The sequence below is a fragment of the Podarcis muralis genome, chromosome 16, assembly GCF_964188315.1.
Source record: "Podarcis muralis chromosome 16, rPodMur119.hap1.1, whole genome shotgun sequence".
NCBI lineage: Eukaryota > Metazoa > Chordata > Lepidosauria > Squamata > Lacertidae > Podarcis > Podarcis muralis.
In genome coordinates, this window is record NC_135670.1 from 239,794 (window position 1) to 381,596 (window position 141,803).

Genomic DNA, 141,803 nt, shown 5'->3' on the forward strand with positions numbered 1-141,803 from the left:
CTTCCACTGCCTCCCTCATGCTGGTAGCTTTGAGAACACTGTCCCCCCATCTCGTCCTCCGTCGTCCCCTTCTCCTTGCGCCCTCCATCTTTCCCAACATCAGGGTCTTCTCCAGGGAGTCTTCTCTTCTCACGAGTCTTGGAGCCTCAGCTTCAGGATCTGTCCTTCCTGTGAGCACTCAGGGCTGATTTCCTTCAGAATGGAGAGGTTTGATCTTCTTGCAGTCCATGGGACTCTCCAGAGTCTCCTCCAGCACCAGAATTCAAAAGCATCAATTCTTCGGCGATCAGCCTTCTTTATGGTCCAGCTCTCACTTCCATACATCACTTCTGAGAAAACCAGAGCTTGAACTATACGGACCTTTGTTGGCAAGGTGATGTCTCTGCTTTTGAAGATGCTGTCTAGGTTTGTCATCGCTTTTCTCCCAAGAAGCAGGCGTCTTTTAATTTTGTGACTGCTGTCACCATCTGCAGTGATCATGGCAGTGGTGTAGCGTGGGTTGTCAGCACCCGGGGCAAGGCAAGTAATTTGTGCCCCCTAACCCGTGGATTTGCGCCCCCTAACCGTAACCCCCAGATGTTGCGCCCGGTGCGCCCGGCCCCCCCGCACCCCCCATGCTACGCCACTGGATCATGGAACCCAAGAAAGTAAAATCTCTCACTGCCTCCATTTCTTCCCGTGAAATCACTACCCGTGATTTACCTGGGTGTAAACCTCGTTGAAATCAAGGCAGGCTAGTTTCTGAGTAGACACGGGCAGGATTACACGCTTGGTCTGGGATGAACTCTTGCAGATTTTGCAAAGCCTTTTCAGAAGTGCAACACCAGCCCTGCATCCTCCTCGATGGTTATTTCAAAGGCCAGCAGCCATTGCGGCTGAGTGTACATTGCGGCAATGTGCTTCTGAATAATACCAGTTCCTGGGCATTTCAAGTGGGGAGAGCCACGCGGCTCCTGCCTGCGGATTTCCCAAGGAGTCAGGCATCTGGCTGGCCACTGTGAGAAGAGGAGGCTGCACTAGGTGGGCCATTGGCCTGATCCATGAGGTTCTTCTGGTGTTCTTGAAGAGCCTCCAGGTCCAGAGGCAGTCCATCTCGATTCCTAGGGGGCTTTTTGGCCACGGTGAGAACAGGAAGCTGGGGTAGATGGGTCCTCACTCTTCTGCCCCGTAGGCAGTATCTCCCAGCTTCATTCCCTGACAGCTTCTCCAGGGACGACTAGGAACGGCTCCCTCCTGCATGAAAACCTAGAGAATCGCTGATGGTCATCTCGAGTCTAGACAGGGCGGAGCTGGATGGACAGATGGTTTGACTCTGCTGAAGGCGGTTTCATCGGTTCCTGGCTAAACCAGCGCTTCATTCAGAAATCATGAGGACTGGAATCTTTCTTCATTTTAATGGGACTAGCTGCCGTGCAATGCTGCCACTTTGCACGCAGAAGGTCCCGGGTTCAGTCATAAGAACAAATGAAGACCCAGGTGGATGAGGCCACTAGGGGCCCATCTAGTGCGGCCTCCTGTTCTCACCACGGGCCCCCAGACGCCCTTCATGGAAAACCCGCCCCAGAGCCCCCTCTCCTCTTGCGCCTTTGTAAGCCTTCCTGCCTCCGGCCCTGGAAGCGCATCGGGGCTACTAGGATGCGTCAATAGCCCTCTCCCGCTCCCTGAATCTGCGCGATCCTCTCTGAAAGCCGCCCAGGCTGGGGGCCCTTGCTGCCTCCTGCGGAAAGGAGTTCCACAGGTTGATCCATGCGCGCTCTCCAGGCGGGGCCACGAAGGAGCTTCCCTCCCTTGCCACCACCTGCATCCCCGGAGAGCTGCTGCTGCTGCCAGCCGGTGAAGACAGGCCTGCTTTACCCGGGAGTCAGGCTCCTCGCCTGGCAGCTCCTTGTCTCCCCCCCGCCTCTGAACCAGACCTCACAGATGTTCCCCGTTTCATCCTACACGCTCCCCAGGCGGCCTGTCAAATCAAGGCAGGACAAAAATACGTTGAAAGCGAAGCTCTTCTTTTTAAAAAATGTATTAAAAAGTGGGGAATCAAAAGAGAGCCCCCTCCCCGGCTTCTAATGGCTTGTAGCCCTGTCGAAGTCTGCGGGGGAACATCAGCGAGGAGGCGAGAGCAGCGCGCCCAGCGATTCCTGAACAGCCGCGAGCGGCTCCCCTTTCATCCTGGAATAAATTTGAATACATCTCTGCCTCCCGGAATACGCTCGCCACCTGGCGCGGAAAAGAGGGGGCTGGTCTCCCTCGGTGGGAGCGGGCATTGCTCGTCTCGGGGGCCGGAGGCGCAGAAAAGGCCTCCCTCCCTCTCGCCACTCGTCCCCGGACCAGAGAGAGAGAGGGCAGGGGCGCAAAAAGAGGCGCAAAGCGGGACTGCGGGGTGGGGGAGTCGGCGAGCTGCCCCGATTTGGGCAGAGTCGTGGCTCCAAAAAGACTCCCCTCCCAATTATTTACTACTTCATTTTATTGCATTTCTCTCTCACCTTTCCTCCAAGCGCACCATGGCGCTTCCTCTCCCTCATTCAATCCTCACAACAACCCCGTGAAGCATATTAGGCGGAGAGGCCCTTAAGGGCACTCATGAGAGCTTCAGGGCCGAGGATTTGAACCCTGGCCTCTCCCCGGCGACCTAGTCCGACACACTGCCCAGGCTGCCCTGGCCGTGACAGAACGGTGCATGATTCCTTTGCGTATGGATGAATTCAACAAGACATACATGAGTAAAACAATAGGCTCTGAATGGGGGGGGGGGGGGGAGAGTCTGTGGTTTGTCTTGTGGATTTTCGTTCATGTATGTTATGGATTGTAGAAGGGACTTTTTTCAGAAAAAAAGCTCTTCCTGGGGAGGCAATGAAGGGAGAAGCCCCCTTCTTAACACCCCAGCCTGCCGCCCATGAATTTTGCAACTTTATACTCAAGCAAAACACACAAAGAGCCACTTCCATGCTTCCAGTCCTCTTGGAGGTCTCAATTCATTCTTCTAGACCTCTTGGAAGCGCCTCTGAGGCAGCAACCCCTCCATTTCCACAAAGCCCCATGGTCTATCCATTGAGTCCCCCCCCCAAAAAAAAACCTGGCTTTTGCCCACAAACTTCGGAGCTGATTAGGACCAGAGGTTGCCAACGTGGCGCCCTTGAGAAGCTCCCAGCAGCCCCCATGACGAGGGGTCAGGGATGATGCGGATGGGAGTTGAGAGTCCCGCCACACCTGGGGGACCCCAGACCTTTCCCCCCGTGACTTGGACAGGAGCTGGCCTGGGCGCCTTTGCCTCTGGCTTTCCCGCCTCTGTTTCCCTGGTCTCGAGGCCTCCGCTGCCTCTTTCCCTCCCTCCATTAATTCTCTTCTCGTCGCCATCCTTTGCGATGAAATAAAAAGTCATTTGGTCCATTTGTCTTCCAAAGGCCTGATATAAATCCAATATCCTCAGCTCCACGATCCATCCGTCGGAGCCTCTGCGCATCTTTCTATCTCCTCCTTGTTTCCCAATAAGCTCCTCTCTCTCTCTCTCTCTCTCTCTCTCTCTCTCTCTCTCTCTCTCTCTCTCTCTCTCTCTCTCTCTCTCTCTCTGCTTCCCCTCTTCTCCTTCAGGGGTCCTCTCTCTCCATCCCTTGCCGGGAGCCCCCCTTTCGCTTCCTCCCTCCCTGCATTAAGGCTCCTTTCTGAAGCATCCCATCACCCCCCCCCCCCCTCATCCCCATCAGCATCTATTCATCTTTCAGCCGCTCGCATCTATTCATCTGCCTCCTTCGGATCAGCTCCGCGGCGCACCTTCCCACCTCCCTCTCCCTCGCTCCTGCCCATCCACGGAGCCCATTAAAGGGTCCCCAGAGCAGGGAAGCAAATGACTCGGCTCTTGGGTAATAAAAGCCGGGCAGGCAAACTTGCCTCTGCACGGAGATGAAATCATTCAGCCTCGCCGGCTTGGAAGATCTGCCGGTGCTCTGCGGAAGGTCCATCCAGCCTCCTCTTCTCACAGAGGCCAAATGCCCTCAAGAACCTAGGAATCAAGATAGACTGCTTCTGGACCTGGAGGCTCCATCGGAACAGATGGAGAGCCTTGTTGCTGGATCAGGCCAACCAGATGCCCGTTCTAGGAGACCTGCAAACAGGGTCTGAGCTCAACAATTCCTCTCCCCTCCAGCTGACAAGGCAGAGGCATGCTGGCTAGGAGCTTTTGATAGGCCTCTCCACTCTCAATTTGAACGTTTTCGTTCCTTGTTGATGCCCGAAGGAAGGAAAGAGGGTGGTGTAATGTAGTGCTATTTTGTAAAAAAGCAATTAAAAAGGAATGCTTTAAAAATATATGCACGTGTCTTTCACTGAAACTACACTGCAAGATTTGGGCAGGTGCATTCTCAGTCAATCCTCCTGTAAGATCTGGTGAATCAAGCTGGTTAGCAATGAACTTCTCTTCCATGGCCGCTGCCACAAGACGCATCAGGGGTCCACAATGCCAAGACCTGTGGGGAGCATCTGGGAGCCCCCCACCTCCTCCCCCCTAGACTCAGCAGCTGCAAGATTACAATGGATCTACCCATGGCTCTTTGGATCCAGAGTGCTGGGGTTCAGGTTGCAACAGGTTGGGAAAGCACTTCGCCCAGGCTGGAGAATCCATTCCAGATCCTGGCCTGAAACTGGATTCCCAAAGGAGAACCCCTCCCCCTGCAACTCATAGCATTGGGGCTAGCTTGTCGGACTAGGCCTTGGAAGAGATCTGGGTTCGAATCCTCACTCGGCCATGAAGCTCACTGGGTGCAGCCTTGGAGGCCAGTCTCTGGCTACCAGCCTCACCTACCTGGCAGGGTTGCTCTGAGGAGGGGGACAAGCCATGTGCAGCACCTTCAGCTCTTTGGAGGAGGAAAGGTGGGGTTGAAAAGCAATAAAAAAGAGAAATGCAACATGCTGCCCTCCGCCCTCCCTGAAATGATCACAGAGGTCTCCAGCTGAACTTTTTTTTTTTAACATTTAACTTTATATATATAAAAAATTAAATATATATAATATATTGTGTTTAAGACTAAAAATATAGTACATAATATTTTTTTTAAGAATGAGAAAAAAACCATTTTTTTAAAAAAGGAAGGTCGGTGTAGAGGGAGAGGGACGAGTGAAAAAGATTCACAGATATATGTCTCCAGCAGGGGGGGGGTGGAATTAACACAGAAATGAGCTGGGGGGGGGGAGACATAGTAACTCCCCCCACCCAGACACACACACACACACACACACATTCTCCCCGCGTACCCAAAGGCAGCCTGGCTGGGGGAATCCCATACGGAACAACCAGTGCTGTCAGCTCTGACCTCAGAGCGCATCCCCGCTCAAAGGCTTTGGAGTGATTATTGCTGAATTTCCCGACTGTCTCAAGGGAGGGGGGGGGGTCTTGTGCTCTTGGGCAGCAAATGACGCTGAGCTATGGAGATAGCGCTCCCCACATTGTGCGGTTCTGCCTACTCAGTGGATAGATCCGGTGCCTGTGTGAAAAGGATCTAGGGGGTCTTAGCAGATCACCAGCTCAATGTGAGTCAACCGTGTGACGCAGCAGCAAAAAAGGGGAATGCAATTTGAGGCTGCATCCACAGTAAGTCTAGTGTCCAGATCTAGGGAAGGAATAGTCCCGTTCTGTTCTGCCTTGGTCAGACCCCACCTGGAGTCCCATGCCCAGTTCTGGGCACCTCAGTTTAAGGAGGATATGGGCAAGCTGGAAGGTGTGCAGAGGAGGGAGACTGAGAGGATCAGGCTCTGGAAACTCAGCCTTGTGAGGAACGGTTGATGGAGTTGGGTCTGCTTAGCCTGGAGAAGATCAGACTGAGAGGCGATACGAGAGCCCTCTTCCAGCGTCTGGAGGGCTGCCCCATGGAAGCTTGTTTTTTGGTACTCCAGAGGGCAGGACCACAACCAATGGATTCCAATGATGAGAAAGATGATTTTGACTAAAAATTAGGGAAATTTTTCTGAGTGTAAGAGCCATTTGTCACCTTGGAAGGTGGTGGCCTCTCCTTCGCTGGAGGATTTTAAGCAGAGGTTGTTGATGGTCCTCATCTGTGATTCTGGCATTGCAACTCTACAATGATGTGAGTCTATGACTCCATGATTTAGAGAGAGAGAGAGAGGGACCAGGGTGACTGGAGTCTAAGATCAGGAAGTGAGAGAGGAAGAGGCTTTGGAAGGAGACATTTCCCTTCTCCCCTCAAAGATCTCTCCATTTTTTGCAATTCATCTAAGCTTCTCCTGGAGCAAAAAAGGGCGTGATGTGTGTAAATATCCATCACAAATAGACTTCATTCAAAGGGGTGGGTGAGCACCTCACTGTGGCCACATGCAGTATTGCACCAACCGAGCTGCTTCCTCGAAGGGAAGGGAGCTCACGGCTGACGGGTCAGGCAGCTCCTTTTCCTTACAAAAAAGAGAGGAGAAAATACTTTGAAAATACCACTTGAAAAAGCAGCCTAAGGGACCTTGTAAATCAAATATGTTGCCTGATGAGAGACCCGCCGAGGAGGAAAAAGCGATAATGACAAATCCAAGAGCAGGAATCGAACCTTGGCAGGTGAAGGGTGCCAGAACGCCCACTGCCCCCTTCTGCTCCCTGACCAGGCAGAGTTGCAGTTGCTGGAGGCAACCACAAGATGGTGCTCTGTGTGGGCACATTCTTATGCCCAGGGGCTTCAAGGTCATGTGCAGAGGGCACCCGTTGCCAAAGAAACCTGTTTTCAGCTTGCAGGTGGAAATGTAGCATGCAAAGGCGGGAGTAAGTGAGAATCTCACTTTGTAGGTCCGCAGGGAGTCCAGTTGTGCATCTCTTGGCCCTGTTGCTCACCTGAGAGATGGAGCGTGCCAAGAAGCGGGGAGGGGAGAGCAAAAAGGGAGGATAAAATTGTGGGGCGTTTGGAACACGCAAGAAGCCAAAGCTCTTCGCTTCCTGCAAAACTGTTGGATAGAGAAGCCCCCCATCTGGACCTTTGCATCTGCCACCCCCTGCCTCCCCCACCCCAGACTCCGCTGGTGGAGACTCTGCTCAGTGCTTTAGGTCAGCCTCCCCAATGTGGGGCCCACCGGACGCCGTGGGACTCCAACTCCCATCAGCCCCAGCACCACACGCCATACCATCTCGGGGCTGGCAGGGGTGTCTCCCCAAAGGATGCCTAAGGCTGTTCTTAGTGGCCAAATCAAGCTCAGAGTTTTTAAGGCACAAAAATTTAAAAAGTGGGGGAGCGGGTTTCCTTGAAGAGGAGAAGAAGATGGAAGAGAAGAGGGAGGGAAGACGCACAAATGTCAAAAATAAACGGCATTAAGAGAGAAATAAGATAAACCCAACCGCCTGCGTTGGAAGTGCAGAAGATTGGCGGTCAAGGGATGGGAGGAAGAGGCAGAGGGTGGGAGGCAGGTGGATCCTTTGGGTGGCAAAGAGAGGGGAGGCAGAGCCCCCCTTTTGGAATGCACAAAGTAGGGAGGCGGCGATGGGAGGGGGGAGACGTCTGCTGGACACAGGGAAAGGGTTCCCTGGGACGGACGCTCCTTCCTTGGAGGGGTTTAAGCAGAGGTGGGGGGTCCCGTCAGGGAGGCCTGAGCAGGGATTCCTGGAATGCAGGGGGTTGGACTAGATGACCCTCGCGGTCCCTTCCAGCCTGGCGATTTCCAGCCGGGACACTTGAGCTGCCCCATCTCTCAGCACGACTCTCCCTCCACCCCACAGTTAAAAAACCCTCCAACCACCCGCAGCCAGCGAATCTGTTTGGCCCCTTCAAAGTGCAAGGGGGAAAGCGTGTGGCTGGCCAGGAGGGGAGGCTGGCAGGGAGCAGGAGCGGGGGGGTGGTCGGGGGGGGAGCCCCTAAAAGAGCCCCCTCCTCCAGGGAACGATTCAGGGGTGTGTCCTGCCCTTGTAGGGGCGAGGTGGGAAGAGAGACTCCCACCCTCTGTGGGCTTCAGCTTCCTGAGAGTCTTCACTGGTGTTTTGATTTTTCTAGCTAAACCTCTTAAGCTACTAGTCCTCATGGCTAGGAAATGAGTCTGGAGAGAATGGAAGCCAGGTGGGAGGGGGTGTTTGAGCAAGACAGCCAGAGGTCACAGGGACGGGACCCAGGAGAGCTCCTTGGCCTTTTCCCTTGGGCGGTTTCTCCCATGAGAGCCCCCCCCTCCAGCACCCATCCCCCCCCAACTGTGGGGCGAGGAGGGATAAAGTCTTGGAAGCAGGTGAGACGAGCATCGCAATGGAGCTCAGCCCATTCTCCCCTCCAGGTCCTCTGAATTTGGTGGTGAGGGTGAAGACACAGAGGACCCCAGGCAAGGTCCTTTGGCGTACCAAATCGACTCCCACATGGCAGCGGGGTGGACTAGATGATCCTTGGGGGACCCTTTCAACCCTACAATTCTGCAAGTCTATGAAATTCTGCAAGGAGCTCTGTCATGGCCTCAAGGCGGGCGGGACGAGGCTCTCTTGATGTTTTCGGGTGGGTGAAATGTTAGCCCCTGACCTCGATCAGCTCACACCCCAAGGGACGTGGGGCTGCGTTGCACCGGTGTGGGGAGATGTGAAAGCGTGTGCTGCCAGAGAGGCCCGTTCGCATGCCTCTCTGTGACAAAGAAGGGTGTTTGCACCTGCTCTGACAGAGGAGGTGTCGTTGCACCAAGCGCAGAACAGAAGAAGGGGTGGCGACCCCATTTGGTAATCAAGTCGCTAGTCCACATGACATAGAAATCAGCCTCTCTCTGTCTTGCACTCATTGTGATGAGAACCCCCCTCTGACTGCAACGCATGGCTCCCCGCGTACCCCCAGATCCTTGTTTGGGGCCAAGCCAAACACCAGCACAGCCACACTGCCCCCCCCGCTGGTTTGGTCATTTCCAACCTTCTACCTCCTTGCAGGTGTCCATCGCGAGACTAAGGCGCTGCCTTAGGCAGAGAGGAGGGTCCAGTCTCACAAGATGCCCCCCTTTTTCGCTCGACACCCTTGCAGCCCCCCATGAATTGGAAAAGCCCCCCCCATCACAGCAGTGTTTCATGCGAGGAGGAAGAAAAATATTTCTGAGAAACGGCAGAAGGAAGCTCGGGGATTTTGAAAGACGGACCCCCGGGTATCGCCCTCGTCCGAGGTCGGGGGGAGGTCTGCGAGTCCAGCCTGCAGGGGGGAGGGCGAAGGGGGCCGGGTTTCGGGGGGTGGGGAAGAGCCCCTGAATATCAGGGGGAGTCGTGAGGTACCTTCCGCCTGCCCTCCCCAGTCCCGGCCGCTTTCAGACGTGAGTCTGCATCCGCTGCTGGAATCGATGTCCGTAGTCCGGGGAGGTGTAGGAGAAGCGGGTGGCCGTGGTGTATTTGCCCAGGGGGTCATAGGTGTCGTAGGGGGCTCGGTCCAGGGCGGGCGGAGGGGGCTGGGTGTAGCCCAGGCGGTAGGTGGCATAGCCAGCGCTGGGGGGGAAGGCTCCATGGCCCCCGTAGTTCTCATAGGAGAGCTGGCTGGCCGTCTCGGCCGTGGAGGCGCCCGCAGCGGGGCCCGGGACGGGCTCGGCGCTGTACTCCGAGGCCGGTCCCCGGCTGTAGGTGCTGAGCTGGGCGTAGCCGCTGGAGTGGGAGAGGCAGGACGAGGGCCGCGCCTCGTAGCGGGAAGGGCCGGGGTTGCGGTAGTCGCCGTAGAGCACCGTGCGCGAAGACGGGCGGTCCTCGTGGGCGCGGACGTTGTAGTAGCCGTTGGTCGGGTCCTGGAAAAGGAAGAGAGGGGAGCAGCGAGGGTCAAGCCAAGGAACCGACTGGGAGGCAGTGCCATGCAGTGGTTGGAGGGTGTCGAGGCTGGCACGTAACTGAAATCTCTAGTCGGACACCCACCTCCCCACTTCCTCTTTATTTTATTTTATTGATTTTACAATTTAGTTTACATTCACACAAAAAATCCTACGAATTCTCAGACTTTCTTCTTCCCCTCCATCCACTAATAGCCCCTTTTCACTGCATATCTTAACATTCTGTACTTATCTATAAAATATTTATATTTATCCCATACACCATAGATTGATTTCCTTACCAAGTGGGGTAAAAATCCTTTATGGACTTTTAACTTTTCATACCACAGATATGCATGCTAACCCAATCTTTTATCATGACCTTCCAAATCTGAAACACCCATATTTTCTAATGTTATCCATTTCCAAAGCCAGCAGAGGCAGGAAGCCTCATAATATGACCTCAAATCTCAATTCCGTTCCCTCTTTTAACCTCTCTTGTGCAGGGATGGTCACCGACCTGGATGGCTTCAGAAGATCATAGAACTGCAGAGCTGGAAGGGACCCCAAGGATCATCTAGTCCAACCCCCTGCAGGGCAGGAACAGGCAGCTGTCCCATGCAGGGATTGAACCCATTGGGGGCATCTGGTTGGTGACTGTGTGGGCAGGAGGCTGGACTAGATGGGCTCACTTTGGTTCTTCTTACAGTCTGTTCCTATGCAACTGCTTCTCGATTCTCTGTCTCCCGGCTCATCTTACCTTCAGCTCATATTCTTCCCGAGTATCGATGGTGTCACAGCGCAGGTCTTGCTTGAGATCCACGTCATCTTTGAACGGCTGGGGTAATGGAAAGAGAACGTCAGGGACCTCGGTGGGCAGGTGGACGGAGGACTCTCTCAGTCCCTCCTAGCCACAAACCAGCCTTTTCTCCAGCCCCCTGGAGCTCACACCCCACCCCCTCCTACGAGCCCTCGAGGCAACAGCCCACAGACAGGAACGGGCAGCTCACTGAGTAGATGGCTTTCATGATGCGTGTTGCCGTGGAGACGCTGGCCGTGTCCCCCTCACGGTCCGTGTGCAGCGTCAGAGGCTCCCGGTTGACCGTCTCCACCTTGATGTCCAGCTTGCGCAACGTCACATCCTTCCGGCCTGCAGGGGGGAGAGCGCAATTAGCTGCTGTAGTTTTTTAATATATATATAGTTTTATTAAATTTTTCTAATTTACATTTCAAGATATTCATTTAGACAACCTTAAATCAATGACTTCCCTTCTTCTCTTTCCGTGGTTTACGCTGTTGAATTTATCTTAATGTTACCAGTGTTTTTAAATGTACACAATTTTCACCCAAATAATCAGCAAACATTTCCCAGTCCTCTTTAAATGTATGTTCTTCTTGTTCTCTTAATCTAGATGTTAAATCTGCAAGCTGCGCATATTCCATCAGTTTCAGTTGCCACTCTACTTTGGTTGGGACCTCGCTCGTTTTCCATTTTTGGGCTAGCAAAACACAGGCCACAGTAGTGGCAGACATAAATAATTATAGCTGCCGTAATTTTAAGGCCTGTCGCAATTCTTTTCAGGGTAAAAGTGGGGAATATCTGTTAGAATTCCTGCTCCGTGATTGCAGTCATGGGATTGTTGTCTTTCACATAACGGTATATGGCATAAGTGACAGAGACAGGATGTTTGTGTTACTGTGTTCCGTGAAATGGGACTATTGTCCTTTGTTCTTTCTCTCTTTGCTGTCTGATGCTAGAGAGAGAGGGAGCCATGTTGCAGTGCTCCGTGGGTGTTTATATGTAAATAAAGTAGATTAGCCAAAATGCTGAGTTGCTGAGGTCTGTCACGTGAAATGCACAAACTCTGCGGATCCCTGAGTGTGCCGGTGTCGGTTGGCATCGGTTGCTGTGATATTCGGGCTGAAGAAAGCTTTTGAAGCTCCCGAACGATCGACCAGGAGGGAGAGAACATGTCAGCTGGGCATGTGTCTCTGCCAGGGTCCTACTCGAGTGTAGGCTGAGCTCCTGACAATATTTGTGCCCACCCCCAGATCATAGAATTGTAGAACTGCAAGCCCCTGCAATGCAGGAATTGCAGCTGCTGGTTGTGATCTATAAAGCCCTTTACAGCTTAGGCCCAGCCTGCGTTCAGACAGTATCCTCCCATATAAACCTGCCCAGGCTCTGAGGTCTTCAGGGGGGCCCTTCTCTCGGTCCGGCCACCCTCCCAGGCCTGCTTGGTGGGGACACGGGAGAGGCAGGGCCTTCTTGGTGGTGGCTGCTCCCGGACACCTGTGGAACTCCCTCCCCGGTGAATTTGCCCCGGCACTCCTGGTTCCCTGCCGCCGTCTCTCCACCCGCCAGTGCCCCCCACTCACTTCCTTTGCGCCGTCTGTACAGGAAGCAGGCCAGGGCCACGAAGCAGAAGATGACCAGGATGCCAGCTCCGATGGTGGCGCCAGCGATGATTCCCACGGGCAGAACTTCTGCAAAGGGAGAGAGGTAGGAGGGTGGGGAAAGGTCTCTCTCTTTCTCCCCCGTCTTCAAGCACAGGGGCTGAAAGATCTGCCCCACACACCCCAACTCCTCCTTCATTTTAATTTAACATAAGAAGAGCCTGCAGGATCAGGCCAGAGGGGGTCCGTCTCGTCCAGCCTCCCTGTTCTCCCGGGGGCCAACTAGATGCCTGCGGGAATTCAAGCTCAAGAGCCGGAGCTCTGTAGTGTCCAGCCACTGGCATTCAGAAGACTGTGGGGCCAGAGTGGGGCCCTTGTGGCCAGGAGCCCCGGACATCCGTCTCCTGCATGAATTTGTCCAACCCCATTTTAAAGGTGGTTCTGTCAAGGGCAGAAAACTTGAGGGCTGCCACACGTCCCGAATTTCCCAGACATGACTGGGATTTCAAAGGCGGAATTGACATCCGGGGGAAATTCCCCAAAGGGGACGCTTTGGCCTGGATGTTAGACAAGTCAATCGAAAAACCACAGGCTTTTTGGCGTCTTTGTAAAAACAACAACACCTTGACCATTTTGGGGTCTCCTGGTTTTTACTCTGTGAAATATGGCAACCCTAGAACTTGGGTGCTTCACTTCTAAAAAAATTTAGCGGGGGCAATTAGAATAAGATCTTCATTCGATTCTTGATATAAACCTCCAGAATGTATTTTGTATAGTTATGTTTTTACCTCTATCTTCAGTACATTTTATTTTATTGCAATGGCCAGGGGCTGATGCAAAGAAAGATTCTTCTTCCTCATTTCTGTCTCTCGCTTGAAGAGGACATGCTGCCCAGACAGAGCCAGCCTGTCTGTGTGTTGCTGCGGTTGTGATTTACCTGCCTTTCAATGGCACATTACGGGGGTCACGTAATCCCTGTCCTGCACGGGCAAGGACTCCCTCTTTCCGTGTGCCACCACCCACCCTGTGGAACTCCCTGCCTCTTGACCGCAGGCAGCTGCCTTCAACAGCGCTCATTTGGGCAACTTCTGAGAGCGTTTCTGCTTAGGCCAGCCTGTATCCAGACATGCAGAATTGCGCATACGTGTTTTTAGTTTACTGCCAATTCTGCCCCCTGACCTTTCTCCTCCAGCTGAATGATGGCCGTCCGAGACCCGAAGCCGTTCCAGGCCGTGCAGTTGTAGTGGGTCTGGAAGTCGCTCTCCATCACATTGTTGATGGTCAAAGTGGAGAGGACGCCGTTCCCGGTGTTGCTCCTCTCCACAGTGTAGCGCTCCAGGGTGCCCGCCTCCAAAAACTTCTCCTTCCAGCTCCAAGCCTTAGAGAATCATAGGATGGCAGGGTTGGTAGGGGCCCCCAGGGGTCATCCAGCCCAACCCCATGCAGGGATCTTTTGCCCAACGGGGGGCTCAAACCCACGACCCCGCGATTCAGAGCCTCCAGCTCTGCCCACTGAGCTCTCGATTTTGCCTATTGCACTGATCTGGAGGGACTCACCATCCGGTCAGGGAGAGGGGTGCTTCCGATGAAGCATTCCACTTTGCCCTGGTCCCCACGCACGGCGTATTGGACCAACTCGCTGGAGATGATGGGGGGACCTAGAGAAAAATGGGAGGAAGAAGGCATTTGAGGGCAGAAAAGGTTTGGCCTTTAGTTGGGGGAGAGAAAGTCAGCAAGCAGCTGAATGAAAGCAACACTTCCTCTGCCCCCCCCCTTTTGAGCTGGTGCACCCCCAGCTGTTGTGGCCCCCAGCTCCCATGAAGGGCCAAGCTGGCAGAGGCTGATGGGAGAAGTTAGTCCCCAAAGTGTGTGTTGCGGAAGAGCACTTGAACTTTTTCGTCTAGAGAGAAGGCCAGGAAGGGGAGACACAGCGGGGGTTCATAGGACCCATGGGCATCTGGCAAGGGGAATGTCAGACAAAAGGAAGGATTTCCTCACGCAGCACAGAGTTAAACTGTGGAACTCCCTGCCACAGGAGGCAGCCATGGCCACCAACCTGGATGGCTCCAAAGGAGGATAAGATAAATTCATGGAGGAGGAGAGGGCTATGGAGGGCGACTGGCCAGAGCGGCTGTGTGCTCCCTCCACTGCTGGGAGGCCTCTGGGTAACAGCACCTGCTGAGAATCACAAGTGGGAAGAGTTGCTGCTCTGGGGTTCAGGTCCTCCTGGTCCCCCATCTTGTGGCCAACCAGATGCCTCAGTGGGAAACCCAAAGGCAGGATTCGAACACAAGAGCCTCCTCCCCTTCTGTGGTTTCCAGGAATGAGCGTTCAGAAGCCTCCGACTGTGGAGGCCAAGCCAAGACATCGTGGCTGCCGTCCCCGATAGCCCTCTCCTCCTCCATGGATTTGCCTAATCCTCTTTTGAAGCCATCTAAGCTGGTGGCCGTGCCTGCCTCCTGTGGCAGGGAGTTCCATAGATAATGCACTGCATAAGGAAGCAGCTTCCCCACAGAGCGCTCCTTCCTCCAGCCTCAGTTTCCCCAACGCCCCTCTGCTCTGACCCGTCTTTCCAGGGAAAGCAGGAGACCCCAATCAGCTCAGACAACAGGCTCCGCTAATGAGAAGGATTAGGAAATTTTACTCGGTGATGTTAGGAAGAGATTACGATTCCAAATCCTTAGATCGGCTCCCACTGCTAACAGACCCTGCAGGGAACCCAGAGTCTTATACACTGTCTCTTTAGTACTTTTTGGCGTTAACCTGGGTCTCTCTCTCTCTCTCTCTCTCTCTCTCTCTCTCTCTCTCTCTCTGTCGTATTTTCAGGGGGAACAGTCAGGGCAGGCTGTATCAGCAACTTCTGAGCCTGAAATGTGTGTAGGGCAGTGCAGGGCACAATCCAATGCTCCCCTCTTGTGCCAGCCCCTGTGAAATGAACAAGCGCTATGGCAGAGCAGGGGTGACCCTCAGGACCGCCAGCAGATAGGACCACAGAACTGCAAAGTTGGAAGGGACCCCACCCTCCATCTCAGCAGACACCAGGCTTGTAGTCCAACAGGTGAAGCGGCTGCCCCTGCGCTTCACGGCCTCACTCACCATTGACGATGAGGGCAACTTCTCTCTCGCCGACCCCGATCCGCGGCACGATGGCCTTGCAGACGTACAGCCCGGCGTCCGCCTGCGTGACGGACTTGAGGTACAGCTGGTTGCTGTTGCTCAGCACCTGAGGATGCAAGTGGGATTGAGAAAGGAAGGAGGGATCCTGCGCCCGCATGAAGCCTGGAGCTGCAAGGAGGTGACTGTCTCCCTCTCCCCTTTTCCAGCAGACCTCTAGCCCTTCCCCGCAACCCAAGCTAGCATAACGTTGTCTGGATGTCTTGGTCGTCCCTTCCCCACAAATTTCTTCTGTTTTTGTCTTGGTCTTCCTCTCTCTCTCTCTCTCGCTTGTGTGAAGCTCCACGGACCTCAACAATGCCACATCCCAGGGGTGGAGAGGGGGACATTTGATGCCCTTCAGATGTGGCCAGACTTCAACCCCCACCATCCCGAACAGATAGCCCTGAAGGCCGGGGCTGAGGGGACTGGATCCCAACAACATCTGGAGACTCCACAGCCGCTGGTGTGTCCATTTGATCCCTATAACCTACACAGGGATGCTAAAACAGCTTTAAAACAATAATGGCAATGGCCTGCTATGGATGATTAAGGTTATCTGTACTTGCATATATATTGAACTATGGATGGAATTGGGTGTTGCGCTGAGGCGAAACATTTAGTCCGCGAAAGGATTCTAGCTTGGCAGGTGGAACAGCCTTCCTCCTCCTCACCCATCATGTTGATTTAGGGTAGGGGGCGGCAACCTAAGGCCCAGGGGCCACAAGCGGCCCATGGGGGTCATTTAACCAACCCATGGACCCCCACCGCCCGCTGGGTCAGCTCCCATGCGCTGCTGTAAACCCACATGGAGCAGAACGGGGACCACCTTCCGCAACGCTGGCTGGCTTCCCATTGGCTGCAGGAAGCTCCTGCATCCAATGGGAAGCTGCGCATGCCTCCTCCGCACCAGAAATAGCATTTGTGCATGTGTGCGCGCACTCCAGCCCACTGCGGTGTCTGCGGGACCGTGAACTGGCCCAAGCCACAAAAACTTTGCCGACCCCCGATTTAGGCGCTCCCCCTGTGCAGATGGTGCATCCCAAATACCAGGCAAAGGGTTACGGCTGTAGCCCAGGATCCCTCGATGCCACAACCCCGGGCAGCAGTGTTTTCAGTGAGGTCCGCTATCGACTGTCGAGAGAGGGAGCTTTAACTGTGAGAGCAGCAGGTGTTGTTTTTATGCTGCTCTGTGCCTCAGAATCAGTCTGCAAATATTAGTCAGTCTCATGTATAAATCCATGTAAATATGCTTCTGTATACCAAGCAAAAGTCATGCGTGATTTCTAAACTTTAAACAGGGTACCTTGTGCAATCTTTTCTAGGAGAGAAAGACGATTAAAAAGGGTCAAACGACCAGGGGGCAACTTCCACACGTAGAATTGCAACGATTTTGGGGGCACAGGAGGAGGAGAGATGTTCCACAATACAAGCAGCAGTGCTCCCAGACAGGACTCATTGGCTGGATCTCACCCTCTCCATTCTATCTATTTACTGGTCTATATTGTTGGCCCCCTTGCCTGGATTAAGGCTCCCCCCCCCCCCCGCTTGGCGCTCTGGACTCTAATGCCCATCGGTGCCAGGGTGGTTGGCAGTTGCACCCCCAAACAGAGGGCACCAGGTTGGGGAAGACAAGACAGCCTGAACTCAGAGTGTTTCGACTTTGGGTTGCCAGATCATGTTGAACCCCAACATCCCCCATCCCCAGCCAGCTTAGCCAAGGGCCAGGGATGATAGGAGTTGTAGTGAGGGCCTGTGAGATGCTGGTTACGTCAACAGCATTTTATTTTATTTCAGAAAAACCATTTCATTAATAAACATAAGAAACCCAAGAGAAAAGATCATAAAGAAGTACTGTTCAGCAGGTTGAAAGCAGCAGAAGGTTGAATATTATTATCATTTAACTTGTTGTTCCAAAGCATTACCAAAAATACATTTCCCCCCATCAGTCTGCCTGGCTGGTTTATACGTGTTCTTTTGTAATAAGCTTAATCATAGTTACCATGGGCCAAATGTTCTCAGTCCACTGAGATCTTGTAGGAGATATGCTTCCCCTAAACAATGTTCTTATAATCCTAGCAGTAGTTATAAGGTGAAACACTATTTCTTGACCATTTTTTGGAATAACATCTGCTAGAAAAATAAGCAGAAATGTTTTCGGTCCCAACGGTATACGATATCCTAATATATCAGAGATTTTAGCCTTAACGGATTTCCAGAATATTTCTATTGGAGAACAACTCCACAAAAGTGTGTATGTAATACACCTTTTTTAGAAAAAAAGAAAAGAAAAGGAGTAGGTAGAAGGGATTTGTTTAAAATACCCAACAAATCACCACCGCAGAAACACTGCAAAAGCAAATTCGCTCACTGCAAAAGCACACACACACACACACACACACACACACACACACACACTTGCAAACGGATCGATAGAAACAGCAGAGGAAACGCAGGCAGTTCCCTCATTTATAACCCGGCAAATAAACATTCTGGTCCGGGAGGCACAAGCCTGTTTTCCTCTGAGCGATCTGGGAATGGCAATGGCCGGCCTAATTTGCTGCCCTGCCAAGGCCAGGACCCCCCCCCAACACCAAGGTAGGGGCAGCCAGGGGCCGGATCGCCCCAAAGAGAGTGGGTTGGGGTCAGGAGGAGAGGGAAGAGAAGGGTACCGACCATGTTGGATTCCTTCTTGGTCCAGGTGAGGGTGAGGGGCGGATTCCCTGCCCACACGCAGGTGAGCGTCACGTCCAGGCTGATGTTGGTGGTCGTGGGCTTGGGCTCCACCACGATGCGAGGGGCAACTGGGGAGAGAACGAGAGCGTCAGGAGATCTGCCCCCGTCTCTCTCAGAAGGCTGGACCAGGTGGGCCTTGGGCTCTGTCTCCATAAAGAAGTCTCTTGTGATAGCAGAACCTCCATGGCCAGGGGCAGTCTACCTCTGAATACCAGGCGAGGCAACTGCGGGGGGCTTGTGCACGCCTGCTCTGCTTCTGGGCACCTGGCTGGCCCCTGCGAGAACAGGACGCCAGGACCCCTTTGGGCCTGATCCTGTGGCAGGGCTCCTCTCTCTCTCGACTGAACCTGTGATAGCCATACTTACATCTAAAATGTGTGTGTCTTAAGGCAGACATCGCGGGCAGCGGAACACAGAAGGACTGGCTGGTAAATGGATCTGGCCAGGATATGACCAAATGCTGCTCCTCCAGGAAGTCAAACAGTGACCTGCCTGGTCACAGGGCTCAGGATGGGCAGACCTCTCTCTCCTGCACTAGGGACCCTTCCCAGGCCACCCCCTCCCTGGCTGGAGATGCGCCCCAAACTCTGATCCTGCCTCTCGCTTGCCAGTGAGTCCGTACCAAGGAGACATTTGCACCTGGGCCTTCTTCCCATTTTGCCTCTGGCCAGGATCTCCAGGTGAGCCCTTCCAGGTCACCTCCTCGCCCCCCCTCGCCCTCAGCCCCACTCACAATGCACGTCCACCAGGGTGCTGACGTTGGTGCTCCCCACGTCGTTGTGCACTTCGCACGAGACGGGCTCCGTGAAAAAGGTGTAGTCCACCTGTGTCTCGTATCTGCTCTCCTTGGCGTCTTCAATGATGATGCCGCCTTTGGCCCACCTGGGGGCGGGTGCAGAGAAAGCGGCATCAGAAGAAGCAGGGAGGCTTCTGAAACCCACCCTCATCCAAGGACCTGTCTCCCAGGGTTAGACTGTGGAACTCCCTGCCACAAGGGCAGTGGATAAAATGGACACTGGGCATCCAATTAAGCTGAGTGTTGGAAGATTCGGGAGGGACAAGTCTTTCTTCACACAGGGCATAGTTAAATGATGAACACCAATCTGGCTGGGGACACGGGTGGCGCTGTGGGTAAAAGCCTCAGCGCCTAGGGCTTGCCGATCGAAAGGTCGGCGGTTCGAATCCCTGCAGCGGGGTGCGCTCCCGTCGTTCGGTCCCAGCGCCTGCCAACCTAGCAGTTCGAAAGCACCCCCGGGTGCAAGTAGATAAATAGGGACCGCTTACCAGCGGGAAGGTAAACGGCGTTTCCGTGTGCGGCTCTGGCTTGCCAGAGCAGCTTCGTCACGCTGGCCACGTGACCCGGAAGTGTCTCCGGACAGCGCTGGCCCCCGGCCTCTTAAGTGAGAGGGGCGCACAACCCCAGAGTCTGTCAAGACTGGCCCGTACGGGCAGGGGTACCTTTACCTTTAACCTGGCTGGCTTTAAAAAGAGGCCTGGGCCAGTTCATGGAGGAGGAGAGGGAAACTGATGGCTAGGAGCCACAGTGGCAGTGCTCTGCCCTGCAGAGTTGGGGACAGCAAGGCTTCTGAAGAACAGCTGCCAGAAGCTACAGGAGGGGCCCCCTTTGGCCTGATCCTGCGGTCTCCCCCGACTCACCTGTAGCCTTTGATCTCTGGGTTGGCGGTGGCCACGCAGGTGAAGGTGACTCGCTCTCCTTCCTGCACCGTCTGGGGCTGAATGGACAGCGTCACCGTGGGGGGGTCTGCCGGGCAGAAGGAAGGAAGGGCATTTGGGGATGGGGGAGCAACACCCCTTGCCTGCAACACCCCTCCCTGGCCAATTGCCAGAAGTCAAAGTCAGTCGGGAAGAGCACGCCTTCAATCTGTTCCTGAGATTCCTCTACCTGGGTGACCATGACCTCTCCCCAGGATGGGAAAACAAAATAAGTCCCATGGGTCTACAGCGTATTATTATGGATAATAATTTATTGTTATTATTATTACTACAGTCAAATCTTGGTTGTCAAACATAAAGCCGTGTCGGACGTTCAGCTTCCAAAAAACGTTTGTAAACTGGAGCATTTACTTCCTGGTTTTCAGCGTTCGGGAGCCAAAACATTCCAAAGCGGAGGCATTCGGGATCCAAGGTTTGACTGTATTATAATATTGATTTATATCCTGCCTTTTTTTTTTTTTTGGCAGGGACGCAAGGCGGCTCGGAGATAAGATCGAAACAGCTAAAAACATTGAGTGGGGTGTGTGGAGAGCAATAATTAAAAAACATTAATTGATTTTAAACACACATATTATATGACATGATACAAAACACCCACAACATACAGATAACTACCATAACTATCCATCTGCCCCCTTTGCCAGCCTCTGCCACCAGCACAACCAACGTTTGAGTTGCGTCCAACGGCTTTCTGCTCCAAGGAGACATGCTGGCATTGATGGGCAAACGGGGCCTATTCATTTAACCTTGGGTCTGCTTCCAGGGGGGCCACGGACTTTGCTTTTCTCCAATGAGCCCTCCAAGATGGTGCCAACGCCCCTGGGCATCCTCAGGTACCCCCTTGGGATATCTGGGGGCACTGAGAACGAGGCCGCCCTCCACTCACGGTGAACGTTGAGCTTGATGGAGGTCTCCTTGCCCGCTGGGATGGCGTCGTTGGCGCAGCGGCAGACGTAGACGCGCCCGATGTCCTGGTCGGTGGGGTTGATGAGCAGCTGGCTGAGCGTGGATTCTCGCTTCCCGTCCGGCAAGACTTCCTGGAGGGGCGAGAGAAGGAGACGGCCGTGTGGGGAAGGTGGAGAAGAAGGCAGCTGGTTTTCTCCTGCTTTGGAGGGCAGGATCCGGATCAACGGGGAAGGAGATTCTGACTGAACATCAGGAGGAACTTTCTGAGGGCGAGAGCTCTTTGGCAGGAATTCCTTAGCTGCGATTCCTGCATCGCAGGGGTTAGTCTAGATTACTCTTGGGCTCCCTTTCCAACTCTACAATTTTAAGATAACACAATATTATTACTATTATCTATTACGTTTGCATGCTGCCCTTCATCTGAAGACCTCAGGGCAGTTCACAAGATAAAAACAAATGCATAATAAAAACAGGAACAATAATGATTCCAGTCCTCCGAAAGCAAACTTTAGATTCCAGTCCTTGTGATTCTGAATCCAGGGCTGATCTAAATGAGAACAAAGGAAGTTGCCTTAGACAGAGTCAGATTCTTCTGTCCCTCCAGCTCAGTATTGCCCACACTGACTGGCAGCAGCTTGGGGGTGTGTGTGTCTTTGTCCAGTCCAACCTGGAGATGCTGCCGGTGGGGGTTGATTCTGGGGCCTTCTGCATGCCAAGCAGGTGTTCTGCCACTGAGCTCCAGCCCTTCCTCATATCCAATTGTGGCGTTCTCTTCCGTCCCTCTTTTCCCCGCAGGACAATCCTCTCTCTGCTCTGTGGAGTTTTCCTCTCCCTTCTCAATTATGAATCCCATCTCCATCCCCCCCCCCCCAGTCACCACCACTGGAACTTCCTCGCTACGGCCCCCTCCCTGCGCTCGCTCCTGAGCCAAGCCGTTCCCGCTCATTAATCCCCCCAGACATTTATGGGGCGATAACATTAATTCCGACAACCTCGTTGGGCCTTTAATGGGCACAGGCAGAACGGAACAGGAACTTGGTTCGGCTCCAGACTTAATTTGGGAGCGGCGGTCCGTGCAAAATGCAGCCAGCCTCCTTCCACTCGTAAGGATGCAAGAAAAGCCCTGCAGGATCAGGCCTATCTAGCTCAGCCTCCTGTTCTCACAATGGCTGCATGCTGCTCAGACTCTCGATAGAGTGCCTCTGGAGCTGGAGGTTCCATAGAAACAGAAGAAGAGCCTGGCTGCTGGATCTGGCCAAGGGGCGCCCATCTAGTTCAGAATCCTTTTTTTGCAGGGCTCAGCCGGATGCCACAAGAGCTGAGCACAATGGCAGCATCTAAGAACATGGAAGAGACTGGTGGACCTGGCCAGGGGCCGGGGGTGATGCACCCCCATGTTGCCGCTTGGGGAGAAACAGGCAAGGCCCAGAATCCTGGCTCAGGGTGGCAAATCAGGTGCCCCAATGGGAAGCCCAGGGCTGTTGCTCAGAATAATAATAATAATAATAATAATAATAATAATAATAATAATGAAAATAAATTTTATTTATACCCTGCCCTCCCCAGCCAAGACCGGGCTCAGGGCGGCTAACACCAGATATAAAAACAATTGATTAAAATACAACTTAAAAACAAGATTAAAGATGGAGGCAGAGCACAGCCACGTGGCTGGCAGCCAGAGATAGCTACTTATCTCCCATTAATTCCTCTTTTTCCTCCACTCACAAAAGAAAGAAAAATGGGGTGGGGGCGAGAAAAGCTCGCTTCTGAAGCTCATTGGAAGGAGCTGGAACTCCTGGGTCCTTTCCTTCTGTTCTCCGTTCCAAGAGCACAGCGCCAAGCCAGAATCAGGCCCCCTCCTGACGTGGGTGGGGGGCCGGGTTCCCTTTGGTGAACCAGAAGGCGCAGAGTCCCATCTTCCGCTCCAGGTTTGGATAGCGGAGACAGCGGGGTTGAGAAGGCAGCCAGAACTCCCTCCTCAAATACAGCGTGTGGCACTTTTCAATTAAGTGAAAAGGCGAGGAAGAAGAGACAAGTTTGCAAAACTCTGCCTGGCCTGGAGAAAGCGGGCGGAGAAACGTTTTTCTCCCTCTGCCGTAATGCTGGAACTCATGGGCATCCAATGAAATTGGCCGTTGGGAGATTTAGGGCAGGCACAAGAAAGTCTATGCAGCTCAGCGTTAAGCTGTGGAACTCCCTGCCACAGGAGGAGGCAGTGATGGCCACCAACCTGGAGGGCTTTAAAAGAGGATTGGACAAATTCATGGAGGAGGAGGGGGCTCCTAGCCACCCTGGCTTTGCTCTGCCCTCCACTGTCAGAGGCAACAATGCTGGAACCGCAGGAGAGGACAGGGCTCTTGCACTCAAATCCCATGGGGAACATCTGCTTGGCCAGTGTGAGATGATGATGCTGGGCTAGATGGGTATGCGCCTGATCCAGCAGGTTCTTCTTATGTGCAAACTGAGGCAAGACTACAGTGGTGCCTCGCAAGACGAACGCCTCGCAAAACGAAAAACTTGCAAGACGAAAGAGTTTTCCGTTTTTGAGTCGTTCCGCAAGACGAATTTCCCTATGGACTTGCTTCGCAAGAAGAAAGCCCATAGGGAAATCTCCGGGGACCTCTTTTAAATGCTGGCGGTGGGGAGCAAAGCCTTTTGCCCCCCTCCGGCCTTCAGAAGAGGTCCAGGAAGGCCGGCGGGGGCCGAAAGGCTTTGCTCCCCACCGCCAGCATTTTAAAAGTGGTCCGGGATAGCAGGGAAGCGCGCTGCGCAAGCTCCGGGGACAGGAGGGCTTTGCTGCCGACCGCCAGCATTTTAAAATCGCCCTGGGACAGCGGAGAAGTCTCCGCTGTCCCGGGGGCTTTTAAAATGCTGGCGGTCGGCCGCAAAGCCCTCCTGTCCCCGGAGCTTGCGGGGCGGGAGGTGGAGAGAAGGGCTTTTCTTCCCACCGCCAGCCTTCAGAACAGCCTTCTGAAGGCTGGTGGTGGGAAGAAAAGCCCTTGTCCCCCCCCCCCCCAGCCTTCAGAAGAGGTCGGGGGACAGACTGTCCCCGGACCTGGTCTGAAGGCGGTTTCCATAGGAACGCATTAATTGATTTTCAATGCATTCCTATGGGAAACCGTGCTTCGCAAGACGAAAAACTCGCAAGAAGAAAAAACTTGCGGAACGAATTAATTTCGTCTTGCGAGGCACCACTGTAAATGACATCACAAAACTCTCCACATAGCCAGAAAACCTGCGACATCTGTCCTGGGAGTTTAGGCCTCCTGGAACTCCTGCAAGGATTTCCCACAGCTTTTTAAAATTTTATCCATTCCCGGATCCAGCAAATACAGGAGGCTTCATAATATAACTTCAAAGACCCGCCTCTTCTGGGTCCAAAACGACCCGCAAATCCACAGCTATGCAGCAACTGAATGCATGCAGAATGGTCTCTGCCTGCAATATAGCCTCATTCCCGGGGGTCTGGCATACATGCAAAAGTTGCTGGGCTGCAACTAAGGAGACGCCTCCTTTGTCACCCTGCCTCCCCTGCCAGGCGGATCCGAAGCAGGCCCCCCCTGCCCCTACCGTGGCCGTGGCCGCTTCCGTCTGCTGCACCCCATCGCGGAACCAGACGATGGTGGCGGCCGGCTTGGCGTTGCGCGCCCGGCACGTGAGGTTGTGCGGGGTCCCAGCCCGCAGCAGGATCTCAGGGGCTCCGTCGATCACGGGGTCCTCGGGAGGAACTGCGGAGGGAGAGGCAAAGAGGGTCAGCCATCCCTTTGAACGCCTACATGCTGCCCCCCCCACCCTAGGATACACTTGGCTCCCCAGGCCAGGAAGCCATTCGAGGTCCTCCAGGTGTGGCTGAACTACAACTCCCAGAAGCCAGCCTGGCCGATGGTCAGGGGCGTCAGGAGTTGGGAGTCATAGGTGTTCCCTGTTGCTGCCTCAGGTGAGCTTCCCCAGCCTCCGGAAGAAGCCCTGCTTAACCCCCTCTGCTTTCTATGGGGTGAAAGATGTGGGGGTTGGACTAGATGACCCCCTGGGATCCCTTCCAACGCTATAATTCTGCGATTCTTTGATTCTGTGATTCTACTCTTCTTCTGTTCAGTTCCACAGGGGGGATTTAAGAAGCAGCTGCCTCCGCTCCGCTCCTCTCTGATGAAATATATATATATATCTCCCTCTTTGTGATGAGGCTCTTTCCGCAAGGCAGAGAGGAACTCTGCCTGCTACCTGCGGAGATTTCAGAAGGCTGGGCTCTCTCTCCTTGTTCTCTCCTGAGTGGTCTTGTTTCAAAATTGCTCCTCGCAAGCTAGCTGGGTGGAGAGCAGCAGCTCTTCAAAACACGCCACCACTTCGCAGGATTCCACCTCCCCCCAAATAATGAAAGAACCCAGGCTGCATAATTCTGAAATATTGATGCTGCTTCAGTGACAGGGAGACAGAGGGTCCCTCACGGTTTCCCCCTCTTTTTTGGGAAAGAAAAATCAAGACCGAGTTGACAGCCTGATTGTCACTCAGGAAGATAAAGAGACAGGCTCTGCCCCCCTTTTCTTTTTTTGATGGATTCATTCTCCTTAGATATAGACAGGGGTCCATTATTGATTTATCATCACCCTTTTAATTTAAAATAATAATAGGAGCAACAACCTGCTAAAAAAAGGCCTTGTTCAGAGGAAGAAACGAAGATGAAGGAGGGGAGAAAATGGGGCGTCTCGTTGGCGCTTGTTAATTATGAAGCAATGAGGGGGGTCAGGCGGAGAGGGAGGCAGAGGGTTGTTTGATTGGGAAAGAGATTTGGGGAAGCTTCCCTCCCCCTCTTGGCTTGCAACTAATTCACAAAGCAATTGCATGCAAAATGTACAGGTGAAAAGGATCGAGGGGTCTGAGCAGAACAGAAGCTCAACGGGAGCCAAGCGTGTGATGCAGCAGCAAAAAAGGCGAATGCTATTCTAGGTTGCAGGAAGAGAAGTCTAGGGTCCAGATCAAGGGAAGTAATAATACCACTCTATGATGCCTCAGCCAGACTCCATCTGGAAGACAGTGGTACCTCAGTTTATGACCTTAATCCGTTCCGGAAGTCTGGTCATAAACTGAAACCGGTCGTAAACTGAGGCGCACTTTTCCTAAGGAGGCTTCCCTTCCACTGTTCGGATTCCGGTCGTAGACTGAGGTGAAGTTCGCAAACTGGGACACTATTTCTGGCTTTGCGGAGTTCACAAACCGAAAAATTCGTAAACTGGACTGGTCGTAAACCGAGGTACCACTGCACTGTGTCTAGTTCTGGGCAGCACAATTTGAGAAGGAGATGGACAAGCTGAAAGATGGGCAGAGGAGGGGGACTGAGATGACCAAGGGGCTGGAAGCCCAGCCCTGTGAGGAATGGCCGAGGGAGCTGGGGGTGCTGAGCCTGGAAAAGAGGAGAAGGAGAGGAGATACGAGAGCCGTCTTCAAATACCCGAAGGGCTGTCACAGGGAAGATGGAGCGAGTTTGTTTCCTGCTGCTCCGGACAAAAGGAGCAGGACCTGAACCAGTGGAATGACCAGTAAGGAGATGCTGAGCCAAGGGCCGTTGGGCAGGAGGACAGACACCCTGGGAAGGCGGCCGACTCTCCTTTGCTTGAGGTTTTGAAGCAGAGGCCAGGGATTATTTAGCACTGCCGGGGGTTTGGCTAGATGACCTTTGGGTTCCCTTCCATCTCCACGATTTCTGTTCTCGCCGACCTTCCCTTGACTGGCTCAGGCCAGGCCACTGGGGTGGGGAGGGGGTCCTGCCTCGGCCATTGGTATTCCTACTGGCGCGTCTCCTCCATGCGGCTGACAGCCGGCTGTTTGGGGTCAGCAGCTGGGGCAGGCCGCCAGAGAGACCCAGAGACCCATTCTCATGGCCACAAGTGGGGTTTGGGCAGGGAAGGACGCCAGGGGTGCAAATGGGGTGGGGAGGGAGAGGGAGAGTCTGCCCCCCCGTCCCCCAACAACCGGAGCTCCCCGATTTGGATTGGGGGCTGGCAAACGCCCGTCTCCTTCCCCCTTCTGAGTGTTCGGTCAGGATCTCCGCCCTCGAAATGTGAATCAGTCGGTTTCGATCTTGCTCTTTGGAAACGAGATTGCCGCAGTATCTATGGGGCAGCCCCCTAGATATTTGAAAATGGCCACCAAAGCCCCTCTCCGTCTTTGACAACGCTCCCTTCCTCTTGGTCCTGGATCCCCAAAGCTCCTCCAACTACGACTCCCCCCTCCCCCCCCGCAGGATCAGGCCGTTTCGTCCCATTGATCGCGCCTCTGCCCCCCCCCCACATTCCCCCTCCGCTCTTAATGCCTTAATATATATTCATGGCCAGCATGAGTTACACTTGCCGTGGGGGGCTGTAAATTTGTGTTCTCCCCCACTTGCTTCATAAAAGCTGCAGAGGAATGTTAGACCCTGTGGAAAACTTCGGGGGGGGGGGGGGAGATCTGTGCTGCTTCCGCCTGCCTGCTCCCTCCTCTCCCCCACCAGCAACTGCATTAGAAAGGAAAAGCAAAAATGGAGGGGGGAAATCTTTGCTAGGAGGTTATTTCTGCCCCTGCCCCACAAGTGAGAGAGGTTGCCCCTATAGCTGGGGTCAGTCTGACCCTAATCTGCTCCCCCAAAAAACCAGGAGGCCCCACTTTGTCTTCATGAGCTCCCAGAAGGAGGGACAGGTGTCCCTTGGGAGGCTTCCTCGGGGAATCACAGAATCATAGGGTTGGAAGGGACCCCAGCGGTCATCTAGTCCACCCCCTGCATTGTTATCTGTAGCACCAGGAGAAATGAGGTTTCCAGAAGAGGGCCGAGCCTGGAGCAGCTTTGAGAAGAAGAGGGGCACAAGAAAAAGAAGGAACGTTCTTTCATATGTAGTGGAATTGTAAAAAAAAAAAGAATTAAAAAATATTGGGAAATGATTTACAATGAATTGAAAAGAATGTTTAAGATAACTTTTGTTAAAAGACCAGAAGCTTTTTTACTGGGCATTTCAGGTCAAGATATGCCAAAGGAGAAGAAAAACTGTTCAGCGGCTTGGATTTTACTAGCCCAAAGATGGAAAAGTGATGAAATACCAACCAAAGAACAATGGCAAGAGAAACGGACGGAATATACTGAAATGGCGAAGCCAACGGAAAGACTCAGAGACAAAGACAATGAGATTTTAAAGAAGATTGGGATCCGTTTATGCTGTATCTACAGAATCAATGTAAAGAAAGGGACTCACTAGCAGGGTTCGAGTAAACGCTTACAATTAACAATATAAACATAGAAGCTATAAAAATGAGGTCAAAATGATAAGAATATAACAGCATTTGATTTAAGGATATAATATTGAAATATAGTATTGTAAGCAGGACAAGTTTATATGTAAAAAAATAGAAGGGGAAGTTGAGGGAAGTCATGTGGGGGGGGGAGAAGCGGGGAATTCAGCTTGTTATTATTTGCTATAATGTAATTGTGAACAAATAATAATAGCGTTAAATTCTATATATAGAGAGAGAAAGAGAGAGAGAGAGAGAGAGAGAGAGAGAGAGAGAGAGAGAGAGAGAGAGAGAATAATAGGGGCCATGACAGAGGGGTCCAAGATTGTCTGGTGTGAAAGTGGACAGAGGTTCCCCCCTCCCTCTCTCATCATACTAGACCCCAACGGAGGTTCCAGTGAAGTGGGATGTTGGAGGAATCAGGACAGAATCCAGGTTGTTGCAGGAACAGCTAGAGATCCGCGTGCAGCACAGTTCAGAACTTCTCTAAGAGGCGTCCCGAGTTCTAGTCTTCAGTTCTTCCCCAAATGGATGGCGGGGGGGGGGGGGGAGAGGCGGACAAGGAGAAATGTCAGAACAGCACTTACTGAGGACTGTCAGCTTGGCGCGCCGGGAGCGAAGCGCGGCTTCTGTGGCCTGGCACTCGTAGAGGGCATCGTCCGAGAGCTCGGCATCCGTGATCTCCAGGTTGTATTGTCCAGAATCAGAGGCTCCAATGATCCTGTACCGGGGCCAGGCTGCGAGAGATTTTTTAAAACAAAGGAAATGCAATGGTCAGGCCATGGTGAACAATATTATCATCATCATCATCATCATCATTATTATTATTGGCCTGCTTTTTCCCAGGACTGCGACACAAGGCGGCTTACGCAGAAATTCAGACAAGACAGATAAAACACAAAAACTAAAAACTTAGAAAAGATAATTACTAACAAATAATTAAGCTGCCGTCGAATTAAAAAGCACATCTACTAAAAGAGAAATGATAAACATAATAATAAAAACAGTGCAGCGTTATTGAAAAGCCCCTTCCTTGAAAAGCAGCCAGTTCCCAAAGGTCTATCAAGGGAAAAGGGGCTTCCCCTATTGATGGCATTTATCTAACACTTGATCATTTAGGGTTCCTGAACGGTGCAGAGAAGAAAGGAACCAGGTGGAGAATAAAGCAATTGGGAAGCCAGGCGCCTGCATTTCCGCCCTCTGGAGCACCCAGACAGTCTTCAAAGGCAGCCCCAGGGGGAGAGGACTGCAGTAGCCCAGCCAGAACTTGCCCACTTGCCCACCTGGGCCCCGGGTTGGCCACCATTTCTCTAAGGGAGGCTGCCAGTGTGTCCTGCCAGTCCTCTTTGTATGCAAAATGGGCACCTCAAATGCCTAGTTGAGGAGACAGAGCAAAGATCGCCCCCCGAGAGTGGAGTGAGCCTTTGAGGAGCTGAGCCGCTTCTTTCAGCTCCTTCCCCTCCCAACACCAGGGATCCAGTTCCCTTTCCAGAGCCAGGGATCCACGGTGGGATCCTCCATGGAGCTGGTCAGCCTGGCTGATCCCTTGGGAGCAAACCTGAGAGTGCAGCAAATAGACTAGGAGGAGTTCTCAGGTGCCTTTTGGGTTCTCTTTGGCCCTTCTGCCTGCTTAAAAGGTAAAGGGACCCCTGACCATTAGGTCCAGTCGTGGCCGACTCTGGGGTTGCAGCGCTCATCTCGCTTTACTGGCCGAGGGAGCCGGCGTACAGCTTCCAGGTCATGTGGCCAGCAGGACTAAGCCGCTTCTGGCGAACCAGAGCAGCGCACGGAAACGCCGTTTACCTTCCTGCCGGACTGGTACCTATTGATCTACTTGCACTTTGACGTGCTTTTGAACTGCTAGGTTGGCAGGAGCAGGGACCGAGCAACGGGAGCTCACCCCGTCGCGGGGATTCGAACCGCTGACCTTCTGATCGGCAAGTCCTAGGTTCTGTGGTTTAACCCACAGCTCCACCCCCGTCCCTTCTGCCTGCTTCCCCCTCCCTTTATTTCTAATAAAGTTCCTTCATTTGACTGCCAAAGTACATGTGTCTGCCAACCTCGGGGTTCCTGAATCCCACTTGGCCTTCAGGCTACTGGGAACTGAAGATGGGTGTTGCAAGCGACCAGTGCACTCCTCTGCCAGAGGCAGGCTGCCTTTACGCTCAAGTAAAGGGACACAGGTGGCTCTGTGGGTTAAACCACAGAGCCTAGGACTTGCTGATCAGAAGGTCGGTGGTTCGAATCCCCGTGATGGGGTGAGCCCCCGTCGCTCAGTCCCTGCTCCTGCCCACCTAGCAGTTCGAAAGCACGTCAAAGTGCAAGTAGATAAATAGGTACCACTCCGGCGGGAAGGTAAACGGCGTTCCGTGCGCTGCTCTGGTTCGCCATGCTTAGTCCTGCTGACCACATGACCCGGAAGCTGTACGCCGGCTCCCTCGGCCAGTAAAGCGAGATGAGCGCCGCAACCCCGGAGTCGGCCACGACTGGACCTAATGGTCAGGGGTCCCTTTACCTTTACCTTTAAAGCACCACTGTGTGGCCGAGTGCTGGGGCCCTGGATCGGGGCCTTTCCAGAGCAACTGCTTGGGTGCGTCTCAGGCTCCCTCCCCTGTGGGGCTGAAGGAGAAACCGGGCGGAGAGGAAGACCTCCTGGCGACACCGCAGGGCTGTTGTGCTGCCGCTGAGCAGCAAAGGGAGAGGCGTTCTTCCTTAGTCACACAAGCCAGGAGGAGAGAAACTCTGGGCATGTGCCGAGTTCCTTCTTCGTCGTAGGAACAGCACTTGTGTGTCTGCATAGGCACCATTTTGCACAAGCTTCATGATGACCCTCCTCTCCCATCCCCAAATTTCGGGACTGGCCTGGCCCCCCCCCCCCAGATTTTCCTTTCGTGCCGTGCTTTGGAGTCACGGGTCCGGACAGTGGGTTATACAGATTTTTTGGTCCCACCTCTTTCTTCAAGGAAAACCCGTTGTTTACCGCTGAATCAGGACAAATGGCGATCTGCGGCAAACCCGATTGCTGTTTGCTTCGATTCAGCAAGCAGGTTCTCGGGGTGAACCATTTCTCCCCACTATAGGAGAGAGCCGCAGAATTTGGAACAGATCTGTGTGGCGTGGGGACCGCGGCTTGTATTCCCAAGGAGCCCGTTTTCTGCCCCTAGGAAGGCTGCGGACGTGCGCTTGAAGCCCCCTGCGCAATCTGCACCCGTGCAAGCTCTGCGAGGGCTGGGGAGGCAGCGCCAAGGGGGCTCCCTGCTCAGTCCACCTCGCCGCCCCCCCCTCCAGGAAGAGCAGGTGCCAAGGAAAAGAATGTCAACATATGCAAATGAGCTCAGCACGCATAATTTCCTCGTTAAAAGTGGCAGAGTGCAGCTTTCTCCTGGTGTACCACCGTAATAACCTCGGCGTCAGGTTTTAATTATTTTCATTTATTTGTTTTACTCCCAGGACGCTGGTCTGTGGAGGCGGGCGATGGCTTGGTCAGGGCGAATGGGGAAAAGGTCAGGCGGACGTCTGCAAAGTAACCGTCCGAGGAGTTAATTAACAAAGGCTGGAAAAAACAGAAGGGCATCCCGCTCTGGCCGGTGGAGTCCCAGGGGGGGCTGCCCCCTCCTGCCCCCCAGAAAGAGGACCAGCTGGAGCCCCCCCCCCCACTCCATCCCCACCGGCCACAAAAGGAGCCTGCATTCCCCTCTCCTGGCCAGAATGAAGAACAGAATGAAGATACCTTAGGATCCCTTTAGCTCAGCATTGTCTACACTGACTGGCAGCCGCTCTCCAGTCCTTCTCCACACAGGGCAGGGTTGAACTGTGGAACTCCCTGCCACTGGAGGGAGTTTACAAGAAGACTGGATAAATTCATGGGGGAGGAGAGGACTATCGAGGGCGATGAGCCAGGATGGCTTTGCTCTCCCTCCACGGCTGGAAGCAGCAATGCTGGAAGCAGCAAGAGAATGCTCTTTTGCTCAAATCCTGCTTGTGGGTTTCGTGTAATGGGCACCTGATTGGCCACTGTAAGAACAGGATCCTGGACTAGATGAGCTGCTGGCCTGATCTGGCAGGATCTTCTCATGTCCGTGGCAGAATCGGCTACAACGGTGCTCTGTGCGAGGCCAAAATTTGGTGCCCCCGCCAGCCCTTGAGCTGCCTTGCCAAAGGTGCCCAGCTTTGAGAAGGAGGTGCTGGGGCCCTGGCAGAGTCCTGGATCCCTGTGCCTCCTTCTTAAAGCTGGGAAAGTGCCAACTGGGCTTTGGGGCATAGCTGTCAACTTTTCCCTTTTCTTGCGAGGAATCCTATTCAGAATAAGGGAATTTCCCTTTAAAAAAGGGAAACATTGACAGCTATGCTTTGGGGAGGAGGCAGGAGGACTCCAGGACCCTCTTAGAGCCTCACTCCTTCTTCCCAAAGCCCAGCGCCTCTCTTACTGGGTGCCCCCTCAGCTCAGCGCCCAGTGCCCCACTCACACAGCCCTGAATCTGCCCTGCTGCCACCAGAAAGGGAAGACCGGCCTGCCTTGGAGTGGATGTCCTTGTAGCCCAGCCCTTTGCTAGGGACTCTAAGGGCTGATCTCCCTCCTCTGCCTTTTCCCTCCCCTCCCGTTTCCTCTTGTGATGTGTCTTTTTATTTCGCAAGCCTCCCTGCCCCACTTTCCCTGCCAGATTGCCTTACGCCCCATGCGCCCCCTTGACAGCTTCGATTGGAAGAACTGGCCCTGTTGCAGGGGCCACACAATCCCTGCAAGAACTCAATATTTCAGCATGGAAGCATCGGCACCCCGGAACCCCCTGCCTTTTGGCATTAGGCATGGTGCCCTTGTTGGCACCAGCTGAGAGCATTTTTGCTTAGGCAAGGCTATACCCGCTTGTGGATGCGAGTTTTGATCTGCCACTCTTTTAACTTTTTGAGCCTTCTTAAAATTTTTATCGATCATCTTGTGAAATGCAATAAAGTTGGGGGATCCATTTTGCAAGACGATTACTGTCCCAAAATTAAAGCTGGAGCGTTAAAAAAGAAAAAGAAATCAAGAATGAAATTGTAAAGAAGGGTGTGGGATGCCCATGCCCTCTCCCAGTAGGTGGCGCTGTTGGCACACTCATTGGGGGCAGCCAGAGCAGAGAGAGGAGACCAAGGGAGGCTTCTTGCAATCATAAAATTCCTATGCACAGAGGGAAGATGTGTCGCCACCCTCCTCCTGTGACAAACCTCTGCCCCAGGACTGGGAGGAGAGGAGCCACAGGGCGCGGTGGACACCTGCTCAGCATGCAGAAGGTCCCAGGCTCCACCGCTTGGCATCTCAATCTAGGGCTGGCCATGCCGCCTGCCTGACAATATTGAGCTGGCTGGCTCAAGTGCCCGACTCTGCCAAGGCAGATCCCTCTGCCCTGGCTTCAGAACAATGAGGACCACATAACACCAGTCCTGAGAGACCTACATTGGCTCCCAGTACGTTTCTGGGCACAATTCAAAGTGTTGGGGCTGACCTTGAAAGCCCTAAATGGCCTCGGTCCAGAATACCTGAAGGAGCGTCTCCACCCCCATCGTCCAGCCTAGACACTGAGGTCCAGCATCAAGGGCCTTCTAGCAGTTCCCTCATTGCGAGAAGTGAGGTTACAGGGAACTAGGCAGAGGGCCTTCTCAGTGGTGGCACCTGCCCTGTGGAACGCCCTCCCATCAGATGTCAAAGAGATAAACAACTATCTGATGTTTAGAAGACATCTGAAGGCAGCCCTGTTTAGGGAAGCTTTTAATGTTTAATGCTGTGTTGTGTTTTTAATATTCGATTGGGAGCCACCCAGAGTGGCTGGGGAAACCCAGCCAGATGGGCAGGGTACAAATAATAAATCATCATCATCATCATCATCATCATCATTATTGGTGTGGCTCCATGGCAGAATGTCTGCTTGGCGTAATAAAGGTCCCATTGCAAGCAGGGAGAGGTGCTGCCAGTCCATGTAGACCAGTGGTGTCCAAACTTTTTTTTTAACCTTTTTTTAGGATTGAAGTTGTTGAGGTTTTTTTAGGATTTTACCCACAGGGACCAACCAGCGGGCCGGACTTTGGACATGCCTGGTGTAGACAATATCAAGCCAGATGGATCTCACTGGCCTGCCTGGGCCCCGCGCACTTCCAGAGTTCAGATTTCCACATCGAGTCACATAAAGGGGGTGGGAGACGATGCTTCTTTAAATCCTCTGTTCTTACAAGGCCCTCTATTGGTAATTTTTGGGCAGAGGGTAATAGAAACGATCAACATGACTGTATGGAAGAATCTAAAGTTTGCAGAGGAAAAATATCCTTTTGAATTATATACCCAAGAAATGCTAACAAAGGGACAGTGCGAATGGACTCTCTTAGTCCAGCAAAAAGACAGGTATTGATGAATTGGGAAAATAAAAGCGACTGATTGAAAGGCGAAGATCATCTCTCTTCTAGCAAGTCAGGCCACGGGTCTCCCTAGCTCAGGATTGTCCGCACTGGCTGGCAGCCGCTCTCCCGGGTTTCAGGCAGGCGAGAGTCCCAGCCCTGCCTGGGGACGCTGCCAGTGGGGCTTGAGCCTGCAGCCTTCTGCATGCCAGGCATATGCTCTCCCCACTGAGCTGCAGCCATCCTCCATGTTACAGCCAGGAGCAGCCAGGCTGGGGGTGAAGAGACTGAAAGGGAAAGAGGGTGAGTGTTGCTTTGGGAAGCCAGCTGAAAGCACAACACTGGCAGCCAAGACCCCCCAAAAAGGCAATTTCGCAGCCCCAGAGAAGAAAAATTCAGGGTGCAAAGCAAAGCTCTTTCGCAGGACAAAAATAACAGTGCAGGCCACCCCCGGCACCACCACACACATAACGCAAAGGGTTGGGCTAGATGGCCCTTAGGAGTCCCTTCCGGCGGCCCAATTCTCTGGTTCTACCTTTGAGGCCTTGCCCCATCCCCAGGGCCAGGCCATCCTTCGTCCACTGCACGATCCCGGAATAGTTCAGCACCACGCAAGAGAGCACAATCCTCTGCCCGGCCACCACTGTCTGGTCCTCAGGCTCTTCGACAAAGCGGGTCTGCAGAACTGGAGAGAGAAAGAGGAGCAAGGGTTTGAGAACAGACCCCAAATTATGCCGTAGGAAGTCGTATCATTGCTGTTATTGTTCTATCAACATGCATCTGACTGCTTTAATTAAAGCATAATTATTATTAATCTGGTGGTGGTGTCATGGTTAGAGAGTTGGACTAGGACCTGGGGGAGAGCAGGGTTCAAGTCCCCCCTTGGGCAGCGAAGCCCTGGACCAGTCACTGCCTCTCAGCCCTGCCCTACCTCACAGGGTGGTTGTAGTAGGGGTTAAAAGAGATGGGGAAGAACCACGTCTGTCACCTGGAGCTCCTGTGAGTAGAAAAGATGAGGCAGGAGGGCAACCAATAAATAAACGTAAGAAATGACTTGACAGCATCTTTTCTGCCTTTGCTGGAGGAGCAGTAGGGGTACTTGGGCAACATAAAAGTGCACTGAAGCACCTTGTGTGTGTTTTTTCCTGTAATCGCCACCAGGCGGCGCTATCTCTTAAGTGTGCTATTAACAAAGTGGCGTAAGGGCATTGAGGCATTGCAGACAGGGAAGCACCAGGCAGCCAAACACTTTGGTTTTTTACTCCTTCACACTTTCCTGTTCTGCTTCCACCACCAGAAGACGCAGGCGCTAATGGGGACCCGACACCAGCAGAAGTCGATGCATGCACAGGCGCTGCCCCCCTCACCTCCCTGGGCCTGACAGCACCCACGTCGCCCACTCTCTCTCCGTCAGCTTGTGGGTGCAAAGTGCAGCTCGCTCCCCCCGTCTCCCTCCCTCTCTGCCCGGGAGGAGAGAGAGAGATCAGGTCGATAGCGGTAGATTTTTCCCTTTCTTTTTATCTAGAGCAGCCGCGGCCGTCACATGGCACCCAAATGAACCGCCAGCCCTGGGGTTACAGGGAGATTGATCGGCAGCGGGGGGCAGGCCCCCCTCCCCAACGCCAGCCTCTCTGTGAGGGCTCCGGGGGGAGAGAACCGGCTGCATTGCCCACCGACTTCAAACGAAGTCACAAAAAGGAAAAAGAAACGGGAGCAGGCAGATTCTTGGAGAGAGGAGAGGAGAGGAGCAGTTTTTCTCCCCAGCCCAGGCTGGCAGCCTGCACTCGGAAGTTTGGAGAGTTGATTTGGAATCGATGCAATAAATTCAGCCCCAAAGCCACCATCCCGCCCAACATGAAACTAGCGACCCACACTTGTTTGTTTTTAATCCCTCTTTCCCCACCCAGGTCTGGCCCAGCTGCTGAGGCTCTCCTCTGCAGATCACCTGCTTGGCATGCAGAAGGTCCCCAGATCAACCAGCCAAAAGCATCTCTAGGTCGGGCTGGGAAATCTGCCCCCTCCCCATGCCTGAAATCCTGGAGAGCCATTGCTGCCAGTCAGTGCAGGCAAGACTGATCTCATGGGAGCAATTCAGTAGATGGCAGCTTCTCAACCTGCTGTTTGGGAAGAAGGTCTGTAGCTTAGTGGGGGGAGGAGGAGGAGGAGGAGGAAGAAGAAGAAGAAGAAGGAGAAGAAGGAGAAGAAGAAGAAGAAGAAGAAGAAGAAGAAGAAGAAGAAGAAGAAGAAGAAGAAGAAGAAGAAGAAGTATACTCTGCCCATCTGGGCAGCTCAATCCCCAGGCCGAATCACAAGGCAGGGCTGGGGATAATGTTCCTGTCTTGACCATGTTCCTCTTTAATTCCGCATAACAACTGAGTGGGGGACTTGAACCCTGGTCTCTCCCAGCGCCCAGCCTGACACTCTCTCCAGGACACCACCCTGGCTCTCAAACAACGAATCCATCCACCCTGCACTCTCCCAGCCCAGAGGGTGGTTTTTTTAAGCAAGTCCTTGTATCAAAAATAATTTGCAGTGGGTTTTAAAAAACCCCAAACCACCAACATGTTGCCCAATTCATTGGAGATGCTTTTTGAGTTGATTAAGTTTTTTTATATAAAAAAATCAATTAATCTAGTCAGTTAAACTCGATTAGAGGCTACAGCACCAGCGAATGCAGACAAGTCTTCAGAAAGGGATAAAGGATCACAGGGAGACCGAGGGGGAAATGAGGACAGGCTGGGAGACCGTAGGACCGTGAGAAGAGCCTGCTGGATCAGGCCAAAGGGGGCCCATCTAGTCCAGCGTCCTCCAACCACAAACAGGATCCGAGCACAAGAGCAACTCTCCCCTCTTGCGTCTTCCAGCAACTGGCAATCGGAAGCATGGCCGTCTCCTGCTGCGAAGGGCAGAGGGCAGCCTTGGTGGCTAAGATCCTGGCTGCTGGATCCAGCCAAAGGGGGCCCATCTAGGCCGGCATCCTGTTCTCACAGTGGCCAAGAATTTCTTGTGGGAAACCAGAAAGCAGCGTCTCTACCTCCCTCCCTCTCTCTCTCTCTGGCCTGGTGTTATGTAAAGGGGGAATGAGGAGGAGGAGCAGACAAAGATTCCCCTGTCATGCAAATGTCCTTGGTGATAAAACAGCCCAGGAACTTTCCTTCTACTTTGCCTCTCAAGCTCCTCAAGGCCCAGGGAGGGCGAAGGGGGTGGGGTGTTGTCCTCTCAGCTGAAGGCAGAGAGCAATTTTTTTTTAAAATAAAGCAGGCAGTGCGGTGCAGTGGTTAGTGTCAGGTTAGGACCAGGGCTCAAAACCTCCCACTCGGTTTGCCAAGTCAAAAAACGACCAGCTATCACAAACCCGGCAGCGAGACCAGCCAGGGATGCCGTTTCAAGGGCTAGAGCGGCAAGGTTTCCCAGCGAGTAACAGGCGAGTGAGAGGCGAAGTTGATAAAATTCTATGTTGCCTGGAGGAAGCAGGCGGAGGAAAGTTGTCTTCCCCTCTCATGACGCTCAAACTGGTGGGCACCCAGCGAAGATGATTCAGGAGAGATACAAGAAAGTCCTTCTTCACACAGCACATAAACTATGGACGTTGGCTCCGTGGGTTAGAGCTGGTGCTGATAACACCAGGGGGGTTGCAGGTTCCTATGGGACGGCTGCATATTCCTGCGTTGCAGGGGTTGGACTAGATGATCCTCAGGGTCCCTTCCAGCTCTACGGTTCTGTGAACTCTCTTCTGCTGGAGGCAGCAATGGCCACCAACCTGGAGGGCTTTAAGAGGAGGAGGAGGAGAGGGTTGCCCATGGCTAGGATGGCTCTGCAATGGCTCCACAGTGAGAGGCAGCCATGCTTCTGGATAGCAGTTGCTGGAAATGGCCGGAGGGGAGAGTTGCTCTTGTGTTCGAATCCTGATTGTGGGCTTTCCAAAAAAGGCATCTGGTCGGCCACTGTGAGAACAGGAGGCTGGACTGGATGGGTCCACTTTGGCCTAATCCAGCAGGCTGTTCTTATGTTCATTCTGTGTTTTATATATATATATATATAATATTTATTAAGTTTCCATTTTATACTATTAAAATACATTCATATTTTTCCATATTATTTGTTCAAATAAACTGTTGACCTCCCTCCCTCCCATCTCATGGTTACCTAAATTCTTTTTTTATATCATAGCATTTGTACTTCTTCCTCTTTTCATTATGTCCCTTCATTCATCAAATGTTTTAACCAATATGTAAAAAGGTCTACAGTGGACGCTCAGGTTGCGAACGTGATCCGTGCGGGAGGCACATTCGCAAACTGCAGCACCGCTTCTGCGCACGTGCAGGTCATGATTCAGTGCTTCTGCGCAAAGCGCAATTTAGCACTTCTGCGCATGCACCGAAACCCGGAAGTAACCTGTTCCGGTACTTCCAGGTTTGGCGCGGTGCGCAACCAGAAACGCGCAACCTGAAGCGTCTGTAACCCGAGGTGTGACTGTATATCGTCATCATTACAAGTCTTCTTCATTAAGTCCTGCCAGGGTTGTTAATTGCTTGCAATTGTCCTTCAAGTATTCTATAAATTTACTCCAGTCTTTTGGGAACGTTTGATCACACTGGTTTCGGAGTTCTCATGTTCACTCTGGGATGCATATTCCAGAGTTAGAACAGCTAACTTCTCCAGGCACCGCCACCCACAGCCCAGTTGTCCTTGGGGGAATAATAATAATAATAATAATAATTTATATCCTGCCCTCCCCAGCCAGGGCTGGGCTCAGGGCGGCTAACAATGAAGGAACTCCCTCCTTCTTCCTCTGAGCTTTGCTGGGTTTTTGGAGTTATGCAGCTGGGCAATCTCTGCCCCGCAGGGAGGTCCTCCTTTGAGGCTGGAGGGGGCCCCCACCCCAAAGACCTCTCCTTCCCCCTTCCCACCGCTCCGCCTCCTTAGTCTCACCCTAGTTTCCCACCAGCGACTCGCAGGTTGGGAGGAGCCTTCCAAACCATACGGGGAATTCAATAGGATTTCACACAAACTTTATGGAGTCCTTTGATCTTGTGTGTGTGTGTGCAAGTGTGTCTCCCCCAACTCCACTTGGACAGACCCTTCAGTGACATTGGGGGAAGGGGGGAGGCAGGCCTGCCAGGAACAGAAAGGAGAGAGAAAACAGAAAGAAAGAAAGAAAGAAAGAGGTGAAGGAGCTCAGAGGGAGGAAGGTGACAGGAGCAGGGGAGATCAAAGTGACGCCAGGCGCTTCAAGAGAGCAGGTGGGGAGGCTGCAAGGAGGGGGGAAGATCAGAGCAGAGAGGGAGGAAGAGCGAGGAGAGGAGATCACAGGAGGAGCAGATCCTTGGCTAGGAAGCAGCGAACTGTCTACTCAGAGTAGACCAAGTGAAATTAATGGACCTTTAACGGGGCTTCTTAGAAGTGAATGTGTCACCACCGTTTTGGCCGTTCTCTGGGCCAGTCCCAATGGCCTTCTGTCACACGCTGTAGAGTTGGCCGAATACATTATGCCAGTCGCTGGACCCAACAGGAAGCGAGAGGACTCTGGTGCCCAGATCCTGATTGCAGGTTTTCCAAGGCAGAATGCCACCTTGCCCTGTCCTGCCACCTGCAGCACCATGCCTGCTTCTCCACCTGCCCTTCTGCCTCCGCTGAAGTGGCACCAGCACCCATTTCAGGCCAGATCTTGCAGGATTTGGGGCATGATTCTGGCTGATCGGGGCCATCTTTACCCAGGGGTGCAAGGGGTGCAGGGCACCTGGGCGCTGAATCCTGGGGGGCACCGGGCACCTGCCGCTGAAGCCGCCTAAGCTCTTAACTATCTACCTGTTATGAAATAATAAATAATTTTGATCAAGCTAGAAAAACAAATACACATATACCTAGGTATTACCGAAATGTATACCTAAAGGTAAAGGTAAAGGTACCCCTGCCCGTACGGGCCAGTCGTGTCCGACTCTAGGGTTGTGCGCTCATCTCACTCAAGAGGCCGGGGGCCAGCGCTGTCCGAAGACACTTCCGGGTCACGTGGCCAGCGTGACATCGCTGCTCTGGCGAGCCAGAGCCGCACACGGAAACGCCGTTTACCTTCCCGCTGGTAAGCGGTCCCTATTTATCTACTTGCACCCAGAGGTGCTTTCGAACTGCTAGGTTGGCAGGCGCTGGGACCGAGCAACGGGAGCGCACCCCGCCGCGGGGATTCGAACCGCCGACCTTTCGATCGGCAAGCCCTAGGCGCTGAGGCTTTTACCCACAGCGCCACCCGCGTCCCGAAATGTATACCGAATGTATACCTACTGTTTCACTAAAGGACTTCTGACTTTGTGTGCTCATTTACCAAAGATGTGCCACGCTAGCGGTGGCACTTGGCACACACAATGGCAGTGCTTGACTCAACAGCGGTGCTTGTCATTATCAATATTAACTCTTAAGGTAAAGGGACCCCTGACCATTAGGTCCAGTCGTGGCTGACTCTGGGGTTGTGGCGCTCATCTCGCTTTACTGGCCGAGGGAGACAGTGTACAGCTTCCGGGTCATGTGGCCAGCAGGACTAAGCCGCTTCTGGTGAACCAGAGCAGCACACAGAAACGCCGTTTACCTTCCCGCTGGAGTGGTACCTATTGATCTACTTGCACTTTGACATGCTTTCGAACTGCTAGGTTGGCAGGAGCAGGGACTGAGCAATGGGAGCTCACCCCGTCGCGGGGATTCAAACTGCCGACCTTCTGATTGGCAAGTCCTAGGCTCTGTGGTTTAACCCACAGCGCCACCCGCATCCCAAAATTAACTCTTACATCATAATAAAAGCTACCAATTTTGGGGCTAAACTAAGTTTGAGGGTGCTGGGCGGATCTTTGCTCTCCGACGGCGCATATGCTAAGGACAGTGCTGTGGCCGATACTGTGCCAGCTCATGTGGTGGAGGTGGCAGGGCAGGCAGGGTGCCCACGTGCCTGCCACTTTGGAGACACTGGTCAGCCACTGCGCAAAGAGGGTGCTGGACCAGATGGGCTGCCTTTGCCCAGGCTCTTCCTCTGTCCTAATGGAACCTCCAGGTGCAGAGGCTGTCTATCTGTCTATCTGGTATTTGGCCCCTGTGTGAAGAAGAGGCCAGACTGGATGAGCTGCCATTGGCTTGATCTAGTGCCCAGGCTCTTCTTAGGTTCGGATGTGGACAGGGAAAACGGGGTTCTTTCCAGTCCCCCATTTTTGAGTCTTCATTTCCATTCAGGCTCCTTTCGAGAAATGTTGCAGAATGTGTTTGTGTGTGTGTGTGTGTGTGTGTGTGTGTGTACAGTACGCAAGTGTGTATTGAGAGGGAGAGGAGCCATTGTTGGTTTGCCGTAATTACACCTCGTACCAATGACATTTCAAGCAGATTAAAATGATAAACCGCACTGTAATCATAGCTAAAGAGCAGGCAGGAATAAGGTTTGCGAGGAGAGGGAGGCAGAGAGAATAGCCATTTATTCCTCCCTTCCCTCTCCGGGCCTTAATAATGCATACGCACCCAACGGAAAAATTGTCAGATGAAAAGATGTGCGGGCTTCTTCATCTGCTCAGCTCAGAGAGAGTAAGAGGTACCAGGTACCTTTTTCAAAAGGTGCTTGCCAGAGGGCACCCCCCCCCGCACGTCTCCTGCTGCCGACAAACCTCCAAACGTATAAAATAAAACAAGAATACCAAAAAGGCACATTTCCTTCCAGCGTGGAAAGCGCACGTTCAACTGCTCCAACACTGTTAATTCTCCAGAATTTCCAAACTCTGCAGAAGAAGGATATCAGCCTTTCCAAGCTGGTACCCGGAACAGCAGGGCGGCAATCAAGATTCAGCCCATTGGAAGAGGCAGGCGGGGAGCAGCCGCCATTTTTAATGGGGCGAAAACGCAGGGCCTTCGGCAGGCGGAAATGAACAGGTGAAGCATGTCCCCGGAATGGGAGCGCAATGAGGAGGAAAACTCCTGTTAATATCTGGCGGCGAAAGATATGGAGCGTGTTTGTGTGTGTATTAGGTACATTGCCATCGCTCTCTCGCTCTCGCTCTCTCAGCGCGCACACCTCCTGCCTGCCAGCGGAAGGAACATGCGGGAAGAAAACGAGCATGAGGAGGACCTCACAGACCCAGCAGATGTTGCTGGACTCCCCACTCCAGCCGGGGGGGCGGGTGCTGCAAGCCCTGAAAAGGCCCAAGGCTCACCACCCCCTGGTTCCAGGAGACACGCTGGTCTGTAGGCATCGAATGCTGCTCACCGGCGAGGCTTTAAAAGCAGAAATGGAGGAACGGCGCCAGATAGCTGGATCACAACTCCCAGCAGCTCCAGGTGTGATGATGGGAGATGGGGTCCAACAGCTTCTGAAGGCTTCTGGTCCCCCCTTGCAAGCATCAGAAAAGCCTCATTGGGTCAGAAACATCGGCATAGCCAGGATTTTTGTTGGAGGGCAGAACCTCAGTTAGCCATGTATTTTCATTGATATTTTTTTGGGGGGGGCCAGCTGCCCCTCCCTGCCTACACCCATGGCCAGACACACAGAAGGTGGCTCCTTCAGCACTTACTCACAGATCTTATTTTCCACCCCCTTCACCATCCTGCAATGCTCCACTCTGTGAAGGTCCCTTTAGAACTGGACACAGGAATGTGTCGGCACAGAATAGAACGATTGTCCTGACCTGCCTTGCAGGGCTATTGAGAAAGGCAGGAGATTTCTTTAAAAAACTGCGCCGGACCCTGCAAAAGTGCCAAGAGGGAGTGTGCGCGATGCCAGGCCTCCTCTCCCGTCGCCCACCCTGCTTCTTGCACACACACACAGGTAAAAAAACACTCCTGGTTTTCCAACAACCCACAAATCAGGCTCCCTCTGCAAACAGAACAGTTATATACATGATGAGTAACACACTGCAGAGGGAGTTCATTTAGCCCTGTTGTCGCTTCTTCCCAGATAAGAGAAAACACCGCAGCCGTATCGATTATCGAGCCAAAGAAGAAAATAATGGCTAAGGCAGATCGCAAGAAATCATTTATGTACAAAGACTCCGATTCTCGCTCCAGAAACTCGGAGCTTAGAGACTCACATGGGAGCAGGGAGAGAAGAGAGCCAGCAACTGGGCAGCCTCTGGGCCAAAATCTGACTGAAGTCATGCAGTCAGCTGACCTACCAACTGTGGGGGAAGAACACTCTCATCTAAGACCTCCCGACATTTCATATTGGGAAGGGCCGAAAGTGTGAGAGTGCATCTGCTTTGCATCTAGAAGGTTTCAATGGCGTCTTCAGGCAGAGCTGGGGATAGGATCCTGTCTGCAGTGTCAGAATACCCCTGCTGATCCCCAGTGCCCAAGGGTGTGTATAAGGCTTCTTGCCACGTTCCTGTCTAAATGACTGCTCTTCTCAGAACCATGAGGACTAGAACCTGACTTGAGAAAGGCCTTGGCCAGCGTGGGGCTTTCTAGATGTGGCTGGACTGCAGCAGCTGTCTCTGCAAAGCTGTCGTCTTACGCCAAAAGTGCAACTCTTCCCCTGGCCTTTATATGGGCTCACCCTGCTCTTCCGCTGGAAAACGTACTTTAAGACCATGTCAAGAAAAAAACGCACATGGAATAAGTGAAGTTAACTCTTTATTAGAGGAAACTCGGTCTGCTCAACAGCGCCAGGTCTAATGGGCTCAGCAACTCTTCTCGGAAGGTCTTGCCCTTGTGAGGCAGTCGGGGAGGCAGAAGGTCCTCTCCTTCCCTTGGCTGCTGCCTCAGTCACCTGCACCCTGGTCCCAATCTGAGACGCCTTGCAGGGGCTGCCTGTGCTCCTCCCTCTTCATACCTCCTCTGGTCCTGGGAGACCAGCAGGGAGGGCAGCTAGTGACAGCAGACGCCCGGCCTCCTCCCCAGAAGGACTCCCCTCTGCCTCTTGGCCCTCCTCCTCCTGATTCTGAACTTCTCTCTGCCACAGACTCTCCCCGCTCACTAAACCGGGCCCCCCCTTCAGCTTCTGACACCGCCTTCTCCCTCGGGCTCTGAGCCTTCTTCCCTTGGGGGCTAGTGCCCCACACCATTCCTCTGCATCCAACCAGTCCACGGTGCTACCCTTGCTGTAGATAAGTGCGCAGAGCCCCTGCTTGGCATGCAGAAGGTCCAATCCTGGACACCTCCAGGCAGGGCTAGGAAAACACTTCTTCCCAAAGCCCAGGAGAGCTGGTGCTGGTAGACAATACAGCCTAGGACCCTCGTACCTACGGGACCGCCTCTCCCGGTCTGCCCCACGGAGGACCTTAAGGTCCATAAAGAGCAACACCCTAGAGGTCCCGGGCGCTAAGGAAGTCAGATTAGCCTCAACCAGAGCCAGGGCCTTTTCAGTGATGGCCCCGGCCTGGTGGGACGCTCTGTCTCCTGAGACCAGGGCCCTGCGGGATCTGATTTCTTTCCGCAGGGCCTGTAAGACAGAGTTGTTCCGCCTGGCCTGTGGCTTGGAGCCAATTTGATTCCCTCCCTCTCTTTCTTTTTCCTTCCTCCTCCTGTGACGAGGCTGCGTTTTAATGTTTTAATGTTGTATTTTAATCTTGTTTTTTAAGTTGCATTTCAATCAACTTGTTTTTTATTGGTTGTTAGCTGCCCTGAGCCCGGTCTTGGCTAGGGAGGACGGGGTATAAATAAATATTATTATTATTATTATTATTATTATTATTATTATTATTATTATTATTATTATTAATACTGAGCTAGACAGACCCTCCTTTGGTGCTAAACTGGGTTCCCTCCTACCTCCTGCTAGTCGGCGTCACCAAGAGGCCCAAAGGACCAAAAGACCCATCTTTGGAAGACAAGTTATCCCGAATGGATGCGAATGCTATGCAGATGGGATTCTGGGTCGGGTCAGCCCCTGCCACAGTGGCCCCCTTTTGAAGGTTACTGGAAACAGCCTGGTGCCTCGCCCAGGGCACCTCGCGGCTGTGCAAGCGCCACCGGGCCGCGGCAGCTGTGCTACCGTGACAGGCCACGCCGCGCGATCCGCAGGGAAGCCCTGGCGCGGCGCAAGACATTTCGAAGTAGGCTGAACAAAGCCTCAGAGGCCAGCAAAGAGGAGGAGGAGGGGGGGGGCTGGGAACGCTCCATCTTCCCCAAAGGGCGAAGGGAGGGAGGGAGGGAGACACACGAAGACCTAATGAAGGGGCTGCTCCATTCTCAGCCCCAAGGGACTGGGGTGGACGGGAAGATGCGCGGCGTCGGCTCTCCGCAGCAGACCAGCCCAACCCAAAGCCCTTCCACTTGCTCACCACTGGGAACACTCAGGAACACCAGGAAGCTGCCAGATACAGAGGCAGACCATTGGCCCATCAGATTCAGTGCTGTCTGCACTGACTGGCAGCAGCGCCCCAGGATTTCAGGCAGGAGTCTCTCCCCACCCTACCTGGAGATGCCAGCAGGAACTGAACCCAGGACCTTCCGCCTGCAAGGCAGGTGCTCCACTACACGACTCCCCAAAGCCTTGCACACTTTTAGGGATCCTGCAACTCTGCAGAGATGTACCATATTTTTCGCTCTATAAGACGCACCAGACCACAAGACGCACCTAGTTTTTGGAGGAGGAAAACAAGAAAAAAAATATTCTGAATCTCAGAAGCCAGAACAGCAAGAGGATTTGCTGCGCAGCAAAAGCAGCAATCCCTCTTGCTGTTCTGGCTTCTGGGATAGCGGCGCAGCCTGCATTCGCTCCATAAGACGCACACACATTTCCCCTTACTTTTTAGGAGGGAAAAAGTGAGTCTTATAGAGCAAAAAATATTTTACATGAGAGAGGCATAGGAATAACAGGCGCTTTCCGGGCGGCGGCATTTAAAAGCACCAAAAAGTGTCATTTTATGTTTTAAAAGTTCGTTGTTTACGTAAAACATACATGCAAAGGGTGGCACCTGACAAAGTCCTTCTTAAAGAGCAGACCCATTGAAATTCAAGGATCTAAGATTATTATTGATTGATTAAATACCTGCCCTTCACCTTAAGGTCCCAGGGCAGTTCACAACATGAAAGCACCATACTGTATTAGAAACAATCTTAAACAACTTACAGCCGTTAAGAGGAGATGCGTAGATTACTTTTTCAAAAAGTTTGCAGTCTCTGCTCTGAGCAGGACATTGGCTGCAACCTCAAAATGCGGACTGCTCAAAGAATGACTTTTAATGCGATCTTTCCAAAGACAGAATCCACACGAACAGAAAAGGACCTATCGCTGCAAGACTGAAATGGCTCAGAATCCATTTCTACAAGCCCCTCCCCCTCACAGTCCCAAGGGTCCGCCCATCTCTACAAGCCCCTCCCCCTCACAGTCCCAAGGGTGGGCAGGGCTTATGCTAGTCTATCTATCCTCCTATATGAATAGAAAAGGAAGGCTGTCATCACGCAGCGCCCCATGGGAGGCTCTGCATCCCCATCCTGGAGCTGAATGAAGTCATAGTGCAGCCGTCACCCACCCCCCACGCTGCTGGGGAACCCCAACCCTCTCCCCTCTTCCTGCCCCTGCGACTCAAGAGGAAGCCAGAGCGATGTCAGCGCCAGGAAGCAGCACCTTTGGGGGAGAGAGGGAGTCCTCTGTTTTGGCAGAGGCTGCGGAACAGCCGGCTGGCTGGCTGGCTGTGTCGCGATGGCGGCAGCGTCCGAGTGTGTTAAAAGTGTTTCCTTGTCGCTGAGCGGAGCCATTATGTTAAGGGAGCGAGGGGTGGCAGGGGGGAGGGAAGAGGGGGGCCCCTGCTCCTTCCAGAAAAGTGTGTCTGCTTAAAAGGCATGCTGTGTTTGGCCTCACCTCAGCCCAGCGCCGAACGTCGCAAAGTGGCAGCGAGTTAAATTATTCAAGCCTTCTGTGCCAGACTCGCTCTGCCAGCCCTTTCTGTGCCCCCCCTTTCAGAGCAGGGTTGGGCTTCTGAGGGCAAATGGAGCCCCCCCCCCCCCCGCATGCAGCACGCTTTGTGCGTCAAGGAGAAACTCAGGCCTTGGCAATGGACAGCCCAACATACACACACACACACAAGCAAACCTGACTTTCCAGTCATAAGGACTACAAAGTGGGGGTCAGTGGGTGAAATGAGAACTAAGGTTCCCAAGATGCCGATTTCTGGACTTTGGTGAAGTCCCAGGCTACAAGGAGACCTCTGCTGGTCTGCCTTCCCAAGAGTGACCCTTGTTGAGAAGTTTGGAGGGGGGAATTGCCTCCTCTGTCTCATGTGACTCCTGCGTTGGAGGGGGTTGGACTAGATGACCCCTGGGGTCCCTTCCAACTCTGATTCCATGAATCATCCTACTGGAAACAGGGTTTACCCAGCAGAAGTGGTAGGCGGCAGTTTTCAGGAGAGGCAAGCAGGAAAAGCCCCATTCTCCACAAGTGTTGGTGGGACTCATTGCCACTGGCGTCGAAGCCTGGGCCAGATTCATGGAGCCTCCTGGCTCTAAGGCAGTCTACCTTGGGGCAGCATTTGCTGGGGAGCAACACCAGGAGAGTCGCTGCTGTCGCGTCAGGTCGGCTGCTGCAAGAACACGATCCTGGAGTGAGATGGGTCCCTCCTCTGGTCCGATCGATTGGCAGGGCCAAGGGAGTTTTATTGTTGCAGCTGAGTGAGGAAATTCCCCTTCCACGCAGTGAGAAAACCAATTTGCGGAGTTCGCTCTTGAAATCCTCAGTCAGAGACAGAACACTAGGTTGGCAAGAAACTCCTTATCTGCAGGCCTCTCTCTATGGCTGTGGGAAAACATTCCTCCTGCCGGGCTCCTCAAATAAAACCAAGACTTCTTGGGCCTCTGTGCATTCCTTCCTTCCTTCCTTCCTTCCTTCCTTCCCTCTCTTTCTCAGAGCTCCAAAGATCCACCTTCTGGGGCTAGCAGTCCCTGCCATATGCCCAGCCGCGTTGGGCCAGGGCCTCCTCCTCGCCCGCCCCCTTGCCCACGAGTGCGAGGGGAGGCTGAGCGAGAGAGGGGGGAGCCGAGCAGAGAGGGGTGCTGGGGGGGGGGAGAGCACCCATCACTCCCCCTTGGCCAAAAGACCAGGAAGAGAGTGAGGAGCGAGAGAGAGAGAGAGAGTGCCCATCTGGGTGGGTGGAGGGTGGTGAGGAAAGGGAGAGATGGCGAGGGGGGGGGCGCCCACTGGAGGCCTTGTCTCCCTCTATTTATCAAATGAAGGTCTGATTAAACCCCGGGGCTCCCGGTTCCTCTCTCCCTCTCTCTCTTCTCGCTATTAAACTCAGGATTCAAAAAAAAGCCTTTTATTCACACAGACAGCTTTCAGATGGAACTAAATCTCCCTGCGCTAGACTCCCTCCCTGACTCTCTCTCCCTGCTTTTAAATTTAAGCCTTTTCCCGCAAGCCGTTCGCTGCTCCCCGATGGATGTGTGGGTGGGTGTGGTGGACGGGGGGGCAGGGGGGCGGACTCGGCTCTGAATAAAAATACTAATATCCCACTAAGTTATACTCTTTGGAATGAACGGGCCCGAGTCAGTGGCTCGGCTCTGCACAGAAGAAACTTAGGGAACAACTTAATACCTTCAAACCAGGGGCAGCGGTGGTGTAGTGGTTAGAGCGCTGGGCTAGAACCTGAGAGAGACCAGGGTGCGAATCTTCCCACTGGGCATGGGGCTCAGTCACTGCCTCTCAGGGCTGTTGTGGGGATTAAACGAGGAGGGGGAAGAAGCACATACGCCACCTTGGGCTCCTCAGAGAAAAGGAAATAAATAAAGGAACGAAGGGGGGAGAAGGAATGAGAATTGCCCCACATCCCACTCCCAGCTGCAGTGACCAGCCAGGAAAGAGAATTGCCCCACATCTCTCCCTGTGCTAACAGGAAAGGATTACCCCGTGTCCCCCTCACCACTTCAATGCCAAGGGGGACGGAGAATTGCCCCGTGTCCCTCTCCCCACTGCACTGGCAAGCAGAAAGGAAAACTGCCCTGCAGTAAGAGGAAAGAATTGCCCCACGACCCCTTCACCACTTCAGTGCCAAAGTGGAACAGAGAATTGCCCCGTGTCCCTCTCCCCACTGCACTGACAAGCAGAAAGGAAAACTGCCCTGTATTTCTGCTGTGTTATGAGTAATCGGAAAGAATTGCCCCACGTCTCCCGCTGCCTCCCACCCCTGGCAGCTGGGGACCCAGCGTTTTGACCCTAGACGTGCCCCCCCTTTTCCTCCCAGCCCCCCCCATCACAAACAGGAACAGGGATTGGGGCGGGGCACTGCCAGCGGCAAGGCAGCCGGCCGGCCTTTGAAACCCTATTAAGATTCTGCAGCTTCCTTGCTCCTCTCGTTCTCTCTTCTCCGCCAGCTCTGCGCTCTCGCCATCCCTCCTCCTCCGATGTCCCATCCCTCTCTCTCTCTCTCTCTCTCCCTCCATCCTCCTCTCGCTTCTTATCTCTCTCCATTCTTCCTCTGCCTCTGTCAGCAGCAAACACTATTTCTCCGGCAGGGAGATGTGGAGGAGGGTGAACAGAGGGGAAGAAGAAGAAGAATATTCACTTTGCTCAAAGACAACCAAGGAGGTTTTGTGGGGGGGCAGAGAGAATAAAATGCCTGCGCTTCGTAAGAGGCTATTAATGAATTTAAATGTGGTTTAACAGAGTGGGGGTGGGGTAGGCTGGGTCTCTCTCCTCCCCCCCCCCCACAGTTTTTGAGATATACCAGCCTTGCTGCAGAAGAGTCCAGAAGCTCTCCAGAGTCTTGCCATTTCCAAATTGCCACTCTCTGGAGGCTGCTAAGTGTTCAGGGCCATTGTTCAGCCGAAGAACACCTGCTTGGAATGCAGAACGCCCAGGTAGGGTTCAGAAAGCCTGCCGGCCTGAGACCCCGGGAGGGGTCAGCGCTGCGTGAGGCGGACTGAGATGAGAAGGCAGCTTCCGGCAGTCCTATTTAAATCAGAATCATGAGGACTAGAACCTTACTTTAAGCTTTGAGAGGAAAAGCCGCGTGGCTCTGTCGGTCGAGCACCTCCTTTGCATGCAGACTCAATCTCCAGGCAGGTCTGAGAAAGCCCCCAGGTCAGACACTCTGCACAGCTGCTGCCGGCCAGGGTCCGTAACACTGAGTGAGGTGCCCCAATGGCCCTATTCAGTAGAAGACGCTGGGCGTGGTGGACATAGGAAGCCGCCTTCCGCTAACATCGGTTCTGGACTCGGATCCATGAGGACTAGCGTCTTGTTTTATTGTTTAGGGGAATGGACACAGCTGCTCAGTGGTGGAGCCCCTGCTTTGCACACAGAAGGCCCCAATCCCCAGGTAGGGATGGGAGAAGCTCCTTGCCTGAAAGCCTGGAGAGCTGCCAGTCAATGCAAGAAAATCTGGACTAGCTGGGCTCAGCGGAAGGCAACTTCCTGTGTTGCTGTGAACCTGCCACTGCCACACACACACCCCAAATCCGCGAGGCCCTTTACACCTTCCTGCTTGGTTGTGACAGCTTCAAAAACACGCCCTGAGCCCTGGAGCGCTGCGTGGACTCAGACACAAAATAGAAGAAGAGGGAGAAGAAACTCTTCCTTGGGGCTATGAAGAGCACCCAGCCTCTCAAAGGAAGCATCGCAGGCTGCCGAAAGCAGCTCAGGTTTTTAAAAGAATAGGTGGGGGAGCAGGCATTTTGCAAAGGCTGAAAATAATACCCAAAGGAGGCCAGAGGGCAAGGCAGAGCTGGAAGCCCGTGGGAAGGCAGGGCGTAGGACTGTGGAGTTGGAAGGGACCCCTAAGGGTCATCTAGACCAACCCCTGCAATGCAGCTCACAAATATACCCACAAGCAGCTAAGGACCAACATTTAGAACAGGAAATACAAATAGATCAGTTCTTATACACATAATGTCCAAATAGAAGCTTTTGTGTTCCACGTATGTACAAATGAATCCGTTTTTTAAAACGTAATCTCCAAAGAAAAGCTTTTTGTGTTCTATGTATGTCTTAGCGAATACAAGTGTCAGATGTCACAACTTTAAGGCGCAGCCCTTGCAAAATATGAACTTTTCTTTGTAATGTTCTGCATCTGCCTTTGCAAAGTACAGTTGTTGCGTGCAGATGCTGTGTGCAGGTATCAGGCGAAGGATACGGAAGATCTTAACATGTGGCTTTGCAAAATAGAGTTGCTGTATGCCGGTGTTGGTCTGTAATTGCTTCTGCCCAATTAGATGATGTGAAAAAAGTTACGTTTATATGATGTATAAAGAATTTATATAGTTAAACACAGCCAGTTACATTGTGGGTGTATTTGTTAGTTGAATTTATGTAACTATCGGTTTGACAGTCTTGTGGAATCTCAGCTAAAACATCCAGGACAGTTGGCCAGCCACCCTCTCTTTAAAAACCTCCAATGAAATCTGTATAAATTAAGATGGTTACAGACACAAAATACCTTTTCCTAATAGTCAACAATCTAAGCATACGCGTTATTACACATCATTTCATATCTGTAAGAATGATGAGATACATACAGTGGTGCCTCGCAAGACGAAATTAATTCGTTCCGCGAGTTTTGTCGTCTTGCGATTCTTTTCGTCTTGCGAAGCACGGTGTCGGGAAAGTTTTGGAAAAGCTTCAAAAACCTCAAAAAAGGCTACCACACCGCGTGCTATGAGTTACTCCTCAAAGTCAAGTCGCAACTGTATTAACGGTGTTAAGAAAAAGGAAACAAACTTGCAAGACGTTTCCGTCTTGCGAAGCAAGCCCATAGGGGAAATCGTCTTGCGAAGCAGCTCAAAAAACAAAAAACCCTTTCGTCTTGTGAGTTTTTTGTCTTGCGAGGCATTCGTCTTTCGAGGTACCAATGTACTTTAACACAACTTTGTTACTGTCGTCAGAAACGTTTGTTGGAGCCTATACTGCTGTTTTGTTTTAATTCTCACTTTATGTAACTGTTGCATGTCATATGTCTAAATGTAATGAATAAAATTATTGTTTTTTAAACAAAAACTTGCAATGAAGGAGAGTCCACCACTTTCCCAAGGTAGCCCAAAAGCTCCAAAATCTTCAGTCCAGCTGAGCTCCAGGGAATGCCCAGGAGAGAGCCTTGCAATGTGCCCCACCCAACATGCAAGTAACATGTATGTGGGGAAGGGGGGGGTGTCTAAGAAGGCCACCAATTTTCACGAAAGGTTCCAGCGGACCTCCTTGAGAAATGGTGGGCAACCCGGCAGACCTGATACGAAACCTGCCCTGCCGATTTGGCCCACGTTGCATTTCTTGAGCAGATCCAAAGGAGGCTGTGGGCTCTCGTCAGCCCATCATCCTCTTCTCCCACAAGGGCAACCAGCAATCATGATTTGAACCCAAGAGCCCTCTCCACTCCTGGGGTTTCCAGAAACTGATATTGAGGCATTTACTGCCTCTGACTGCGGAGGAAGAACATTGCGTGGCAGGCGGCCAGCTGTAGCCCTGTCTTCCATGGAGGCTACCCTAGCTGGGCACTGACTGGCAGCAGCTCTCTAGGGTTTCAAGCAGCCCTGAGACCCAGATGCTGGGATTCCTGCATTGCAGGGGGGGGTGTCAGGCTGGATGACCCCTGGGGTACCCTCCCAATCCTCCAATTCTGTGATTCTATAAAAAGGAAGGTGGTCATGGGGCGCCTTTCCTGAGGACAAACCGCCCCTGGCTTCTCCAGCGCTGCCTGGGGGGAGCGATTTCGAAGACGGCTCATCCATTGTTTACGGCTCATGGGATTTTTGTGGGCAAATACCAATTCATATGGGCAAGATCTGCTGGAGCCAAGAGGTCAGGCTCTGGCGCTGTCTCTCTCTCCCGCTGCCCGGCTCTTAAATCTGACAAAGAGGTCAGGCACTCGTGGTCCACCGTAAACCTGAGTTACTGCCAACCTCTGCGTGTCAGGAAGCCGAGAGGGGGGTTTAAATTCCCCGGAAAGGCTGGCGGAGGCCACAGGGGCTGCCAATGCTGCTTTTGACAAATGGACACCTCAGAGCTAGAGCGCACACACACACACACACACACACACACACAAGCACTTGTAAATAACCGCTAATTGGCTGCCTGGGGAGAGTCCATAGATAGAACCAGAGAATCGCAAAGGGTTCCCTGAGCATCATCTAGTCCAACCCCCTGCAAGGCAGAGATCATAATACGAAAGAATCCCTGTCAGGTGGCCATCCAAGCTCTCTTTAAAAACCTCCCGTGAAGAGGCAGCTCTTACTGTCAGAAAGTTATTCTGCAACCTGAAGCCATGGGTTCGAGTCCTACCCTCCGGAGCAGGAGAAAACAGGCTTGCTCCATCTTCTATGTGACACAGCCCTTCAGATATTGGAAGATGCCTCTGGTAACTCCTCTCGGTCTCCTCTTTTCTGGGCTAAACATACCTAACTCCCTCAAACTAGTTCAGGCTTGGTTTCCTCAGTCCCCTTGGTCTCTCTCCTCTGCACACCTTCCAAATAATAATAATAATAATAATAATAATAATAATAATAATAATAATAATAATTTATTATTTATTCCCCAGCCACTCTGGGCGGCTTCCAACAGAACACTAAAATACAATGACCTATCAAAAGCTTCCCTAAACAGGGCTGCCTTCAGATGTCTTCTAAAAGTCAGATAGTTCTTTATCCCCTTGACATCTGGTGGGAGATGTTCCACAAGGCAGGCGCCACCACCGAGAAGGCCCTTTGCCTGATTCCCTGTAACCTCACTTTTCACAATGAGGGAACCGCCAGAAGGCCCTCGGTGCTGGACCTCCGTGTCAGGGCTGGATGATGGGAGTGGAGACGCTCCTTCAGGTATACTGGGCTGAGACTGTTGAGGGCTTTCAAGGTCAGCACCAACACTTTGAATTGTGCTTGCCAATTCTCTTCTTAAATTGTGGCACCCAGAACTGGACACAGCCTTCCAGGTGGGGTCTGGCCATGGTAGAATAGAGGGGGACCATTCCTTCCCTTGCCCTGGACCCTCGACTTCTGTTCAGGGCACCCAGGAATCGGAAGCCACCCTCTGCATGGCCTCAAATCACCGCTAGCTTTCTGCTTGTGGGTTTCTCTGGAAGGCACACTGTTTGTTTATATCCCATCTTTTCCTTCAAGGAAGTTGAGGCATCACACGGGCTCCTCCTCGCATCTCATTTCATTCTCACAACGGCCCTGTGAGGTAGGCTGGGCTGAGAAGCAGGAACTGGCCCAGGGAGCTTCGAGTGGGGATTCGAACCCAGGACTTCGTGAGATGCTCTGACCACTGCGCCCACTAGCTGCTTGAACAGCCACCCCAGTGTAGACTATCTGGGGCCAGGTTTTCTCTGATCCACAACTGGGCCCTTTTAGGACCGGATTCCTGTTTTTATTATCCTGATTTACTGGATTTTATAACGGGCCTTCCTTTATTTTTAAGGGAAGGCCCTTTGCTCAGGGCAGATCACCTGCCTTGCATGCAGAATGTCCTGGGTTCAAACTGCAGCGGCATCTCCAAGTAGGGTCTGTCCCTTACCTGAAACCTAGGACAGAAGCTGCCAGTCCGTGTAGACGATACTGAGCTAGGTGGGCCAAGGGTCTGGCTCAGTAGAAGGCAGCTTCCTGCATTTCCTGTTTCAACCAGGGCTTCAGAACCATGAGGACTGGAGCCTTACTTTAAGGTAAGCTCCACAGCTTTGCACGCGGAAAGTCCCCTCTCCGGGCAGAGGAGAGAAAAGACTCTGGAAACTCTGGGAAGCTGCTGCCAGTCAGTGATCTAGCTGTGCTTCCTCCATTGTGGGGGGTTGGACTAGATGACCCTTGGAGGTCCCTTCCAGCTCTACATTTCTCCAATAGGGAGCAAGGATTGGGCATCGCTTGGTGCAGTCGCAGGAGGCAGCCGCCTCTGTTGATGCTCCAAAGATCTAACTAGCACAGCATCAGACTTTCCCCAATAACGGAAACCCAGATTCCCCCGGAGAGAAAACAGAAGCTTTCGATTCTGTTGCCGCTTAATCTATCGATCTCTCCAGCTGCTCTTTCTGTCCCCGAAGCCGCTTTTAGCTCGGATCATTTGTGTTTTAATGGCCGGGCCGTTGCCGGTCCCCGGTCCCTTTCACACTCCTCCTCTGCAGAGCTGGAAAGTGAGAATGATGCCATTTTCAAAAATGAACCGAGGCAGCTTTAAAAATGGTTGCATCCTGCCCTGGGACCTGCTGCTGCTGCTGGTGAAGAGAGGGGAGTAAATTTAATAATAACCTAGAACAAGAGCAGCAGCAGCTCTCCTCTGCGGAGCTTGGGATGCACAGATAGACTGCCCCAGAAACTGGAGGATCCATTCCACTTGAGCCAGTGCTGGCTTGGGGGTTAGAGGACTGGGCTGGAGCCAGGTCGAGAGAGCAGGGTTCAAGTCTTCCCACTCAGCCATAAAGCTCATTTGGGTGACCTTGGGCCAGTCACTGCCTCTCACTGTGACCTACCTGACAGGGTTGTTGTGAGGGGATGAAATGAAGGGTTTAATGCTTTAAGCATGGGTAGGCAAACTAAGGCCCAGGGGCTGGATCCGGCCCAATCGCCTTCTCAATCCGGCCCACGGATGGTCTGGGAATCAGCGTGTTTTTACAGTACATGACTAGAATGTGCCCTTTTATTTAAAATGCATCTCTGGGTTATTTGTGGGGCATAGGAATTCATTCATTTCCCCCCCAAAAAGATAGTCCGGCCCCCCACAAGGTCTGAGGGGCAATATTATTATTATTACAGAATCAGAGAGTGGTAGAGTTGGAGGGGTCCCCAAGAGTCATCTAGTCTAACCCCTGTCACTCAGGAACCACAGCTAAAGCTTCCTTGACTGAATTATTGTGGCTGGGAGTTCCACAGATGCCGAACCATAAAAATTCTAGCAGCTCAAATATCTAAAGGGGTGTTTGTTATAAATAGAAAGCATGAGGGAACAGTCACCCAGAGGTTTTTCTTTTCTGCCTGTTTGGAATGTGTCCTAGAACATGAAGAGAGAGGGGATGCACTCTTGCCTGTCTGAACGGAGGACAGAGAACGGAGTGTGAGCAAAGAGCAGAGGGAAATGATGGATCTAAGAAGAGCCTGGCTGCTGGATCAGGCCAAAGGACTCCCATCTCAGCCAGCCTCCTTCTCTCACAGTGGCCGGATACCCCCAAGAACCTAGGAATGGAGATAGACTGCCTCTGGAGCTGGAGGTTCCATAAAGAAAGAAGAAGAGCCGGGCTGCTGGGTCAGGCCAAAGGGGGCCCATCTAGTTCAGCCTCTTCCGCTCACGATGGTCAACCACATGCCTCCTTTGGGAAGCCCAGGGGCAGGATCCGAGCACAAGAGAAGCTCCCCTCCAACCACCCAGCGATTCCCAGCAAATTGCATTCACAAGCTTTCATTGATCATTGATCCTAGAATCACCTGGTCCTTCTTCTGACGCACGGAGGCTCCAATACTTTTGCACGCGGCCCCTGGAAGGTCACTCAGGAGGGGAGGCGGCCCCTGCCCTTCTTCCAAAAACGCAAGCGGTCCCCTAACCTCGCAACTGTTGCCCCAGCCCCAATGATCCTTCCTCTCCTTGCCGGCAGGGGTATTTGCACCCACATCTTGGCTGGGACCCCCATATCTAGGGGCAGGCGAGGCCAAGATCCGGCAAGTGACTTGTGGGCGCTGCGGAGAGAGATTCTTGAAGGCAGTGGGACTGGAATCCCTGAGATCCGCTGTGCTTTGCTGAGGGTGTGTGTGTGTGTGTGTGTGTGTGTGTGTGTGTTTTTGTGTGTATCCTCTAATGCAAAGTTATTACAGGCAGCTCCGTCCGCACATAATTATCCTCGCATTCAGAAAACAAAACAAACAAGAGGGAGAGACAGAAATTAGAGCGAGCTTTAAGAAAAAAGGGCTCGTGAGTGATATCAGGAATGACACGCGGATGCAAATATCTCGTGGTTATACTGAGAAATGCGCCTCTCTCCGCCTCCCACCACGGCCTTTCGTAAATAGCTACATATTCAACTGGAACTAAAAATTTAAATAAAAATAAAACGAGAGATAATCGCGGGAAGATCTGGCTGTCGGGGTTCGGCCCTGCCAGGACTCCTGTCCCCTGGCGCTCTGGCGGGGGCCACATAACTCCTCCTCTGCATGTGGAAGAAGTCAATCTTCCAATTTCAGGCGGGGGTTGGACTAGATGACCGCTGGGGGACCCTTCCCACTCTGCAATTCTATGGTCCAATGATTTTGTTGGAGGTTTTGAAATGGACTCCCTCGGGAGGCTGCAGACTCCCCTTCCTTGGAGGATTTTAAGCAGAGGTGGGTGGTCATCTGTTGGGGATGATCCCTCCATTGCAGGGGTTGGGCTAGATGACCCCGGGGTCCCTTCCAGCTCCACGGTTCTACGATGCACAGAGCAACATGTGCCCACGTCACGCTAAGGCACCGCGTGTTGAAGCGTGGCCCCTGTGGCACCGACAGGCAAATGGTCCAAAGGCGGAGCGCTCTCTCTCTCTCTCTCTCTCTCTCTCTCTCTCTCTCTCTCTCTCTCTCTCGCCCACCGCCAAGAAGCAGGCAGGGAGCAACTGGGACAGGATTGGGGGGGGGGGCGCACACTGCGGGGAGGGGGAGGTTGAGCGGAGAGAGGATTATTGATGACCATTTTAAGGACTTGAGTACTTTAGGCCAAAAGGGAAAGTAGGAAAATCCCCAGGAAATGGAAGATATTTCTAGGCGGATTAACTCTGAGGCTGTGAGATTTCTCTCCCCTCTCAGCCAGAGTGTAATTGGTGTGTGTGTGTTTTGGGGGGGGGACGGAGGGGGTGCTTTGCAGTTAAGGGGACACATTCATTCAGTTGGAAAAAAGGGGGGAGGGTCTGAAGCATTGAACCTGCCCCCCGCCCACTTAATTCTCATCTCAGTGGTTTTGTATCCCCTTCAGTTGTTTTTTGCTTTTGCAAAGCAGAAGAGGAGGAGGAGACATTCAGGAGTTATTGGGCCAGATTCAAAGAATTCTGTGCAACTCAAAAGCCTGCCTATTTTGCTTTTCTATCTCTTGCACCGATCTCCCACCACCTTCTTCAGGGAGCTCAGGTGGGTCTCCCCCTCCTCATTTAATCTCCACAACAACCCTGCGAGGGAGGCTAGGCTGAGAGGTGGAGATTGGCGTGAACATTACACTCAGTGAGCTTTAGGGCTGAGCAGGGACTCAAATCCTGGTGCCTCGGATCCTAGTCCGGCACTCTAACCACTACACCACACTGTCTTGCGGGATATTGCAAACCTGGCAACTATAACTACTAAAACAACAACAGAGGAAGCTGCATTGTGCTGAATCAAGTTCAATATTGTCTACACTGACTGGCAGCAATGATTCTCCTGGGGAAGAGGCAAGAGGCATCGGCTACCTGGAAAGGTAAAGGTAAAGGGACCTCTGACCGTTAGGTCCAGTCGCGGACGACTCTGGGGTTGCGGCGCTCATCTCGCTTTACTAGCCGAGGGAGCCGGCGTTTGTTCGCAGAAAGTTTTTCTGGGTCATGTGGCCAGCATGACTAAGCCGCTTCTGGAGAACCAGAGCAGCACACGGAAACAGCGTTTACCTTCCCGTCAGAGCGGTACCTATTGATCTACTTGCACTTTGACATGCTTTCGAACTGCTAGGTTGGCAGGAGCTGGGACCGAACAACAGGAGCTCACCCCGTCATGGGGATTCGAACTGCCGACCTTCTGATCGGCGAGTCCTAGGCTCTGTGGTTTAACCCACAGCGCCACCCGCGTCCCACCTGGAAAGGTAGCACACAGCAATTTGTGCTTAAAAGCATTCCAACTACCTCAACAACCCTTACAAGAAACCCTGCAAGGTGGACCAGTATTATTATTCCCTGAACAAGGGATTGTGGGGGTCAGTTTGGGGCAGAGAGAGGCGAGTTGTTTGACTGAAGTTAACCCACCTAAAGCGTTCAGGATTCGAACCAGGGACTTCCGGCTTGTTGTTCAGTGTCATTCCGGCACTCTCATTGGGGCTTCCTCCGTGCTAAGACAACATGCTGCAGCCTGCCTCTGGCAAGTGGTGCATCCACTGCGGTCCCCGCATTGCAGGGGTTGGACTGGATGGCCCTTGGGGGTCCCTCCCAACCCTATGATTCTGCCTCTCCCTCCCTCCCTGTAAGCTTAACCCTTCCTGGAAAGAAGCCTGCCCATCGACAATAAATAACCATATACAGATAAATCAAGATAAACGTCAAGGGAGCAATTGTGGCAGGGAAGAAGCTTGTTTCCTTCCTCTGGAGAAGCCCCACGTCTTCCCCCCAACCTCCTCCGTCAGTGTCTGGGGTTGCTTGGCAGGAAGGGGGCAGCCACAGCACCTCCCGTCTCCAACCACGGAAACCTAAAGATGCCACAGGCAAGGAAGGAAGGGCCTCCGCCCTTGGCGAGTTGGGCATCTCCAACGGGAACATTGGGAGAGCCTGCTGGGTCAGCTCAGTGCTTCTCCTAGCAATGCCCCATAGAATGTGGGGGTCAAGACAGACTGCCTCTGCACCTGGAGGTTCCACCAGAACATCAGAAGAGCCTGGCTGCCGGATCGGGCCCATGGCCCATCTGGACCAGGATCCTGTCCTCACAGTGGACAGCCAGGTGTCCCAAGGGGAAACCCGCAATCCGGATTTGAGCACAAGAACCTTCTCCCCACCTGCGGTTTCCAGCAACCAGTACAGTGGTACCTTGGCTTACAGACGCTTCAGGTTACAGACTAACCCAGAAATATTACCTCGGGTTCAGAACTTTGCTTCAGAATGAGAACAGAAATCGCGCAGCAGCGGCAGCAGGAGGCCCCATTGGCTAAAGTGGTGCTTCAGGTTAAGAATGGACCTTCAGAACGAATTCAGTTCTTAACCCGAGGTACCACTGTATTCAGAAACATTGCCATTTCTGAAGGCGGAAGCAGAGCATAATCATCTGCTGACAGCCCTCTCCTCCTCCATGAATTTACTCAATCCTCTTTCAAAGCCTTCACAATTTCTTGTGGGAGGGAGTTCCATAGTTTAACTACGCACTGCACAAAGAAGTCCTTTATTTGATCAGTCTTGATTAATACCTCACCGAGAGAAACTGAACAAAAACTGCGTATAATGTGAGGGTCATGTCTTTTTTAAAAGAGATTCTGCATCAAGCTGGGTGTGCACTGGGAGGTGATGACTTTCAAGGTGCCAAGCAGCCCAGAACAAGGTTTGTCCTTTTAGGCTGCTTCTCCTCTGGAACGCCTCTCAAATAACTTGGCAACGGCCAGCATCTCCCTCTGTCCTTGTTCTCCTTCAGGAATGGTCCATTCCCAGCTGGGCTTGGAGGCTCCGGGAGGCACCCTGTTCCTCTGTGAAAGTGGGGCTGCGGGTCAGAGCGCGGCAAAAGGGAAGGCACTGCGTGGGGTTGGACTAGATGAGCCCTTTGGGTCCCTTCGAGGGCTACCGTTCCATGACCCTTTACGTCAGGGTGGGGGCACGGCCCAACCACAAAACCCCCAGCCCTCCCCGTCTTCGGGAAAAGGCTGCCAGTATCTCCCCAGCGCTGCATTTTGAGTGCGCTGCTTCTTGCCCGGGAGACGAAGGGCAGGAAATGTTAATTTAAAGGCAAAGCAACAAGGCCGTATGGATATTAAGAGTAAATAATTAAAGGGCGCTGGGATCAGGCTTGTAAACGTGCCGCAATTAAATATGCAGGAACCCCCAACAGCCCCCCCCCCCCACTGCCTGCCAAGATGGAGAAGAAGGAGAGAGAGAAACAGTCCGGGGAGACGGCTTGAGGGCCATGAAAAATAGATTGCTCCCTAACTGTGCCTGTTGAAGAGTGCGGTGTAAGCTTAAAAGCTGGCGCACTCTGGGGCCCTAAGAGGAGCGCGCACGCCCTGTTAATGGCTTGGCCCAAGGTGGGACACCCGGCCTCACCTCCCAGAGGGAACTGGGAGAGCTGGAAAAGGTTCAGGAAAGAGCAAGCGCCAGGATCCAGAGGGGAGGCAGTGGCGAAAGGTTGCAGCGCACGGGACTTTTCCCAGTTTAGAGAAGCAGGAAGAGGAGACGTGACTGAAGTCTCTAAAAAGCGTTTCTCCCTCCCGCACAACACTAGGGCGGCTCCAACATGTGGCTCACTTACACTTCACTTGCAACAGATGAAGAGCATGCCTAGAAAGGAGGGAGGCGGCTCCGACTCTGAATCTCCGGGTCAAGGGATTCCTGCATTGCAGCGGGTTGGACTAGATGACCTGCAGGGTCCCTTCCGACTCTACTGCTCTGCGATTCTAAACCACCCAGGACACACGGAAACCTTTGGAACAACACTTTTTTAAATTGGCAGCCATTATTATTATTATTATTATTATTATTATTATTATTAATGCAGTTGGACGTAATGGGGTCAATTATGGGGACGATGACTGTAATTGACCGTATGCTTGTTTCTGTATTCAAAATTAATGAATATATGCAAAGACACAACCCAGAACAGCATCCCAGTAAGCTGAGTGTTGGGAGATTTGGGACAACTGAAAGAAAGGAGGTGTTCATGCAGGGCAGGGTTAAACTGCGGAACTCCCTGCCACAGGAGGCAGTGGCTGCCACCATCCTAGATGGCTTTGAAAGGGGACTAGACACATTCACGGAGGAGGGTGAAGAGGAGGGGGCTGCTGGGGGCTACTGGCTTTGTCCTCCAGAGCTACAGGAAGCAATGATGCTCTGAATACAGTGGTGCTTCAGGTTACAGACGCTTCAGGTTACAGACTCCACTAACCCAGAAATAGTGCTTCAGGTTAAGATCTTTGCTTCAGGATGAGAACAGCGGCAGCAGGAGGCCCCATTAGCTAAAGTGGTGCTTCAGGTTAAGAACAGTTTCAGGTTAAGAACGGACCTCCGGAACGAATTAAGTTCTTAACCCGAGGTACCACTGTACCACGTGCTGGAAGCCACAAGAGTCTTGCGTTTGGGTCTTGCTCTCAGGGGCTGCTTGTGGGTTTCCCATTGTGGCACCTGGTCCCCCCACCAGGGATGCGGGTGCCGCTGTGGGTTAAACCACAGAGCCTAGAACTTGCCGATCAGAAGGTCAGCGGTTCGAATCCCCGTGACGGGGTGAGCTCCCGTTGCTCAGTCCCTGCTCCTGCCCACCTAGCAGTTCGAAAGAACGTCAAAGTGCAAGTAGATCAATAGGTACCACTCCGGCGGGAAGGTAAATGGCGTTTCCGTGCGCTGCTCTGGTTCGGCTTAGTCCTGCTGGCCACATGACCCGGAAGCTGTACGCCCGCTCCCTCGGCCAATAAAGCGAGATGAGCGTCGCAAGCCCAGAGTCGGCCATGACTGGACCTAATGGTCAGGGGTCCCTTTAGCTTTTACCCCCCCCAGGAAGAAGCTGGGCTACGCGGCCCATTGGCCTGCCTGATCCGGCAAACCCTTCTTACGTTCCGAATTGAATGGAAAAGGCAGAGCCTTTCTTTCCCCTCGGCAATTCTTGTTTTGACCAGAAGCCTCCCCTTTTGCGGAGGGCGATACCTGCGCTCCTTGCGGGCGTCTGTCGCACCCTCAGATCTCTTGCGTGGCCCTCGGATTCACGCCAGACTCCTTCCCCTCCTGACAACGTAACCTAAATGATTTCTCATTTAGCTGCCCATCTCAGACAGGAGCAAAAGCCCCTTGATTGGTTTTGACACCAATCTCACAACAAATTTAGCACCTCATTTCCCGGGCCCTATCACATATTCCACCTCGATTATCTCCCAGCCACCAAGACGGAGCCCTGCGCATCCAAACCAGCGGAAAACACCTTCACCGGATGTCAGACTCAATCTAGCTCACTCTCCTCTGCCAAGGCTGGGGAAAGGGGGAGGCAGAAGAAGGGAAGAGAGCAGGGAGAGGAGAGGAGAGGAAGCAGAGAACGGCAGAGTCTGAAGGCGCCCTCAGGACTCATCTAGTCCAGCCCCCGGCAGCGCAGAAATCACGGCTCCATCATCCCTGACAGGCGGCCTCTCAGCTTAAAAACCTCCAAGGAAGGAGAGTCTGCCACTTTCCGGGGCGTCTGATCCCCTGTCAAACAGCTCTTACCCTGGGAAAGTTCTTCCTGAGGTTTAGGCGGAATCTCCTTCCTTGCAACTCGAAGCCACGGGTTCAAGTCCTACCCTCCAGAGCAGCAGAAACAAGCATGCTATTGTTGAAGATGGTTATCACACCTGCTCTCGGTCCCCTCTTTTCCAAGCTAAACACCCCCAACTCCCTCAACTGTTCCTCATAAGGCTTGGCTTCTAAACCCTTCATCCTCTTCGCCGCCCTCCTGCCCACAAACCTAGCATTCTCCTCTTCCCACCATCCTGTTAAGCAGAGATCTTTCCTAGTCTGGATCTGTGCTCAGACAATTTTCAGGCGTTTAAAGTGTTTCAGAGCTTCTTTGGGAGCAAGCGCAGGATCTAAATTAAATTAATAATAAATAACAACAGCAATAGTAACAACAATAGGATGACTAAAGGGGAGGTGCTGTGTTTCTCTTCCCTTTTGACCCAAAACATGCTCACACCTGCTTTTCACCAGTGCCTCTCGGCCAGAGGTTTTGTGAAGCTGAGTTACATACTGTACTAAAATTATTATTATTATTATTATTATTATTACTTGATTTGCAATCTCCGTATAAGGCAGGGGTTCCCAAAGTGGGTGGTGGCGCCCCCTGCAGGTAGGAGCAGGTGGAGGCGCAAATGAATATCAGACTTGGAAACACCTGTGTCACTGGATCAAATTCACCCATTTTGCTGAATTAATTGGCTTTGGAAAAATATGTGCAATTAATTGTCACTATTTTGAATTGTATTGCATTATTATCCTCCTTAGTGGGTTGGGCACCTTTCAAGGTGACCCGGAAACTACAATTAATCCAGAATGCAGCAGCCAGACTGGGGACTGGGAGCGGCTGCCGAGACCACATAACACCGGTCTTGAAAGACCTACACTGGCTCCCAGGACGTTTCCAGGCACAATTCAAAGTGTTGGTGCTGACCTTGAAAGCCCTAAACCAGGGGTCTGCAACCCGCGGCTCCGGAGCCGCATGCGGCTCTTTTACACCTTTGCCGTGGCTCCGGGGCGAATACTAGCGAGGGGAGGAGGCGCATTGTGCACCCCGACACTCCCCACTGTGGCGGGCACTGTACTGGCTGTGACGTCGCATGGGGGCAGTGCGTGTGTTAGTCACGCACCGTCCCGGTGTCACCTTCCTGCCCGCTGTCAGATCGCGGCTCCGGAGATATATTTGTTTTAAATGTCGCAATGGTTTTGCGGCTCCCAGTTTTTTCCCCTTTGGAAACGGGTCCAAGTGGCTCTTTTTGTCTTAAAGGTTGCAGACCCCTGCCCTAAACAGCCTCAAAGGTCCAGTAGACCTGAAGGAGCGTCTCCATCCCCATCATTCTGCCCGGACACTGAGGCCCAGATCCGAGGGCCTTCTGGCGGTTCCCTCATTGCGAGAAGCCAAGTTACAGGGAACCGGTCAGAGGGCCTTCTCGGTAGTGGCACCCGCACTGTGGAACACCCTTCCATCAGATATCAAAGGGATAAAGAACTATGTGACTTTTAGAAGACATCTGAAGGCGGCCCTGTTTAGGAAAGTTTTTAATGTCTGATGTTTCATTGTGCTTTTAATATTCTGTTGGAAGCCGCCCAGAGTAGCTGGGGAAACCCAGCCAGATAGGCAGGGTGTAAATAATATATTATTATTATTATTATTATTATTATTATTATTATTATTACTCATAAAACCTTTATTGGCATCACATACAACATCCAAAGCAAATCAATACGGAATTACCACTACCCCAGTGGCACAAAACGTTTGCTAAAAGAAAGGAGGCAGAACAGTCTATTATTATTATTACTATTATTATTTTGAGTAATGCTTTCCATAGGGTCAGGAGCACTGGGGACGAGTTTAAGGAACCAACAGGGCGGAAGCCTGAAAAAGTTTGTAACGGAAAGGGGCTCTCCCCCCCCCCCCCGCCTCTTCCTCTGGCACCAACCCTGCAGGGCGGTCTGACAGCAAAGGGCGTGAGAAGCACCGGGAACCACAGCAGGCCTGAGGAGCCAAGGAGGGAGGATCCGGCGGCTTGGATTACTTTTCTCCCAGCACACCTGCGCTTGGGAGCCTCACCTGCTTGGTGGTGTCAGGTTTTCTCACTTTTACACTGAACTAAAACTGCACTTCTTTGCCAGGTTTTTCTGGGGGGGGGGGGGAGAGAACACACAGCTGGGGGGGGGGTGGCATGGGAAAGATGCAGAAATTAACCACAGGAAGTACATAGATACCGATTTTTCTAGCTGCCTTGTAATATGAAAGGACAGACAAGGGGACGCCCTCTAAGCAGCGCCTCCTTAAACTGTGGAACTCCCTGCCACAAGACAAAGGGTTGGCCACCAATTCGGGTGGCTCTAAACTCAGGGAGGGGAGGGCTATCGATGGCTACTAGCCACAATTGCTATACTCTGCCCTCCCCAGTCGGACACAGCGATGCTTCTGAACATCAGTCGCTGGAAACCCCAGGAGGACAGAGGGCTCTGGGTTCAAATCCTGCTTGCGGGTTTCCCAGAAGAGGGACCTGGTTGAGCGCAGTGAGAACAGGGCTCTGGGCTCGATCCTTGGGCCAGATCCATCCCTGGGCTCCCTGTGAGTTCTCAAGACTCACGCCTGCTCTCTCTGCAACCCCAACCAATCGCAACTGGGACTCTGGCGCCCTTTGCAGAGATCCCCAGAGAGCCCCTCGCTATCTGATTATCTGCGGAGAAATTCAGAGACCCGGATTGCAAAGCAGGCATTACGTCAAAACTCCTGCCGTATTCATCACCCAAATCAATTTCTTTTAAAGAAAAAAAAACAGGGAGGAAAAAAACCACCCCATTTCCCTTCCGATTCCAGTCTTTTTCTGCCGCAATATCCTAAGAGGGAATAAAATGGAGAGAGTAGGGGGAGAGACAGATTTCCCAGTCCAAACATGTGTGGGAGGAAACTGCAATTAGCCCAGGAAAAACATATGAAAAATTTTTCAATTAAAATTGTGTCAAGAGGAGGCATAAATCCAGGAACGGGCTGACATGGTGGAATTGGCTGTTGTTTTCCCCGCTCAGAATGTCCTAAATATCTCCTCCACCCCCCTAATAAATAACATTATCATTAGGATTATTATTTTTAAAAGTCTCCCCTCTTACACCCTCCCCGAGGCTCAGAAAGCAATATATAAATCCCACCACAGTCGCCACCAAAATTACATTATTAAAGCGAGAGAAGGCGGGGGGGGGGGGGGGGGAGAAGGCCCTCAAATAAATAAATAGCTTTACTGCATTATAGCAAACAGCTCAATTTGTCTGGAGAGAGAGAGTGAAGGAGAGAGAGAGAGAGGCAGGAGGTTTTTTGGGGGAGGGAAACAGACTTTCAGGAGGTGTCTGCAGAAAGACTGACCCAGAGATCAGCTGTGACTCAGGACTTCAACTGGACTGAGCCAATGTTTAGACCTGGGAGGAATCTGGGTTCGAATCCTCCACTTGGCCAGGATGCTCTACTGGGTGACCGTGGGGGCCAGGCCCTCCCTCTCAGCCTCGCCTACCCTGCAGGGTTGGGTTTTTTTTTTGGGGGGGGGGTTAAATAGGGGGTGGGGAGAGAGAGCCATGAGTGCCACGCTTAGCTCCTTGGAGAACAAGGTGGAATAAAATGCAATGATTGAAGGAATGAGCGAAGGATATGGACCTGGGTTTGCCTGCGCCATGTGGAGACGTCGGTGGTCACAGCGCCCCACGAGACCCGCTTGCTTCCCGGCAGGGCTGCCTGGGCACCAGAGAGGAGCCAGGGGGCTGGATTAGGCCAAATGACCACCTAAACTCCCACCTGCACCAGACATTCAATGCATGTGGCTTCGTACAAAGAACCCTGTGAACCATAGTTCGGGAACTGTAGCGCTGTTGGGGATAAATTGCATTTTTTCCTGGATTGTTTGGGGGAAGAAGCCATGGGCTTTAAATCGAGGGTGTGGATCCATGCTGCCCTGGTCAGTGATGCTGTCCCCAGGCACCCCCAAGATGGGCTCTGCGTGAGGCATCTTCCTTGCGCCAGGCTTTCTCTTCAGAACCATGAGGACTAGAATCGTAGATCGCCCGATGCATCTTTGGAAGGAGAAGGTCCCAGCTTTATGAAGACTGGGAAAATAATAATAATTGCAGCCAGATGGGCGGGGTATAAATAAATAAATTTATTATTATTATTATTATTATTATTATTATTATTATTATCATCATCATCATTAATGTGGAAATGTGGTAAAGTGAACTTAATATGGGGTGGGAGAAGAAGAAGCCCAAACTGACCCATTTATCCCATGCTTGTTGACAGATCACTGGCATAACTGTCAACTTTTGCCTTTTCTTGCCGGAATCCTATTCGGAATAAGGGAATTTCCTTTTAAAAAGGGGGAAAAGTTGACAGCTATGATCACTGGTTTGATCCAGCCAAATTGGGCCCCTCTTGCAGCTGCCAAATCCACTGTCAGAAATTTAATTTTAGGCCAAACTGGGTGAGAGGGGGCATTTCTCCAGCAAAACCCTCTTGAGGTTGCCTCCCCCCTGTTTCTCAACATTATTTTTAGGGGGAGGAATCAATTTTCCTTGGCTGGTGCTTTCACCATCTTAAGGAGGTTTGGGGGGGGGTGTTGTTGCAAAGTACAGGCACCTTTTCTCCCTTTCTGCAAGGCTTGCAAAGAATGTCTGGGGCCGGAGAGCAGAGGTCAAGCCTCTGACCCCCTGTCTGTTTGAAGAAACCCCTCCAGCCCCCACCCCCCCAGCAGATCCCCTGTTATCTGACTTCCTGCTGGCTGGCTGATAAGCTGGAGGAGGAGGAGGAGGAGGAATCTCTCCCAAGGCCAGAGATGAGATCTGGCAACTTACAGACCCAGATCCATGGGGAGGGGGCCACTCTGCTCATCCCCAAGCACAGCTGCTGCTCATGGGGCTAGGAAAACATCCCAGCACCTTGGGAACTCCCTGCCTGTGGACATTCGGCAGGCACCTTCACCGCTCTCTCTTGGGCACCTGCAAAAAACATTCTTCTTCAGATGAGCCTGCCTGGAAATTTAGAAAGCCGATGTGAGTTTTGACCTGCTTTCAGCCTGTTTCAAAAGTGAGCTTCACTTCTGGGAGATGATATATAATGAATTGAAAAAGGTATTTAAATATACCTTCTTGAAGAAACCAGAGGCCTTTCTCCTGGGCATGGTTGGCCAATTGGTGCCAAAGAAGGATAGAACTTTCTTTTTGTATGCTACAACAGCAGCAAGAATACTTATTGCAAAGTATTGGAAGACACAAGATTTACCCACTCTGGAAGAATGGCAGATGAAGGTGATGGACTACATGGAATTGGCGGAAATGACTGGTAGAATCCGAGACCAGGGAGAAGAGTTGGTGGAAGAAGATTGGAAGAAATTTAAAGACTATCTACAGAGATATTGTAAAATTAATGAATGTTAGAATGATGTTGGATTGAAATTAAGTGGTTTCTAGCTGTAATGGTATAAAAGAATATGAAAAAATGGTTTTTTATAAGTAAAAATTCAAGGTTATAATAACTTAAGATTAAAGATCAGGGTAGAATAAAGAGGGAAAGAAACTGCTGAGCTAATAAATTGAATTGGAATACAAAAAAGGGAGGTATGAGGAGGTCCGCGAAACAAGTAAATGAAAAATAATGTGATGAAAAGATTGATTGTTTTTAACTATTTTTATTTTGTATTTTTTCTTTTTTCTTTTTCTATTTTGTAATGTAAAAACCCTAATAAAATTTTATATATAAAAAAAATCAAAAGTGAGCTTCACAGGGGCAAAGAATCGTAGAGATGGAAGGGAGCCGAGGGTCATCTAGTCCAACCCCCTGCAGCCCAGGGTCCCTGGGGGGACTCAAACCACCAGCCTTCGGGGTGGCAGCCAGGCGCACTGACCCAGCGCACCACAGAGAATCTTCCGCCCCACGGTTCCACAATTGTTGCTTATCTCTCTTGGCAGTTTTCTGCCTTTTTTGTAAGCCACAAGGTTTAAAACTACAAAAATACACACACACACACACACATGCTCACACATACACCGACGCCATAATCTGCACCAGATCTTTCCGTGCGCCGGCCGCCCTGCCAAATAAAACCTGTAGGTGCATGGGAGCTGGCTGCACGTACGCAGTGAAGAAGGGAAGGTACTCTGTACATGCTTAGAGGCACTCTTCCTTACGGTGAAGATCCAGGGAGATGTCCAGGGACTGTATATTCTGGGGCAGGGACCCTTCCTCGGGATAAAAGGGGAGGGAGAATTACAAGGAAGGAGATATTAAGGACTTTATGATGGTAAAGCCGGTTCAGCAGCGGAATGGACGACCTGGGAAGGTGGGACATTTGAGGTTTTTCAGTTGGGACTCACCAGCTGGGATCCCCGCATTGCAGGGGGTTGGACTAGATGGCCCTTGGGAGCCCCTTGACAATTTCGCGATCTGCCTGGGCAGCCACGAGGGGGTTAAGCGCTGTCTCCAAGTGCTGCTCTGGTGCTGGAATCCTTATTCTCCGCCACCCCATTCTTTCGCTCCAGAGAGATTCCTTCCACCCCACCCCCTCCTCCTCTCTCCTTTTATAAATGGGAGGCCAGGGGAATCCAATTATCTCACAAGCCTAAGGGGGGGGGCAGCCTCTCCGCCAAGGCAGCAGCAGCAGCAGCACCCCCCCCAAAGCCTGGCAGGGCCTGCCCATTTACTGTGCCAGCAAAGAAGACACATAACCCCCCCCCCCAATGTGGCACAGATTCAGGGGGTCTTTCCCCATCCCCAAAAAGTGTGGGGCAGGGAGAGGGATGGGACCCCCCCTTCTTCTCCTTATGAAGGTTATTGTGACCATCTTTCCACCTGCCTGCCTACGTCACTTTGGGGGAGAAGGAGCCCCCCCCCCTGGATGCAGAAAGAGGACACACACACACACACACACACACACACACACACACACACGACTCTTTCTCTCTTTCTTTGCCCCCTCCCCTTATTTTTGGCACTTTAATCCCCCTGAAAGGACGCAGCCAGGCAGAAAGAGTAAAAGGGATTCTGGAGCCCAGCCTGCTGGGAAGACTTGGGAAGAAAGGGAGGCTGGGGGGGGGGGCAGGGGCAAGTTTGCCCCATATAAAAATTATTTGCACTTGTACGCAGCACATTCATGCATGCGGAGAACATGAGAAGGATGAGGCCGCTGGTCCTGCTGGCGGATGGCCACTCGGAGTACAGGATGGACCAAATTGACTCACTCCAGCGTCATGGCTCTGTTTCTGCCCTTATGGAGCCTCCAGGTCCAGAGGCAGTCTATCTGGATCTCTAGGTTCTTATGGGCATTTGGCCACTGTGAGAACAGGAGGCAGAATTAGGGGGGGGGGGCTCATTGGCCTGATCCTAATCAGGCGCTTCTCATGCCACTGAAACATATGGAAATCGCATGCAGAAACAGGGATGCCAAACTTGCGGCCCAACTCTGCAGGAAAAGAGCCATGCCCAGCGTGTGCAAACTGCAAATAAGACATGCCAATCTGCCACGGTGCCCCCAGTCTCTCGTCACAGGAGGGTGTCAGCCTTAAAAAAAATTGGCCCTCTCCCCAACCAAAGTGTCCCCCATTTCTCTCCTTGTCCAGCCACTCGGCAGGCGACGGATCCCACGTGGTCATTTCCATGTGGCCTGTTTGAAAAGTAGGTCACCACCAAATCAACCATTTTCTCCCCACCCCCCATCATAGGGGCAGCTAGCATTCATAAGGACTAGAGAAGAGCAGCTGGATCAGGCCAAAGGGGCCCACCTAGCCCAGCCTCCTGGTCTCACAGTGGCCGACCAGATGCCAGTGTCAATGGGAAACCAGCCAAAGCAGGATTTGAACACAGAGCAACTCTGCTGTGATTTCCAGCAACTGGGATTTGGAACCATTGCTGCCTCCAGCTGAGAGGCATTGAGAGACCTCTCCTCCTCCTCCACAGCCTTGGCTAACCCTCCACCTGGTTGTAGACTTCCTGAGTTTATGGCTTAAGAGCAGAGCAAAAGCTTCTGAGGACCCAGGACCCTCCAGCTCTAACAGAAGGTGGTTGTTTTGCTACCGGGAAAAATGATGAAATGTTGCACCATTTGGACCCACCTTCTGTTTTGGGGTGGCCTACTAATGGGGACCCCCTTCATGGATCCCTGCCTTGCCGTGGCAAAGGGGCTTGAATAACTCTGAGGAACTGTGAGCCATGCCGTGCAGGGCCACCCAAGACGGACAGGTCCTAGCCGAGAGTTTAGACTAAATGTGATCCACCTGGAGAAGGAACTGGCAAACCACTCCAGTATTTTGCCAAGAAAACTCCAAGGCCATAAAAAAGGAGGAGCTTTGAGAAGAAAGTGAGTTTCCAAGGCATGCTCTGGTTCACGGGGTCATGGAGAGCCAAAGACGACTAAGACAACTAAACAACAACTAATGGGGACGACGCTTTGGGGAATCTTCCCCGGACCCCTGAAGTGGGAGACCCTTCTGTCCTCTTAGCATCTCTGCCAAGGGCTGTTCTGATGGATCTCTGAAATGAAGGTCAGGAACTTGCCGGATGGAGTTCCAGACTTTAAAACTGGCATAGACTCTTGGGATCAAAGGATTGCAAAAGGACCTGGTTATTTCAGCCGTCTTCCCTCTCCCGCTTTGACTCCTCCAGCCCCGCAGAAGCCCCATTCTTTAAGGGCCATGACGGCTGGAGGGCTCGGTTTTTGTTCCCCGTGAATAGGCTGGTGACAGGGCCCCCCGTCTTCCTGGGCTGGTGACTCGCCCAGCTGCCCCGGACATTGGCCAGGATCTCGGCTGGCTCTCTCGCCTGTGCCCTTTTGTTTGGTAATGCACCGTAGCCTCCTGGTGCCAGCTGCCCCCCTCCCTTGCCCCCACCTGATGTCTGCACCTGCGGGACTCCCCGTGACCCAGTCCGTTGCCATCCCATCTGCTGGGACGTCACAGGAGCCCGTTGCTCGCTCCCTTGCTTGCGAGGGCAGATGATGGTCAGAAGTTTAGGAGGAGAGCGGAGGGCCAGGACGCAAAGTCTTCCTTCTCAAAGAGAGTTTATTTTGTCTGGTGGACGTCCAATGAAGCTGAGTGTTTGGAGATTCAGGGCAGATAAAGGGAAGGCCTTCTTCACACAGCACCTCATTAAACTGTGGAACTACCTGCCACAGGAGGCAGAGAGGACCACCAACCTGGATGGCTTTAAAAGAAGACTGGACGAATTCATGGAGGAGGAGAGGACTGTGGATGGCTAGAAGCTATGATAGCTCTGCTTTGCCTCCACAAACGGAGACATCAGTGCTTCTGAATGCCATTTGCTAGAAGCCTCAGGAACAAAGAGGGTCCACTGGGGCCTCTGTTTGGTTCCTCTAACGATCCCAACAAGAAAGCGATCCTGAAACAATTTGCATTTCCGTTCCTGATCTTAGAATCTGGGCTCCCTGCAAGGCATCTTCCAGTGAGCACCCAAAACTCTCTCCCACCTGCCTCTCCTGGCAAGAAGCTTCCCTCGTTGCCCATGCATAATATCACACACTTGTTTTCTTTTTAAGAGCCTTGGTTTTCGTTCCAGGCGGAAGAGGCTATATAAATGCAAAGCATCTCCTATTCCTTGTGCTTTTTTTATATATAAAAAGGTAGGCTATCATTTCCTCATAACTCGCCTCTCGGCACAAAAGCATCGTCAGTGCTAATTGTTTGGCGCTGCCTAATGCCTTTCGCTAGAGAAAAGGGAGGGCGAGAGAGTTGGGGGAGCAAAGAGCCCCACAGCTCGGGATTTCTGTGGGCCTGGCTTGCCAGCAGTTCCTGTGGAAAGGGGCTAGGGGTCTCAGTAGACCCCCAAGCTTAGCAGGACTCGAGAGTGTGATGCAGCAGCAGCAAAAAAAAGCTACCGCCATTCTAGGCTGCATCAACGTCTAGTGCCCAGATCAAGGGAAGTAATAGTCCTGCTCTATTCTGCCCTGGTCAGACCACACCTGGAATGCTGTGTCCAGTTCTGGGCGCCACAAGGACACTGACAGGCTGGAACATGGGTAGGCAAACTAAGGCCCAGGGGCTGGATCCGGCCCAATCGCCTTCTCAATCTTGCCGATGGACAGTCTGAGAATCAGCGTGTTTTCACATGAGTAGAATGTGTTCTTTTATTTAAAATGCATCTCTGGGTTATTTGTGGGGCATTATTAAAAAGGTAAAGGTACCCCTGCCCGTACTGGCCAGTCTTGACAGACTCTAGGGTTGTGCGCCCATCTCACTCAAGAGGCCGGGGGCCAGCGCTGTCCGGAGACACTTCCGGGTCACGTGGCCAGCGTGACATCGCTGCTCTGGCGAGCCAGCGCAGCACACGGAAACGCCGTTTACCTTCCCGCCAGTAAGCGGTCCCTATTTATCTACTTGCACCCGGGGGTGCTTTCGAACTGCTAGGTTGCCAGGCGCTGGGACTGAGCAACGGGAGCGCACCCCGCCGCGGGGATTCGAACCTCCGACCTTTCGATCGGCAAGCCCTAGGCGCTGAGGCTTTTACCCACAGCGCCACCCGCGTCCCTGGGGCATTATTATTTTTCTTCAAAATATAGTCCGGCCCCCCACAAGGTCTGAGGGACAGCGGACCGGCCCCCTGCTGAAAAAGTTTGCTAGCCCCGGGGCTGGAAGGTGTGCAGAGGAAGGCGACCGAGATGATCAAGGGTCTGGAAACCAAGCCTGATGAGGAACGGTTGAAGGAGTTGGGGGAGGCTAGAGGAGAAGATTGAACGATCAGACCAAAGGGGCCCCACTCTGTTCCAGCATCCTGTTCTCACACTGGCAGACCAGATGCCTGTGAGAATCCCGCAAGCAGGATTCAAGCGCCAGAGCGACCCTCTCCCCTCCAGCGGTTTCCAGGAACTGGCATTCAGAAGCATCGCTGCCTCCAAGTGTCACTGTAGCCCTTTCCTCCACGAGGTGACACAATAGGCATCTCCAGCTCCCTGAAGGGCCCTCACAAGTCAGCTTCTTTTCCGCTGCTCTTGGGGAAGCATCTGAACCAGTGGATCATGGATCCAAGTTACGAGAAAGGAGATTCCGACTAAACATCAGGAAGAACTTTCTGAGAATAAGAGCTGCTTGACAGTGGGAGGGTCTCCCTCGGGAGGCTGCAGAATCTCCTTCCTTGGAGGTTTCTAAGCAGTGGTTGGGTGGCCACCTGCCATGGATGCTTTAGTTTAGATTCCTGCATTGCACGGGGTTGGACTAGATGACCGTTGGTTCCCTTCTAACTCTAAGATTCTATGATATATATGTGGAATATATATATATATATATAGAGAGAGAGAGAGAGAGAGAGAGATTTTTTCAATATAAGGAACGATTTTTAATTGCTCGTTTAATCATTCTCACTCCTTTATAATTTGTTTTATGCCTGCATATTTTATTGTAGGAACCCACCCTGGGACCTAGCTGCAAGAAAACCAATTAAATAAATAAACTAAGCTTCCAAAGCATCAATTCCCTACTCCTTCACCCCCTAAAAAAAAGTTCAATGCAAACAAGGAACAGATTTGTTTTTTTCACACTGGGGGGTTGGGCTAGATGAGCTCTGGGGGCCCCTTTCCAGCGCTACGATTCTCTGCTTCTCTTTGCCAGAGACCCAAGGAAAACCGGAGTTGACTTTGGGGGAAAGGAGGACAGCCGTCCTCTTGAGGAGGATCCGGGCTGACAAGGGAGGCTTCGCCCGGCCTGCCTCTCTGGTGCTGCTGACAGCCTTGATTTGAGCCGTGGAGGGATGAGAAGGGAGCTTGCGGGAGACGGAGGAGTCTTCTTGGGAGGGGGGAAGCGTCTTTGGGGTGGGGGGAGAGGAAAAGCCGGTATCCCTTGGAGGCAGCTGCCTCGGCTCAGCACCCAGCAGGGGACGAAGGAGAACTGGGCTGCACAGCAGCCAGGGGCTGAGCGGATGACTCCCTGGTTGCAAGAGCTCCACCAGCTGCCGGCCTGTTTCTGGGCACAATGCAGAGGGCTGGTTGTGACCCAGAGAGCCCTAGAGGAGCGGAGGCCCAGGCGAGCGGAAGGACCCCGTTCCCTCAGACAAAGCTGCACCGGCTCCGAGATGGAATCACAGAATCGCAGAGCTGCGAGGGACCCCTAGCCCACCCTCCTCCAATGCAAGCTCAAGAATCCCTGGAGGGAGACCATCCAATCTCTGCTTAGAAACCTCCAACGAAGGAGGGACCTTCTAAGGGAGTCCATTCCACCGTCAAGTGACCAGGCATGAAAAAGCGCTTCCTAAGGTTTTGCTGGAGGAGACTCTGGAGAGTCCCATGGACTGCGAGAAGATCCAACCTCTCCATTCTGAAGGAAATCAGCCCTGAGTGCTCACTGGAAGGACAGATCCTGAAGCTCAGACTCCAAGACTTTGGCCACCTCATGAGAAGAGAAGACTCCCTGGGAAAGACCCTGATGTGGGGAAAGATGGAGGGCACAAGGAAAAGGGGATGATGGAGGACGAGATGGTGGGACAGTGTTCTTGAAGCTGCCAGCATGAGGGAGGCAGTGGAAGACAGGAGGGCCTGGCCTGCTCTGGTCCAGGGGGTCACAAAGAGGCGGACACGACAAAACGACTCAACAACAGCAACAAGGTTTAGCTGGAATCTCCTTTTTGCAATTTGAAGCCATGGGTTCGGTTCCTCCCCTCCAGAACAGCAGAAAACAAGCAGGCTCCCTCTCTTCCTTGAGATATTTGAAGGTGGCTATCTTATCTCCTCTTTCCCAGGCTAAACATTCCCCGCTCCTTCAACCGTTCCTCATAAGGCCTAGCTTGCAGACCCCTGATCCTCTTGGTTGCCCTGCTCTGCACACTTTCCAGCTTGTCAGTATCCTTCTTTGAAGGAGGCCCCTTTCTCAGTCCCACCACCCTTAGTGGGGACAAGGGAGAGGGCCTTCTCGGTGGTGGCTTCTCCCAGGCAACTTTGGGCCTCCCTCCCTCCCTAGAGAAGCCAGGCTGGCTCCCTCCCTGCTGTCCTTCAGCCAGTAGCTAACAACTGTTCCATCCTGACAGTCCCTTGGAAACTGACTGGTTTCTAAGGAAAAGGCTTTTAAATAGTGCTGTACTGTTTTGACTATCTGTATTTTAATGAACTTTGCTTTTTAATATATTGTTTCAATTCCATTAGAGTTTAATTACATTTTAACAATTGTCTTTTATATGCTCTTTGCTTTTCCAATTTTAACCATATTGTTTTGGTTAGGGTAAGCCGCTTTAAGTCCTGGTCCGGCAGAAAAGAGGTCTATAAAAAAACACAAGAGCAGGACTTGGAGTGAGCCCATTGAAATCAGTGGGACATTTTAACAAAAGAAGCTAAAAAGTAAGTTTCCAGTCCTCGTGGTTCTGACTATAGAGCTGATCTAACTAGGAACATAGGAAGCTGCCTTCTACTGAGTCTGGCCTTTGCTCCATCTAGGCCAGCACTGTCTGCGCTGACTGGCAGCAGTGGCTCTCCAGGATTTCAGTTTGGGGGCATTCCCAGCCCCACCTGGTGATGCTGTCAAGGACTGAACCCGGGGCCTTCTGCATGCAAAGCAGCTGCTCTGCCACTGAGCTATGCTGCTTCCCTAATTCAATGGTTCTGAAATAGACAGCTTGATCTGGGATGCTCAGACACCGCAGGGCATCGAAACCAGTCTCTGAATCTGTCCATGCTCCCAGAGTTGCATACTGGGCAGCCCTGAGACATTGGCCCCCGGCTCAGGGACAAGACAGAGAAGGACCCCGGACAGCTCCCAGTGGCTCCTCCTGACCAAGCCATGGCAGATGTTGTCTCAGCCAAGTGCCAAGGTCCCCACGAGCAACTAAACAGCCAGAGCATACAATGAGCCTGCTGGATTGGGCCAGTGGAGGTTGGAGGATGGATGGCGGCTAATGGATTGAGGTTGAATCCTGACAACACAGAAGTACTGTTCTTGGGGGACAGGGGGCGGGTGGGTGTGGGGGACTCCCTGGTCCTGAATGGGGTAACTGCCCCTGAAGGACCAGGTGTGCAGCCTGGGAGTCATTCTGGACTCTCAGCTCTCCATGGAGGCGCAGGTCAATTCTGTGTCCAGGACGGCTGTTTATCAGCTCCATCTGGTATGCAGGATAAGACTCTACCTGCCCACAGACTGTCTGGCCAGAGTCATACATGCTCTAGTTATCTCCCGCTTGGACTACTGCCATGCGCTCTACGTGGGGCTACCTTGGAAGGTGACCCAGAAACTACAACTAATCCAGAATGCGGCAGCTAGACTGGGGACTGGGAGTGGCCACGGAGAACACATAACACCGGTCTTGAAAGACCTTCATTGGCTCCCAGTATGTTTCCGAGCACAATTCAAAGTGTTGGTGCTGACCTTTAAAGCCCTAAACGGCCTCAAAGGCCCAGTATACCTGAAGGAGCGTCTCCACCCCCATCGTTCTGTCTGGACACTGAGGTCCAGCTCCAAGGGCCTTCTGGCGGTTCCCTCACTGCAAGAAGCAAAGCTACAGGGAACCAGGCAGAGGGCCTTCTTGGTGGTGGCACCCGCCCTGTGGAATGCTCTCCCATCAGATGTCAAAGAGATAAACAACTACCTGACATTTGGAAGACATCTGAAGGCAGCCCTGTTTAGGGAAGCTTTTAATGTTTGATGTATCACAGTATTTTAATATTCTTTTGGAAGCCGCCCAGAGTGGCTGGGGAAGCCCAGCCAGATGGGCGGGGTACAAATAAATGATGATGATGATGATGATGATGATGATGATGATGATGATGATTCAAGCATCCTGTCCTGACAGTGGCCAACCAGGTGCCTGTGGGAAACCCACAAGCAGGATCTGACCCCAAGAGCCCTCTCCCCCCCCCTCTTGTGGTTTGCAGCAGCTGGGATATGGACGCATTGCTGCCTCCAATTGACACCTGTTGTGGCTCTCAGTAGCCTTCTCCTCCTCCGCCAATGTATCCAATCCTTTTTCAAAGCCATCCGTGTTGGCGGCCATCACTGCCTCATGTGGGAGGGAGTTCCGCAGTTTAACTCTGTGCTGAGTGAAGGACTTCAGCTTCATGGGATGTCCACAAGTTCTACAGCCACCCATAAGGGGTCCATCACTAATTCTTCAGCAGGTCTGCATGGGACCCATCCCTACAGTCTTAGGCTGATGGGAGAACAAGGGTGGGGCAGTGAAAAAAGGGTGCTGAGTGCTCCCTCAAAAAACCCACCACCTTGAGTGGGGTCGTTGCTGAATCAAAGTCCTCCTCAGCAGACACTGGGACCCAAAGGCAAGGAAATGTGACCCCATTTAGTCCCCCATTTGAAAACAGGGGAGGAAAGAAACAGCCGCTGTCACCGGCAATTTGACTGCCAGCAGCCGGCACTCAGACTGCCTCTGTGGTTGGAAGATTCACGTGGTCATTTTCAGAAGGAGGAGAAGTCACACATTTTAAGCCCCCTGCGCCAGAGGCCACCAACACACCTTATGGCAACCATTTCCCAAAACCAAATTGCGTATGAGCACAGAATTGTGGAATTCGGAGGACCCCCAAAGCTCATTTAGTCCAACCCGCTGCAATGCAAGAACCACAGCTAAAAGGACCTGTGAACTGCAATTCTCTGAGATGATTTCATCTGCCTCAAGGCGGGTTGGTGAAAAGCATGTGCTGAGATTCCAGGACTTTGAACCCGAGTCTGGGGGCAGCGAACGAGCAGGAGGGGAGGCATTGCCCCAGATTAAGAGCAAAAGAAGATCTCGAAATACCAGCAGTAGAAGAATGGCAGATGAAGATGTCGGAGTTTCTGGAGCTGGCTGACCTGACTGGAAGAATCCGCGAACAGAAAGAGGAGGAAACACAAGAAGACTAGATGAAATTGAAAGGCTATTTAGCTAAATATTGTAATATGAGAGAATTGAGAAGGCTCTTGAAAGTACTAAACAGGCCTAGGATCACAATAAGAATGTGGTATAGTAATATGGATTGAAGACAATAAGAAAAGAGTTGAATATAGTTAATTGAAGGAACTGATTGTTTAGAAAGATGTTTGGGAGAACTGTTACAAGGTGATATAGTGAAATTCAGTTGGGGGGATTTGAGGAAGTCACTTAACAATGGAATTTAAAATGAATATAAGAAGGAATATGTGCTTTTTTATTTTTTAGTATTGTAATGTGTTTTGTTTTGTGTGTTTTATATGTTATATTTGTTATAAATGTGGTAAACTAATAAAAAAAATTTTTTTGGGGGGGGGGGACAGCAAAAGCAGATCTCTGCTCCAACACTTGAGCAAGAGCTTGGAGAGGCGGAAGGGGCGGCAGACCCTCAAAGGCACCTGCCCCCTTCTCATCGCCGCCCTTACGAAACAAGCGACCACACAAGACAGGTCACTGGGCCAGAGGGGTCTGGACAGGCCTGAGCCTGCTCAGACACCGGTCCTTTGATGAGTCTTCCTCTTCTTCAAAGACAGCCAGATAAGGGTCACTAGATACCACCCCAGAGAGAGGGCTGGTTTGGTGGAGCTGCTTCGGGGCAAGGAGAAATCCTGCGGAAAGAGGTTTCTTCCATCCCAAACAGCTCTGCTCCCCTCTTCCCCATCCCCATATGGCCCCACTGTCCAGAACTTCTAGACATTGCCAACTCGGGGGGGGGGGGGGGAGGTGCTCTAAAGAGATGGGTGTGAGACTCAGTGTGGTGTAGTTGTTAGAGTATCAGGCTGGGACTTAAGAGAGATCGGGGTTCAAATCCTCCCACTTGGCTGTGAGGCTCAACTCTCGGCTGAACCTACCTCGCAGGGTTGTTGTGGGGATTAAATGAGGTCCAGGACCTAGGAGAGGCCAGGGTTCGAATTCCGCACTTGGCCATGAAACTCACTGGGTGTCATTAGCAGAGGCCAGTCACTGCCACTCAGATGAATAAGGAACGCGGGTGGCACTGTGGTCTAAACCACCGAGCCTCTTGGGCTTGCCAATCGGAAGGTCGGCGGTTCGAATCCCTGCGACGGAGTGAGCTCCCTTTGCTCTGTCTCAGCTTCTGTCAACCTAGCAGTTCAAAAGCACGCCAGTGCAAGTAGATAAATAGGTACTGCTGTAGCAGGAAGGTAAACGGCATTTCCATGCGCTCTGGTTTCTGTCACAGTGTTCCGTTGCACCAGAAGCAGTTTAGTCTGCTGGCCACATGACCCGGAAAGCGGTCTGTGGACAAACGCCGGCTCAATCGGCCTGAAAGAGAGAGGAGTGCCACAACCCCCGAGTCACCTTTGACTGGACTTAACCGTCCAGGGGTCCTTTACGTTTTTTATTTTTTTTACAAAGCCTAAACGAAACCACTGGGTTGTTCTGTGGGGTAAAGCATGTCAGCTGTCTTGAGCTCCCAGGAAGGAAGGGTGGGGTCAAAATGCAATTTTTAACAAAGTATTTGCAAATATAAAGCCAGCCAAGTAGGAAGTCACCCCAAAAGCGTCCCACAGGCACTCCACCACAAAGCAGCCTAGATCTTCTGTTTCGACAAAACCAGCAGAATTATTAATAAAAGTACATTTCCCCCGAAGTTAATATTTCATTATCCCACTGAGCACACGCACGCTGCTCCACTTAAATGTTTAAACACCTGCCTTTCCCATTGTCATGGCATCTCTCATTCCTGAAGTTAACGCAAAAAGCTTTCAGGGTTTCAAAAGTTGGCAGGCGAGAAGCAAGGCTGGAGATCTGTGCCCAAACCTCTCGGCTCGTCTGCCAAGAACCCCTTGGCATCAAGAGACTCCCTCTGAGGGCAGAAGACGCACGTGGGCATCACGCCTGCATTTCCAGGAGGGGAAGTCTCCACACGCACCGAAGCCAGGGCGCACAGCCTGATCTTATGTCAATGGATTCCAAAACTTAAGCAGCACAGAAGTTTCCAAAGACTGCAAGGCAAAATAACAGGAGCAACCTGAGGAGTGGCAGGATTCTTGGAAGGTCCCACTACAGTCATACCTCGGGTTAAAGTTGCTTCAGGTTGAGCATTTTTGGGTTGCGCTCTGCGGCGACCTGGAAGTAACAGAACGCGTTACTTCCAGGTTTCGCCACTTGCGCATGCGCAGATGCTCAAAATGATGTCATGCGCAGAAGCGGCAAATTGCAACCTGCGCACGTGGGTTGCGTTCGCTTCAGGATGCGAACGGGGCTCCGGAATGGATCCCGTTCGCATCCAGAGGTACCACTGTATTACTGAAGTGAAGCACTCTGGGTATTTTTATTTAACAAATTAGTGAAATGTAAATATTTTCTAAAATGAAGAGGCAAGCCTCAGTTGAAATTTGGAAAAAGGCTTGCCTTTTCAGCGATGTATCCTAAGTTGTGAACAGCCCTCTCCCATTGGCCAGGGACAGCTTGGGCAGACTGCTGGGAGACGTCTCCCTTCACTGGGCTGAGAGGTTCAGATCCGCATTGTAGGGGGATGGACTGGATGACCCCGGGGTCCCCTCTCAACTCTACAGTTCTATGATTCTATCATGGCTCTGGGACTGATTTAATCCCCAAGTCAACAAAGCCTTGTAGGCTCCGTTTGAGAAGTCAAGAGTGGTTATTCGCATAGCAGCAGCCTTTTGAGGTCTCAGTACCAGAAGTGTTCAGAGAGGAAGCGTCTGTGGCAAGGTGCATCAGAGGGAGGGAGAAGGGTGTGTGTGGCAGAGACAGCCTCCTGCCTCCTTCACATCAAAGGCCTAAAAGGAGACGCGAAGGCAGGCAGGCGGGGCGGGTGGCGCTCAGAAGTTCAGGAGCCCCTTTTGATCCGCAGGCCAGAGAGACCTTGGGAGTCAGAGCACATCCTGGGGTTGGAAGCTGCGGTCGAGGCTGCAAAGAGGGGGTGGGGTGGGGGGAGAGGGGGCGGCGCAGGAACGCAAGAGAGAGAAGGGACCCACCCTAAATACGCCCAAGTCAGATGCTCCAGTCAGTGGAGCTGGAACCGTTACGAGGTCCAATAATCCCTGCTCTGCAATTGTAAGAAATGAAGGAGGTTACTTTGGTGGAAACGTTTATTGTAATTCATTCCTTGGAGGTGTTTGAGCAGAGGCTGGATGGCCGCCTGTCACAGATGCTTTTTTTGAGATTCCTGCATTGCAGAGGGTTGGACTAGATGACCTTTGGTGGACCCCTTCCAACTCTAGAATTCTATGGTTCGTTCATAACATTTGTACACCATTGGATTAGAGAGAGAAACCTCCAAATGGGGCAGCACCCGCCGTTCACTGCTATTGCCATGTGAACTTTCTGAAATTCTTGAATTCTAATCTAGTTGTCCATTCTTGTTATTTGTAATTTTATTGTTTCCTCTCTCTCTCTCTCTCTCTCTCTCTCTCTCTCTCTCTCTCTCTCTCTGCCACGGAGGGAACAGACTTCCATCAGTGATCAAAGAAGCCAAGTTAAGAGCACAAGGTAAGTCCTGCAGGATCAGGCCCTTGCCTCACCCAGTCCAGCAGTCTGTTCTCACAGTGGCCAAATTCCCCATCGATCCTGGGAATGGAGACAAGACTGTCCCTGGCTTCTCAAAAACTGCAGCACCTCTAACAGACGCCTGTCTAGTGTTGGCATACAGGTAAGTCCCACCTCCCTGACAGTTAGGAAACCTCTCCTGTTGCCCCTTCAAAATCTGCAAAACCCACCAGTCGGTTCTCAGCTTTTCTCCCTGGTGCAACAGAAAGCAACTGGGAACCAAACCTCATCAGGAAGAGTTGAGGGAGTTGGCGATGCTTAGCCTGGAAAAATGGTGCTGGAGGAGACTCTGGAGAAGATCCAACCTCTGGAGAAGATCCAACCTCTCCATTCTGAAGGAAATCAGCCCTGAGTGCTCACTGGAAGGACAGATCCTGAAGCTGAGGCTCCAATACTTTGGCCACCTCATGAGAAGAGAAGACTCCCTGGAAAAGACCCTGATGTTGGGAAAGATGGAGGGCGCAAGGAGAAAGGGACGACAGAGGATGAGATGGTGGGACAGTGTTCTCAAAGCGGCCAGCATGAGGGAGGCAGTGGAAGACAGGAGAGGTGGACATGACTAAACAACTAAACAACAACAAGCCTGGAAAAAAGGAGATACGATAGCCATCTTCAAATATCTCCAGGGCTGTCACATGGAGGATGAAGCAAGCTTGTTTTCTTCTGCTCTAGAGGGTAGGACTCAAACGCATGGCCTCAAGTTGTGAGAAAGGAAGAACTTTTTGACAGCAAGAGCTCTTTGACAGCGGAATGGTCTCCCTTGGAAGGTGGCAGACTCTCCTTCCCTGGAGAATTTTTAAAGCAGAGGCTTAAGCAGAGGCTTAAGCAGATGGCCATCTGTCACGAATGATCTAGCTGAGATTTCTGCATTGCAAGGGGTTGGACCGATGACCTTCAGGGTCCCTTCCGACTCTGCAATTCTACAATTCAACTCTGCCCCATGTTCAGGGGCTGAAATTTGCACTCAAATCGGGAGGGAAGACAAAAGTGGTCCCACATCTATCCACGCAGGTGAGCTCACTGTAAGTCAGAGAACATACACACCCAACCCTACGCCAAGGGATTGTCCCCCCCCCGCTGTAACCATTCACTCATACTGCCATTTCCCAATGGGTGGAGACAAACAGCACCAATATTATTATTTGTCTCTATTTGCCCATCCTCATTCTCCTCCCAGCCTGGCTTTGGTCTTGTTCACAGGAATCTAAATTTCTGAGGCTGTCAAAGAACAGCAAGCAACACTATTTTATTGGCTTGCTTTAATTAATTTGTGTAATGTCCCTGTTAGGAACAATGGCTAATTAAGACTCTGCAAGCCCCCACTAACTGACTGACACACACACACACACACACACACACTCCCTCTCTCTTGGAAAATAGAAGAGGGAAAAATCTGTAATCATTAATGCAAGAGAAATCTTTCCCAAAGAGTCTGGCATGAGTCCATCAAGCTGATTCGTCTTTTTCTCTTTTAAACACAGAAGTCTTAATGAGATGTCTTTTAATAATGGAGTTATCTTTCAAATCTAAATCAGGGCAAACAGATGTGAGCTGAGATCTGTCATGGTTTTTTTTCCTTTCCTTTTTTTAACTCTTTCTCTGGGCAGCTGAGAATATGGAAGATAGCGTTGGCGTGGCCTTGGCTCGATCAATAAGTCCTGTCTCCACACCCCAAATGCAAAGGCTTAGCACTCAAATGAGTGGAAATCCAATGAAACTGAACCTTGGAAGATTCAGGGCAGATAAAGGGAAGGCCTCCTTCACACAGCACCTCCTTAAACTGTGGAACTCCCTCCCACAAGACCTAGATGGCTTTAAAAGAGGATTGGACAAATTCACGGAGGAGGAGAGTGCTATCGAGGGCTTCTAGTCCCCGTGGCGATAGGGAAGCGGGTGGTGTTGTGGGTTAAACCACAGAACCTAGGGCTTCCCGATCAGAAGGTTGGCGGTTTGAATCCCCGCGACGGGGTGAGCTCCCGTTGCTCGGTCCCTGCTCCTGCCCACCTAGCAGTTCGAAAGCAAGTGCAAGTAGATAAATAGGTACCACTCCAGCGGGAAGGTAAACGGCGTTTCTGTGCGCTGCTCTGGTTCGCCAGAAGCGGCTTAGTCCTGCTGGCCACATGACCCGGAAACTGGACGCTGGCTCCCTCAGCCAGTAAAGCGAGATGAGCGCCGCAACCCCAGAGTCGGCCACAACTGGACCTAATGTTCAGGGGTCCCTTTACCTTTACCTTAGCCACCATGGCTCTGCTCTGCAATGCTTCTGAATGCCTGGTGCCGGAAGCCACAGCAAGGGAGAGGGCCCTTGCGCCTGATTTCTACTTGCGGGTTTCTCACAGGCCTCTGGTTGGCCACTGTGAGAAGAGGAAGTTGCCTGGGCCCCTGGCATAATCCAGCAGGGCTCTCCTTCATGTAGCCCCCCTTCCAAACCACATGCATAATTCCACCTCTTTGGTGCAATTCCACCTCTGCAACCTGGACCCATCCTGCCCATGGAAAGCATTTCCATGCATGTTGCTCATGATCTGTCCTGCCACCAAGGGGGAGAGCGCTGAGCTCTAACCACTGTCCCCCACTACCACCACCCACCGGAGACTCGTCTAGCCGGCTCCGGTCTGCTAAGGAAGAACTTTCCGATGGCAAGAGCCTGGATTCCCTCACGGGAGGTTTCTAAAGAGAGCTCGGGTGGCAGCCTGCCAAGGGTGCTTTAGATGTGATGCCTGCATTGCGGGGGTTGGGCTGGATGACCCCAGGGGCCCTTTGCTTGAAATCCTGGGGGGATGCTGCCAGTCAGTAAAGGCAATACAAGATGGACCCATTGAGGCATCTCGTTGCACACTGGGAGAGGAGGAGGTTGGATTCAGAGGCTCCACCAGGCTCTTGGGGGGAGCAAAACTGAACTTGATATATGTATCCCTGTCTCCCCTCCTCACCCCAGCGCATTCCCACCCCTCACTCGGGTCAGGATCTGTCTCTTTGTGGGGTTAATGGAGGGGCAGCAAAGGCCGCTGTCCTCTGCAGGCATCCTTGCCTTGTTCTGGTGGGCAGACTCCGTGTTTCCCAAATATTATTTGCAAATCCCATCAGGAAAAAGCCTGGAGGTGAGAAGCAGGGCTCTGCGTCTTGCCTCCCTCCCTCCTTCCCAGCTCTTGTGGTTGCAAACTCTGCAGTGATTCCACAGCCCAGGAATTTGAAGAATTTCCTGTCCAGAGTCACTGGAAGACCAGAAAGAGAAAAGGAGGAGAGAGGAGGAGGAGGGAAAAAAGCAGCCTTTCCAAATCCTCCCGTCCTTTGTCTGCCTTTGCAAACTCTGTTTTAACTTTGCCAGTGAAGGGAAGCAGGCGAGGCCTCAGAAAGAGAAAAATCAAGCGAGGCAGAGAGAAGAGAGGAAGAAGCGCTCCTTCTGGAGCCCATGACACTTCTTTGCATTTTCTCCATCCTGGAAAAAACAAAAAAGTTCGGAGCCAGATTCGCCAGGGACGCCAAACCAAAGTCTCAAAGGGTGGAGTTTTGGAGGGCTGAGAAAGCCCGCAGGCTTGGTCTTTTGCTGACGAAGGGGAAAGCCGTATTTAAAAAGGAAGCCTGGAGGAAAAGAAAGGAAAGGAGCGCGGATGGAGGGAGCTGCTCTTTCTGTTTACATACCATGATAAAACTCTGTCCCTACTAACATGGCTGCAAAAGACCACATTTCCCATACGCTTCAGGCACTGTTTTGCAAAACAATGTTTAGGGAGGTAATGGCTCAGCTGGATCAGGCCCAAAAGGGCCCGTTGAGGCCAGCCTCCCACCCTCAGAGTGGCCAAATGCCCCCAGGAATCCAGATAGACTGCCTCTGGAGCTGGAAGTTCTATAGAAGAAGAAGAGTTTGGATTTGATATCCCGCCTTTCACTCCCTTTAAGGAGTCTCACAGCGGCTCACATTCTCCTTTCCCTTCCTCCCCCGCAACAAACACTCTGTGAGGTGAGTGGGGCTGAGAGACTTCAAAGAAGTGTGACTGGCCCAAGGTCACCCAGCAGCTGCAGGTGGAGGAGCAGGGAAGCGAACCCGGTTCACCAGATTACAAGTCCACCACTCTTAACCACTACACCACACTGGCTCTCAGTGGAGCATCAGAAGCGTCCGGCCACCACTGAGGTTCTGCTGTGGCTCCGCGGTTGGAGGCAGCCACGCTTCTGAATCCCACTTGCTGGAAACCACGCCAGTGCCCTTGCGCCCAGGTCCTGCTCGAGGGTTTTCCTGAGGGCATCTGCTTGGCCACTGTGAGGACAGGAGGCTGGAGAGGAGGAAGCTGCCAATATCCTGACACGCAGATCTAGGGTGCAGCTGCATTGGGAGTCCTCATCTCAAAAAGGATATTGTCCTTGGAAAAGGTTCAGGAAAGGGCAACCAGAATGATCAAGGGGAGGAGCAGGAGACGGCGGCGCTTGGGACTTTTTAGTTTGGGGAAAAGACGAGGGAGGGCTCATCCACACTGCGAAATGCTCCACGCTTAGAAAGCAAGCGTTTCAGCCTCCTTCCGCTTCTCCCACGCTTCGTTCTCCCTCGGAAAATCCACTCTTTAGCGCTAAATCAAAAGAATTGGCAATCTGCTGGGAATTTGACTGCCACTTGTTCTGATTCAGCGCTAAACCTCAGGTTTTCCAGAGCGAACTCAGCGGGGCAAAGAGTGTTGTGGATAAGCCCAAAGAGGCCGCATGATGGAAGTTTATAAAACGATTCCTGGCATGGTGAAAGAGGACAGAGAAGAGTTTTCCTCCCTCTCTCCTAACACTGAAACTCCTGGGTATCCCCTGAAGCTGAATCGTGGAAGACAGATCAAAGGAAGTCCTCCTTCAGGCAGCACAGAGTTGAACGGTGGAACTCCCTCCCACCGGAGACAGGGATGCCCACCAACATGGATGGCTTTAAAAGAGGACCAAGCTGTGCAACAGAAGGCCATCAATGGCTCGGAGTAAGGCTTGTGAACACCAGTTGCTGGAAGCAACAGGAGAGGAGAGTTGCTCTTGTGCTGGGATCCCGCTTGCTGGTGTTACAGGAAGTTTTATAATGATTGGGGAGGGGTTGCCCCTCCAGCATGCAGTGTGCACCCCCACCTTGTTCACACACACAATGTCTCCTCAAAGCACCACCTAACGCACTGACACCACACAATTTCCAGCGTTGTTCTGTTCAGGAAGGAAATGGCTACCAAGGGGGGAGCTTGGGACATGGGAGAACAGCGGCTTTCTCCTGATCAAAGTGCAGAGTTTGAGGACTGGGACATTTGCAGGGAAACCAAAATGCTTGCTTGCAAAGCTCTTGTACTACCAACCTTACTGTCTGCTTGTGAAACATGGACCACTTACAAAGGCCATCTCCAACTCCTCGGAAGATTTTAGCCGTAACAAACGGTGTTTCCAAAAAAAGTTTACACATCACTTGGGAGACAGGCGAACTCATATCAGTGTACTGGAAGAAGCAACGATCACCAGTGTCGAAGCAATGATTCTTCAACATCAACTTTGTTGGACTGGTCATGTTGTCAGGATGCCTGATGATCGTCTTCCAAAGCAAGTACTCTATTCCCAACTTAAAAATGGAAAGCGTAATGCTGGTGGTCAACAAAAGACTCTCAAGGCAAATCTAAAAAAATGTAGCATAAACACCGACAACTGGGAAACACTGGCCTGCAAGTGCTCCAGTTGGAGAACAGCCTTGACCAAAGGTGTCATGTGCTTTGAAGACACTCGAACTCAGGACGCAAGGGAGAAACGTGCTAGGAGGAAGGCACGCTTGGCAAATCCACACCGTGATCAACTCCCGCCCGGAAACCAATGTCCCCACTGTGGAAGGACGTGTGGATCCAGAATTGGCCTCCACAGTCACTTACGGACTCATTGTTAAAACCGTGCTTATGGAAGACAATCTGACTCTAGGAGGGATTGCCAAAGAAGAAGGGACATGAGTGACGGCAGCCATAATCCCTAAAGGGGGAGCTCAGGTACACAGCAGCCCCTCTGCCTGAGTGATAATCTCCGGCATCCTGATACCTGAGTGCCAGACAGGTAGCCAGTAACAAACCCAGATCAAGACAAAAGAGTGTGATTAACTTGGCTGGGAAACAGGGAAATGTAAATATCTCTTTTGCATCACTTGATGGGTGTGAGGTGGAGGTCAAGGGAAGGCTGAGGGCAAGCCCTGGGGCTCAGGTTTCTGTCGCCAGACCCTCCCCACTGTGATGCATCCATGATGTAATTTTAGGGGTGTTGTGGGTTTCTTTGTAAAACTGATAAAAGTGGCAGCCATCCTTTGTCCTGGGCTTCTTCCTGCTTCTCCCATGTGCTGGGTGGGAGTCCTGTTGCAACAGTCTCTGCAATCAAGACCAGGCCTACTGGCTGCTGTTTTGCTTCTATATTCCTGGCTTGTGTCTTTGTTTGGTAATCCAAGGGAGCCCAAGGATTTTCCAGTCACACTGGTTTCCCTTTTGGGCATCTGGTTGGTCACTGTGAGAAGAGGTTGCTGGGCTAGAGGGGCCATTGGCCTGATCCAGCTCTTCTTAGGTTCCTTCTTTCTAAATCTTGGGGCTCAGGCACAACAACAAACCCCCAGCCCATGTGTTTGTCTGCAACGCAGGAGGCCAACGGACGCAAGCCAGCAAGCCAGCACTGGCTCACCTCTGTGCCTCCAGGCGAAGGTTTTCTGAGTCAGCCTGGAGACGTCAGCAGGGGAAACCCCAGAGGAGCAGAGTCAGGCAGCGGGGTTGGGGCTTTCAACAGCATTTGTCTGTGGGGCGAGAGATTAGGGTGGATCCCTCCAGGCGGACGAACTGCAGCAAAAATAATCTGCTGACGACGTTCCTGGCGGGTTGTGCAACTGGTCCCCGGGCCTTGCAGTCCCAGGCTGGTTTGCACAACAGGCTGCCCTCGCCAAGACGCCAAGCCACTACTTGCACAGATGAACTATTAGGAGAGACGCTCAGGAACCAACAGCCTGATTCACATATTACACTTCCTGCAGGGTCTGCAAACCCGGCCCCTTAAATTCTGCAAAAAGCCATGTAGGTAAGGTAAAGGTAAAGGACCCCTGGACGGTTAAGTCCAGTCCAAGGCGGCTATAGGGTTGCGGCTCTCATCTCGCTTTCAGGCTGAGGGAGCCGGTGTTTGTCCACAGACAGCTTTCCAGGTCATGTGGCCAACATGACTAAACCGTTACTGGCGCACGGAGGACCGTGACGAATGCCGGAGCACACGGAAACGCCATTTACCTTCCTGCCGCAGCGGTAACTATTTATCTACTTGCACTGGCATGCTTTCGAACTGCTAGGTTGGCAGGAGCTGGGACAAAGCAAAGGGAGCTCACTCCGTCGTGGGGATTTGAACCGCTGACCTTCTGATCAGCAAGCCCAAGAGGCTCAGTGGTTTAGACCACATCCCAACAACAATAAGAAAGCCACATATGTGGCCACATCAGTCCCAAAGGAAGAACCTGAAAGGCACAGAAGCCGAAGAGATGCTCTGCTAGCTTGAGGCAGCCTCCCCTTGATTCCTTATTGCACTGACGTCTCATCTTTCCGCCAAGGAACTCAAGGCGGCAAGTGTGGCTGTCCTCCTCTCTGCATCATCCACACAACAACCCTGCGAGGGGAGAGCCCTGTTCTTATGGTCAGGCTCTGCTTACGTGTTTGCCAGAAGAGGCACCAGGGTGGCCACCGTGAGAAGAGGGTGCAGGACTGAATGGGCCTCCTTGGGCCTGATCCAGCAGCCAGGCTCTCCTTATGTTCTTATTGAACCTCCAGGTCCAGAGGCAGTCTTTCTCAATTCCTAGGTTCCTGGGGGGAATTTGGCCACCAAAGGAACAGTGTGCTGGGCTAGATGAGCCCCATTGAGCTTGATCCAGCAGCCTACGTTCTCAAGATGGTATTTGTACTCCCATATATCTTAAAAAGCAGAGACATCACCTTGCCAACAAAGGCGTGTATAGTTTTCCCAGTAGTGATGTATGGAAGTGAGAGCTGCACCATCAAGAAGGCTGATCGCCGAAGAATGGATGCTTTTGAATTCTGGTGCTGGAGGAGACTCTTGAGAGTCCCATGGACTGCAAGAAGATCCAACCTCTCCATTCTGAAGGAAATCAGCCCTGAGTGCTCACTGGAAGGACAGATCCTGAAGCTGAGGCTCCAAGACTTTGGCCACCTCATGAGAAGAGAAGACTCCCTGGAAAAGACCCTGATGTTGGGAAAGATGGAGGGCACAAAGAGAAGCGGGCGACAGAGGACGAGATGGTTGGACAGTGTGCTCGAGGCTACCAGCCTGAGGGAGGCAGTGGAAGACAGGAGGGCCTGGCATGCTCTGGTTCAGGGGGTCACGAAGAGGCGGACATGACTAAACGACTAAACAACAACAATATCTGAAGAGGGCTGGGTTGGTGGAGGATGACCTAAGTGTCTTGGGCAGACTTTCCTGGAAAGAACAGGAATTCAGCATTTCAGGCCCAGGGGTGGCCCTCCAGTCTATTCTATCTGGCCCCCAGCACTCTCCCCGTCATGCCTTTTGCTGGCCCAGCTTCGCAGCCTCCTTGGGTGCTTTCTCCTGGCCCTGATCCGCCATGATGCCTCTTGCTCCCCTGGATGGGAAGATCCAGAGAGATTACATGCATGGAAAGTCCTCTGGTGGTTCAACACATATTTGCCAGGTGTTTGACCCCCCGGAGGATGTCTACCTGGGAATGTGGCCTGTGGGAAAAAAATCCCCTCCAAAATCCTTGGAAATATATAATAATTTAAATCAAATGCCTCTTTTTTGTGTGCTCTGCCTGCACCTGCCTCCCTCTCTGGAGTCTGCTGTTTTTGTAGAATAAATTGTATTTCCCCCTTCATTTTTGTTTAATTGTTTTGTCGCCCTGAGTGACGCGCAAGTACTAGAATGCTGGAAGATAAATCTTCATATAAATGAGGCAGCATCTTGGGGCTGCATGCGTTTGGGTTCTGCAGAGAGTTATTTATTTATTTGCTTTTTTAAGGGTTTATTTCAATATATATGTACTCCGCTGAAATCACGGAAGCCGAAAATATACGTTAAAATAAAATTGGACGTCAGGAGCAAAGTTAGACTCGGGTTTTTTTCCTCCCCCCCCCACCAAAAAATAAAAATAAAAAAATCAAGTGGGGTTATAAAGATATACACTGCAACAAGAAATTGCATATTAAAAGCCAGGCCCCAGAAGCAGTGCAGCCAAGGCACTTGCCTAATATCAATGGGCAGGGAGTTCCAAAGGTAATCACCGCCAAGCTGAAGGACTGATCTCTTGCATACGAACATCAGCAGAGCCTCCTGAATCAGGCCCAAGGGGCCCATCTAGTCCAGTATCCTGTCCACACAGTGACCAGCCAGATGTCTCTTTCAGGAAAACCCCAAGAAAGATCGGAGCCCAAGAGCCACACTCCCCACCTCCTGCGGCTTCCAAAAACTGCTATTCAGAAGCCACGGAGAGCCCTCTCCTGCTCCATGAATTTGTCTCCTCCTCTTTTAAAGCCATCCAAGTTGGTGGCCATCACCGTCTCCTGTGGCAGGGAGTTCCACAGCTGAACTGCATGGTGTAAAGAAGAGTTTGATTTTATCCCGAATCTTCCAACATTCAGCTTCATTGGAGGTCAGTGAATTCTAGTGTCAGGAGAGAGGGAGAAAGACTTTTCTCCATGCCAACATGCGTAATTTCTATCATGTCGCCTCTCACCTGCCTTCTTACTCTGAGCTCAAACATCCCAAACGCTACACAGGGGAGTCCCTCTGTCCCCTCAATCATTTGCCCTTTCCTGAACCTTTCCTGTCTCTGCAATTTCCTTTCAGAGGTGAGACGACCCGAATTGGTCACCCAGCATATTCCAAATGCGGCCAAATGAATCAGCCCCAGACAACCTGGAAAACATCTTTCCCAGAAGGAGCCAGCGCACACACACGCGCGCGCACACACACACACACACACACACACCTTCTTCCTCCGCTTCGCAGGAACCCTCATTAGCAAAGGCAGGAGACAAGATGCCAACTTTTAGGACGGAGGAAGGAGCGAAGGAATGGAGGAAGGAAAACCCAGATACGACAGAGCCATCAAGACTCAGCTGCCTTAAATTAGGCTCATTGGAGGAGGATGTCAGAAGGAACAATGAGAAAAGGTAGAGAGGCCCATAAACAAAAACAACCCTCTCAAGACGGATCTGAAGCGTCAGCAGAGATTCCCTCCTTAGGGCAGCAGAATCCCCAGGTCTCAGGTGGGACAAAGTCCTCCTCCAGGGCTCCTTTACCTGGCCCTGGAGACTCACAGGCCACGCCCCCTATTCACAGGCCACGCCCCTCATCCTTTGTCTGGCTGGGATGCCTCCTGGAGCTGGGACAATGCCTCTTGTGCACTCATGTTTGCCTGTAGAAATCTGTCTTTTGCCTGCCTGGAATGTAACCTGCTGTACCTATGAAGAGCCTGGCTGCTGGATCAGGCCATTGGCCCACCTGGTGCAGCATCCCCTTCTCACTGTGGCCAAATACCCCAAAGAACATTGGGATGAGATAGACTGCCTCTGGACCTGGAGGTTCCATAGGAACAGAAGAAGAGTTTGCTGGATCAGACCAAGTTGCTGGCCATCCCTGCCTCCAGTGGGAGGGAGTTCCACAGTTCATCTGCGTGCTGCATTAATAACTTCATTTTTACACCCCTCGCTCCCCCACTTTTAAGAGAGAAGGGGCAGCTGTTCTTTCAAGAGTGGGGGGGGGGGTCATCACACCATTGAGCCAGGATCTCAGTTCAACTATCAATCTGGGTGTGTCTCCATGTGCAGAAATTTGAGTTTGTGAGCAAGCGCAAGGTTGTGGTTTGGTGTGTGTGTGTGTGTTGGAGGCGCAGAGGGGGTGAACTATCCCTATCCAACTTTTATTACAAAATAGGAGAACAATCGTATGCCTGGAGGTGTTTCCATAGAAACACCAAAGAAAGGAAGATGAGGATTGTGTGTGTGTGTCTGTGTGTGACGTTTTGGAGGCAACAACCCAATCAGAGTAAATGTTTAAAGGCTCGAACAAAAAACCCATTCAGAGATAATTAAGTAACAGACAGCAGCGGCTTGGATGGTCTCTGGCTGCCATTATCAAGGGAGCGGCTCCGAAGTTCTTGCCGACTCCAGTCTATTATCTGCCCGCCCTCCTTCCCCCAAATAACAAAGTCAGAAAGCCGCTGCATGGAATTTGCCTTTTTTTAAAAAACCAGTGCACTCTCTAGAAGGAAGGATCCGTCTCTTGCATTGCGTCTCCCAGTAGATGCCTTTCCCCTCTTTTAAATATCTTTATTTCTTAGAATCACAGAATTCTGCATTGGAATGGAACCCCCTGGGTCATCCAGCCCAGCCCGGCTAAAAGACAGGGATCACAACTGAAGCATCCCTGGAGGACGGCCGTCCAGCCTCTGCTTAGAAACTTCCATTAACCATATAATTGTAGATTTGGGAGGGACCTCCCAGGGCCATCTAGTCCACCCCCTGCAATGCAAGAACCATAGCTAAATCATCCCAGACTTTGCCTGAAAATGTGGGTTAAATACCCCTTTTGTTCTTTAAATTTGCCCAGAGACACTCCTTCCCCCCAAAAATACATCATGAAAACCTGTGTTGCTGTACATGACCGCCCACAGCATAAACCAGTAAGACATGTTCTCATTGAGGGCTCCACAAGTTGGCATAAACCGTTGGACCTGGTCATTGGTTCTCGGGAGAATTTGTGGGCCAAATGAAGCTCTCCCGCAAAGTTGTTTGTGTGCTTTGTTCCTCTCGCCAACCTAAATTTGTGGGTCGGTTTTTCTGTCGGGCTGACACTCCAACCAAGCGCTCCCTTCTCAGTCCTCCCTCCGTGCAGCCACTAAGAGAAATCCAATTCCTGGTTTATCCACCGAGTCCCGATTCTCATTATGGTAGGGATTCAGCGAGGCAGGCTGGGAAAACGTCCTGGTGAGCAATTCTACTTATCTCCCTGAACACTCGCTGCCCAATATTGGCCACCTTGGGGCATGCCCACCCAAACTGCCCACAGCGGCTTTTCGGAAGCCATTCTGGACGTCAGCGCTGTGCTTCTCTCTCCAGGGCAGGCGGCCGTGACTGTGAACCAGCCAACAGGCGAGGGGGGTGTTGTAGCCTTTGGCAACCAGGACACCTCTGGACCAGCCAGCTGGGGGAAACAGGGTCCTGCCCTAGATCAAGGTAGACCGCTGAGGGGAGATCAGAAGAGCCCTGCCACTGGATCCGGCCAAAGGGGGCCCATCCAGGCCAGCACCCTCTTCTCCCGGTGGACTGCGAGGGGAGAGACTCCACCAGGCAAGGCCTCCTTCCGCCTGCCTCTGCTTCTCAATGTGTCTTGCATTGTTTTATGTACTGGGGCTGCCCTTGTTCTATTGATTATAGTTTAGATATTATTGTAACTGTCGAGTGGATTTCTGTTTAACTTTTATATGTTGATATTATTATTTTATACTATTCGAATGATTGTTGAATGTTACTTTTTTGATGGAGGTTGCCTATTTTAAAGTTATGTTTTATTATCACATTTTTGTATTGCATTAGATTGTTATAAGATGTACATTCTTTGTTTCTTCAGCTTGTAAACCGCCTTGAGTATTGTAAGATAGAAAGGCAGTATACAAATTAAAAATGATGATGATGCTGATGATGGTCAACTATCCCGAAGAACCTAGGAGACGAGATAGACTGCCTCTGGCGCTGGAGGCTCCATCAGACCAGCAGAAGAGCCTGGCTGCTGGATCAGACCCATGGCCTGTTGAGTCCAGTATCCTCTTCTCACGGTGGCCAACAGGATGCAAGCATCGTGTGTGTGTAATATGTACATTCCAAATAGCTGTAACATTTTAATTGCTTGCTTATTCATTTTCGCTTGCCTTTTAAAATAATTTTGTTTTATAAATGCTTATTTTATTGTCGGAACCCACTTTTGGACCTGGCAGAAGAAATCCCAGTAAAAAGAACCACAGAATCATAGAGATGGAAGGGACCTCTGGTGGTCATCTAGTGCAACCCCCTGCAATGGCGGGATCTCAGCTAAGAACCTCTGCTTAAAAACCTCCAAGGAAGGGGAGCCCTCCAAAACAAAACTTCCAAAGAATCATAAATTCCCTGCCTCCGCCCCCCAAAATAAGCCAAGGTTTCAAACAATGAACTAATAGATTTTTGTGGTGGTGGTGGATCCTCCGTCATGGGAGGCTTTTAAAACAGAGGTTCCTTCATTGCCCTCGGGGTCCCTTCCATCTCTGGGCTTCCTCCAACTCCTCAACCAGCCCTTGGTCTGATTAATATTCCACAGCCTTTTAAATGTGTCTGTGGGAAGGTGCAGGTTGTTGCTTTCTTGCTTTTGTTTTAAAACTTGTGCTTTTATCTTTTATTCTGCTCTGTGAACCACCATGAGACCTTGCGATGGAGGGCGGTATGTGAATTTAATACATACACACATGCAATTTCCAGGGGGCTTTGCATAAGATGGAGGGACGCCCGCAGACCACCTACAACACAGAGGCAGGGCGGAAGAGTGGTTAAAGTCCTGGAGCAGGACCTGGGAGGGGGCCGGGTTCAAATTCCCACTCGGCTGTGGAGCTCTCATCACTGAGGGATCTTGGAAGACTACCTCTCAGCCTACCTCACAAACAGTAATAAAGATGCTACTTTGATGGAGGTGGGTCCCAAGTGCTGCTACCTTCTCTCTCTCTCTCTCTCTCTCTCTCTCTCTCTCTCTCTCTCTCTCCTTCCTTCCTTCCTTCCTTCCTTCCTTCCTTCCTTCCTTCCTTCCTTCCTTCCTTCCTCTCGCCTTCCAGAGCAAGAGGTTATGAAAATGAGCAGCCAGGCTCTGGGGACTCTAATTATCTGCTAAGTGTGAAAGCCAGAGTGATTAATTAAGAGATAATAAAAAGAAAAAGGAGGCTAGAGAGGGAATAACAGCTGCTTTGATGATAAAACCTGAAGTAAGCCAAGCAATTAGGGGAATCTTTATGAAGAGTTAGCTATAATCCCCCAGTAACTATTGCCAAAGGAAAAAACCAAGTTTGGGGCGGGGGGGGGGGAGAGGAGAGGAGAGCAGCATGGGAGGGATGAGGAAGAAGCAGCTGCAGGCGTGTGTGCGTGTGCAAGCGTCACAGTCGCTCCCACAAAAAAGCCAGGGAGGCTCAACCCCACCAAGGACCCTGCGAGGTCCGTTAGGCAGAGATTTAGTGACTGGCCCAGAGTCACCCCCTGAGCTTCAGAGCTGAGTGGAGATTTGAACTCTGGTCTCTCCTGGCCCAACCCTCTAACCACTACACCACACTGCCTCTCCCTTTGGGCTTCCTCACATCCCAATGCCTGGCTTCTCCTTCCTGCAGCAGAAAATTAAGCCAATTCCCAGCCCCTCTCTAATGATTTACCTGCAACCTCCTCCCTTTCTTTCCCCGGCGATGGCTGCCCTTTCCGTCTGACAAGACCCATCCCAGCTTCCTTCCTTCCACGGCGGGTGGGAGGATCAAATTTGCTTTATCATTTAATTGATTCACGTAGGCCTTTCCAAAGAGCCCAATTAACCAGGGAGGCTCCTGATTTATTTATTTTCTGAATCAATACAAGGCAAGATGCAATTGAACATGAAACGATCAATGCAAATAAGCCGGGAGATCCATACAGGTGTGTGCTCAGGGGTGGAGAATTTGTGACCCGCGAAGGGCAGGGGAGAGCAGATCCCAGAGCTTTCTCTCCCCCCCCCCTTACAAGGACCTGCCTCCCCCCACAGCCACAGCATACCCTGAAAGCCCAGTGGGGTGGGTGGAGAGTCCGTGCAGTGTGGTGCAGTGGTTAGAGTGTGGGACTCTGGCCTGGGAGCGCCCAGGATTCGAATCCCCCACTCAGCCATGAAGTTCTCACTGGGTGACACTGGTGCAGTCACTGTCTCTCAGCCGAACCGACCCCACAGGGTTGTTGTGAGGAGCAGAGAGTCACCTGGAGCTCATATGAACGCGAGAAGAGTCTGCTGGATCCGGCCAAAGGGGGCCCACCTAGACCGGCCTCCTGTTCTGACACGGGCCAAGCAGATGGCTCCATGGGAAACCAACCAAAGCAGGATTCGAACACAGAGCCCTCTCTCCTCCTGTGGTTTCCAGCACCAGGCATTCAGAAGCATTGCAGAGCAGAGCCACGGTGTCGATAGCCCTCTCCTCCTCCATGAATTTGTCCGATTCCCTTTCGAAGCCATCCAGGTGGTTCCTGTGACAGGGAGTTCCCCAGATTTCTTTTATGTGGCCTGAAACTTCCAACATTCAGTTTCAATGGATGCCCATGAGTTCTATTACTATGAGAGTTGGTGGCAATCACTTGGAGGAAAAGCCAGCATACAAATGCAATAAAATGATGATGACGATGACGATGACAATAATAATAATAATAATATCATAGAATTCTGGAGCTGGAAAGGAACACAACTAAAGCATGCCAGAGGCTTTATTTTTATTTAATACAAATATTATAATTTATTATTATAATTATTTATTTATTTACGATTTGTGGTTTATTATTATGTATTATTAACCGCAATAATAATAGATGCACAGTGTGGACCAGGGCTTAGATTTTGAGAGCTCCCTTTGCAGAAGTTCCCTCTTCCACACCAGGCGCCCCCCACCCCAGGGCGCAAGGAAAAGCCCCCCCCCCCAGAGTCGCTCTCTGCGGCAGCTCAGGAGGGGGATGAAATTGCCTGGGCTTAGGGGCAGGGAGCATATGCTGGCTTTGTGGCCAGAAGGCCCAGAGTTAAACCCCTTAATCCCCCGGCAGCCTGGCAGGCCCTGCTGGCAGCTTCAGCCCCAATTTCCTTAAGTGGCTTTTAAAGGAGGGTTTAGGGATGGGGATGAGGAGGCAGCTCCTCCTCACAGGGAGCGAAGGCCGGCTGGGATTCGCAGAGCCCCACTGATCCTGCCTGGACACACTTCCCCCAATTCATCGTAGGGTGGCTGGAGACTGGAATGAACCCCCAGCCAGGACACAGCACCCTCTTCTCTCTCACTTAAAGGTAAAGGGACCCCTGACCATGAGGTCCAGTCGTGGCCGACTCTGGGGTTGCGGCGCTCATCTTGCTTTACTGGCCAAGGGATCCAGCGTACAGCTTCCAGGTCATGTGGCCAGCAGGACTAAGCCACTTCTGGCAAACCAGAGCAGCACATGGAAATGCCGTTTACCTTCCCGCCAGAACAGTACCTATTTATCTACTTGCACTTGATGTGCTTTCGAACTGCTAGGTTGGCAGGAGCAGGGACTGAGCAATGGGAGCTCACCCCGTCGCGGGGATTCAAACCCTCGACCTTCGGATCGGCAAGTCCTAGGCTCTGTGGTTTAACCCACAGTGACACCCGCGTCTCAGTTCTCTCTCACTTACATAATCACATAAGCGAAGATTTCGGGGTTCCCAAAGAAGAAGTCATGCTCCATCAGGGACCCGCCCCCAGAAGACCCCTGCACCCCACAGGGGACCAATGAGGAGCCTCTGGGAAGTGGAAGAACAGGGCGGGAGGGTGATGGGAACAGCCCCTTCCCAGAGACTGGCGTTTCAAGGTAGACTGCTTCTGGACACAGAAGCTCTGCTTAGCTAGCAAAGCTAATGGGCCTCAACAGACCTCTCCCCTCTTGCCTGAATCCAAAAGCCTGTCTAAGCCACTGGCTGGTGCCCCATGTTGGGGGGCCAGCAAGTCGCACCAGCTCATTACACGTCGCACAGAGGATGGAGTTCCTTGGTTAACCGCTCTGGGCATTGCCAGGAGGAGAGGAGGACGGAAGAGCCTTTAATAAATGGAAGGCAGGAGAATTTGCAACTGGGGTTGGACTGGACTGCGGCTGTTGGGAGTGCAAGGAAGGGAATCAGGTTGGCCAAATCCCCTCAGTCATGACTCTTAATCCACAACCGAAAAACCTGCCCGGGCTTCTCATCCGAACACACTTGTCCAAGCTGCCCTGGACAAGCCCCCTGAGCAGACTCCCTCGGAAGGTGGCGGACTCTAGAGTCTGCCAGTCGGGCCAAAGTGGACCCGTCTAGTCCAGCCTCCTGTTCTCACAGTGGCCAGACAGATGCCCTAAGGGAAGCTTGCAAGCTGGATCCGAGCCCAAGAGCAACTCTCCCCTCCTCTGGTTTCCAGAAACTGGTACTCAGAAGCATGGCTGCTTCCAGCTGTGGAGCTCTCCTCCTCTGTGAATTGGCCTAATCCTCTTCTAAAGCATCCAAGCTGGTGGCCATTCCTGCCTCCTGTGGCAGAGAGTTCCACAGTTTAATTCTGTGCAGAATATATCTCCCAGCATTCAGCTTCAATGGATTCTAGCGTTAGAAGGGCAGGAAAAGCTTCTCTCTGCCTGTTTCCACTGTGCCACGCATTGTTTTATAAACTTCTATGCTGTCGCTTCTTACTTGCCTTTTCTCTAAACTAAAAAGTCACTGGGGAGTCGCTCCGCCCCCTGGATGACTTTGCCCTGAAACTTTTCAAGCTCCACAATCTCCTTTCTCAAGCGTATTGACGGGATGCCCCTGGGGGTCCTCTCCAACACTGCAATCCAAGGCACATCCAGCTCCTTAGAGTAGACCCACTGAAATGAATAGACCCAAGCTGGCCTTAACTTGGGCCTGGCAGGGGAGAAGATGCTTTTATTTTGGCTTGTGATTGCACTCAGTCCCCCCCACCCCGCATCCTACAAATACGTCCTGCACTTTGCCGACTCCCCCCACTGTTTGCAAGGCACCCCCAAAGGAATGCAAGGAGGCTGCCTTTCCTCACCCCCCAGGCAAGCCCCCTCCCCCCCCACAAGGCTGCCTCTTCCTGCAGCCCCATCTCACCCCTTGATTCTCGCTGCCACGGGTGGCTGAGCTGCGACAATGGCTCCACTCAGCCTGATGGAGGGGAAAGGAATCTGCCATCAACACATCGTTGGACGGGCAGAGGGGGGGACACCCAGGCTGCCATTTTGGAGACGGTCAGAGCACCCCAAGCACGCTCCACTGTTGAGGCCCCACAGGAGTGTCATTGTTGTTTAGTAGTTTAGTGGTGTCCGCCTCTTTGTGACCCCCTGGACCAGAGCACGCCAAGCCCTCCTGTCTTCCACTGCCTCCCTCATGCTGGTAGCTTCGAGAACACTGTCCCACCATCTCATCCTCTGTCGTCCCCTTCTCCTTGCGCCCTCCATCTTTCCCAACATCAGGGTCTTTTCCAGGGAGTCTTCTCTTCTCATGAGGTGGCCAAAGTATTGGAGCCTCAGCTTCAGGATCTGTCCTTCCAGTGAGCACTCAGGGCTGATTTCCTTCAGAATGGAGAGGTTTGATCTTCTTGCAGTCCATGGGACTCTCAAGAGTCTCCTCCAGCACCAGAATTCAAAAGCATCAATTCTTCGGCAATCAGCCTTCTTTATGGTCCAGCTCTCACTTCCATACATCACTACTGGGAACACCATAGCTTTTACTATACGGACCTTTGTCGGCAAGGTGTTGTCTCTGCTTTTTAAGATGCTGTCTAGGTTTGTCATTGCTTTTCTCCCAAGGAGCAGGCGTCTTTTAATTTCGTGGCTGCTGTCACCATCTGCAGTGATCATGGAGCCCAAGAAAATAAAATCTCTCACTGCCTCCATTTCTTCCCCTTCTATTTGCCAGGAGGTGATGGGACCAGTGGCCATGATCTTTGTTTTTTTTGATGTTGAGCTTCAGACCATATTTTGCGCTCTCCTCTTTCACCCTCATTAGAAGGTTCTTTAGCCTTTGCCAAGTTTTCTGCCTGCAAAACGGGGTCCCCCGTGGCCTACCTCGCAGGGGTATGGCAAGAGCAAATCTAGAACCCAGAGATATCTCAGTACAGACTCTCTGGCCCTTGGCACTTAGCCCAGTCGCAGGCCACACACCCTCCTTAAGGACACAGGCCCTTTCCCACACGCCCTTCACATTCTTGAACTGCAGTCATGCCCAGAATTGTAGCATTGGAAGGGACCCCCAGAGTAATCTAGTCCAACCCTCTGCAATGGCAGCAATCACAGCCGCTTTCCTGGGTGGATTGCAGGAACCTCTGTGGAATCTCACTTTATTGTGCAAAGGCAAGAACCAGCCCTGTTGCTCCCCATCCCCACACTGGGATAAAGGTAAAGGGACCCCTGACCATTAGGTCCAGTCACGGACGACTCTGGGGTTGTGGCTCTCATCTCGCTTTACTGGCCAAGGTAGCAGGCGTACAGCTTCCGGGTCATGTAGCCAGCATGACTAAGCCGCTTCTGGTGAACCAGAGCAGTGCGCGGAAACGCCGTTTGCCTTCCGGCCAGAGCGGTACCTATTTATCTACTTGCACTTTGACGTGCTTTCGAACTGCTAGGTGGGCAGGAGCAGGGACCGAGCAACGGGAGCTCACCCCATCACAGGGATTTGAACCGCCGACCTTCTGATCAGCAAGCCCTAGGCTCTGTGGTTTACCCACAGTGCCACCCGCGTCCCTCTCCCCACCGGGATATGGCCCCCCAAATTTCATGGCCACACAGAGCATTCCTCCGGTGATCGGGCAGGTGGTGCTCCAACCATCACACAAGCCCAGTTCAGGATCCCCCCGAACCTAGGACCCTCCTTGCCCATGCCAGGCACACAAAGCAAGAGTGCCTCTGCGCATGTGCAGAGGTGCTTTAGAATCATAGAATCCTAGAGTTGGAATAGACCCCAAGGGCCATCGAGTCCAACCCCCTGCCAAGCAGGAAACACCATCAGAGCACTCCTGACATATGGTTGTCAAGCCTCTGCTTAAAGACCTCCAAAGAAGGAGACTCCACCACACTCCTTGGCAGCAAATTCCACTGTCCAACAGCTCTTACTGTCAGGAAGTTCTTCCTAATGTTTAGGTGGAATCTTCTTTCTTGTAGTTTGGATCCATTGCTCCGTGTCCGCTTCTCTGGAGCAGCAGAAAACAACCTTTCTCCCTCCTCTATATGACATCCTTTTATATATTTGAACATGGCTATCATATCACCCCTTAACCTCCTCTTCTCCAGGCTAAACATGCCCAGCTCCCTTAGCCGTTCCTCATAAGGCATCGTTTCCAGGCCTTTGACCATTTTGGTTGCCCTCCTCTCTGCTTTGGTGCCCCCATCTAGTAATCTCCTCATTTATTAGAATATTATTTATTTCTTGCATTTATATCCCACCTTTTTCTCCAGGGAGTTCAGGGGGGGCGGGTGTGCTTTCCCCCCCTCCCCACAACAGCCTGGCAAAGTAGGCGAGGCTGAGAAGCAATGCCCGGCCCGAGGCTTGCTAAGTCTCAGCGGTGGCGTCCCGCCCTTAGACGGCCTGCCAGACGACACGCGCAGTGACTCACGAGGCAGCCAGCGCCCAAAGGGCCACACACGTCATCCCCTGGCCTCGGGGACCTGTTGACACAGCTGGATTAATCAGAGGAAAGGCTGCAGGATCCGGGTGCCTTGCAGAGGAATCTGCTCACCTGGCCAGCACCCTCCAGCCCCTCTGGGTCTGAGTTGTCCCAGTTCAGAGCCCAGCATGGATGGGAGGGGGGGGGGGGGAGAATGAGCCCCTGTAGCCACACAGCAGCTCTGGTTTGCAGATAGTGTGGTGGATCTGGACCTTTGAGGGTCTTGACTTGACACCCTTAAGTTCTAGACATCATTTGGGAGTTCTAAAGGATTTTCCCTGTGGAAATGCACCAGCGTCACATTGCAAATTTGTCCTAAAGGTAAAGGTAAAGGGACCCCTGACCATTAGGCCCAGTCATGGCCGACTCTGGGGTTGAGGCGCTCATCTCGTTTTATTGGCCAAGGGAGCCGGCATACAGCTTCTGGGTCATGTGGCCAGCAGGACTAAGCCGCTTCTGGCGAACCAGAACAGCACGCGGAAATGCCGTTTACCTTCCCGCCAGAGCAGTACCTATTTATCTACTTGCACTGGTGTGCTTTCAAACTGCTAGGTTGGCAGGAGCAGGGACGGAGCAACGGGAGCTCACCCGTCGCGGGGATTCGAACCGCCAGCCTTCTGATCGACAAGTCCTAGGCTCTGTGGTTTAACCCACAGCGCCCAAATTTATCCTAGTATACGCTTATTGCATTATCATCATCATCATCACCACCATCATTAAATTAGCTGCCCTTCCCCTCCTACCCAAATAATGTAATTTTGCCTAACGTGCACATTGTTTGCAAAGCCATTTTCCCTAACGTAGCATCGTGGAATTGTAGAGTTGGAAGAGACCCCAAGGTCATCTAGCCCAACCCACTGCAGAGATGGAAAGGGGTGCAGCAACACCTGGATTTAGAGCAGAGGCACCCCAGAGCTTCCGGCCTCCAGGACCCACAGCGGAGGGGAGGGGCTAGGACCGGAACCAGTTTGGCACTCTGCACTTCACTCAGAGGCGCTCTTGCCCACTTCAGCTTCTGCTGGGAAACTTGGGCGAGGCTACATTGCAGGCGGTTGGGATGGATGACCTTTGAGGTCCCTTCCAGTTCGACCGTTCCGGGATTCCACACATTCTAGGAAGTTCCCCCCCCCCCCCGGCGAAGGAGAGCCTCCCCCCCCCACCTCAAAGACTTGGGCTGCCCCCTCCAACACAGGCCTGCCCAAACACCGAGGAGACGAGTGCGAGGAGAGTCCCGGGGGGAGAGCCATCCTCCGCCGGATCCGTTTTGACTTGGAAGGAGAGCGGGAGGCGAGTGCGAGGCTGATTGATAGACAGCCATGGCAGCCGGAGATGGGCGGAAAGGGAGATTCGGGAGACAAGCCGAGACGGGCGGCTGGGGAGGCTGCCTGCCTGCTCTTTCCTCTCCCGTCAGCAGGCAGCGCAAACCTTGGGCTGCTCTCCAGAGGTCGGCAGAGGAGGAGGAAAGGCACCGAAAATGCTCCCTTCAATCTCAGAGCCCTCCCTCGACACAAAGGGAGGCAGCGGCGCTCTGCACGAGCTCAGGGGCACCACCCACCCTCACGCCAGTGATTGTGGGGCAGAGTGCTGGCTCTGGAAAGGGAGCCCGGGAACAGGTGGGCTGGTGCAGGGGTAACTGCAATGTTGCCTACACTGACTGGCAGCCTCAGCTCTCCAGGGCTGCCGGCAGGGGGCGTTCCCAGTCCCTCCGGAAGAGGCCACTGGCAAGGGAAGCTGGGACCGTCTGCCACCGAGTGACTGGCCTTCTTCTCAAAGGATGCAAGTTTCTTTTATATATATTAATTTCTATTAGTTCTCCAAATTTTAACAAATCGATCCAAGTTATTTAAATTTAATACAATTAAAAAACAATAATTAGCTTCCCTGCGCCTGCTACAAACATATGTCCATTGCTTCCTGATGTCGCCACTTCATTCTTCTTCTTTAATCACCTTCTTATCCTTCTATTAATTTTAATCCATCCAAGTTTCAAGTCCTCATGATCGTGAAGAATGAACTTTGGCAGGTCCCTATGTTCCTAAGCTATTCTCAAGTAAGGCTTGAGCTGTGTGCTGCACTAGTTAGAGGGTCAGACTAGGGCCCAGGAGAGAGGAGCCTTCGAACCCCCCTACTCAGCCATGAATAATAATAATAATAATAATAATAATAATAATAATAATAATAATAATTTATTATCTGTACCCCGCCCATCTGGCTGGGCTTCCCCAGCCACTCTGGGCAGCTTCCAATAAAGATTAAAAATGTCACACATTAAAAACTTCCCTGAAGCGCCTGCCTCTCAGCCTACCTCACAGGGCTGTTGTTGTGGGGATTAAATAAGCGGAGGAAGAACCATGAATGACACCCCTTAACTGCCAGGGAGAAAAGGCTGGGCTATCTCTGCGATAAATAAATAAGCCAGCATGACCAGTGGTCGGGGCGATGATGGGACTAGTGGGGAAGGCGCCCCACCCCTGACCAGGACCCTAAAGCAGGTGCAGCAAAAATGACGCCCTCCAGAGGCTGTGGGGCTGTTCCTCCAGCCAGCCCTGGCCAGCAGGGCCAATGGTTAGAGACAGCAATGGGTACAGCCGCAGATGTCTGCATTTCCACGCAACTCCCTGGTCTCTAGGGAGCTGAGCTCCTCCCTCTCCCCACGGGAGGAGGGTTTTAATCGGACTCCCCGCCAGCTCCAGATTTAGGGCGGTGCAGGCTAATAACAACTGGGTGCAAAATAATAATAATATTAATAATAATACCTGTTTTATATGGATACCGACTGAGAAGATGCATAAAACGCAACTGTACCAATTATCGTGAAAATAATAGTTGGGGCGGAGGAGCTCAAGATTTAGTCCTTGATCCGGGCGCCATGTTACCAAAGTCCTTTGCTCCTCCTCCGCACCCATTCCCCCCCCCCCCATGTTTTGCATGCCATCCCCCCCCCCGCCTCCGTCTGTTCCCTCCGAGCGAACCCGGCAGGTAAGTGGCAGGCGGTCTGCGTGGGCAGCCCAGGCTGGCAGTTTCCACACAGCACTAATCAATTTGCAGTCAGACTGCTATTATCTCCCGAGTGCCACTCACAATATTTACGCCGCTTCTTACAGGAGGTGGGCAGGAAAACCTCAGAGCGGCGGCAGCGAGAGAGGCTTCCTTGCTACGGGGCCAGGAGATGTCAGAACGTGAGGAGAGCCGGCCGGATCAGGCCAAAGGGGGCCCGTCTAGTCCAGCCTCCTGTCCCCACTCACAGGGGCCAATTGCCCCAAAGAACTTGGGAATGCAGATAGACTGTCTCTGGAGCTGGAGGTTCCACAAGGACCACAGAAGATCCTGGCTGCTGGGTCAGGCCAAAGGGGGCCTGTCTAGTCCAGCCTCCTGTCCTCGCAGGGGCCAACCACAGATGCCTCTTTAGGCAGCAGGATCCGAGCACGAGAGCAACCCTCTTGTCTCCTGTGGCTTCCAAAAACATTGCTTCCTCTTCACTATGGAGACAGGGAATAGCCATTGTGGCTAGCAGTGGCCCTCAATAGCCGTGTTCTCCTCGAATTTGTCCAGTCCTCTGGTTTGGAATTCTGAGAAGCACCTAAATCTGCCCAGAGGTTGTGTTTCTGGGTGGCGCTGTGGGTAAAACCGATCGCATGGTCGGCGGTTCGAATCCCCGCGGCGGGGTGAGCTCCCATCTTTCGGTCCCAGCTCCTGCCCACCTAGCAGTTCGAAAGCACCCCTAAGTGCAAGCAGATAAATAGGGACCGCTTTATAGCGGGAAGGTAAACGGCGTTTCCGTGCGCTGCGCTGGCTCGCCAGAGCAGCTTCATCATGCTGGCCACGTGACCCGGAAGTGTCTCCGGACAGCGCTGGCCCCCGGCCTCTTAAGTGAGATGGGCGCACAACCCTAGAGTCGGACACGACTGGCCCGTACGGGCAGGGGCACCTTTACCTTTACAGTGGTACTGTGGGTTAAACCACAGAGCCTAGAACTTGCTGATCAGAAGGTCGGCGGTTTGAATCCCCGCGATGGGGTGAGCTCCTGTTGCTTGGTCCCTGCTCCTGCCAATCTAGCAGTTCACGTCAAAGTGCAAGTAGATAAATAGGTACCGCTCCAGTGGGAAGGTAAATGGTGTTTCCGTGTGCTGCTCTGGTTCGCCAGAAGCGGCTTAGTCCTGCTGGCCACATGACCCGGAAGCTGTATGCCGGCTCCTTCGGCCAGTAAAGTGAGATGAGCGCCGCAACCCCAGAGTCGGCCACGACTGGACCTAATGGTCAGGGGTCCCTTTACCTTTACCTTACAGTGGTACCTCTGGTTGCGAACGGGAACCGTTCCAGAGCCCCGTTCGCAACATGAACAGAATGCAACCCGTGTCTGCGAGTAGTGATTCGCCGCTTCTGCGCATGACGTTATTTTGAGCGTCTGCGCATGCGCGAGTGGCAAAACCCGGAAGTAACCCTTTCCGGTACTTCCAGGTCGCCGCAGGACGCAACCTGAAAAGATTTAACCTGAAGCAAACGTAACAAAAGGTATGACTGTATTAATTAAATTTTATGGAATAAATGAATGAAATGATATATAGATCAATGCCCCCCCCCAAGTCAATTCTCCGCAGTTATAGCAAGTGGGATAGCTCTGTCGGTGGAGAACGAGGCTCTTAATCCCAGGCTTGTGGGGTTGAGCTCCACTTTGAGTGAAAGATTCCTGCTTTGCAGCGGGGTGGGCTAGATGACCCTCGTGGTCCCTTCCAAGTCTAGAATTCTGTGATTCCGCGATCACCACTGCTTGGTCGCCTAGAAACTTTTCCAATTCATTGCAGGTGACCAGGCAAGAAGCAAACGCTTCCATACGCCATGGAGAAAGAGCGTGCTATCAAAACCAACCTTCTCATCTCCGTCCAAGACCCTCCGCCATGTTAATCCTGGAAAGTGTTTGCCTCTATAGCAGGGTTGCCAACGTTGTTTTCTGCCCTTGCTCCTCTGCAGTTAACAGCTTAACTTTGCTTTGCCAAGGAGAGATAAAGGGATGTTGGGGGAGGAGGTGGAAGCTTCCGCCTCCTAAATTTCCGAGCTCCTAGCTACTGTGAAAAGGCCGAGGAGCAGAGCAGCAAAAGTTGGCAACCCTGCAGAAGAGCTGACCCCATCTGATATCCCCGGATTGCAACATGGGATAGCGTTGGGGGTGTTTACTGAACCCCTGTAAAAAGAGATTGAGTTTTGCTCTGTTTTCAATGGTCTCCCTTCTCTCCACACACACACACACACACACACACACACAAAATTATCTTTAATCTTTTCCGTTTTAAATTTCCCCCATCCTTCCCCCTGAAAAAAAGAGAGAGGAGAAAATGAAAAATAATCCATGCGGACAGAGAGAGAGAGAAAAAAAAAGGCCTCGGAAAATGAATGAATATTTCAATTTGTGACACACCATTGTGGGGAGAAGCCCTGCAGGAGATTGAAAGAGGGTGGGGTGGGGGGGACGGGGGGGGAGGGGGAAGAAGAATGACTTTCATTTAGATAAAATACAGAAAATTATTTAGCGAGAAATGAAGAGTGATGAGGCTCATCCAGCCTCGCCACACAAGCGAGCGCCCAGCCGCCCCTGCCTCCTTCTCAGCCTCAGCCGTATCTGCCCCCCCCCCAGTAAACACTCCCTCATTCCTCAGGATAATTTCAATACATGCGCAGCTCCTTTGATATTCCAGAGATGCACCTGGGGTGGAACCTGGGACCTTCTGCATGCAGCGCAGGTGCTCTAACCACTGAGCTCCAGCCCTCCCTCATAGGGAGCTGCCTTCTCCCCAAGTCAGGGCCTCGGTCTGCCTGCACTGACTGGCAGCCACGGCTCTCCAGGGTTTCTTGCAAGCCCCCCCCCCCCCCGAGATGTGGGAGACCTTCTGCATGCAGCGCAGGTGCCATGGGCCTTCCCTCAAGTCCTTGTGATGATGATGATGATGATAATAATTTATTTATATCCCTCCCTCCCCAGCCAAAGCCGGGCTCAGAGCGACTACCAACAGTAAAATAATACAGCATCTAAAATCATTTCATTACAGTGGTACCTCGGGTTAAGTACTTAATTCGCTCCAGAGGTCCGTTCTTAACCTGAAACTGTTCTTAACCTGAAACCCCACCTTAGCTAATGGGGCCTCCTGCTGCTGCTGGCCAGAGCATGATTTCTGTTCTCATCCTAAAGCAAAGTTCTTAACCTGAAGCACTATTTCTGGGTTAGCGGAGTCTGTAACCTGAAGTGTATGCAACCCGAGGTACCACTGTATAATCACAGGGAAAGTTCTGCCCTTCTGCATGCCCGGCAGGTGATCGGCCACAGAGTCACACCCCCAGATATCTCCCCCCACATCCTTCCCTCTAACACCTGGGACGACCACCAGTTTGCCCCAGTCCAAATGCCTTCTGAACTGGATTCTGACACACAATGGCAATTAGCCACGATTGTTCTGTTCTCCCTCTGAATCGTAAGTGGGGAGAGTTCTGCTTTTGCACTCATGGGGCTTCCTTTTTGGGGCGACTGGTTGGCGACTGTGGGAACAGGAGGCTGAGGAAGAGGAGTCCCCTTTGGCCTGATCCAGAGAGTTTTAAATACCGGCGTGTGTGTTTTAAGCTCATAATGTAGATCCAAGTCCTTCCAACTTTGCGTTCCCAGGCGTCCTCGGACTACAACTCCCATCACCCACGACAACTGAACTGACGCAGGACGATGGGAATTGTAGTCTCACAGCATCCGGGCAGCCAAGGGAGAAGATCTCCAGCCTGGATTATATCTGGCGTAAACCATAGCTACTTTCGCGCGGTCAAGATTGGATCATGCCCTGCGCCTAAACAAGGACCAGGATTCATCAGCATCGGTGGGGCTGACCACCCCATGGAAGCAAAAAAAAAGAGAATTACACACAAAAGGACATCCATCCCTCTGGAACCTCCCCGATTAACACAATTTCTTCTACATGCCTTTATTTCAGAGTAATCCCCCCCCCCAGTTGGTCTCCACCCCCCTCTTCTCTCCTTAAATTGGCTTCAATAGAAAGCTCTCTTTCCGGTGCTGCTCAGCCCCAGAGAATAACTCAGAAAAACCTCCCAAGGGAGGAGGCCTCAGGGAAGTGGGGGGGGGGGGAGAGAAGCAGAAACCCATTTTGGCTCGCTTTGAGGGGTCCCCCTCTCTCCCTGCATTGCAGAGGGGTGGACTAGATGGCTCTGGGGGTCCCTTCCAATTCTGAGGTTCTACGAATCCCACCCCTGCCCCCTCCCGCATTTGAAAATCCCAATTTCTCTCCTTTTCCCCTCCAGGCTATGCAAAGAGGCTGCTGCTCCTCCCCCTCCCCCTCTTTTTAATTATAAGGAATGTGGTCACAGAGGGGAGGAGCTTGACAACTCGGCTCCCCCCCCCCATGCAAAAAATGAGTGGGATCTCAGCCAATGAAGGGCCCAGAGATTTCTACACACACACACACACACACACACACACACACACACACACACAGCTTTCTTCAAAAGAGGATTTTTTTTTGGGGGGGGAGATTATAGCATTTTAAAGAGAAACACAGTTTGGGACCCCCTACCCCATCAGAAGACACCTTTTTTTCCTTTTAGCTAGGGGCTTGAAATATTGCAATAATGGGGCTGCCTCCAATGCTAGCCGTGCTCATGAGTAGACCTACCAGGTTGTATTCCAACTCGGAGAATTGTGGATTTGCAAGGGACCCCTAAAGGTCTTCTAGTCCAGCCCCTTGCAATCCAGCCTCTTTAAAAATCTCCAGTGAAGGAGAGTCCACGCCTTACGCCTTCCATAGGAGTCCCTTTCACAGCCAAACAGCTCAGTTCTACTCAAGAGTAGACCCACCGAAATCGGCGGACCCAAGTTAGTGATTTGCGTATTCCAATTCAATGGGCTTTACTGAACCCCATCCAATGGAATTGAAGGAAATGGCTGTATTAGGTCCATTAATTCCAATGGGTCTACTCAGAGTAAGAGGGTATCAGACCATAAAGAGAGCCTGCTGGGTCAGGGCAATGACCCATCCGGCCTCGGAGGGGCCAACCAGATGCTCCTTTTGGCAAACCCGCTGGCAGAATCTGAACTCAAGACTCCTTTCCACTGCTGCGCATTCAGGAGCATTGCTGCCTCCAGTGGTTTAGGCAGACAAAAGCCACTGGGGCAAACAGCAGCCCCAGATGGGCCTCCTCCTCCTCCATTAATTCATCCAGTCCTCTTTCAAAGCCATCACTGCCTCTGGCAGCAGGGAGTTCCACAGGTTAACCACGCACCATGTGATCCTCTCACAGACGGCTTCAGAGGACCAGAGAGAATCCTCATTATCCTAAAGTCAAGGACGTCGCCGCCACATATCCCCCCCCCCCCAAGAATCTGCACCAGGCCCAAAGCCGCCTTGCCCCCAATCCTGCCAGCCTTTGTGGCGTCCCAGGGTAGACTGCCACTGAAAGGGGAGGCTCTATTAGCATGCTGCAGTGGCGCAAGGAACCTTCATCTTCCTCCGTTCCACAGCAGAAGTGGCCCAAGGCAGACATCCCCGGCCCCGCTCAGCTCTACTCTGCTGGCCTTCTGCAAGCCAAGCACCTTCCCTCTTTCTTTTCAAGGTTTCACCCACCACTGTCCACCTAGTTCAAGCCCAACAGACTCCAGAACAGGCCCCAGAGCTTCTGTACACACAGCACATAGAGGGCTTGGTTGCGGCTGAGAGGACCGCACAGGTATAAACACCCACATATAATAGAGAGGCAGTGTGGTGTAGTGGTTAGAGCATCAGACTAGGGCCCTAGACACAAGAGGGTTTGAACCAGGAATAACAGCTCAGCTGGTAGAGCACGAAACTCTGAATCTCAGGGTTCTGGGTTCGAGTCCATGGTAGGGCGAAAGATTCCTGCACTGCAGCGGGTTGGTCTAGATGACCCTCGTGGTCCCTTCTAACTCTAAGACATCTTCCCACTTGGCCCTGGGTGCGAATTTGGGCCCAGTCTCTATCCTTCTCGGCCTGACCTACCTGGCAAGGTTGTTGTGGGGGTTAAATGAGGGGGGGGGAGACCCAGGCATGCTCAGCTCAGAGAACAAAAGGAGGGATATCAAGGCAAGAGATGAGGCGGGTAAAGGGGTGGGGAACCGACGCCCCCCCCCCCGCAATGCTGCCGAACTACAACGCCCCGCTTCCACCCCCAGGAGTTGTGGGGAGTGGCAAAGTCCCCCCCCCAACAAGCCCTTTGCAACCGCATCCCACCAGGCTGGGGGGGGCGAGGCGCTCAGCCCCCAACCCGAATCTGCAGAGAGAAGACGGCGGAGGTACGGCCATCAGCGCTGATTCAACTGCCCCCCAGCGCCCCCCAACCCGGCACCAGGCGCTCTCGCCACCCCCTCCCTCATTTTCTCTCTCTTCCAGCCCCCCCACCCGTCCCCCAAGTATGGGTCACGACCAGCTCCATCCTCGCTTGCAACGAGCCACAAGTCCATCCTCCACACCAACAGCGCCCCCCAGGACCAAATCTTCTCCGGCGTGCGCCTCGGAAAGAATTCTCCCCCTCCGGCTGGATTGGGAGGCAGGGGCGGGGGGGGGGGAGGTTTGGGTGCCTGGGAAATCCCCCCCCATCCCAACCTCTTCCCCCTCCCCCCCCCACTTCACATCTCCTCCCCCTGACATGTTTTTAAACTTTCCTGCAGGCTCCAAAAATGAAAAGGGGAGGGGAAAAAACACATTTCCCTCCGCCTCCTCCCACTGGGATCCCTCAAACATCGCCCCCCCCCCGCGCGCACCCTGATCGAGTCACTTTCACTTTTTCCATCTCTCTCTCTCTCTGCCCCCCCCCCCTCGCAAATGAAACCCTTTAAAGCCCTTTCGGCCTGAACTTTTTCCCCACATCAGCCAAAAAAACCCCAGAGTTTGGCTTCCAAATGTGGGGCGGGTGTGAGATGGAAGGAGGGAGGTGGGCTCTGTTTTGGGGGTGGGTGGGGAGGGCTGCTGGCTCGTCTCTCTCTCCGGATGGAGGTTACTCGCGAGTCAGGATCTCCTCCACCACCGCCCCGCAATCGCACAGAGTTCAAGGCTCCTTCCTCGCGAGTAACGCGGTCTTTCTAAGGCTGCGGATTGCCTGGGAGCGAGGAGGATCGGGAGAAAACGTGGCTGGATCCGCCGCCTTCCTCGCCCACGATGCGCGAGCCTAGAGGACCGATCCACCGCTCTGATCCCGATCCTACTTTTTTTTTGGGGGGGGGGAGTGGGGGGCTTCATCCAGTTAACTTCGCCCTCGCCCTCCAAACAGGCCCGATCCTTCCCCCCCGATCCTTTAACACACGTTTCGCTCCCGCCTCGGCCGCAGAATCGGGACCCCCGTTTTTAAAATACCTCTCCGCCCAAAAAAACCATCAGCTTCATCGGAGTTTCCCCTCCTGTTTACACCCGTTGCAAATCCGAAGCGGGGCCGAGAGCGACTCTCATTCCTTCCTTCCGCCCCCCCCCCAAACTCCCCTCCTCGGAAGCAACGGCGCTCATCCCCCCATTTCAATCCGACTGCACCCCCTTTCCACGATGAGCATTGCAAATCCAGACCCCCCCCAAAAGAAACAACAACCACCCGTGGGAACGCCTCTCTCCTTTCTGGGGGTGTCCTGGGATCCGCTCCACACTTTTCCTAAATCTCTCCCCCCCCCCGCAAGTTTTTCTCCCCCGGAGGGGAGCGAAAAACCTCGCCTCTCCCCGGCGCGCCACGAACGGAACAAGCCAGCCTCGCTTCTGCGCTGCCGTCGAGGCGCAAAACAAGCGCGAGAAAAGTCTCTCTCCGCTCCGAATCCGGCTCCGGATTTACCTTGGGCGAAAGCGGCGTCGGCTCCCGTGAAGACCCACAGCACGGCCAGGACCAGCATCGCTCCCGGAGGGCCGGCCGGGGTCCGTCGCTCGCTCGGGGCTCCGTCGTCCGCCCAGCAGCTCCGCCACCGCCGCCACCAGCAAGTCCGGCGGGGGACCCGCTCCGCTCCGGCTCCGGCGCCTCTCCTGGTAGCACAAAAGGCGGAGGAAGGAGGAGGAGGAGGAGGAGGAGAGAGGGAGGGAGGGAGGCAGAGAGGAGGGAGGGAGGGAGGGAAGAAGGAGCGCGCCGGGAACCACTTTGGGATGGAGGGAGGAGGAGGAGGAGGAGGAGGAGGAGAGAGCGAAGCAGGCAGCGCCGGGGGAAGGGAGAGAGGCGCTCCGGATTGGCCTCCGGGGGAGGAGCGGGCGGAGGAGGCGCCGAGGCGCAACCCGCTTCTCCGGCCAACTTGGGCAAAGTTCTGGCACGTGTGGACGCGGCTCGGCAGGGGAGGCCCCGATCCGGATTTACTCCCGTGTAAAGGCTCCTCAGAGGGACGCGGGTGGTGCTGTGGGTTAAACCACAGAGCCTAGGACTTGCCGATCAGAAGGTCGGCGGTTCAAATCCCCATGACGGGGTGAACTCCCTGCCCCAGCTCCTGCCAACCTAGCAGTTCGAAAGCACGCCAGTGCAAGTAGATAAATAGGTATTGCTCCGGCGGGAAGGTAAACGGCGTTTCCGTGCGCTGCTCTGGTTCGCCAGAAGCGGCTTAGTCCTGCTGGCCACATGACCCGGAATTTGTATGCCGGCTCCCTCGGCCAGTAAAGAGAGATGGGCATCGCAACCCCAGAGTCGGCCACGACTGGACCTAATGGTCAGGGGTCCCTTTACCTTTATCTTTAAAGGCTCCTCAGGCGTAGGCCTTACAGATGGGGCTGGTGGGGATGGCGGCGTTCTCCAACCCAGTGCCCTCCAGGTGTGAGAATGACAGAAGTGAAGAGACCCACATGGAAATGCCATGTGGCTGGATGGCAAAGGAGCTGAGGGATGATGAATTCAGCCTCTGGGGTGGTCAACTTGGGCTGGCAGCCGCTGGCCTGGGTTCCAGGTGGTGCTGATGGTCCTTCCCTGCTTGGAAGCTGTTGCTTTCCATGTGGGAAGCAGCTGCTCTGCCTGCTGAGTTGCACCTTCTAAACAAATAAAGTAAAATTCTAGTCCTCATGGTTCTAAGTAAAGGGCTGGTTTGAACAGGAGCCTAGGAAGCTGCCTTCCTGGGTGGGAGGAAATCCCATGGATCTCAACGGCAGCTACTCCCGAGTAAGCCTGAATGTTCGCCAGCAGGGAGCGTGGGGCATGTCCAATTCTCTGTGCACAAAGCGCTCCCTGTGCAGATCAGCTGAGGATCAGTCTGATGACTGGCAGGAAGGAATCCTAGCAAAACAGGAAAACCAGGCCTACGTTTCAAGGGTCAAGGTTTGCCTTCCTGGCCCATTTGGATCCAGAACTGGCCTCCGCCGTCACTTACGGACTCATTGTTAAAACCGTGTTTATGGAAGACAATCTTACTCGGCTACGAGGGATCGCCAAAGATGAAGAACTTGAGAGCAAAGTACCTTCTTGATGTCTGTTTATTACCTGACTACTCCACCTTTTTCCTCCAAGCAGTTCAAGGCGGCCTACAGTCTTCTCCCCTCACTCATTTTATCCTCTCAACAGCCCTGTGAGGTGGGTGAGGGACTGGTCCAAAGTCACCACTCTGAGCTTCATGGCCGTTGGGACCTGGGTCTCTCCCAGATCTTAGCTCAACACCCTAACCACTACACAGCACTGTCTTGCTTGGAGCGGGTGGCAACCAGACATAGGGGTTCAAGTCCAGGTTCCTAGGCCCATTTTACTTGAGGGTAAAGCTCCCTGATGTGACTTGATCAGAAGGTTTGTGAGCTTTTTTGGGGGGGAAGGGAGAAACCATGGTTACATTCCTGCGTGAGTTTCCTGGGAGTAAGCCGTCTCCCCCTACACATTTAAAAGACGCCTGGGATCTGGCTCTGGAGCCCCGTGTCGCTTTCAGACAGGAATTCCCGGATCATTTGGGGACGGGTGTCCAGGCGCCATCTGGGTTGCCGAAATCTGTCTGAGAAGTTTAGTGGTGATGGGTGTCTCTTGACGACTCTCCAGGCATCTCTGAATCTCCTCCAGAGGCCGAAGGAGGCAGAGAATTAAGACATTCGGCACAGACAAAGGTTTCCTCAAGCTGAAGGCAATTCAAAGTTTATTTCCCTCCTTGCAAAGGCAGTTCTCTCGCTCTCTCTCTGACCTCCCAGAGGGGTTCCTGCACAACCTTTCGGGTACTTTGCCGCTGGGTTTTCACCTCAAAGGGGCTTCCCTGGTTCTGGGACCAGAGGCCCTCTGAACTGTGCAGCATCTTTCTCGTTTGCAACTGGAGGGTGACTGGGATGTGCATGGCGAGAGCATCATCGTCCAGTATATCTGAAGGAGCATCTCCACTCCCATCGTTCTACCCAGACACTGAGGTCCAGCGTGGAGGGCATTCTGGCGGTTCCCTCACTGTGAGAAGCCAAGTTACAGTGGTACCTCGGGTTACAGACGCTTCAGGTTACAGACTCCGCTAACCCAGAAATAGTACCTCGGGTTAAGAACTTTGCTTCAGGATGAGAACAGAAATCGTGCTCTGGCAGCGCGGCGGCAGCAGGAGGCCCCATTAACTAAAGTGGTTCTTCAGGTTAAGAACAGTTTCAGGTTAAGAACAGACCTCTGGAACGAATTAAGTACTTAACCTGCAGTACCACTGTACAGGGAACCAGGCAGAGGGCCTTCTCGGTGGTGGCACCCGCCCTGTGGAACTCCCTCCCATCAGATGTCAAAGAGATAAACAACTACCAGATTTTTAGAAGACATCTGAAGGCAGCCCTGTTTAGGGAAGCTTTAAATGTTTGATGCATTACGGTATTTTAATATTTTGTTGGAAGCCACCCAGAGTGGCTGGGGAAGCCCAGCCGGATGGGCGGGGTATAAATGATAAATTATTATTATTATTATTATTATTATTATTATTATTATTATTAAGCCTGTGCAGAGTATCTCACATCTGGGAGAGGAAAAGGCCAGATTTTAAGGCCCACCCCTTCTCTCCTTGCAGAGAGAGAGCGCCTGTGGCCCCCTTCTTACCTGGGCAATCTCATCCACAGGTGGGTCTCCCTGAAGGAGCATCTCCACCCACCCAGCTTGGACCCAGAGGGCCTCCTTTGAGGGTCTTCGACTGGGTCCCTCCCTGCAAGAAGTGAAGTTCCAGGGAAGCAGGCGGCCAGATGTCGAGGAGATAAAGAGTTACATCATTTTTAAAAGACACCCGAAGGTCCAGGGATGTTTTAAGTGTGTGATGTTGTCTTGTGTTTTTAGTATTTCTTGCAGGGAGCTGCCCCCAAGTCAGGCCTTGAGTGGAAAGACACCCGCCCCCTCGCACACACCCACACACAGGTTGTGGTGTTCAGTACGACAAGCCACCACAAATCTGAGCCGTGCCAACGGGGCGCTGATGTTGGCAGAGGGCCAGCATGCCAGTCAGCACTGTTCCCCACTAGTGGAGGACCGCTCCCCACAAAACCCCACCACCACCACAACACTAGATTCCTGCATCTGCCCTTCCCTGTGTTTCCATTTGGACCCATCCCAAAGTTCTGCCCACCACCTGCCTAGCTGCTTGGCATATAATTTATGTCCCACCTTTTGCCCAAGAAGCTCAAGGTGCCAGGCGAGGTTCTCCCCATAACCCCCCCCCCGAAGTCAGGCTGAGAGGCAGTGACCTGCCCCAGCTTCACTCATGGCCAGTGAGGGATTTGAACCCCGGACTCCTGGGTCCCAGCCCGGCGCTCTAACCACTAGGCGACACTGCGCCACGTTCCTCCGGGCTCCTACCCGCTATTTTCCGCAAACCGCCCCCCCAAGAGGAAACATCAAAGACAGGGACGTCTTCTCTGAAGCGGCTGACCTCTCCCGCCCCGTCTCGCCGCCTCGCCTCGCTTCCCCGGCTATTGGCTGGCGGGGAGAATTCTGGATTCCTCCTCTAGTCTGCTTTGCCCCAGGCGGTGGTCTCCATGGCAACGCGGCTGCATCCCCCCCCCCCAAATCCCCAGGAAGGGGGCTTGGAAGAGGCAGGGATGGGGGAGCAGGGAGGGGATTAATCCTCCTCCTGCGACCCCCCCGCCTGCCCATTAGGATCAGCCCCCCTGGACGGGGCAAAAACTTTGACCTTCCCTTTGATCTGGAAGTTAGGAACGCGCAGGGGGTCTCTGGAAGCTCACTGCTGCTCTCTGGCGGCCAGAGGGGGGCATGGCGGCCTCTGGCGGAAAGCAGCACCCAAATATGAGTCTTCGCTCGCGTCCGCACGCCCCACTCCGAGAGTTCTCTCCCCCCCACCCCGAAGGATCCTGGGAAGTGTGGTTTGTCAGGGATGCTGGGGGTCGCGGCTCTGTGAGGGGTGGGCTAGAGTTCCTGGGATGCTCTGGAGAGACCCGGGGAGCCCTTGTGGCTGGCAGCCCTCTCCGCCTCCTCCTCCGTGAATCTGCCTAACCCTCTGTTAAAGCCACCCAGGTTGGTGCCTCCAGTGGGAGGGAGTTCCGCAGTTTAACCCTGCGCTGCGTGAAAAGGGGACTTTCTTTTATCCATCTGGAATCTGCCAACATCCAGGTTCCATGGATGTCCACCAGTTCGAGTGTTAGGAGAGAGGGAGGAAAACTTCTCTCTGTCCCCTTCCTCCATGCCAGGCACAATTTTATAAACTTTTATCATGGCTCCTCTGATTTGCCTCTTCTCCAAACCCCAAAGACCCAAGTTTTGCTATCTTTCCTCTTAGGAGAGGGGCTCCATTCCTCTGATCATTTGGGTCGCCCTTTTCACACACTAAGGGACGTGGGTGGTGCTGTGGGTTAAACCGCAGAGCCTAGGACTTGCCAATCAGAAGGTCGGCGGTTTGAATCCCTGCGATGGGGTGAGGTCCCGTTGCTCGGTCCCTGCTCCTGCCAACCTAGCAGTTCGAAAGCACGTCAAAGTGCAAGTAGATAAATAGGTACCACTCCGGCAGGAAGGTAAACGGCATTTCTGTGTGCTGCTCTGGTTTGCCAGAAGCGGCTTAGTCCTGCTTGCCACATGACCCGGAAGCTGTACGCCGGCTCCCTCTGCCAGTAAAGCAAGATGAGTGCTGCAACCTCAGAGTCGTCCGCGACTGGAGCTAACGGTCAGGGGCCCCTTTACCTTTCACTCACTGCATTGAAATCCCTTGGCTCCCCTTTTGTGTGTGTTTGTGTGTGTGTGTGTGTATACACCCATGTCACATCAAGGAGCTTTACACACACATATATATGATATGCAATGTCCAGATTCATACTCAAAGAACTTTCCTTTCATAAACATATAACTGAGAATAACGTATCTACAATCTCATGCTTATTCACTTTGTTCCTACACAGGATTCTCCCTATTAACATTTCAAGATCTTCCTCTGTCTGCTTCACTTCACCCTGACATGCACTCAGGATCCTGAAGAAACGTCTCTCTCTCAGCCATTCTCCCTCACGCACACAGAGAGAAGAGCAGAAAGGGCAGTTAAAAAACGACAGTTGCTGGAATAACAGTCACAACGGAATGGGATGCCTCTCTCATGTGACTCACAGTCAGCCAATCACACGAGACAGCTACGGCCAAAGGAAAAACCCCATGTCAAAAAATATACAGCAAATCCCATTCTCCTTAACACCCCCCTGGAAGGATCTTGAGAAGTAGTTTTTCGGGATGCTGGGAATGACAACTCTGCAAGGGATAAACTCCTGGGATTCTTTAAATGTCTGAAATCCTGGACAGCCTCTGCCAGCCAGGGATGGCCAGAATCACTAGATGGCACCTTCCTGCTTTTCTGTTTAAAGCAGCCTTTTCTTGCGCACCATGAGGACTGGAATCTTACTTTAGCATAAAGGGAAGGGCTGCAGCTCAGTGGTCAGAGCATCTGCTTGGCGTGCAGAAGGTTGCAGGTTTGATCCCAGGCAACATCTCCAAGTAGGACTGGGAGAGACCCCTAAGCCCCAAATCCCAAAGAGCTACTGCCAGGCAGTGTTGACAGTATTGAGCTAGGTGGGACCAGTGACTTAGGATATTTTTAAGGCCCCTTCTTATGACCCTCCTGGCTTTTGTGGTGCAGGTGGAAGGCAAGAAAAGAAGACTGTTCAGCCACGGCCCTTGTGTTCTCCCACTGCCCAGCACATGTAATTAACTTTTTAATTCATTGGTCAATCAATTAACAGCCAAGTAGGGGGGCTGCCTTCTCGCCAGAAATGAGCTTTCTCTTTCAGGCTAAATCACAGAAGATGGAGCCAGTTTATTTTCTGCTGCTCCAGGGAGTAGGAGCCAAGCAAGCGGATTAAAATGCAAGGAAGGAGATCCCAACTAAACACCTGACTGGGATTCTGTAGCTGGGATCGCTGCATTCATTGCAGAGGGCTGGACTAGATGACACTTGAAGACCCCTTCCAACTCTGCAACTTTGAGATTCTTTGAAATAAACCACACTTTAAAAAGCGTGGCCTGTGTTATAGTTGGTAGCCCTCGATATAGTTTAGAAAGGAACGCATCTGGCACTCAGGAGACCTCACACCCTCTTTCACGGAGAAACGGGATTCTCGCGCAGACGGCAGATGGACCGCACGGTCTCCTGGCAAAGGAGCTGTCTGAAAAAGCAACATCAACTCCTCGACCTGTTTTGCTGGTTTCGTCCTTGAGCAAAGCTGCTCCAGAATGCCATGCTCGCATCCCCGCACTTTGCGCTGGGTAAACCTGGACCTCCTAGGCTCCCTCGCCTTTCCTGTCTCGCCTCCTTCACACGGATCTGGGACCAGCAGAGGGTTATTTTTAGACAATTAGCTGTGTCAGTTGAACTAAGTTAACAGGTGAGGCAGGAATAATTTGCTCGAGGGAAGGATGGTAGGGGAGAGGGGAGGAAAGAGAGATGTCGGAAAGGTTCGCTCTATGGAGGATGAGCCGGCAGACGAGGGCCTGTTCACACAGCCACGTGGGAGACGGGTGGGCAGCCACCACGTTGGTGGTAGGCTGAGCATCTCACAGGACCACGTTCACAGGCAGCGACATCTCTGAACAGCAGTTGCTTGAAATGGCCGGAGGCGAGAGGGCTCTTAAATGCTAGCTCCCAAACTGGCAGGCCACTGTAAGAACCGGACACTGAACTAGATGGACCCCCTTTGGCCTGTTTCAGCAGCCGGGCTCTATTAATGGGGCCTCCAGGTCCAGGGGCAGTCTATCTTAGGGGCATTTGACCACAGTGAGGACAGGAGGCTGGACTAGACGGGCAGATGGGAAGATTCAGCAGTCCTGGCTTGTGTACTTATAGAACCTCCCAGGCCAGGGACAGTGATGGGCACTTTGCCCACCTGTAGAGGAATCACCTTGTCAACAAAGGTCCGTCTAGTTCAAGCTATGGTTTTCCCAGTAGTGATGTATGGAAGTGAGAGCTGGACCATCAAGAAGGCTGATTGCTGAAGAATGGATGCTTTTGAATTCTGGTGCTGGAGGAGACTCTTGAGAGTCCCATGGACTGCAAGAAGACCAAACTTATTCATTCTGAAGGAAATCAGCCCTGAGTGCTCACTGGAAGGACGGATCCTGAAGCTGAGGCTCCAGTACTTTGGCCACCTCATGAGAAGAGAAGACTCCCTGGAAAAGACCCTGATGTTGGGAAAGATGGAGGGCGCAAGGAGAAGGGGACGCCAGAGGACGAGATGGTGGGACAGTGTTCTTGAAGCAACCAGCCTGAGGGAGGCAGTGGAAGACAGGAGGGCCTGGCGTGCTCTGGTCCAGGGGGTCACAAAGAGGTGGACATGACTAAACCACTAAACAACAACAACAACAAGAGGAATTGTGTGGTGTTTCTGCGAGCTGCAGCAGTTAAGAGGACATCCTCGCCTCATAAGAGGAGCCTTTCTGGGTCCGACCAGCAACCCATTTAATGGAGCATCCAGTTTTCACAGTGGCCAAGCAGAGGCTGGTTGAGGAACCTGGAATCTAGACCCAAGTGCAGCAGAACTCCTGCATTCTTTGTCTCCCAGCAACTGGTATTTGAGAAACATTACTTCCTCTGACCATGAAGGCAGTGCAAAGCCACCCTGATTAGGAGCCATTAATAGTCATCTCCTCCATGAATGTGTCTAATCCCCTTTTAAAGCCATCCAGGTCGCTGGCCACTGCAGCCTCCAGTGGCAGGGAGTTCCACAGTTGAACTATGCATCCATCTGTCGTGAATCTTCCAACCCCCTCAGTAGAGTGCTTGGGTGTTTTAAGCCCTAATTCTACACCATATCCGTGCTCCAGTTCAGAGTCGACAAAGACTTTCCGGCGACAGCTCACAACCGAGCTGCCCTGAGGTCATCTGTCCGCACTGTCCCCCGGTGTCCTTGTGTGAGCCGCCCTTTGGCTTTTGCCCGCAGCCATTTCAAAGAAGCGCCCCCCCCCCCCCGCCAGCCGCCAGGTCCAGCTGTCACGGAGCAGTGAGGTAAGAAATGAGCAAGACTAATGAATGCAATAACAGCCACTTAAAATAAAGTATGTTTTATTAAAAGCAATAATGGCTCCTCGTGTCGGGACGTGGCATGCGGTTTGCTGCCGGACTGAGAATGACAAATCGACGGTCCCCAGACCACTCTGTCCTTCGGAGATATCTGTGGACGAGAATTTGGCTGGCTTCCATCCCAGGACTGAATATAAGAGCAGAAGAGGGACCTGCTGAATCAGTCTCACCTGGCTGAGCCTCCTGTTCTCACAGTGGCCAACCATAGGGGAAGCCCCTGAGCAGGACCTGAGTGCGAGAGCAACTCTCCCCTTCTGGGATCTCGAGCAACTGATTGACGGGTCGAGTTTTCTCACGTGCTGCTTTTGCGCAAGGAGCTCCGCCAAAAGTGGCTTGCGGCAAACATCCAAAACACCAAAATGCGGAGCATCAGAAATGCAAAATATTCAAAATACAGAGCGGGCCTGTAAATTCAGAAATGACAAAAAGCAATGATTCGGTGAACACAGAATAAATTCAGTATCACAAAATGATCTCGCTTAATTACATAAATACAAAGCAAAACAAGAGCTCACCATTTTCTGGCCCTGGTCTCGCTGCGCTGCAAGGAGCTTGGCCCAAATAAAGCACAGAGAGGAGAGAAAAATGACAGGCAGCTTGCCCCCTCATGCTTACTCCAGAGGAGACTGGCAGCAGGAGGGCAGTGGTGGTCAGCCTCTTCTCCGCCCTCCTGGAAGTCCAGCTGCTAGCCCATCTCTTATTGCACTAGGATTCAGGAGCCTTCGAATTTGTCCAATCCTCTTTCAAAGCCATCCAAGTTGCTTACCATCCCTGCCTCCTGTGGCAGCGAGTTCCGCAGATCAACTCTCTTCTGCCTGTCCTGAATTTCCCAACACTGCCTTGCTTTGATGGTGCAGTAGTACAGTTCTGAGATGGTGTGGGCACATGCACACACAACCCTCCTGTGTTGGCGGGGGCACCTGAGTAAATCGCCTTCTACCACCTCATCCATCTAGCTCAGTACTGCCAACACGGGCTGGCAGCAGCATTTCAGGGATTCAGGCCAGGAGCCTCTCCCAGCCCAGCCTGGAGATGGATCAAACCGGGGACCTTCTGCATACAAGCCAGGTGCTTAAACACTGAGCTTGGCCCCGTCTGCGGACTTTATTGGGGAAATGGAGGGGCTGCCAGAAGTCCACTCCTATTCCCCCCCAATTTTTTTATTCATTTTATAACACAAATAAAAAACACAAAGAGAAAAGACAAACAATACAAACAAATTCTTGTCATATCCTTATTTTTCTAAACATTGTTAATTGGGCATCCCCAAGTCCCACCTATCTGATTTTCATTTTACTGGTTCTTCATCTTTAGCAGTTTACATATGTCATAATTTCTAACCATCTTTTTTTTTTAAATCGCACTTAAAATAACTTCACCTTTTATCACTTACAAATAATACTATTTTAAAACACCCTGTCTTCTACTTCTAACCCTACAGCCTATATCCACTTCCAAAGCTATTCCAAGATTTAAATATTAACATATTTTTTCAAATATTTCTTAAACTTCTTCCAATCTTCTTCCACCATCTCTTCTCTCTGGTCTCGGAGTCTCCTGGTCAGTTCGGCAAGTTCCATATAGTCCATCATCTTCATCTGCCATTCTTCGATAGTTGGTAAATCTTGTTTCTTCCAATTCTTCACTAGCAATATTCTCGCAGCTGTTGTGGCAGACAGAAAAAAAGTAACATCCTTTTTGGGGATTTCACCCCCCACTATACCAAGTAAAAAGGCTTCTGGTTTTTTAATAAATGTGTTTTTCAACACTTTTTTTCAATTCATTATAAATCCTTTCCCAGAAGTCTTTTACTAGGAGCCACTCCTAGGAGCCAAGAGGTCTTCACCCGCCCCCAATAAAATATTTGAGGGGGCTGCCCCCCAGTTGATGGGCACTGCCATTCAAATGGTGTGCATGCACCGCGTTATATGATCCATTATGCAGGGCGGGGCTCACCTGGGCCCCCCAATATTTGAATCAAGTTGGCACCCCTAAAGGCTACTAGACATGAACGGTGTGTGCTACTGCATTTCAGCAAATACTCTGAATAATACCAGTAGCTGAGAATTGCAAGTGGGAGAGAGGGGCTGCTTTTGTCCTCAGGCCCTCCCCTTGGGCTCCCTTTGGGGGGGGTCTGTTTGGCTGCTACTGTGAGAACAGGGTGCTGGACTGGATGGGCCCCCTTTGGCCTGGTCCAAAAATAATTATGAAATGATAGAAAGAGATTTTCTAGGCTAGAGGGAGGTTTTCCTTCATCTCGCATTAACACTGGAACTCATGGACATCCAAGGGACCTGAACATTGGGAGATTCTAGTTACAGGTTGGTGTAACGTGGGTGGCGCTGTGGGTTAAACCACAGAGCCTAGGACTTGGCAATCAGAAGGTCGGCGGTTCGAATCCCCGCGATGGGGTGAGCTCCCATTGCTCGGTCCCTGCTCCTGCCAACCTAGCAGTTCGAAAGCACATCAAAGTGCAAGTAGATAAATAGGTACCGCTCTGGCAGGAAGGTAAGCGGTGTTTCCATGCACTGCTCTGGTTCGCCAGTAGCAGCTTAGTCCTGCTGGCCACATGACCGGAAGCTGCACGCTGGCTCCCTTGGCCAGTAAAGCGAGATGAGCGCCGCAACCCCAGAGTCGGCCATGACAGGACCTAATGGTCAGGGGTACCTTTTCCTTTAGCCGTGTTGGTCTGCCATAGTTGGAACAAACAAATTCCTTCCAGTAGCACCTTAGAGACCAAGTAAGTTTGTTATTGGTATTGTATCTGGGAGCCGCCCAGAGTGGCTGGGGAAACTCAGCCAGATGGGCGGGGTATAAATAATAAATATTATCATTATTATTATTATTAATCTGAAGAAGTGTGCATGCTCACGAAAGCTCATACCAATAACAAACTTAGTTGGTCTCTAAGCTGCTACTGGAAGGAATTTATTTATTTTTTAATTGGGAGATTCAGGAGAGATAACAGAAAATACTTCACGCAGCACAGAGTTGAACTGCGGAACTCCCTTCCACAGGAGGCAGTGGGGGTCACAAATCTAGACGGACTTTTAAAAGGATTGGACAGAAGCAGGGAGCGGTTTCACGGTCCAGAGCTGAGTGCTTCCATAGCCACCCTGCAGAGGGCAATTTTGTTGTTGTTTAGTCGTTTAGTCGTGTCCGACTCTTCGTGACCCCATGGACCAGAGCACGCCAGGCACCTCTGTCCTCCACTACCTCCCGCAGTTTGGTCAAACTCATGCTGGTAACCTCGAAAACACTATCCAACCATCTCGTCCTCTGTCGCCCCCTTCTCCTTGTGCCCTCCATCTTTCCCAGCATCAGGGTCTTCTCCAGGGAGTCTTCTCTTCTCATGAGGTGGCCAAAGTACTGGAGCCTCAGCTTCACGATCTGTCCTTCCAGTGAGCACTCAGGTCTGATTTCCTTAAGAATGGATGCATTTGATCTTCTTGCAGTCCATGGGACTCTCAAGAGTCTCCTCCAGCACCATAATTCAAAAGCATCAATTCTTCGGCGATCAGCCTTCTTGATGGTCCAGCTCTCACTTCCATACATCACTACTGGGAAGACCATGGCTTTAACTATACGGACCTTTGTTGGCAAGGTGATGTCTCTACTTCTCAAGATGCTGTCTAGGCCTGTCATTGCCCTTCTCCCAAGAAGCAGGTGTCTTTTAATTTCGTGGCTGCTGTCACCATCTGCAGTGATCATGGAGCCCAAGAAAGTAAAATCTCTCACTGCCTCCATTTCTTCCCCTTCTATTTGCCAGGAGGTGATGGGACCAGTGGCCATGATCTTCGTTTTTTTGATGTTGAGCTTCAGACCATATTTTGCGCTCTCCTCTTTCACCCTCATTAAAAGGTTCTTTAATTCCTCCTCACTTTCTGCCATCAAGGTTGTGTCATCTGCATATCTGAGGTTGTTGATATTTCTTCCGGCAATCTTAATTCCAGCTTGGGATTCATCCAGCCCAGCCTTTCGCATGATGTATTCTGCATATAAATTAAATAAGCAGGGAGACAAAATACAGCCTTGTCGTACTCCTTTCCCAATTTTGAACCAATCAGTTGTTCCATATCCAGTTCTAACTGTAGCTTCTTGTCCCACATAGAGATTTCTCAGGAGACAGATGAGGTGATCAGGCACTCCCATTTCTTTAAGAACTTGCCATAGTTTGCTGTGGTCGACACAGTCAAAGGCTTTTTCATAGTCAATGAAGCAGAAGTAGATGTCTTTCTGGAACTCTCTAGCTTTCTCCATAATCCAGCGCATGTTTGCAATTTGGTCTCTGGTTCCTCTGCCTCTTCTAAATCCAGCTTGCACTTCTGGGAGTTCTCGATCCACATACTGCTTGAGCCTTCCTTGTAGAATTTTAAGCATAACCTTGCTAGCGTGTGAAATGAGTGCAATTGTGCGGTAGTTGGAGCATTCTTTGGCACTGCCCTTCTTTGGGATTGGGATGTAGACTGATCTTCTCCAATCTTCTGGCCACTGCTGAGTTTTCCAAATTTGCTGGCATATTGAGTGTAGCACCTTAACAGCATCATCTTTTAAAATTTTAAATAGTTCAGCTGGAATACCATCACTTCCACTGGCCTTGTTATTTGCAGTGCTTTCTAAGGCCCATTTGACTTCACTTTCCAGGATGTCTGGCTCAAGGTCAGCAACCACACTACCTGGGGTGTACGAGACATCCATTTCTTTCTTGTATAGTTCCTCTGTGTATTCTTGCCACCTCTTCTTGAGCGACACGCATTTCCCTAACCAATGGCACACACTGCCATTCTATGGGCAAAGATGGAAACCGTCTCTCTCTCTCTCTCTTTCTCTGTGTGTGTGTGTGTGTGTTTGTGTAGAGCCCTCCAGAAGGCAACTCTGAATCGCGTTGCCAGTCAGGTGACTTTCCGAAGAGGGTCTCTTTTGGGAAGGCTGGCGAATCAAATTAACCGGCTCGCCAGGCACAATTACGGGGAAGCCCGCGGTGTGAAATGCGCCAAAATTAAAACCCGCCGTGCAGGGAGCCAGGAGCCTGCCGCTTGCGCAGAGCTGGCTGCATCAGGTGGCGGAGGAAAGGGGGGGGGGAGAGAAGCGGGTTCATCCGGAGTGCCAAGGAGCCCCCCCCCCGGCCCCCGCTCCCATAATTATCCCTCTCGCCACTTGCCGGCACTGGGCCCTGTGTGGGACTGGCAGCCTGGCCGTGCGCAGCGTGGCTCTCTCGCTTCCGCACAATAAAACGCATACAGAGCCATAAAATTGCAGGGCCGGAAGGGGACCCGAGGGTCATCTAGTCCAACCCCCTGCAATGCAGGAATCACCTTCGGACACGGGCAAGAAAAGCAGGGATGCGGGGGCCAGGAAGGACAGAAATAGGTCAAAAGAGAGCGCGTTTGAATTTGTTGTGCATTCAATTATTTGTCGGGCCCCACCCCACTTAACAGCACGGCCTCCGCATAGTGTTTTAGGACCTTGGACAGCTCTGGGGCTTTAAGGACACCCACCCGGTGCATTGAGTGGCCACAATGTGAATGTCGTGCTTGCTGCCCTCTCGGCTTACATGCCGCCCTCCCCAAGGGAGCACCGTCCAGGGCTCAAGAACGTCGGAACAGCTCTGAATCAGGCCTAGGGGGCCCGTCCCAGTGGCTGGAAGCCGCTCTTGCGCTCAGGTTCTCCGGCTTCCCTTCGGGGCCACTGGCAGAGCAGGGTGCTGTACCGATGGAACCTCCAGCTCCATGGCAGTCTATCTCGAATCCTGGCTTCTTAGGGTCATTTGGCCCGGGGAGGACAAGAGGCTGGGCTGGATGCTTCTTCCCTTTTGGCCTGACTCGCCGCAGGGAGATCTACTGCGCTAGCAGAACCTCCATGCCCAGCTGCAGTCTACTTCTGAATGCCAGAGAGTGGGAGCCGCACAACTGGAGAGCTGTCTTTGCGCTCGGGGACTTCCTTTTGGCGCACCTGCTTGGCCACCGGGCGAAGAGGAGGCTGCGCGAGCTGGGTCCTGATCCAGCAGGTTCTTCTTGCAAACCCGAAGCCGGGAAGCCAGTCTGGGCTCCCTTCTCGCCGCCTGCCTGCCTGCCTGCCTGCCTGCCTGCCTTCCCCGCCCTTCCTCCAGCGCCTCCGGCACAACAGGCTCCCCGCGCCGCGCGCCGAGCCCGATGAAAGCCCATCTGTGACAATCATCATAACAATCATGACGATATTTATACGGAGCCTAATGTCTCCGAGCATCCTCGAGGAAGCCATGCCGAGGCGGGCGCGGCGCCCGCGGCTCATTACGAGCAGCGCTTCGCCGCTCCGGGCGCCCGAGGAGAAAGAAGGGGAGGCGGGCGAGGGAAGGAAGGAAGGAAGGCGCTCATTACAGCTCTTCTCCTCGCCTCGCCAAGCGGGGAGTGGGGGGGGGGGAGAGCGCTTATCCCACCCCTCCCCACACCGCACTTGGCAGGCGGGGCCTCTGCTGCCTCGAGGGGACAGGATTGTAGAATGGCAGAGTTGGAAGGGACCCCCAAGGGGCATCTAGTCCAACCCGCTCCTGCAGCGCGGGAATCGCAGCTAACCTGGAGGAGGAGGAGTGGCAGGTTTTGTGCACCGGTGGAGAAAAAGCGCGGCGGGATCTGGCCCACGGGCTCGATTCACCAGCAGGAATCATCTACGCAAGCTTCGTGGGATCAGTGGCGTCCCAGGAAGTGGGGTTTTCTATCCAAATCACGGGTGGGAAGGATTAGGCCCCAAAGCGGGCGCAACAAATGCGAAGCTCTCTGCGTCTGGTGCCCGGGATGCTTTCCAAGCCACCGTCCCCCTTAGCCACAGCACTTACCTCAAGCCACGCCCCCTCCCAGACCACGCCCCCATCTTTAGGTCACGCCCATAGCCCTAGGCCACGCCCCTTACCGCTCTTGCTCCGCCCCTTCTTTGAGTATTTTTACCTGGTTGGAATCTGTCCTTGAAGGCAGACTAAATTTTGCATCTTGCCCGCTTGGCTGGAGGATAGAGGTGCGGGGGTGTAAATTAGCATATGTTGCCCCACCCACTTTGGTTCTGGCCCTGCCCCCCAGTGGCATGTGCCCCCCTCCCACCGACTCGGCCATCAAGTCTGTCCATGCCAGGCAGTTTCTGGCGCTCCTATTCAAACTAGTCCTGTCTTCGGAATGGTGAGGACTAGAACCGTGTTTTGGTTTTGGCTGAAGGGCCACAGAACTGTGAGACCAGGATGCTGAGCTATGATCGCTCATTGGCTGGATCCAGTAGCCTGGCTCTTCTCGTGTTGGAGCCTCCAGGTGCAGAGGCAGTCTATCTTGACGCTCAGGTTCTCTTTGGCCCCTGCGAGCGGAGGATGCTGGACGAGACGCGCCCCCTTTGGCCCGATCCGGGCTCCTCTGAATGTTCAAGAAGCGCCTCTGCCCTCACAAGCAAATTGTGGGGTTCCCTCCCCCCTTTTTTCCCGGGGACGCGAAGGCAAGCCGGGAAGAAAATGAAAGCCTTCTGACGCGGAGCAACAGGGAGCAAGGAAATAATTTGCAGGCTTCTCGGATGGCTTTGGGGACTGTGGCGCAGGAAGCGGGGCCTCCCCGACGAATAATTGGCAGGGCTGGAGGCCTCGGGCTCCGCGCCCGCCCCTCCGCGCGCTCTTCTTCGCAGGCAATTACCGGCTCTCCCTCCCCGGCGCCCGCTCGCCGTTCCTGCCGGGGTGACCTCCATTCTCTGGCAATTAACGGCTCGCCAAGAGGGAGGCTGCCAGGTAGAGCTCTTCCCGGCGGAGGGAGAGACTCATTAGGAGAGCGGCAGGTAATTGGAGCAGATGGAAGGAGGGGGAAGGAGGCTGGGGGCGCCCCAAGGCTGGGAGAGAGGGAACGGAGGAGCGGGGAGCCCCCGAACCCAAAATGCAAGCCCCGAACACGCACAAACAGGAACGCAGGAAGCTGCTTCAGGAAGAGCCAGGTTGCTGGTCCATCAGGCCCAGGGTTCCCTACTCTGACTGGCAGCTGCAGCCCAGGTTTTAAGGGCAAGAGACTCGCCCACCTGGAGATGCTGAGGGGGCTTCTGCAGATGCTCACCCACCGACCTGCAGCCACACACCCCTTAAATTTAAAGGAAGATTCCAGTCCTCATGGTTCGAAACTGAGGAGCTATTCTAAGATAAGGGGCTTGGTCCATCTGGCTTCATATTGTCCACACTGATTGGCAGCGGTGTCCTGGTTTTAAGGGCAGGAGATGTAAAAGAGCTGTGAGTCAGCCAGGAGGGATTTGAACTCGCAGCCAGGAGCCCACCTCTTCTCGCTGAACCCCCAACTTTCTTGTCAATTGCCTTTTCTCCACCCACCGCCCCCAAATGGAACCCAAACCTTCCTGTGTTGACAGGCCTTCGTGGGCTAACTCTTTGCCTTCTCTCCCCTTCTCATTTGGTAATGGGGGAGGGGAGAGACAAAAGGGGGGTCTTCGTTGGAAGACGGAGCCCATTGCTGCAAGCGATCGCCACCAGAGGCTCATCCTGGAACTGCCACCCCCGTAAAAGGATATTTTTGAAAAATGCATTTCCATAACTATTTGCTAGAGGCAAACATCTCTCCCTCTGCCTCAGGGACAGCCTGGCCTTCCGGGGAGAGGAATCTGGACACCCCCCCCCCCCAGGCAGAACTGATGGAAGTCTCAGGAAGATCCTCATTATGAAATTCCCACCCCCTCCTCTTCTAATGAAGGAACTGGCACCCGAGGAGGGTGTGGAGATGGAGGGCTGTGCCTGGAGAAAGAAGAGGGAGGAATTTCTCTCGGGGTTCAAAGGAGAATCCAAGCCATGAACCTTAGAGGAGGAACTAGCCAAGATGAGAAACTAGGCTAGTATGGTTTGGCCCCTTTGGCCAGCAAGTGGCATTTGTGGTGTCAATACAAGTGTGAGATTTTTATGCCAGCGGAGGGAGGCAGAGCAATCCCCCCTCTCCCACTGCTGGAAGGAAGTGGAACTGACTTGTCCCTTCCAGAAGAAAAGGAGAGTGTGGTCCATTTCCAAACTCATGGACCAGACGCCATCCCCAGTCGACTGTAGTAAACCAGGTCAAGAGGCCAAACTGCACACTCAGAAACTGCCGCCGTTGACCCAGGAGAATCAGTCCCATTTTTAAAATCTATGGTGTAAAACAATTCCTAATTAGCCTTTTAGGGAGATCAGGAGGGACGCGGGTGGCGCTGTGGGTTAAACCACAGAGCCTAAGACTTGCCGATCAGAAGGTCGGCGGTTCGAATCAGTCTCTTCTCCTGCCAACCTAGCAGTTTGAAAGCAAAGTGCAAGTAGATCAATAGGTACCGCTCTGGCGGGAAGGTAAACGGCGTTTCCGTGCGCTGCTCTGGTTCACCAGAAGCGGCTTAGTCATGCTGGCCACATGACCCGGAAGCTGTACGCCAGCTCCCTCGGCCAATAAAGCGAGATGAGCGCCACGCTGCAACCCCAGAGTCGGTCACGACTGGACCTAATGGTCAGGGGTCCCTTTACCTTTACCTTTAGGGAGATCTGGGAGCAGGTACTTATTACTACTGCTACTACTACTACTACTACTACTACTGGAAGTGTGTTCATGTATAAACCATGTGACCGTCATGGAGGCATTTCCATCTCAAGCCAGTAGTGGGTGCAAGAGAAACCGGCTCTCTCCCCCTCTGGCAGGGAAAGCAAACTGACGCATCCTTTCAGCAAGAAAGACCCATTTCTGAACAGGGGCTCAGAGAGGGCAGAGCTCAAGGGATCGCTGTGTTTTGGGTCACGTATTGTTTTGGGACGGGCAAATTAGGTCCGTTCATTATGCCAATTAAACTGGATTTGTCCCCATCCCTGTTTGGTAGCCAGGCTCTGATTTCTTCTCACTTGAAGCTGTTGGAACCTTCCAGGCCAGCAGAAAACAAGCTTGCTCCCTCTTCCATGAGACCACCCTCTAGATATTTGAAGACGGCTATCACATCTCCTCTCAGTCTCCCTTTTCCAAGGCTAAACATACCCATCTCCTTCAACCGTTCCTCATCAGGCTTTGTTTTGAGACCCTTGATCATCTTGGTCCCCCTCCTCTGCACACCTTCCAGCCTGTCAGTGTCCTTGTGGCGCCCAGAACTGGACACAGGACTCCTGGTGTGGTCTGACTAAGGCAGAATAGAGTGGGACTATGACTTCCCTTGATCTGGACACTAGACTTCTGTTGGTGCAGCCGAGAATAGCCTTAGCTTTTTTTGCTGCTGCATGGCACTGTTGACTCATGTTCAGCTTGTGGTCCACCAAGACCCCTCGATCTTTGGTTTGTGCATCTGGTTCTTCCTGCCTAAGCCCAGAACCTGACATTTGTCCCTCTTGAAATTCGCTTTGTGAGGTCGGGCCCAGTTCTCCAATCTGTCGAGGCCATCTGGCTGAACGTGTGTCAGACGCCATCGTGCTGTATTTGTTCAGGGTTGTCGAGCAGACACTGAGCAGCGGGTCGGACTGGGTGTCTTCTGAAGTCTGCTGCTGCTGCTGCTTTAGAGATCGCCTTCAGGCGGCTCCTCTGGGAGGGGGAGAGTGAAAAGAAGGCTAGTCAGGGTGGGAGGGAGCAGCGGAGCTGGGACCTTGCTTTGCCACCCCTCCCAAATCTGGCCCCGAGGCACTTGGTAGGCCTAGACTTGCCCCCTGCGCTCTCCATCCCATGCCCAGACTCTTCTGCTTGGCCCTGCTCCCAAAACTCACAGGGGAGACCCAGTGCCAGGGCCTGACAAGTGCCAACGCCAGCTAAGCTGTCTGCCCCGTGGGCCAGAGCTGCTTTGACGGAGGTGCCATCCACACACACACCCACACACACACCCTGCCCCATTCACCAATTCCTGGAACGCACTGCCATCTTCAGAGCAGCTAGCCAATTCTCCGCGAAGGACGTCTTTCTCTCAATTCTCCACGAAGGACGTCTCTCTCTGCCCGGTGGGCTGCTGGGCTCCTGCAAAGGGGCGCTAACAAGCCTGTCGCGCCATCGCAAAAGATTAGGTGCTCATCGTTGTTAACACGCTGTTTCCTCTAAATAAGTAATTTGTCCCCAAACTTGTGTTCAATTATTAAACAAAACACGGGCATAATTTGGCTGTTCCAGAGATGCAGCAGCGTGCGCAGAGTAGTCCCCGGCTGCCTTCTCCTCCTCGCTTGCAGGCGTCTCGGGGGCTGCCCTTGAAAGTGGGGGGGGGGCAGGGAGCCAGCAGGGGTCCAGTGCCCACAGGATGAGGAGGGGGAGCCGGGGGGGGGGAGAGAGAAAGTGGGTGGGTGTCTATATGCAGGTAGATGAGATAGGGTGGGGCGAGAAAGAGAGAGAAAATGGGGGGAGGATGGTGTGCGTTGGTGAGTGTGCACGTGTGCATGTGGGGAGGGGGGAGAGAAGATGGAGGGAAGGGTTTGGGAGATGTGTGAGAAAAGAGAATGAGTTGATGATAGCTGGATGATGTAGTCAGGGCCAGATTCAGGTTTGATGAGGCCCTCAGCTCCTGAAGGTAATGGGGCCCTTTATATGTCCAGCTGTCCTTTGTCAACAACGAATTGCCACCATTTTTTGTGTTGAATCTATGCTATATGGTAATTTATGGACCTAATAGGTATCTAAAGCCATTTGCATATAACACACAGGAGCCTACACAACACAAAACACTGCTCCTGTATGTAGGTTTTATTTTTTTACCTTATATTTTGGAAATGTACATCCAGGTTTTTTTCTTTACATTTTTTGGGGGCCCCAAGAGAGTGGGGACCTAAGCTAGAGCTTGTTTAGCTTACACGTAAATCCGGCACTGGATGTTGTGTGTGTGTGGGGGGCTACCTGGGGGGAGGGAGAAGATGATCCAGGTGAAGGAAGACCTGGCTATACACATGCCCCGCCCTCCTCTGGATCCTTCCTGGGTTGACAATTCACTTTTGAACATTTGGACAATTCTAAATCCCAGTTAAAGCTCTGGTTTTCCCAGTAGTGATGTATGGAAGTGAGAGCTGGACCATAAAGAAGGCTGATCGCCGAAGAATTGATGCTTTAGAATTATGGTGCTGGAGGAGACTCTTGAGAGTCCCATGGACTGCAAGAAGATCAAACCTCTCCATCCTTAAGGAAATCAGCCCTGAGTGCTCACTGGAAGGACAGATCCTGAAGCTGAGGCTCCAAGACTTTGGCCACCTCATGAGAAGAGAAGACTCCCTGGAAAAGACCCTGATGTTGGGAAAGATGGAGGGCGCAAGGAGGAGGGGATGCCAGAGGATGAGATCATAGAATCATAGAATCCTAGAGTTGGAAAAGACCCCAAGGGCCATCGAGTCCAACCCCCTGCCAAGCAGGAAACACCATCAGAGCACTCCTGACATATGGTTGTCAAGCCTCTGCTTAAAGACCTCCAAAGAAGGAGACTCCACCACACTCCTTGGCAGCAAATTCCACTGTCGAACAGCTCTTACTGTCAGGAAGTTCTTCCTAATGTTGAGGTGGAATCTTCTTTCTTGTAGTTTGGATCCATTGCTCCGTGTCCGCTTCTCTGGAGCAGGAGAAAACAACCTTTCTCCCTCCTCTATATGACATCCTCTTATATATTTGAACATGGCTATCATATCACCCCTTAACCTCCTCTTCTCCAGGCTAAACATGCCCAGCTCCCTTAGCCGTTCCTCATAAGATGGTGGGACAGTGTTCTCAAAGCGACCAGCATGAGTTTGACCAAACTGAGGGAGGCAGTGGAAGACAGGAGGGCCTGGCGTGCTCTGGTCCAGGGGGTCACGAAGAGGCGGACACAACTAAACGACTCAACAACAACAACAAAATCCCAGTGCTGGAGGCCTCAGGAGGGGAGAGGGCTGTGGTGATCGAATCCTGCTTGCTGGTTTCCCAAGGAGGCCTCTGGTTGGCCACTGTGGGAATAGGATGCTGGACCATGATGGGTCCTTGGCCTGATCTGCAGGGTCTTCTTAGGTCCTTATGGAACCTCCAGGTCCAGAGGTAGTCTATCTAGATTCTTAGGTTCTCGGGGGCACTTGGCCACTGTGGGAACAGGGGGCTGGGCTAGATGGGCCACTGGCCTGATCCAGCAGGCTTTCCTTCACTCTTATGTTCTTATACGGATCCTGGCCCTGGCGCCTTGAGCTGTGCTTGCCAGCTGAATGGGTGCTGCCCCATTTTTTCCTGTGGGACGCTGGTTTGACATCAACTGATAGGAAATGCCTACAGCACAATATATTATGGGCTGTCCCGTGAATCCGCTGGATGAAATAGTGGAAGAACGTTGCCTCAGGAGAGTGAGGGAAATTCTCAGGGATGATTATTCACACCCTGGCCGGCACTTACTTGATCTCCTGCCCTACAACAGAAGATACAGAAGCATGATTAGTCGCACCAACAGGGTAAAGAACAGCTTCTATCCATGGGCTGTTAGGCTGCTGAATGAAAAGATAACAACAGGGCAACGGACTTTCGGGTTTGGTGGGTGGATGTCAGTAAACAAGGGGAATTAAGACTAAGAGAACTCTGTATACAAGCTGTACAAGTGACAATGTTGCTGTTGTTTAGTTGTTTAATCGTGTCTGCCTCTTCGTGACCCCCTGGACCAGAGCACGCCAGGCCCTCCTGTCTTCCACTGCCTCTCGCAGTTTGGTCAAACTCATGCTGGTAGCTTCGAGAACACTGTCCCACCATCTCGTCCTCTGTCGTCCCCTTCTCCTTGCACCCTCCATCTTTCCCAACATCAGGGTCTTTTCCAGGGAGTCTTCTCTTCTCATGAGGTGGCTCACTGCCTTGCCGTGGCGAAGGGGCTTGAATAACTCAGAGAAGCTACGAGCTATGCCGTGCAGGGCCACCCAAGATGGACAGGTCATAGTGGAGAGTTTTGACAAAACATGATCCACCTGGAGCAGAAACCAGCAAGCCACTCCAGTATCCCTTTGTCCCATGGACAAAGGCAAGTGACAATAAAGTATTTCAATCAATTTCAATATGGTTGTGTCCAAGGAAAAACTCCACCTCCATTTGCTGCAGCTAAGATTGCCGCCTTTGGTTGGGCAAAATAAAGGGCATGGCAGGATGAGCCTGAATACGTGAAAAAAGACGTCTCCTTTGAAGTCCCAACAGGACAGGGGACACTTTGCTCTCCGAAAAGGATGCTCACATTTTTCTAGGGATGGGGGGCAACCCCAGCTGCAGCTGCTCACCCCCCAACCCGTCCATCTTTTCTTCCACCACGAGCAAATTCCTTCCAAAGTCTCCTTCTCCCCCACCTGCAACCCCAGAGCCGTTGAATTATTCTGCAATAGGGAAATTTGTGGGTTTTTGACAAATCACGGCCGAGACCTCCTCCCTCCTTCCCGCCCTCTCCTCCAAAGGAAAGCTCTCTTCAAGGAGAGGATCTGATTAAAATAATACATTAGTCGGGCCTCAAACTTGTGCCATAATATCATGATTAAAAAGTGCAGCTGTGTGATGAGAGGCCTGCGGACGGGGAGGCAATTAAATCAATCTTGGAGGAGGAGGAGGAAGGCCTGAAAAGAGATGGGGGGGGGGAGGACTTGAAAGGGAGGCTTAGAGGAGAGGAGCGGCAGGCTTAATCGGAGCAGCTCAGAAGGTCTTAAGCTGAAGCTCAATGGAGTTATCTCTGGTTCCACGTAGACCAAGAAGAAAGGCAAGGAATGTAATCTGGGGGGCGGAGGAGGAGGAGGAGAAAGGAGAGCTAATGGGGACCCCTTTACAAACACCCCGCCCCCCCACCCCGCTCCAAACTTCTCACCAACGTAACTCCCAAGAGCACAAACCCTGCGTGTTTTGGCATGACCTCAGATGGTTGGACTAGGTTTCCTGGGAGATCAGAGTTCGAAACCCGCTCAGATCAGCTGGTCTCCACCTCCCAGGGCCGTCGTGAGGATGAGATGGGGATGAGGAGAGCCAGGGACCTGGAGTGAGGAGGAGATATAAATGTAGAAATGGATTTGTGCAAAGGATGGAGATGTGCTCGGACTGAAGATCAGCTGCCAAAGGGGGCCACCCGAGTCCAGAATCCTGTTTCCACAGCGGCCGACCACATGCCCCAAGGGAAACCCCCAGAGCAGGATCTGGGTGCAAGAGCCCTCTCCCCTCCAGGGGTCTCCAGCAACCGGGATTCAGAAGCACCCTCGGTTTTTTGCATTGCATTGCATTGAAATGAATGTAAGTCAGATAAAGCCGTGGGCAGCAAGGCAGGTAACATTGTCTCTGGTGGAAAGCAAACTGCAGCAGAACAGAAGCAGCGCTGCTGGCGACGAAGATGGATCAGGGCGGAAATCTCTGCCTTCTCAAATCCCTGTTGAAAAATGAGTAAACGGTAAGTTCTTTCACAAAGCCATGCATTATGCCAAATGTTTGTCCTACCCATTTGAAATAGATGCCTGCCTCCATGCATTTGAATGGACCTATTCATATTTTGAAAAGCAATGACAAACCTAGACAGGTTTGTCTTAAAAAGCAGAGACATCACCTTGCCAACAAAGGTCTCTATAGTTCAAGCTCTGGTTTTCCCAGTCGTGATGTATGGAAGTGAGAGCTGGACCATCAAGAAGGCTGATCGCCGAAGAACTGATGCTTTTGAATTCTGGTGCTGGAGGAGACTCTTGAGAGTCCCATGGACTGCAAGAAGATCAAACGCATCCATTCTGAAGGAAATCAGCCCTGAGTGCTCACTGGAAGGACAGATCCTGAAGCTGAGGCTCCAAGACTCTGGCCACCTCAGGAGAAGAGAAGACTCCCTGGAAAAGACCCTGATGTTGGGAAAGATGGAGGGCAGAAGGAGAAGGGGATGACAGAGGACGAGATGGTGGGACAGTGTCCTCGAAGCTACAAACATAAGTCTCATCAAACTGTGGGAGGCAGTGGAAGACAGGAGTGCCTGGCGTGCTCTGGTCCATGGGGTCACGAAGAGGCGGACACCACTAAACGACTAAACAACAACAACATTCATATTTTGGAGTAGAACTCAGTTGGGTGTGATTCTGGGCCAGCCTGCTCTACATTTGTAATGCTGCAAATGTAACCTCATCGAATCCTAGATTTGTAGGGTTGGAAGAGACCCCCAACGGTCATCTAGTGCAACCCTCTTCAATGCAGAAGTCTCCAGTGTGGACCCCTTACCCTGTTTCCCCTCTGCTTGTCTTCCCACTAACTTCTTCTTCCAAACCTCCAATTTGCTGGTGAAATACGAGGCGGCATAAAACCTCCCCAAACTAGCCTTCTCCAAGGACGGCACGCTGGCTTTTATGACCCCAGAGCACGTCGAGAGTGCAACTTTGCAGCCGTCACAGCAGCCGCATTATTTACTGCCCAGCTACACCTCTAATTAACTGCGGTGAAAAAATAATATTTATCCCTGTGTGATGGGGAACAATGAATGCAAAAGACCTTTGATGGCGAAGATATAGTCTCCCGCAGAGGGCAAGGCAGAGAGAGGCTTATTCGCTGGGTGTCGTTACAGGCCCGATAAAACACGCAGCGCACTCCGGGAAGGATATACGAGGGTCTATAAAATATTATAATGAGTCTGGGACCACCGGAGACCCTGGCCAGCACTCCAGCTGGAAGGCCTGGACGCCAGCTCTGTAGAACTTGGATTTTCTGGAGGGTCCGAAGAAGAAAAACAGCACCTTTAGCTATGGATGCCATTAGAGGCAGCGGTGGTGTAGTGGTTAGAGTACTGGACCTGGGAGAGACCAGGGTTTGAATCCCCCTACTCAGCCATGAAGTTCACGGGGTGTGACCTCGGGGCCCAATCGCTGCTTCTCTCAACCTAACCTACCTGACAGGGTTGTTGTGGGGGTTAAATTAGGAAGCAGGGAGAACCATGTAAACCACCTCAAGCTTCTTGTGGGAGGGGAAAGGTGGGATGTAAAGGCAATCAATCAATCAATCAATCAATCAATCAATCAATCAATCAATCAACCCCCCCCAATCTCTGTTCAAGATCACCCAAATTTTAAAACCTTTTTTTGTGGGGGGAGGGCTCCCTCCCTCTCTCTCTCATGGTCATCAATGCTTTTATGCAAATCTCTGGTGCAACCATAGGGACACGGGTGGCACTGTGGGTTAAACCACAGAGCCTAGGACTTGCCAATCAGAAGGTTGGTGGTTCGAATCCCCGTGACGGGGTGAGCTCCCGTTGCTCGGTCCCAGCTCCTGCCAACCTAGCAGTTCGAAAGCACGTCAAAAGTTCAAGTAGATAAATAGGTACCACTCCAGCGGGAAGGTAAACGGCGTTTCCGTGCGCTGCTCTGGTTCGCCAGAAGCGGCTTAGTCCTGCTGGCCACATGACCCGGAAACTGAACGCCAGCTCCCTCGGCCAATAAAGTGAGATGAGCACCGCAACCCCAGAGTCGGCCACGACTGGACCTAATGGTCAGGGGTCCCCTTACCTTTACCTTTATGGTGCAACCACATTTGGAATATACGGTACTTTGTGTGTCTATAGTTCTGGTTGCTTCAACCCCACCCAAAAAATGGGGTTGGAAGAAGTTTAGAAAAGGACCACCAGACTGATCGAGGGGTTGGATTGACACTCCTACGGAGAAAGGATGCAGGATTTGGGACTTTTTAGTTTGGAGAAAAGTTGAGGAAGAGGCAACACAATAGAAGTTTAAGAAAGGATGCATGGAAGGGTGAAAACGGGCAGAGAGAAGCTTTTCCTGCTGCCTCCTAAAGCTGGAATCCATTGAAGCTGAATGCTGGGAGATTTAGGACGGGTGAAAGGAAGTGGAACTCTCTGCCACAGGAGGCAGGAATGGTCACCAGCTTGGATGCTTTAAAAGAAGATTAGGCAAATTCATGGAGGAGGCTCTTGTGTTCGAATCCTGCTTTGGGGCATCAGGTTGGCCACTGCGAGAAGAAGGAGGCTGGCCTAGATGGGCCATTGGCCCAATCCAGCAGGCTTCCCTGACATACTTACGTACTCTACTCTCGTTTCCATCAGGATCCTCGTCCTAACCCTGAGGCTCTGAGGGTGCCGGAGGGCGAGGAGAGGAGGAGTGACTCTTGAGGAGACCCTCCAGAGCACGGAGGGGAGCAGCCTTGGGAAGTTCTGCCTGATTCCTCAGCCCTGATTCATGAAAGCAGCCGGGCCATGAGTGATATTCCCAGGAGAGCGTTTAGACGGGAGCCGGTGCGAGTAATTTAGTGGGAGCATTAAGACGGCACCGGATTACTTATTTATGGGAACTTCTTGACAGATCTGTCGCTCCATAATTCATGCCGCGGAGCGTTTAGTCAGGGTCGCCAGTAAATAATTCACTTATTATAAACTAAGGGGTGTTTTGCGAGAGGCTGAATTACGGCCTCCCTCCTGATTCGGGGCTGTAAATATGGAAAGTGACGGCGCCTTCGTCTTCCCAGACGAGAATCTGGGAAGGAGAATCACAGAATCAGAGAAGCTCAGAGCTGGAAGGGACCCCGAGGTCATCCAGTCCAACCCTCTGCAAGGCAGGAATCTCAGCTCAAACATCCAGGACAGGTGGCCCTCCGACCTCTGCTTGTTGTTGTTGTTTAGTCGTGTCTGACTCTTTGTGACCCCCTGGACCAGAGCACGCCAGGCCCTCCTGTCTTCCACTGCCTCCCACAGTTTGGTCAAACTCACGTTCATAGCTTCGAGAACACTGTCCCACCATCTCGTCCTCTGTCATCCCCTTCTCCTTGCGCCCTCCATCTTTCCCAGCATCAGGGTCTTTTCCAGGGAGTCTTCTCTTCTCAGGAGGTGGCCAAAGTCTTGGAGCCTCAGCTTCAGGATCTGTCCTTCCAGGGAGCACTCAGGGCTGATTTCCTTCAGAATGGAGAGGTTTGATCATCTTGCAGTCCATGGGACTCTCAAGAGTCTCCTCCAGCATCAGAATTCAAAAGCATCCATTCTTCGGCGATCACCTTTTTACTGCTGTAGTGAGCTGGATGGACCAAAGGTCTGACTCAGTCCAAGACAGAGGACGAGATGGTTGGATAGTGTTCTCGAAGCTACCAGCATGAGTTTGACCAAACTGGGGGAGGCAGTGGAAGACAGGGTGCCTGGTGTGCTCTGGTCTAGGGGGTCATGAAGAGGCGGACACCACTAAACGACTAAACAACAGCAAAGGGACCACTGACCATTAGGTCCAGTCGTGGCCGACTCTGGGTTTGCAGCCCTCATCTCGCTTTACAGGCCGAGGGAGCCGGTGTACAGCTTCCAGGTCATGTGGCCAGCATACATTGGTACCTCGGGTTAAGAACTCAACTTGTTCTGGAGGTCCGTTCTTAACCTGAAACTGTTCTTAACCTGAGGTACCACTTTAGCTAATGGGCCTCCCACTGCTGCCATGTGATTTCTGTTCTCATCCTGAAGCAAAGTTCTTAA

General features: G+C 52.3%; 1 protein-coding gene and 1 long non-coding RNA gene across 2 annotated transcripts; both read right to left on the bottom strand.

Annotated features, from left to right (window-relative positions):
- Positions 1 to 5,701: 5,701 nt before the first annotated feature.
- Positions 5,702 to 114,058, bottom strand: KIRREL1 (kirre like nephrin family adhesion molecule 1). Its single transcript, XM_028711212.2, has 15 exons — positions 113,846 to 114,058; positions 34,796 to 34,945; positions 28,482 to 28,631; positions 24,208 to 24,365; positions 20,618 to 20,768; positions 19,654 to 19,759; positions 18,731 to 18,879; positions 17,938 to 18,065; positions 15,205 to 15,331; positions 13,666 to 13,766; positions 13,288 to 13,486; positions 12,091 to 12,198; positions 10,722 to 10,861; positions 10,472 to 10,549; positions 5,702 to 9,693 (listed from the first exon to the last, which is right to left on the bottom strand). Exons 1-15 carry the CDS (start codon positions 113,901 to 113,903, stop codon positions 9,229 to 9,231), a joined length of 2,268 nt encoding a protein of 755 aa, XP_028567045.2. The 5' UTR covers positions 113,904 to 114,058; the 3' UTR covers positions 5,702 to 9,228.
- An 8,372-nt stretch (positions 114,059 to 122,430) lies between these two features.
- Positions 122,431 to 129,240, bottom strand: LOC144325840 (uncharacterized). Its single transcript, XR_013391038.1, has 2 exons — positions 129,017 to 129,240; positions 122,431 to 124,128 (listed from the first exon to the last, which is right to left on the bottom strand). It is a non-coding gene; the product is annotated as an uncharacterized LOC144325840 (long non-coding RNA).
- Between the last annotated feature and the right edge of the window lie 12,563 nt (positions 129,241 to 141,803).

What these genes read in the sequence shown, in the direction of transcription:
- KIRREL1 (XM_028711212.2), bottom strand. Translation starts at nt 113,903, where the DNA reads ATGCTGGTCCTGGCCGTGCTGTGGGTCTTCACGGGAGCCGACGCCGCT. An exon ending in CGCCAAGCTGACAGTCCTCA is followed by an intron (nt 24,366 to 28,481) that starts GTAAGTGCTGTT and finishes CTCCCTCCGCAG; the next exon opens with TTCCTCCCGAGGACCCCGTG. An exon ending in AGTTGCCCTCATCGTCAATG is followed by an intron (nt 13,767 to 15,204) that starts GTGAGTGAGGCC and finishes ATTTTTCTCTAG; the next exon opens with GTCCCCCCATCATCTCCAGC.